The sequence below is a fragment of the Staurois parvus genome, unplaced genomic scaffold (assembly GCF_062004578.1).
Source record: "Staurois parvus isolate SC_StPar_1 unplaced genomic scaffold, SC_StPar_1.0 ptg000014l, whole genome shotgun sequence".
Taxonomy (NCBI): domain Eukaryota; kingdom Metazoa; phylum Chordata; class Amphibia; order Anura; family Ranidae; genus Staurois; species Staurois parvus.
This window is the reverse complement of record NW_028317810.1, coordinates 16,771,963-16,916,141: the sequence shown is the minus strand read 5'-3', so window position 1 is coordinate 16,916,141 and position 144,179 is coordinate 16,771,963. Positions and strand designations below refer to the sequence as shown.

Sequence of the window (144,179 nt, the reverse complement as noted above, 5' to 3'; positions counted from 1 at the left end):
CCCATGATCCCCAATTGCCCGGGGGCCCCATGAGTTGTCAGTCCACCCCTGAGTATATATATACTGGATTATTTATTTATTTTTATACTAGTAATGGCAGCATTTAGCGGGACTGTGATAGTATGGTAGGCAGTCTGAAACTAACTGACGCTGGGGGGAACTGACTAAATGACACTGACATCACAAGTCACACTAATACCGTGGTCAGTGCTCAATTGTTGGCCAGGACCCGCTGATTGGCTTGTGCTGTAACTAATCACAGCACAGCCAGAGCGGCTGGGGCATGCGCCCCCTACCAAGAAGAGCTGGATCATGTACAAGATATGTGATCCAGAGCAGAGAGGTTGCCTTCTTCTAAGTGAGACAGTCGGTAAGCGGTTAATGGGGTTACTGACATCAATTTCTTGGAGAAGGTAAACCGGGGAGGATAGTAAATATTTCTTAGGATCGAAGGGATCTTGCTGTTCTTTCTCCCTGTTTTTGTTTCTTAACTAATAATGTCAGTCACAGTAGTTTGATCCCTTCAGAAGAATACTTTACTAATTATTTCCATGAAGTCATTCAGCTGTAAATCTTTGGTTTGTCATGGGGGTAGTAAAAATAAAATAAAAACTGCACTCTATCTGCCCTCCCTGTTTTTGCTGTAGCACAACCCTTCAGGTTGTAGCACCTGCCATGAGAGATACAGTATATGTGGTGCCAATGAATAACCTCCTAAACTGTCTAATATGCCAATCAGGGAGGACTGGAAACCTTTGATTGGGGGGAGACACACATAACCAACTACCTTTTTCATAGGAGGCACAGACTTCGGTGAGCCAATGAAAGCTGTAATAAAATCAATTAAAACAATAAAAAATCTGCCATAAATCAAAGACTAATCAACACAAATTACAAATATCAAAACAATATAGAAAGTCAGTAGAACAGAGGACAGGAGGGCATACCCTGCCTAGGGGTGTAAGGGTATCATTATGCATTATGTTTATCTGTGTACAATCATATCACAGCAATTGTGTTTTTAGGATGTTGTCTTTTAATTGTTTGTATCAATAAAAGTGCACATTTTATGTATAGAAATTGTCTTTGCTTAGCTATGTTAAAGTCCCATGGGAGAAAGCATACTGTTATAAAGTCAGATGAAAAGACAGAGAGCACAGGCTCTGGTGCCGTACCCTTTATTAAAATTGGTAAAAATTAAAAACTCAAACTAAATGTACTCACAAACAAGAACTTGTGCATGGCATGTGGTCCTAGGCAAATCGCCGGAATATGAAACAGCCAAGTCCTTTCACTGTATCCCGGGTAAAGTTCTCATGACATTGTAGGCGATATGTGTGTGTATGTCCTCTGTACGAGCAGCCACCTCTCTCTCTCACACACACTCTGATAGGTCTCCGTAGAAGGAACTCTTCCGGCAGCTGGGTTTACCGGTGCTGCCCTCCTTGGTACGTGGCATGCGGAGGACACTGATTGAGTGACAAAGCCATTGCTATGACATTGCATTTCAGAGGGCGTGGCCTCCTTTATCAAGTCCACCCAACACTTGCTAAGCCATCTTTAAGTAGCCAATGTGGGTCTCTTGAGGGCCAGCCCCCAATTAACTCCCAACTGGCCAGACTAACTCACATGGAAGAAAAATATAATTTAAATATATTTTAAAAATATTCTTCCCAAATATATTGACATATATATGAAATACCACAATTTTGGCCGTATTCAATATATTTAAAAATATATTTCAATATGTATATATTGTATGTTGAAATTTATTTTTATATATATTACAAAATATATGAAAAATATTTTTAAAAATACATTTTCAAATATACTGTATGTCTTTAAAAATACATTTAATCTACATTTTTGGAATGCATTTACAAAATATGTAAAACATATGTTAAAATGACTTTTTAAAAATATTTTTCATATATTTTGTAATATATAAAACACGCATTTCAACATACAGTATAGTTTTTTTTTAAATATATTGAATTGTAGTATTTCAAATATATGTCAATATATTTGGGAAGAATATTTTTAAAATATATTTAAAATATATTTTTCTTCCATGTGGGAAGTGACGGTGTCTATTAGCAACCTATAGAAACTGAAGTTTTATGTTTTTTGAAAAATCCGGTTATGATTATCCTTAAAATACACTGCTTACATATACTTTACAATATACATACAATTAGATGCATTCAATGACTGTTACCCTATCAAAATCATTAGCATACTACTAAAGAAAAATAATAAAACATTTAAATACAAATTAATAAAAAATTTATAAATATAATTATAAATAAATGATAAATTGGATGAGAAGATAATGGGGTAATCATTCTCCCCCACAATAATACCAAAAAACATATTACAGTTTATTACAGATGTATAAGGTGGGGGGGAAGAGGATTTTGGTGTATCCCACTATATAAATCTCCATAACTCTCTTGGGGGTAAAGGAGGATAACTATATAATAGTATTGACTTCCAATTCCTCATTGAGTCCCCCTGGAGCAATGGTGTCTAACATAAAAATCCAAAACGTCTCCCTTTGACATAATCTCGCAAAACTCTTTCCCTCTGGCAACTGCATAGAAATGGCCTCAATGCCAAATAGTTGTATCCCAGAAGTATCCTCATTGTGACAATTACTGAAATGGTGGGGTACACTGTGCTTATTATAACCGTCCTCAATATATCTCCGATGCTCATGGAACCTGGTACGCATAGTGCGAATTGTCCGTCCTACATAATACAGCCCAAATGAAATAAACACGATCCTCCTGCGCTCTTATGTAAGATAAAAAACAATGTGTAGATATTATAACGCAGCTAGCATCCCATCCTATACCATATAGGTCTAATGTCACATAAACATAATAATGACGCAGCGCTGATAAAATAAACAATTATCGGTAATAAACAATATATGGACACAAACAATATAAAACAAATAAAAAAGGTCTAAAGAATCAGACCTATTAATGATCCCAAAGAAATGTGCCCCCAATCCACATGGAGATATAATAATCGTGACCCCCAAGTTTCTTAATAGGACACCATATTAATCCACACAGATGTGAATCCCTAATGAGGGATCAGATAAACACACTGAGTGAGACACACATCACATATAAATAATTCAGTGGCAAAACAGTCCATAAATCAGTGTAGTGATCTTCAAGTTCATGCACGATGTGGATGTCAGCACACCCTCAACGTGAACCCCAAAGAAATGGCTGCAATGGCCTCTCACCTCCACTTCATGACCCTGCAGGGCCACAAACCAAATAAACTCTCCTCTGGATCCTCAAAGCAACCGCTCTAATACCCAGACAATGTCAGCAGGCAATCACTAATTCATAGATCCACTGGACCGGTCAACAGGCAGCTTAGCACTCTCATAGAGATCATATGCCCATAAAACAGAGAGAGAACACAATCTCCATAGTGTATTAATGGCATATAAAATCAAGGAAGACAAAAGTGCACTCACATAGATATAGCTTGCATCAGATAGAAACTCCTAGATTGTAAGCTCGAAAGAGCAGGGCCCTCAATCCCCTCATGTTTTGCATTGTATTGGTATTGTTCTGTCACATGTTCTGTCCCTCTTTGTAATGTACAGCGCTGAGAGAACTATTGGCGCTTTATAAATACTGTATAATAATAATAATAATAATAATATTATCAAGGTAGAATCCAATGTGCACAATGTACATCATATATCAAGGTAGAATCCAATGTACAAGGTGTTCTGCATGAAAAAAGCGCTAGTAAGTATTCAAAATTGGCGCCACGCCGGAAGTACGTCACCCGTGAATGCCGTTGACGTGTTGTGTCACGTGACCTCGTGACTTCATCAGGACACGTGGTCCCTGCACTGACAGGCATTCTACTCTCCACTGCTTCCCTCTGAGCGGACGGAACCTGGCTTTTTTAAGCCACAGGCTACCGGTAGTTATCTATTTTTTACCATATGAATTATTAAAGGCACACCTCCATAAAAGGTGGATTACTTTTATCACAAAACTACACAGCACCTGGCTCCTGTTCATACTTTCCACAAACCGATGTGCTTTTACCATGGCAGCAGTGAGTTTTTTCCCCATCAATCACAGTTGACATATACCATTCACTTATTTCCTTTGGGACACATCTGTGCGCTTTTATCCAGATCGTTCTTACAGTTATAAGAGCCACAGATATCAAGAAAAGTAGGGATATTACTAATCCTAGGTTGTCTCATATGGACCTTACTGGGTGCTACTCGACTTTTTACATTAGTTGCCCTCCTGAAGAGTTTATTAGTTCTCTCGGGACGAGCAGTTCCTAACGCAGAGTCCTGTAATAATACAGGCCAATATTTGCTAAAGATGGTTTTAATTCTCCAATGTTGAATGTTGTACCCAGTAATGAATTTGGATGAAAATTCCCTTGGCATCTAAACCATATCTCGAGAGGTCTGAATATCCCTATATTTTTCTAATGCATCAGTGATATGTTTGTCACTATAACTTCTCAAGAAATTTCTTACGCAGAATTTGTCCCTGATGTGAATAGTCTAAGGTACTTCTACATTTTCGCCTCGGCCTGTGAAATTGACTATAAAGTATATTATATTTCCAGCTAGCCAGAAGGCAACCACTAAAATGTAAATATGAATTTCCTGCAGTTTCTTTAACCACTTGCCCTCCAGAGGATTTACCCCCCTTTCTTACCAGATCATTTTTTGCGTTACGGCGCTGCGTTACTTTAACAATTGCACAGTCATGCAACTCTGCACCCAAATGAAATTTACGTCCTTTTTTCCTCACAAATAGAGCTTTCTTTCTGTGGTATTTGATCGCTTGTGTTTTTTATTTGTTGCGCTATAAACAAAAAAATACCATATATGTTTTTATTTTGCTCTTAAACATGTCCAATAAAAAAATTTAAAAAATCAAATTTCTTCATACATTTAGGGCAAAATGTATTCTGCTACATGTCTGTGCTAAAAAAAAATCCCAATAAGTGTAAATTAATTGGTTTACGTGAAAGTTCACAAATGCATTCACAAATGGCGGTTTATATACACTGGAATTTTTTTTCTACTAGTAATGGCGGCGATCAGCGACTTATAGCGGGACTGCAGCGGGCATTCTGACACTGGGGGGAACTGACCTGGTGTCATGGACATCCCCAGTGACACCAGTACAGTGATCAGTGCTGATAAAAAGCACTGACACTGTACTAATGGCACTGGGCATGAAGGGGTTAACATCTGGGGAGATCAAAGGGTTAACTGTGTGCTGTGTGTGTTTTACTATGGGGCTGTGTCTGTGCTTTCCACTGTAAGCAAAGTGCTTTGTATGACTCTGCTATGCAGAGCCATACAAAGCAGTGTGCTGGACCTGATAGGGGAGAGAACTATATTGTTTACATACAGTTCTCTCTCACTGTCGGTATTACTCGGTAATAGTAATAGCAAATAATCACCGGCCGCGACCTGGTGATTCACAGCCGAGGCTGCAAATGGCGGTGTGGGTAGGGTGCGCCCCCCCACCTGGGAATGCAGAATCACGTATATATATGTGATTTTACGCACGACTGCCACCCTGTAGCAGTATTTATGCTGTAGGGCGGTGGCAAAGCGGTTAGAGTGTGTTTCGGACACAATGTTATTATCTTGATCTCATGAGAGTACCAGATCCAGAAACACCAGACTTTTGCGACTGGTGACATCCATGAACCAGATGTTGTGCGGGTTCCTATTGCACTGCTCACATGATCCTAGAACTGTGTCTGGGGGACCTTCCCATATGATAATAACATCATCAATATAGCACCCATAAAATATGAGATGTTTACTAAGGGGGTTTCCACTCCAAAATATATTGTTCTTCCCATTGCCGCATAAAAATATTTCGATAGTATGGCGCAAAATGAGCACCCATAGCTGTACCTGACTGTTGTAAATATTAGGTACCAAGGAACTGACAATAATTGTGTTCCAGTGCAAATCTAGTATAGTTGCAGATAAATTGGGCTTGATGAGAGTGTAGATTATTGGCAGCAAACAGGAAATGGTTTAAAGCTTCTATACCAGCCTCATGGGCAATAGACATGTTCAGAGAGCACATGTCTAATGATAGCCATACATAACTGGACGACCATTTGTACTGCTTTAACAATTAACATGTACAAAGTTAATACCTCCTACCACTTCATCCCCCCCAGCCACTTCCTACTGTACCTTTACCCCCTCCCTCCTAGATTGTAAGCTCGTAAGAGTAGGGCCCTCTTACCCCTCGTACGCTGTCTGTCTTTGTTGTACTGTGCCATGTATTGTCCCCCCCCTATTGTACAGCGCTGAGCAAACCCTTTGGCGCTATATAAACTCGTAGTAATAATAATAATAATAATAATGTGATGAATCCCTGATATAGGCAAGGAGAGCAGTAACTAGAGGCTAGAGAAAATAATCCATATAATGAGAAATGTCACTACAGGGGCCTTCCATACTAACTACAATGGATCTTGGTTTCATTTATTATTTATTATCATCTATTTATAATTATATTTATACATTTTTTATTAATTTGTATTTAGATTTTTTATTTATTTTCCTTTGGTAGTATGCTAATGATATTGATAGGGTAACAGTCACCAGTTGTATCTAATTTTATGTATATTGTAAAGTATCTTATTATAGTAAGCAGTGTATTTTAAGGATAATTATAATGGCATTTTTTTAAAAAAAGGTAAAACATCAGATTCTACAGGTTGCTAATAGACAGCTTCATTCAGCGTCAGTCTGGCCAGTTGGGAGTTAATTGGGGGCTGACTTTCATGAGACCCACATCGGCTATTTAAAGATGGCTTAGAGAGTGTTGGGTGGACTTGATAAAGTAGGCCACGCCCTCTGGAACGTATCATCATGGCAATGGCACTGTCACCCAAACAGCATCCTGCTCCGCTTCCCACATACCAAGGAGGGCAATGCTGGTGAACCCAGCTGCCGGAAGAGTTCCTTCCACGGATACCTGTCAGTGTGTGTGGGAGAGAGAGAGAGAGGCAGCTGCTCTGCTCTTATAAAGTACATACACACACATACCTTCTACACTGTCATGAGAACTTTGCCTGGGAGACAGTTAGAGGACTTGGTTGTTTCATATGCCGGCAATGTGCCTAGGATCACATGCCAAGTTATGGTTTGTGAGTACATTTAGTTTGAGTTTTTAATTTTTACCAATTTTAATAAAGGGTACTGCACAAGAGCCTGTGCTCTCTGTATTTTCATTTGTTTCAGAATTCAGAGTCCGCTGAACTTGAGAGCAGCAAGGTTTGGGCAAAGCTTGGACAATTAAACCATCAGGAATGTCTCTTCAGGTTTGAAATGACTGAACTTTACTATATAAGTCAGTTTTTGGCTATAGTGCTTGTCTGGAACCTGGTACGTTTATTATTAAGTCAGGCAATCTGAGCTTGAACATAGAGAGCCTGGCAAATCAGGACACATGGGTGTGCTAAGTCAGACCTCTCCAGGCTGACAACAATCTCTAGACTTACCTGCTATGCCCACATACAAGCACTAGAGTATGGAAGATGCCGGTAGGTGAAGCCAAAAGCAAGTAAGAAGCAGAAAAAGAACCAGGAAGAACATCAGAGAACATTATTATAGAAGAACCAAAGGAAGAACTACCAGAATAATGTGCCCATGGGACTGTGCCTCTTGCTTCCAACCACAGCACATATAAGACCCCGGATTTCCATTTCAAGAGGGAGGACCCTATGTGAAGGGAAAGGAGTAATCTTTTACAAATTCAATTTAACACATAGTTATGTCTTCTGAAGCACAACCAGGAGCTTCCGAGCTGCACAATCAGTGTCAAGGGCTACATCCTTTAGCACCTAGGAGCATTTCTAATCTGAGACTCAGAAGACATGGACCCATTTCATGCATTGTTCTCATACCTCCTTCTCCAGTAGGCCACCCTCTTGTGGACCATAACACCTTTCTCCTATTCCAGAGGGTTAAGCACATCCCTAGGTTTTTCTTGATACACACATGGGTACATGGGTTTCTTCTTGCAAGCTTTGTGAATTCAGCCAGCAGCCTCACACTCTAGAAGATTTGTTTTTCAAAACTCCTGGTAACTGACAATTTTTCTTAAAGGGGCCATGTCCTGGTGTGTAACCTTTGTGAATTAAGCCTACAGCCTTAGGATACAGATCCATAGTTATTTTGATTGATATTTAAAGCTTACAGTCCCATGCAGGGGTGGACTGACAATTCATGGGGCCCCCAGGCAATAGGAGATCATGGAGCCCCTGTGCCCTTGGCCAAACTCAAAAAAGCCTATGAAAAAGGTACCAGGGGCATCTCATGGGGCCCTCTGCTGACCCCGGGCCCTCGGGCAGTGTCCGGGTTTCCAAATGGTCAGTCCACCCCTGGTCCCAAGGCTTAAAATAAAGGTCTTTATTCCTATGATAACACTGTGAAATGAGCCCTATCGCTTAATATAAAGCTTTCCTAAAGGAAAAATATTTTCATTTCTGTCTTGCTTTATTTTTTATTATCTTTTATTGTTATTACCCAAAATAGTTGATTTTTTCAGTATTTCTTTTTAGCTGTCTCAAGCTGTGCATGCTGGGTCTATGACATCACAAGGGGGCAGAGCCACCCGGAGATATTGTCAGGTGACCCTGCCCCTTAGTTAATTAAGAACTGTCAGACAAGGGGAGAGAGGATTACAAGGGAGTACATGTAAATTTGAAAGAAGAGAAGTTGGAGATTGCCCAATTAGATGGAAGGTAGAAAGCTTCCATTGGATGATGAGCCTGCCAATAATGGTTGGAATGGAATATAATAGTATGCAACTTTTATCTTTAAAAGTCAGCCACAGTCTGGGCAGAAAAGCCTGTGCCCTGCCAGCATGCTAATAATTCCTTGCTCCAGCAGGTTCCAGCGATCACTGCAACTGGTCCCCCACACATGCCAGCCTCCTCTCCTTACAATGCAGGGTTAATGTCCCATGTTTGATACAGAGCGGAGCTTCAGGCAGAGAAGGAGAGCACCAGAAAAGGCTGGCACATGGCTGTAAAGTAAGTAATCATGTCTGCATTTTAACCCTTTAGATTTTTTTTCTTTTAATTCCTGGAGCTGGGCTATAAAAGGACAGTATTTAAAATAATACCTGCTGATTTTTCTGATTACATTAGTATGAAAACAATTTAGTGTAAATACAAAAAAATTCAATTCAATCTAAATATACCTACCAGATTCCACAAGATGGCAGACTTGCCACACTTTAACATAAGCAAGTAGCTAGAACATAGCTACATATATGATAGCAGAACCCTACATTTTCTGACATGCTTCAGAATTCAAATGTTCATAACACATGATCATACAATCAAATATATGATGTTTCAAATGGAACAGATTTAAAGTGATATTAAAAGCAATAAAAAAAAATAACAACAAATGTTATACTTTCCTACTCCGAGCAGTTTTGCGCAGACCAGCTCCAATGCTCCTCTTCTCCGGTCCCCCACCGATGCTCCTGGCCCCTGCCTTCTGCTGAGTGCCCCCAGCGTAAGCAGCTTGCTATAGGGGCACCCAAGCAGGTTCGCTCCTGAGCCACTGCTCTGTGTATCTATTGACACACAGAGTTGCGGCTCAGCACTGCTTCCTTCTCTCTCTTCATTGGCTCAGTAATTGTGATTGATAGCAGCAAGAGGAAGAGTCCCCGGAGAGCCGAGGCTCTGGTACACATCGCAGGATTGGGATGGGGCTCAGGTGAGTAATAGGGTAAGAGCAGATACTGAGAATTTATCCTAGCATATGAGACAAGATTAGTGCTACTGTGCAGTTTCCATACATACAGAAGAAGAACAGATTCTTATTCTTATACAGAATTTTTACAGCTCTTAACAAAATAAAGAGAGACAGTACAGTTACAATACAATTCAATTCAATACAAGAGGGTTAGGTGGGCCCTGCTCATGAGAGCTTACAATCTAAAAGAAAAACAAGTGATACAAAAGTTACCTTTTAACTCAGAAGCATGAGCTGATAAAGAAAGTAGAAGTACAGTTTTTTTGGTTGAGGTGGGACTGACCTCCCTGAAGAAATGAGGGAGTAAGATAGAGTAAGACACAGCTGGGCAAATTGGGGTTGGGAATTGCAGAAGTTTGGAGAGGTTCTCGAGACGTCCTGGAGACAAATACAGGAGAAGGTGAGGAGAAAGGAGCTAGAAAGCAAGAGGTTTTGGAAAGAATAAAGAGGATGTTCTCAGGAATATTTTCAGACAAGTTGGTGATGTAGCTCAGGGCAGAATAGTGTATGGCTTTGTATGTTGCTAATTGCTGTATCTCAGCAGTGCAGACAGACTGTTTATAGGTCACACCATCTTTCTCACACAAACTTCCTGCTCGAACTCCTCCTACTTCCTCTGAAAGCAGAAATGCTACAACATTTTCTTAAAATGGCCGTACACAGTACTCAACAAATACACATCATTGCAATCCCCCCCCCCCAAAAAAAAACCCTTACACTTCAAAATGGGATAACATTATAAAGTACATAGTCAGTTAGTAAGGTGCCTAGGTAACGTTTTGGTGCATTGTGAACTCTGTTGAGTTTCAATCTCCAGTTCCTGAGAGTGGGAGTTGTTGTGGCTGTGTGGTAGGGCTAGACATATCATCCTAAGTAAGCCAATTAGTAGTAGAGTAAGGATAGTGTCTTGTTTAACCAACCAAGGATCTTGAACAGGTACTAACATGTTGACATGCCAACTTGATCCATACTCCAGCCTTTAAGTTAGTGGTCCTAAATGGCTGTGAATTTGTCCACAATTAGAAAGACTGTGGTTAAACTTTGACTTGGTTGGTGGCTTCCTTTTCCTCTCCCACTGGCCAGGAATAAGGGTAGCTGTCTTGGCATTTCTTCTTGCATCACTGTAATTTTTTTATTTGCCTGGTACCTCTCCATTCTAGCTCTTAGGTTTAGGGGTTCTGCTACTTTATTTGGTGACTTCAAACTTGTGAGTGGGGTTTGAAGATTATGAACTATCCTAAATTTTGCAGATGATTTCCCCAGTGCAGCTGTGAAGTGCTGACCTGAAGTGTTGTAGAACAGTGGTTATGGCTTTGCTTAAGAGGATTCCCTCAAGCAGATGTGCCTTAAGGCCATTTTTTAATGTGTGGTTAAAACGTTCCATTTGCCTGTGGACGGTATCATGGTGTTAAGATATGCTTTATTCCATTTGATTTAAGGAAAGTCTCAAAAGCAATTATTATATGGTTGTCCATACCCCAAGGTGGTGATGATAACGTTAGTGTTACTCACTTATGCTGTAGCAACCTGTGGCTATTTCGAGTACATATAATTATTATTATACAGGATTTACATAGCGCCAACAGTTTGCGCAGCGCGTTACAATATAAGGGAGACAGTACAATTACGATACATTTCGGTACAGAAGGAATGTGAGGGCCCTGCTTGTGGAGCTTACAATATAAAGGAAGGGGGAGGTGATACAAAAGGTGATAGCTGCGGGGGATGATCTGGTGGAGGTGATTCAAGTACAGTTCTTAGGTGGAGGTGGGGTAGGCTTCCCTGAAGAAGTGAGTTTTCAAAGATCGCCTAAAGGCAGACAGGGTGGGGGCTGACCGGACATGCTGTGGTAGGGAGTTCCAGAGGATGGGAGAGGTCCTGGAGAAATCCTGGAGGCAAGCGTGGAAGGAGGTGATGAGGGAGCTAGAGAGGAAGATATCATGGGAGGAGCGGAGTGGGCGATTTGGGCGGTATCTGTGGATGAGGTTGGCGATGTAGCTAGGGGCAGTGTTGTGGATGGCTTTGTAAGCTGTGGTTAGTATTTTGAATTTTATATGTTGGGTTAGTGGAAGCCAGTGAAGGGATTGGCAGAGAGGGGCATAATCTAACAAACAGTATCTTTGATGATTTGTTGCTATTGTAATTTCTCCACATACATGTATATCCAATTGGATTGTATTCTGTGGGCCTTTTGGGAAATGTGTGACTTGTAATGAAGCAGCTGTTTTTGCTACTGAGCAAGCACGGTTCAAAATTACTACAGTTTCTATTTGATTGTCTATACCAGGCCACCACACTGCTTCTCTGAAAAGTTGTTGTGTCTGTACCACACCTAAATGACCTTCATGAGCCATTTATAAAAATGGATTGTCCCAGTGCAGCTGGAATTACTGCTCTGTGTCCTCTTAAAAGGCAAACATGTTTCTAAGGTGACAACTCGGTTCATACTTGGTAGTATGGCTGAAGATGTCCTTGTAAGGCTGGTAGTCACTCACCATGTAAGGAGATCAGTATTTCTTGAATCACTTTGAGATGCAGTCACTAGATCCAGTGGTGTAATCATGCAGACTGGTGAATTGGATATCTCAAGTGGCTGCTCTTCTTCTTGTTCTTACTGTCTCTCTATTGAATTAAGGATAAAATATGAAACAATCTGTTACTTGATTTAATTTTCATGGCCTGTAGGAAATGTTAGATTTGTACTGAAACAGCCTGTCCGACCATCTATGTATAAGAAGAGGACAATGGCCAGAACCTGACGCTGATGGAGAAAGTGATGCCACCGTTCACATGAACATATGCAGACCAATGCCTCACATTCTCCGTAGAATACTTTTGCTCATCTGGAAAAAGAGCTCGAGAAGACAGGATCTTCCTCTCCCTAGTGAAACTGTGATAAAACTGCACCTAAAGCAACAGTGGAAGCCATTGTTGTGTCTCAGCAATGCAGACAGACTGTTAACAGATCACCATCTTTATTAATCACACAAACATCCTGCTGCAACTGCTCCTACTATCTCTTAAAGCTCCTAAAGTAGAAGTGTCATAATATTTTCCTAAAATTATGCTGGGAACAACATACAGCACACAGAATATGTCAAGTGGTACCAGCTACAATTGCATGAAAACAAAACTAGAAAATATAATCCAGTATATACAATAAAAAGGGATAGTTCTATGCAATGCTCAATGCAAATTTTGTAAACCATTTACAGATAACCTATAATGTAAAATACACATATTCTGCTTTTTACATGTGAAAATACCAGAAGTGTCTTGTAAAATGGGCTCCTGACAAATTATGCAAGGAAGAAGGCTGGCTCAAATCTCTGGTGAATAGGAAGAATAAAGGAAGATAGTATGTTGTGCAAAGAGACCAGATGACTTCCATGATTTTTGAGTGAGTTGGCAAGTTGAGAAATCAGGGGTGATATGAGGAGAGAGAGTAATAATGCTGAACTCTGGATTGGAGCATAAAAACATCCATGCAGTGAGGTCCACCCTCATTGCCAAGGTTAAATTCTCATTATTTTTAGAGGGTAGATTAAGAGGTTCTATTACTATTACTATTCCCCATTAAAACAAGCTCCAGTGCTGTCCTCTATTCCCCAAAGCTCCAGCCTGTGGGTGGTCCCTCACTGTCTTTATATACAATGAAGGACTGTTAACCCTGCATTGTATGTGGAGGAGGCCAGTGTGGAGCATGGCTATGAGTGACTTAGAGAGGAGTCAGTACTGGACTGGTTGTATGGACAGAAGGAGCCTAGAATAAGTATTTCTCTTTATTCCATCACATCTAGACATGCTGAGCATTTAACCCTTGCAGTGTCCAGGGGTATTTTTTTTTTGTTCCAGTCAGTTCAGCTTAAAATCCCTTGATCCTTATTGCAGACAGTTGCATCCAAATGTCCCTCTCTGTATTACAATTACAAGTTTGTTGTTAAGGGATATCTTTTCTTCTACTCTTTAGTGGTGGTGTTTGCAAAGTGTCAGGTGAGTGGTACTGTGTCCTGTTACTCTCACAAATCTAGGATTTGCATCTGTGGATGAACCTGCTTAAAAGCTTCAGCTACTGGCATATAGAAATTTTCCTGAAAGACAATTCATCAGGCAGGTAAGTGAAAGCAAGTGATGCATTTCCATGGCACAAAAGTGTGAATTCCTGTATTGTGGAAACTGAATGATTAAAATGTTTAAAAGAAAAAACAAACAAAAAAAAGTCAGAATATTTGTTTAAAAATAACCTGCTCCAAAATTAAAATACAGACAGCTATGATTGACTTTTTGCATTCTATTATTGAGTACAAAATAGAAGATACAAAGAACCAATAAAGTTCACTACAGAAAACCATTAGGAATAGACAGACTAACAAAAGAATCTGCACTCTACCCCTTCCGACAACACCATCAAAATCATCAACAATCAAGGTAATACATTGTACACAGAATGTCCAGTCATCTCATAAAGCAGGAGACATGGCAGTAAAGTCAACTCATAGGTACATTTCAATAAGGTAGTCTAGAGGAATAGTCATCAAACCTCACAAATCCCATAAAGGCAATAAGACAAAGTCTTAGAGGAGCTCAATACAAAATAAGAAGGTAAATTAGTCAACTCATAGGTACATTTCAATAAGGTAGTCTAGAGGAATAGTCATCAAACCCCACAACAATCCCATAAAGGCAACAAGACAAAGTCTTAGAGGAGCTCAATACAAAATAAGAGGGTAAATTAGTTTATGAGGGACTAATTTGCTTAGGGCATTGGTCAGGCTCCTAATTATAATCAAAAAGGTCAGGACAGAACAGCAGTATCAGTGTTCTCTAGCCATAGGTGTCAAACTTTCTCAAATTTAAAGGGGCATCCTCTGCTGTTATATTTGGCCTTGTACAAGAGCACAACAGCATTTACAGTTGACCTCCACTGAATAAGGGTCAGCAGTATAGGGGATTTCCAATGAAGAACAATGGCCTTCCTAGCAGAAGAGAACAAGATACTAAGCAATGGTTTGGTTACATTCCCCAAGGAGTCTACAAGGCCCAACAGACAAGGGTCAATCTCCTGGGACATCCGAACAACCGGTATTGCGTAGATGGAATGTAAAACTATGGCTGACTTCTGAAAAAGCTCTTTGCATACCTCCCAAAAGTTCTGGATTGTGTGGGACTGTCTCACATTTTCACCCTACTCCTGCTGTCTTGTGTACAGGGTTCATGTCCTGCAAAGGCTCTGCTCGTGTAATATACAGTAATAGTACCTATTAATAAATATATTAGCACTATACCTAAAAGTCAGTTCTGTCGCCTCAGGAAGAACTGTGCTCATAATGGAAATTATATACCTCAGAGTAGAATTCTCACTGCCAACATTTTTTAGATAAAGGTTGCAGTAATGAGATTGTGGAGGAAGTGTACCAGGGATGTTTTGTACCATGGCCTAAATGTACAGCCCTGGCCAAAAGTTTTGAGAATGACTTAAATATTAATGTTTACAAAGTCTGCTGCCTCAGTTTTTATGATGACATATTCTCCAGAATGTTATGAAGAGTGATTAGATGAGATGCAATTAATTGCAAAGTCCCTCTTTGCCATAAAAATTAACTTAATCTTGAAAACAACATTTGCACTGCATTTCAGCCCTGCCACAAAAGGACCAGCTGACATCATGTCAGTGATTCTCCAGGCACCACCAGTGCAGAGCCTGCTCAGGAATGGCAGCAGGCAGGTGTCAAGAAGGTGCCCTTCTTGACACCAGGATGGCCTGGTGTCGAGAAAGGCAGCAAAAAAGCCACTTCTCTCCAGAGAAAACATTAGGGACAGACTGATATTCAGAAATTGGACTGCTGAGGACTGGGGTAAAGTAATTTTCTCTGATCAATACCCTTTCCGATTGTTTGGAAACAACCTTGTCCGGAGGAAAAAAGGTGAGCACAACCATCAGTCCTGTGTCATGCCAGCAGTAAAGCATCCGTAGACCATTCATGTTTGGGATTGTTTCTCAGCCAAGTGAGTGGCTCACAATTTTGCCTAAGAACACAGCCATGAATAAAGAATGGTACAAAAACATCCTCCGAGAGCAACTCCTCCCAACCATCCAGTTGGGTGACGAACAGTTTGGTGACAAACAATGTCTTTTCCAGTATTATGGAGCAGGTGAATCACATCTCTTTGTTACATAAGAGAGCACATTAAAAATCATTTTCTATACTATATATTTACTATATGTTCCTTTTAACATGAGTGTCCCTTATATACATATTTTGTATGATAGCATGTCCCTTATATACAGTACATATTTTTTATGAACAAGTGTCTCTTATATACATATTTTTTATGATGGTGTGTCCCTTATACACATGGGTATTTTTTTCTATCCTGTGCCTTGTTCTCCAAGTGCTGCTGGTATATTATGATATGTGTGGCTTTGCTGTGCCATGTAGTCTGCCAGTGCTGGTATCCTATTGCTGTAAAACTATTTTGTGCTTGATCGTCCTTTTTTCTATTAATTTCAAGTAGGAAGTAAAGCCCTATAGTGACACCACACCCTGTAGTTCACTAGTGTTCTGGAATACAATCACTGTTTTATTCACAATAGGTAGGTTTGACAAAAGGGGTTTTCACCAGAAATGTGTTGCCTCTGCCTGGATGTATGGCCATCTGCCATGAGTCTACAGAGCAGCCACAGATAATATATCTGACAGCTCCCTAAGTGTGTCTAGTGCACCAACACCAAGGTTTAGCAGTAATGACCCCATGCTGTTATCTTTAAACCATGCTTTTGCAGACCACACGCACTTTTCGCCACGGTGCGCTACAAGTACCACATTTCGCCCCTTAGATCTGCTCAGCTATACCAGCTGAGTGGAAGAAGTGGCCATCATGTACAGGAGCTAAAATTCTAAGATACAGTATATACGTTCTTTCAGCTAGAGGCATGTAAGGCCCTAAATGGCAAAAAATGTTTTACAGAAATTTATTTTTTTCTTTATCACATTGTACTCTGGTAATGATATGCAGCCATTTCAGATATTAATAGTTCTGTCAAGTGATGCTGTCAAATGTGGTTACACAAAAGTAAGTGAGATGGCAGTGAACATGTCATTCACGTTATGCAAAGTACACCAAAACAGTATGCTGTTATGGCAGTTCCAAACTTAGCATGTCCTGAAGACAAGCCTCAGATAGAAATGAAATACTTCATGTACTGATTGCGATGAAATAGTAAGACAAAAACTCATAAATAATTTAAACCCAAATGGAATGCTTCATAAAATAATGATATTTATGGTTATAACTAGAGGAAGTTAGTATGAAGATGATGATTCACACTGCAGAAGAATATGTATTTTTGGTGAGAATAATGTCTGAAATACAAGCCTTGTGCACATAACCTTAACACCCCAGTCACATCAAAGCCGATTTTGAAATCATGCGACTTACAGTGAAGTCGCACGATTTCAAAGTCGGGTGACTTGCCGATTTGAGGTGCAATTTGCTAGACATCTGACACAAATGTCTATGCAAATCGCACCAAAAGTAGTGCATGCACTACTGTAGAAATTGGTGCGGCTTCGACCAAGTTGGAACTGCACCGTAATGACCGCTCTAATAGCAGACAATAGGGTGCGACTTGGCGTACGATTTACAAGTCGCATGGCATGCAAATCGCATGCCAAGTCGCACCCAATGTGATCAGGGTGTTAATACTGTTCAGCTCACCTACTGTCATTGCATGTGACCCAGAAAGCTATATATCATCGTATAATTTTTGTATATGGCTCATACTGAATTTTCCTCCATCAAGATCCAGCTACAAGTCATTCTTGGGTATGTTGATAACATGAAAATGGATTGTTTCACCTACAAATGCTCACCTTTTTGGGTTCAATGTAATACATAATTGTATACTGTGTAATAAACCAGAGTGGGGTTTATTTATTAAATCTGGAGAGTGCAAAATCAGGCTCACTTCTGCATGGAAAGCAATCAGCTTCCAGGTTTTATTGCCAACGTTTAATTGAACAAGCTGAGGTTAGAAGCTGTTTGGTTTCTATGCAGAAGTGAGCTTGATTTTGCACTCTCAAGCTTTAATAACTAAACCCCAGTGTCTCACCTACTACTGCCATTTGCGCCCTAAAGCTACCCATACATGTGTATTATTTTTTGTAATTTCAACAGCTCTCAACCAGCTTTCAATTATGAATACAATCAATAGTGATCTAAAAAACAAAGGCAATATACCAATGCCAGCTTTTTCTTATACTATTTTTATTGTATGGATTAAATAGATTCAATAAACTGCAAAAATACTTGCAAATGTATAGCAATAGATTGTAAACAAGAAGTATGGCAACCTTTTAAATAAATATAAGATTTTCCAATATGTATGATCAGGATGTCTAACTCATTAAAATCCAATCCCAATAAATGTATTTTAAAAAGAATGGAAATCTTCATTTAATTCAGTGTTCAGTTCCCAGTATATTTTAAGAAAACTTTATTATGATAATAGGTGAAGACAGAGATAATGGTTTAGACCAGGAAATGCAGGGATGCCAAACAACATTATGCAATATGGGCACATATACGCATTAAGGTATGCAGAGTGCCAGCAACCAATGTGTATACCATCAGTACTCAACAAATCTGGCATTGCCTGACTCCATTACCACAGTGGTTCGGAATTAATGCATTTAGAAAATCAGAAGATGGATGCCGTGATGACATACAATGCTTCTCAATTCCGGCCTCCAAAACAAGCCATGCATGTGGGGAAGTGCAGAGTGGTGCGGCAGCAGTAAAGACACAGAGTAAGATTGCAGGTGAACTTAGAACTTGTATTACAGAAAATGCTACTTACAACCATCCCCAGCAGGCGAGCACCTCTTAGGTAAACACTCACAGTTCAGTTCTTGGCAGAGAGGCAGCGGGCAAAGATGCACTGACAGCATCTGTCTTCAGAGTGTGGAATGCAGCCTGGCTGGTCGGGTCCCAAAGGGTAGGCTACAGTGCAGGATTGCAAGTCCCTACTATGTCCCTACTCATTTGAAACCTTTCCCTGCTGCTATCACCTTCCCTGCCAGGTGGGTGCTCTTTCCCTACTCTAGTCACTTTGCAAAATGCATGCCAAAACCTGGGAGCAGGCACTAATAAAGGCTCTGCTGACCCAAGATGGCCACCAATGGTCACCAGAATGCAGAGTAGCCAACCAGAATGCTGCCTTCAGGGCCCAGGAAACCATAAAGAAACCAGGTTTCTCTTACTTCCTCTCCAGGCTGTGGTACCACTCCAGTCAAGTGCCACCTGCTATGGAGAAGGCAAACTGCACATGCCTACATCCATGCAGCCAAGAGTTGGGAGGATTAGGACAAATTAGCTCGGGTTTTTACCCATTCCTGGAACTCCACCCTGCAGCATTTGCATTTTATCTTCCCTAGTTGAATGAAGTAATGCTGAAGGTTGCAGACTTCATCATGGAAGAGACCAGCGATGATTTTGGTATTTCATGTAATGCCTGGAATGCCCTTATTGAAAAGGTCTACAGGTGGAATCCGTTCTCGTGTTAACTTGCTGCCACTAGGATTGCAATAAAATTTAACGGGATACTTTTGTCAACCATGTAAGCAGTGTTGTAGCAGCACCGCTTAATACAATAGTGACACAAAGTGGCTCTGCCTATTGAGAAAGCCTGTGGGTGATTGTAAATGTAGTAGTTACCATCAAGGTAAGAACTGCCAACTATTCCAAGCGCAGTAAGAGCCATCCATGTAGTGATTAGAAAGGTATATAAGACATAACTCCTCGCTGCTGCTGTAATGAACACTTACATAGTGAATCCGAATACCTCAAAAGAATCAGCGCTGTGAGAGTGAATGAGTATAAACCTCGCTTGGAGGTGTACCTTTATTGCATTAAAATGATCACAATATGTGAGGTAGCCTGGGCAAGGTGGAGGACCCATTTGCTCCGGGATGCCACAGTCTCATGTTTCACCACCAGGGCACAGGAGCTCTCTCTGCCCTACATCATTACATCGAAGGAGCGAATGGGTCCTCCACCTTGCCCAGCCTACCTCACATATTGTGATCCTTTTAAAGCAATAAAGGTACACCTCCAAGCGAGGTTTATACTCATTCACTCTCAAAGCACTGATTCTTTTGAGATACCATCAAGGTAACACTGCTATTCTGCTAATTGTACTATTAAAAATCTTCGGTTTAGCAGTAGATTTTATCCATTAGGGGGTTCTTTTATTATTCCAGTTCCTTTATCTGTCTACTCATTTAAACCTACCTAAAACACAGTTACCTGACCTAGCCAAGACCTGCATACTGAAATTTGATAACACTCCATAGTACAAGGCAGAATAAAAACTTCAGAATTTAAATGGAAAGTTCTTTGAAAAGACAACAGTGAAAAATCTCAAATAGTTTCAACTTCCTGTTGGGCTCACCACTTTTTTTCTATAGAGCAGCTAGTTAGCATGCAAAGCTGGACTGGGATTGAATACACTAAAGACCTTCTTACAAACACACAGGGACACTGGGCCTTTGTGCATTGTTGGCAATGAATGTGGTGTAGAAGAAATGGTTCATTGCCAGCAAACCCTTTTAAGTTCAAGGACAGTGCAGATTTACCCATTTATTTCATATAAAAAAATCACTCTAGACCAAAGACCAAAAGAGAAAGCAGGTTTTATTCAAATTAATGCAATGACATCTTCTGTCCTTCCTTGAAATGTAGAAGTCAATTTACAGAACAATAGGCTGAGATCATGAGCACAGATCCTACAATAGGTGTTTTGTAACTCAAAAAAAAAAAAAAAAAAGACTAATTAGAAAAACATAATAACACTATGGGACATAAAATCTTCGTTTCTCAGGCCTGCAAAATGATGTGGAAGCTGTGCATTTTACAGGACATTAGAAATCTAGAACATACATTTGTGATTTTTTTAGTTTGTGATTTTGTGATGAGTTGTGCAAGTGTACCAAAAGGATATAAAAGTCACAGTGACCAGTCTGCTCATCTTAGCGGATTGTCCTTTACTGAAAGCACCTGTTTGCACTATGCAATAAAATCTTTGTTAAATAAGCAGTTTTATTACATTTCTGAATACAGTGAAAAGGATTCTAAGACATCTAAACCTAGAAACAAAAAAAGTAATATATTGCACAAGTTACAAACAATGATATATCTGTCTCTTTGTTACTGCATAGGTAAAATGCTTTTATATTACTGGGTGCCTGCCGTCTGTTTTGTTGTATAAGTTCTACTCTATTTCAATGTTTCTATTTCAGTGCAATTCGTCTGTTGGCAGATCTCCATATGTTTTTCCTGGCTGATGGGGCTGATTTTAGCAATCAAACCTGGAATTTATCCCTAATGTTCCTTGCCACATAGAAGAATTTACTATAATTATCCTGTTAGGGTTTTTTTTTAAATTGGTTAGTTAGTGTACGAAAAGTTAAAAATCATTCCATTTGTTTGGAAATAATAATAATTATTATTATACAGGATTTATATAGCGCCAGCAGTTTGCTCAGCGATTTACAATATAATAGGAGACAATACAGCAACAATACAGTTTAATACAAGAGGAAAAGGAGGGCCCTGCTCCTTGGAGCTTACAATCTAAGAGCTGAATCACATCATTCAGAGTATAAAGCCCATGTCACACGTGCAATTTGGTAGCAGAGTTTTGAAACAGCTATAGAATTTCTGTCCTTATGCATGCAGGGTAAAAATTAATTGCAGTCAATGAAAGGCCTATGTCACTGACCTTCCATTAACTGTGCAATTGATTCTTTTGCAGCATTGGATACTAGTGTAGCACTCACCCTCTAAAGGGCCCCCTGATTTGTGTCCCAGGTTCTTCTCTCCAAATTAGTGCAGAGGCATCCAGGCACACAGTAACAGTCACTCAAATTGGCTCAATGAACAGTCTAGGTTTTTTTTTTTTGGGGGGGGGGGGGTGTTACTTGGATAGGGATAGGGAATTCTATGGGATAGTCCAGAACTATGTACAAACAAGAGGCTTACTATAACTGTACTTCATGAACAAAGATCTTCTTTCTTCTGAAAAAAATCCTCTTGTGAGAGAGTAGTAGAGGCCAGGGGTGTGTACTCGTCAGGAGGGAAAACGCTTTACTTGCAGGTTAACCACTTGCCTTACCCCCTTCCTGATTTACCCCCTTCCTGACCAGGCCATTTTTTGTGTTACGGGACTGCGTTACTTTAACTGACAATTGTTCAGTCATGCAACGCTGCACCCCAATGAAATGTACATCCTTTTTTTCCCACGAATTGAGCTTTCTTTCAGTGGTATTTAATCGACTGTGCGGTTTTTATTTTTTGCGCAAGAAAAAGAAAAGACCGACAATTTTGAGAAAAAAAATATTTTTGACTTTATGCTATTAAACATGTCCAGTAAAAAATGTAAAAAAATTAAATTTCATCATAAATTTAGGCCAAAATGTATTCTGCTACATGTCTTTGCTAAAAAATAATCCCAATACATGTAAATGAATTGGTTTACTCCAGAACTATGTACAAACAGGAGGCTTACTATAACTGTACTTCAGGAACAAAGGTCTTCTGTCTTCTGAAAAAAATCCTCTTGTGAGAGAGTAGTAGAGGCCAGGGGTGTGTACCCCTCAGGAGAGAAAATGCGTTTAGTATTTCTGCTACAGGGTGGACTGGAAGTGGTTCAAGAACAGTTCTCCCACACTAACACTGAAGAGGCTGCCAGTATGAATCTCTTAGGAGAGAAACTACTTAGCCCAGGCTTAGCAAACAGTCTTTCACAAACTAGAGGAGACTAGTACCCCTCAAGAGAGGAACTACATGGCCCAGCAATCCGTATAGTGCACAGACACAAAATAGAAAATTCCAGGTCAGATCAATACTCGCTATGTCCTTTGGGTAACTGACTACATCCTTCCAATACCAGTAGACCATATTCCAGTGAGAGAGAGAGAATTTGTGATCAGAGATCAAAGTAACTCCAAAAAAGGACTGAAGTATAGGCTCCCCAGCAAGCCTTAGCTGGGACCTTGATGAAGAGTAGCTTGAGGTGAGGGGTAGCCATTTCGCACCTTAACAGGTGGAATCCTTTGGCAGGAAGACAATGCTGTTCTACCTTTCACCCTGTTTACACACCTTCCTAGCCGCCATCTTCAACCAGCCAGGGATTGGCTGAAGTCATATAAATATTCATGCTGCCTCTTTGGCTTGCTCCACACCTATGTTCCAGAACAATCTGCAGTTTTCTAAAAGGCAGGGGAGAGCAGTCAAACCTGCAGCCTGTGAAAACCAGAAAGGCCAAAAGCAATAAACAATTGTATTTGAAAAAAAAAGTATTTTTCAGGTAGTGCAAGAACAAGTACTTTTTTATCAAATGGGAATAGACCAGCAGATAACAATTGACCAATAACAATTGGTTGACTGTGGCTGTCCCTGTTCTCATTGATGTAAAATTGTCCTGCTCCTGACCAATTTGTAGCAAACTCTCTTTAGGAATTAAGAGATCACAGATAACATAGTAGTTTAAAATTGTCCAGCAGAAAGACAACTTTAATTAGCAAGGCTAGACCCAAATTTGTGAAAGACAGGGATAACAAGTCTAACTGGTGTTGGGGGTGCGAATATCTGGGTTCCCCCTAATTATTGCAGGCCCCACAATTCTTGGGCTATGGGGAGGAGGCCCTCGTCTTCATCCCCATGGGTACCACCCCTCCCCCCCCCCATGCTGAGGCCATGTGGTCTGGTATGGTGCATGTGTGAGGTTCCTACCTAAAATTCATATAGAATTTTGGGGGGACCCAATACCTTGCTTTGTTTTTTGTGGGGTCATATATATTTATTGGACAGCTAATATTAATGGATTATACCAATTGGATGGTGTCACACAATATGAGATTCGTGTGACATATATTTTATTTTTAACGTATCTATGAATATCCATTATATTGCATTTTAGAATGATGATCTTTTTTATGGTAGTATAAGAGAAAAGATCTTTTGATGGGATGTGTTTTTTAACATATTATGCATATAGGATCACCTGAGGTATATGTTGCCATATATTTGGATATAATCTCAAAAATTATGGTTTTTATCCGTGAACCTGGGTAATAAAGTCTGTTTCTCTTTAAAGCATAACTGAATCTCTTTAGCATAATTTTGGTGCATAAAAGAGTGCACTTTATAATATTGTTTTAATAACACACCCCTTTTTGATAAACTCTATACACTTAGTTTGAGCGATTTTCGGGATTGTATTTAGTGTGTACTGTTTCTATGGCAACATTCCTGTCTCTGGTGATCCTATATAGATGTCCCTCATGATCCGACGTATGCTTGTGCATGCGCGGTTAGTCGGACTACGCCAAAATGGCGCCATTTTCGAGGACATCTATCTTCGGGAAAATGGCGCGTGGTAACGACGCACACGCCATTTCCCTTATTTAAGGGACAGTACGGCGTCAGCAGCTGATAGCCAAAACCGTATGACTAAGAGCATTTGCTCGAAACGCGTCCGGGTCAGGCTGCAGCTGTTTGACGCTATACCGCCGGCACCACGAGGGGTCCCAGCGGCAACTTTATATCGGGTCAGTACTTCATTCATTCCTTGCTTTGTACCTAATAAGTATCTGTTTGTGAGTGGGAATAAACATCCTAAGACATACTGCACTACTGGCCTCCTCTGCTTTTTCTGAGCTCCTGTGGGAGCCAGTTACATCCACAGAGTGGTCATCACTTAATGAGAAGGCTGAGTGCAAAGCGTGGGATAGCGAAGGAGACCTGACCAGATCTGACCAGACCTCTGATGAGATATTTGAAGTCCCTATATTATACAAATGCGCATAAAGGTTGCGCATCTGGTGAGTGCGCAGTCTGTATCCTAATTGTTTCACCGTGTGCACAGTCTGTGTCGTTTGGAAATCAGTAGATCGGTTGAGATCTTGCTCACACCTTCACGTTGGACTTATTCTTGGATATAGCATTTTTCTTCACGTTATACCAGCCACAAATCCAGTGGCATATATATGAGTGCACAGTGTCACTTTATATCTTTGTATGATTTTATGTACGTGTATATATATACGTTTATTCATTTGTGTTTTAGCGCTGCACCTTTTTGTATATCAAAAGTGATTTACAGCTCTCCTTTACATTACTAAAAAGAGTACTTTTATTTCCCTGTGTTCCTGTCAGGGACCCCACTGCGGTAGCCTCTAGCACTCCACAGACTGGATTCCCCCAAGGCGCGGAATCTAAGCTCCGACCTGCTTGTTCACCAGGGCCCCTGATGGTGGGGATGGACTTGGAGCAGGCCGAGACCAGGTCGCGGCCCCTGGGTTCACCCAGCTGTGGTAGAAGCACCGTTGGAGGTGTATAGCAGGTGAGAGTCTGATGTGAGGAGGTAACAGGAGCAGCGTCAGGCAAGCCGGGTCGGTAACAGTGGTGGCGGCGTAGTACAAAATCAGCAGGCAGAGGGATAAACAGGTCACAAGCCGGGTTCGTTAGCAGGAGGTCAGAACGTACAGGGTTAAGCAGGAGAATGGTCAGACAAAGCCAGGGATCAGAGCAGGAGACGGACAGCAAATCAGGGTCAGGCAGGTTCGGCAACAAACAATCTACTCACAGGAACTCAGGAACACAGATAAGACCATATGGCACTTGAGCATTGCAAGAGCCAGGTTTAAATAGTCCACCCGACTCCTGACAGGCACTCCTGGGTCCTAGTGCTTGCCTAGCCCGTCATTTGTGACAGGCACGCCTGGGTCCTAGTGCCTGCCTGCCTGTACGTTTTGTCAGGATTCTACGCATGTGCAGATTCGATCGCAGCGGCGATCTTCCCATTCCCTGACATTGCCCCCCCCTTACGGGCAGCCTCCGGATGCCCACCCAATTCCTCCTTTGAGGCTGGTTACGTAGGAATTCCCGCATCAATCTGGGGGCATGGACGTTCTGGGCAGGTTCCCACGAGTTTTCCTCCGGCCCATAGCCTTTCCACTTAATTAAATATTGTACCTGACCACCCCTCCTCCTACAATCCAAAATTGCTTCCACCTCAAATTCCTCCTCCCCATTGATGTCTATGGCTTCTGGAGGTCTAGACCTGCGGTCTAAAAAGGGGTCTGCAACCACAGGCTTCAACAACGATACATGGAAGACTGGGTGTATCTTGAGGGATTCAGGGAGAGTCAATTTAAACGCTACTTCGTTAACCTTACGTTCTACCTGGAAGGGCCCCACAAACTTGGGTGCCAATTTTCTGGACGGGCAAGTCAGTTTCAGGTTGACCGTTGACAACCAAACCCGATCCCCAGGATGTATAGCCAATTCTCCCTTTCTCCTCCTGTCACAGAACCTTTTACTGTCCTCTTGGGCCTTAGCCATTGTCTCTTGTAGTAGCTTGTTATTGGCAGTGAAGAATTCTAAGGTGTCCTGGGCCGCTGGGACTGAGTTCTCAGGAACCAGGTCTGGCAGGAAGGTAGGGTGAAACCCATAATTAGGGAAAAACGGGGACTGGTTGGTGGCAGAATGATTCGCATTGTTATATGCAAATTCTGCCATTGGTAGAAGTGTCAGCCAGTCATCCTGCAGGAAAGATGTATAGCATCTCAGGTATTGCTCAAGCGTTTGATTAGTTCGTTCTGTCTGCCCGTTTGTCTGGGGGTGATATGCTGACGAGAAAGATAACTTAATTGCCAGCCCCTCACATAATGCTTTCCAGAATCTGGAAGTAAACTGTACTACACGGTCCGAGACAATCTCTTTTGGCACTCCTCACAATCTCTTTGATAAATACTTGGGCTGTTTCGGAAGCTGATGGTGTCTTGGCTAGTGGCAGAAAATGGGCCATTTTAGACAGGCGGTCCACAACCACAAAGATCACAGTGTGGTCTCGTGAGGGTGGCAAGTCAACAATAAAATCTAACGAGATCATACTCCAAGGTCGGTCAGGTATTGGCAGTGGTTTCAATAGGCCCCAGGCCTTGTCTCTGGTGGGTTTGTTTCGGTTACAGACGGGGCAAGATTTCACATATGCTTCACAGTCCTTGGCCATGTTTGGCCACCAAAATGTGCGTCGTGTCAGCTCTAACGTCTTATGTATCCCGAAGTGTCCTGCTAGGGGATGGTCATGACAAAACCCCAACACCAGGGATTGGACCTCCTTGGGTACCACGACCTGTTCCCCTCTCCAAAAGAGACCCTCCTTGTTCAGCAGGGAGACCCCAGGCAGGTCAGGAACCCGGTTGGAGGCCGCCTGCAATTTAGACAGTAGTTCTGACTGTAGCAATAGAAAGCTACCTGCCGGCAGGATGGTGTCTGGCTGGGGCGTCTCCCTAGGATCCTCGAACATCCGAGAAAGGGCATCAGGCTTAGTGTTCTTTGACCCAGGACGATACGTTATGTGAAGACTAAATCTCGCGAAAAACAGTGCCCATCTGGCCTGGCATGGACGGAGGCGTTTGGCTGTTTTTAAATACTCCAGGTTTTTGTGGTCAGTATAGACCAGAATGGGGTGTAGGGCCCCCTCTAGCAGATAATGCCATTCCTCCAGAGCTGTCTTAATGGCTAGTAACTCCCTATCCCCAATATCGTAGTTCCTTTCAGAAGGGGATAGCTTCCTGGAGAAAAAAGCCACTGGATGCATTAGCTCCTTGGCCCCTACCCTCTGTGACAATACTGCTCCAACAGCCACTTCTGATGCGTCTACCTCTAGTATGTAGGGTAGGGATGCGTCAGGGTGGCTCAGAATGGGAGCCGTTGTAAATAGTTTTTTCAATGCGTCAAAAGCTACCTTTGCAGCTGGAGTCCATTGGAAACGAACTCCTACCTTGGTGAGCTGGGTAATGGGCGCTACCAGGCCTGAGAAGTTCTTTATGAACTTTCTATAAAAATTGGCGAATCCAATAAATCTCTGAACTCCCTTCTTATCCGTGGGGGCAGGCCATTCCAGGATAGCTGAGATTTTTTGTGGGTCCATAGCGATCCCCGTAGTGGAGATTATTAAACCAAGAAATGAAATGCTTTCCTGTTCAAAGCAGCATTTCTCGGCTTTCGCATAAAGGCCATGCTGACGGAGACGTTCCAGCACACTCTTAACATGTCCCCGATGTGCTTCCAGGGAAGAGGAAAATATCAGGATATCGTCCAAATAGACAATGACAAAGATATCCAGAAAGTCCCTGAAAATGTCATTGACAAAGTGCTGGAAGGTGGCCGGTGCATTACATAGCCCAAAAGGCATGACAAGACATTCAAAATGTCCGAACCGAGTGCGAAACGCTGTTTTCCACTCGTCTCCCTCACGTATCCGAACCAAGTTATAGGCACCCCTGAGGTCCAACTTGGAGAAGATGGATGCCGTCCTTAATCTCTGAAATAATTCTGGGACCAAAGGAAGGGGGTAGCGGTTTTTGACAGTAATCTTATTGAGGTCTCTGTAATCAACACACGGTCTTAGGGATCCGTCCTTCTTTTCAACAAAGAAAATCCCTGCCCCGGCCGGGGATGTGGAAGGGCGGATAAATCCCTTCCGGAGGCTCTCATCAATATATTCTCTTAAAGCCCCTAGTTCCCGCTCAGATAAGGGAAAAATGCGGCCAAAAGGAATCTCGGAGCCCGGGAGCAGATCGATGGGGCAATCATAGGCCCGATGTGGGGGAAGAACCTCTGCCCCCCGTGGACTAAACACGTCTAGGAATTTGTGGTAAGCTGCAGGTACCATCTGAGTTAACTTGGCCTCGGAGCTTACAGTTAATAAGGCCGGGGTATCTAGTGATGCCCTAGGTAGGCAATGTTCCTGACAGTATCGTGAGTGGAACTGGATTGACCCGGTCTTCCAGTCAATTTGGGGGTCGTGAGCTCGTAGCCAAGGGAGCCCCAGAATAACTGGAAATAGGGGGGACGCGATGGCGTCCAAGCGGAGAAACTCCTGGTGATAACCCGCCACTGTGGTATGTATAGGAGGGGTTTCCCGGTCTACCGTCCCCGATTTTATCCGAGACCCATCCGCCAGAAAAATATTCACCCTGTGTTCTTTGGCGAGCAACGGTATTTGGTGCTGGGTAGCGAAACCGAGATCGAAAAAGCAACTACAGGCCCCAGAATCAATGATAGCCATCACCTGTGTGCTTCCTCCGGGAAGCTGAAAGGACACAGGTACAGCCAAGTGAGTGGGGTTGCCTTCACATACAGCAGATATATTAAAAGGAATAGAAGAGAACTTACAGTCTTTCTTCGGACAGGAACGCACCATATGACCCGCTGCTCCGCAGTAAAGACACAGGTTATTGGCTCGACGCCTCTGTCGTTCCTCAGTAGAAAGAGTAGGCCGCATCAGGCCGAGTTGCATAGGCTCGGCCCCCTCGGACGGTTCGGAGCTCCGACTGCCGACACTGACCCTTGGCATGACTGGTACTCTGGGCATCATCCATGAAGTTCTCTGCCCCTGGCTGGACCTCTCCTGTCTCCTTTCCCGCAGTCGGCGATCGATCTGTATGGCCCGATCGATTAAACCTTCCAAGGAGTCTGGAATTTCTGTTCTCGCTAACTCGTCCTTCAATGGTTCTGACAGTCCCAACCGGAACTGGTGGCGTAAAGCTGCATCATTCCACTGTGTGTCTCCACTCCATTGCCTGAACTCAGCGGCATAGTCCTCCGCTGCCCGGTGTCCCTGTTGTAATGAATAGAGAGCTGCTTCGGCCGAGGCGGCTCGATGCGGGTCATCGTACAGTTGTGCCATCGCCTTAAAGAATGTGGTGACAGTATTTAAATGTGGGTGGTGGGCCTCCATCAGGCGATGAGCCCATCCCTGGGGCTCCCCCTGCAGCAAGGATATGACAAATCCTACCTTCACCGATTCAGAAGAGAAGGTCCGGGGTTGCAGGTCAAAGTACAGCTGGCAGGAATTTTGGAAGGCCTTGAACTTCCCTCGTTCCCCACTGAACCGCTCAGGGGTCGGCACTCTTGGCTCTGGCGGGGGGATGGTAAATGCTGCTCCAACTGCAGACCCCGCTGCACCCATGGTCAGAGACGCACCCACTGGGCCTGGAGTTGTGGGTGTTGGTGCGGCCAGGCTCTGGACCTGTCCCTCCAGGTGCTTGTATCCCTCTTCCAGGGTCTTCACTGCCTGTGTGAGTGCCGCCAGATGTTGGCACATCTCTTCCCAGGGTGAAGGTCCTCCTCCAGACTCTGACATGGCCGTATGGTTCTGTCAGGGACCCCACTGCGGTAGCCTCTAGCACTCCACAGACTGGATTCCCCCAAGGCGCGGAATCTAAGCTCCGACCTGCTTGTTCACCAGGGCCCCTGATGGTGGGGATGGACTTGGAGCAGGCCGAGACCAGGTCGCGGCCCCTGGGTTCACCCAGCTGTGGTAGAAGCACCGTTGGAGGTGTATAGCAGGTGAGAGTCTGATGTGAGGAGGTAACAGGAGCAGCGTCAGGCAAGCCGGGTCGGTAACAGTGGTGGCGGCGTAGTACAAAATCAGCAGGCAGAGGGATAAACAGGTCACAAGCCGGGTTCGTTAGCAGGAGGTCAGAACGTACAGGGTTAAGCAGGAGAATGGTCAGACAAAGCCAGGGATCAGAGCAGGAGACGGACAGCAAATCAGGGTCAGGCAGGTTCGGCAACAAACAATCTACTCACAGGAACTCAGGAACACAGATAAGACCATATGGCACTTGAGCATTGCAAGAGCCGGGTTTAAATAGTCCACCCGACTCCTGACAGGCACTCCTGGGTCCTAGTGCTTGCCTAGCCCGTCATTTGTGACAGGCACGCCTGGGTCCTAGTGCCTGCCTGCCTGTACGTTTTGTCAGGATTCTACGCATGTGCAGATTCGATCGCAGCGGCGATCTTCCCATTCCCTGACAGTTCCTATTTTTGTCTTGGTGACACACTTTCATAGCAATGTGAAGTGACAGGAATCTTACAATAAGGCCACAGAGTGGTAAAAACTTGCAGAGGTTCTGTTTTTGTGTTATGTAGAGCTGACATCTTAACTAACTAACTACATAACAAATAGATTGTTTTCTCACTTTTAAATATCAGAAAACAATTTTTTGTGCTGGATTTATACAATATGGATATAATGTATAGATTTACTTTATTGTGATATGATTTATAATCCATACAGTACATCATACAATGACTGCTATTGACAGTCTTGGAACTTCTGCCAGTAAGCAGATCTCTGCCTCTCCAGAACTCTTGGCATTGTTTACAAGTAGGAGCTCCCTACATCTTACAACAGAGACTGTGCGAACACCAGCAATATAATCCTTGTTGGGAATGCAACAGCATGTACTATAATGTACTATATACAGTATTCTGTGGTAATATCACTTGACCAGTAGATGGCACTATACACTAAAGGTTACTAGTTGTGTATGTGTAAAACTTGCTGCTTCTTTCTTCTTCTCTATCATCTCTTCAGGAAGTAATGAGTCTGTTATACAGTCTGCTGCAATGTGCTCTGTATGTTTGTAACTTAAGCCACACAAGTAAAGACTGAATTCTGCTATCACTACCAGTGTCTTCTATAACACATAACCAACAGGTTATGGGTCCAGCTCCAGACACTGGAAAAAGGAGAACTACAAGCAAGTAAGTGCTGCATTTACAATCCAATTCACTGAAAGATGGCAAGTGCTTCAGATATGAAGTTTACAATAGCAAAGCTCAACAATACCAACTACCAGCTATGGAAGTTTAAGCTTGAAATGCTGTTATCCAAAGATGACTTGTGGCAGGTACTAGATACACACAGACCCAATGACAACCCGGAAGAATGGGACAGAAAAAACAGGCAAGCAAAAGCAGTCATAAGCCTGTTAGTGGAGGATGATCAACTCATTCATATAAGGAAAGAAAGCACAGCTAAAGGTATGTGGACTGCATTACAAAAACTGCATGAACATGCAAACCTAAACAGTAAACTATATCTGCTACGCAAACTGTACAAGATGAGGCTGGAAAAAGGGCAGGAAATGGGTGAACATGTAAATGCTATGCTAGAAATTGTGGACCAGCTGGGTGCAATTGGTGAAGAAATAAAAGGCAACCATGTTGTAGCGCTACTTCTGTGCAGCCTTCCAGAATCATACAGTGCCCTTATAAATGCTCTAGAAACTAGACCGGAAACTGAACTGACGCTAGAATATGTTAAGGGAAAATTAATTGATGAATACAGCAGAAGAAAGGAAAATTTGCATAGTGAAGAGAACGAGAGACCAGAGGCAGCTCTGAAGGTGCATGAAGGCATAAGACAAAGCAAAGAAACCAGGGTATGTTGTCGCTGCAAAAAGGCCGGTCACCTGAAAAAGAACTGTTCAATCTGGAAAGCTGAGCAGCGAAAGCGAGAGCTACCCACAAGAGAAAGAGCTAAAGCAGTCATGAAAGAAAATGAAAGTGCATCATGGAGTGGTACTTTTAAAGTGACTCAGAATAGTACCTCACATGGATGGTACATTGATTCAGGGGCAACAAGTCACATGACAAGTGACGAGACATTCTTCACAGAAATTGATTTTAGTGTAAAAGATAAAGTCTTCCTAGCAAATGGGAAAAGTATTACAGCAGAAGGTAAAGGTCAGGGATTTCTGAACTGCAAAACGCCATCAGGGGGCAAGCAGAGCATCCTTGTAAAGAATGTTCTATATGTTCCAAGCCTAGAAGGAAGCCTCCTATCAGTTAAAACCCTTGCAAGCAATGGACTCACTGTCCAATTCAGAGGTAATGACTGCACAATTCAAAATGGAAAGCAAATTCTAGCAAGAGGAATATTAAATGAACATCTGTACAAACTCATCACTGAAAGTGAGAAGGCTAATGCAGCAACTCATAACCCACATGACAAGTGCATCCACCTGTGGCATAGAAGACTGGGGCATCGAAACCCAGAAGCTATAAAGGACTTTGCAAAGAGAGGTCTATCAGAAGACATGAAAATATTGCCTTGCCACACACTCAGCAAGTGCACGTGTTGCATCAAAGCAAAGGCCACCCCAACCTCTCTTCCACAGACCAGTCAGAGTAAAACCATTAAACCCATGGAACTGATACACAGTGATGTGTGCGGACCAATGAAAACCATCACACCTGGCGGGAACAGGTATTTACTGACTTTCATCGACGATTATTCCAGGTACACAATAACGTATCTAATGAAGCACAAAAGTGAGACATTAGAAAAACTTCAAGAGTTTGTAGCTATGACAAGCAACAAGTTTCAAAGGAAACCTGGAATAATACGCACTGACAATGGAGGGGAATATATGAATAAAGAGATGGAATCATACCTAAAGAAACAAGGTATTATACACCAAACAACCGTACCATACACTCCTGAGCAAAACGGTGTAGCGGAAAGAAAGAATCGCACTCTTGTAGAAATGACAAGATGTATGATTACGGACGCTGGCTTACCTAACAAATACTGGGGAGAAGCAATAATGACTGCAACATACCTACAAAACAGGCTCCCATCAAAAGCTATTGAGAGTACACCATATGAAATGTGGAATGGATCAAAACCCAACATAGGACATATCAGAGTATTTGGCTGTAAAGCATATGCCCACATTCCAAGTCAGAAACGCTCCAAGTTGGAGAACAAAGCCATAGAAGGCATTCTAGTTGGCTACAGTGAGCAGAGTAAGGGATATAGAATCCTTTGTCCAAAGACCAACAAGGTCACAGTAAGCCGCAGTGTTTATTTTGATGAAAGTGAAGCACCAGATAATACAATTCTTGAAAAATGTGGAGAGGATTTACGCGCTGAATCGGCAAGAGACACTGATTTATGCGAAGCAGGACAAGAGCCAGAACAAGAAGTGGAACTTACAATCAACAATCCAATAGAACCCACTGAACAACAAGAAATCAGAAGATCCTCTCGAATGACAAAAGGGATACCACCCCGCAGGTTATCATACGCTTCTAAAACACATCAAACATAGGAGCCAACATCCTGGGAAGACAGAAACTTTGCCGAGAAGGGAAGCCGATCAGTGGAGAAAAGCAGCTGAAGAAGAAATAAAATCACTTCAAGAAAATAAAACTTGGTCACTAACAGAACTCCCTCCCGGTCGCAAAACCATCGGAAGCAAATGGACTTTTAAAGTGAAATATGATACAGAAGGAAACAAGTGACTGTTGCACTCTCTTCAACTGAAGCGGAATACATAGCAGCAGCACATGTATGTCAAGAAGCCATTTGGATTCGTCAACTTCTACTAGACATGGGACTGAATATGTCACAACCCACACCCATCTTTGAAGACAATCAGGGATGCATAAAGCTTACACACTCTGAGAAGATTAACCCAAGAACCAAGCACATTGATGTAAGATATCATCTGCTCAGAGACATGCAAGAACAAGGGGTTATCGACATCCAGTACTGCCCATCAGAGGAGATGACTGCAGACGCACTCACCAAACCTTTGCCAAGGGAACGTCATTGTTTTCTACAAAAGAGACTAAATGTCATATAATTATGCACATGCCGTTGAGAAGGGGTGTTGGGAATGCAACAGCATGTACTATAATGTACTATATACAGTATTCTGTGGTAATATCACTTGACCAGTAGATGGCACTATACACTAAAGGTTACTAGTTGTGTATGTGTAAAACTTGCTGCTTCTTTCTTCTTCTCTATCATCTCTTCAGGAAGTAATGAGTCTGTTATACAGTCTGCTGCAATGTGCTCTGTATGTTTGTAACTTAAGCCACACAAGTAAAGACTGAATTCTGCTATCACTACCAGTGTCTTCTATAACACATAACCAACAATCCTTGCATCTCTGGCATAGCGCACATGCTGCAGCTGTCACTCTGTCACTCTGGGTAGTGTTGTAATCCCCTGCCATGCATTCTTACATCTACCGTATTTTCCGGCGTATAAGATGACTTTTTATACTTAAAAACATACCCCGTGGGTCATCTCAGGGGCGGACTGACAACTCATGGGGCCCCCAGGCAATAGGGGATCATGGGACCCCTGTGTCCTTGCTCAAACTCAAAAAAGCCAATGAAAAAGGTACCAGGGGCATCTCATGGGGCCCCCTACTGACCCCAGGCCCTCAGGCAGTGCCCGAGTTTCCAAATGGTCAGTCTGCCCCTGGGACGTCTTATACGCGGGGTATACAATATGAACCTTTAGTTCGTTTGGGCCAAGCTGGCTTAAAACGAATGTCCCTAATCTGTCAGCCCGCTGGATGTGCAGTAATACTGTATATACGGTAGCTTCGGCTACATACAGTATACCGCGCTGAGCCAATCACGGCGAGCGATGTATTCTATTAATGAATACAGAGCCTGCTCGGATTGGCTGAGGTTGTGACACCATCAGCCCGCCTCTCTGACTCAGCCAATCCGAGCAGGCTCTGTATTCATTAATAGAATACATCGCTCGCTGTGATTGGCTCAGCGCGGTATACTGTATGTAGCCAAAGCTACTGTACATACAGTATTACCGCACATCCAGTGGACTGACAGATTAGTGGGTGCATATTTAATCAAATCTGATGTTTATTCAAACCTGATGTTTTTAAATGGTTTTGGCTCGGAAGGGGGGTAGTCTTATACGGCGAGTATAGCCCAAAACCTATGTTTTAACTGGAAAATTAGGGGGTCATCTTATACACCCAGTCACCTTATACGCCGGCAAATACGGTATACTTTCTGCAATAGGTACTTGTATAACATTCTTTGCTCCAAAGATGCATTTTACTCAGAGCTGGCTTTCTTGTCATCAAAATCTGTAACTGAATTTATCAAATTACATACAATTACAATTTATCAAATAGTATAATTACCAGGTTGGTTCTAATATGCCTGTACAGAATGTCAAATTATGTATTGTGTCCAATGGAAATCTTTACATTTTTCCTCTTAGTCATTTGGCCTGTTTTTAGAAGTCTACAGCTGGCAGTGAAATTATTGCATTCTTTCTAAAGGTCAGTCCGTGCTTAAAGTGGAGTTGCAGTCAGTTTTGTGTTTATTAAAAGTCAGCAGCTACAAAAACTGTAGCTGATGACTTTTACTAAAACACACACTTACCTGTCCCAGGGTCCAGCGATGTACTCACCTGCGCCATCCCTTCTCTGCCTCTTCTTTCCTCAGCGCCAGCATCACAACTGTTGGCACCAAGCTGTGACAGCTTGTGGCTTCACAGCTGGGTGCCCACTGTGCATATTAGAGACTGGGGGAGGGAGAAGGGGGCCGAACTTCTGTCTCACTTCGGTGGCGAACGGAGCCGGAAGTTGGAGCGGGTACCTGTCAAAACCAAGTACCTGCTCCCCACCAAAAAGCGTCAAATATGGTAGGGGAGGAGGGAGGAGGAGGCAACCAAGCGTAGCTTCCACTTTGTGATGTACAGTATCTTATTTATTTTCTCACGGATTCCTGTGATTAAAGTGTTACTAAACCCAGGACCCTGCATTCACTATATCTGGTCTTCCACAGTACACAGAATATGGAACTACATAATTTTAGTAACTATAAACTGCTAAATACCTTTTCTTATCAGTCTTGTGACTTCTATCAGGGTCCAGCAGAGCACACGTTAAAGCTTGTAGGAGGAGTTTTAATTTTACTCTAGGAGGATTCAAGACCCGTGACCAGGGACGGACTGACAACTCATGGGGCCCTTGGGCAATAGGAGATCATGGGGCCCCTGTGTCCTCGCCCACACAAACCACACCCACAAATACCTAATCTCATGGGGTCCCCTACTGACCCCGGACCCTGGGGCATTGCCTGAGTGCCCAGATGGTCAGTCCGCCCCTGCCCGTGACCCTCTGTCTGGACAGTGCTGATTGGCCCTGTGCTGATCACATGCACCCCCCAAGGAAAAAAAAAACCTCTCTAGCATTATACACCAAACTAAGAATATGCAGTGTGACTCCACACGATATGTCTTATCAGGAGATAGAGGGAGACACTGGAAGAAGGGGACGATTTAAGGAGTCAGGATCAAACAGTGTTTTTAGACAATGCAGAGGATTAACCCCTTAGGTTCCACAGTGAGTATAACAAGCATGCTTTACTGCATATACAGACTGATTTTACTGTTGTGGGTTTAGTAACACTCTAAATGTTACAAACTGAAATATGCTGTGCATGTGTTCTCTGAAACACCATAGTGGATACACAAAGTGCTTACCTGGTCAACAAACAAGGAGTCTTCTTAAGGAAGCTGTAACATATAGATTACCGTTACAGCCCTCATCACTCAAGTGTGTGTTAGACAGTCTCAGTAGAATAAATATTAGTGGGAAAGAAACAGAGGCACAATGTGGAGGTGAAATAAAGCCACAACTTTAGGTAAAACTAAAGTCCACGTTTTCAACATGACATTATACCTGTGCAGGATGAAAAAGGGCAGGAAAAAGGGCAGCTAACAGGACAGGGCTACCAGCTCCAAGACCCTCATAGCCTATGTAATAACAACAAACAAAGCCCCCTTCTAAGGTAGACATAAGGGGGACCTCATGAAACAGTTCAAAGAATGGCTTTTGAAGAACTGAGAAAAATCACAAAAAGGACTTAACAGGAAGATTAATATGAGTGACAACCCGAACAAAGGTACAGGCTAGAGATGGGAAGACCTGGGGAAAAAAGGAAAATTTTTTTCAAATTTTCAATTTTTTTAAATTTTTTTCCAAAGCCATTTTTGCTTTTTTTTTCTGGAAAAATGTGGAAAAAAAAGAAAAGAAGTGTGGAATATGTTCTTTTAAAATGATAAATAATATATCTATGACAAACTATATAACATGACCCCCCTATACTGTTCCTTCCTGGCTCCCCTATACTGTTCTCTCCTGTTCCCCCTATAATGTTCCCTCCATCTCCCTCCATACTGTTCTCTTCTGGCCCCGCTGTACTATTCCATCCTGGCCCCCATGTACTGTGATCTGCTCTTCTGCCCCCCTGTACTATTCCGTCCTGGCCCCCATGTACTGTGCTCTGCTCTTCTGGCCCCCCTGTACTATTCCGTCCTGGCCCCCATGTACTGTGCTCTGCTCTTCTGGCCCCCCTGTACTATTCCGTCCTGGCCCCCATGTACTGTGATCTGCTCTTCTGGCCCCCCTGTACTATTCCGTCCTGGCCCCCATGTACTGTGATCTGCTCTTCTGGCCCCCCTGTACTATTCCGTCCTGGCCCCCATGTACTGTGCTCTGCTCTTCTGGCCTCCCTGTACTGTTCTCTTCTGGCCCTCCTATACTGTTCCCTTCGGCAACCCCCCACCTTTACAATTCTTTCTTGGCCTCCCTGTACAGTTTTCTCCAGGCCCCCTATACTGTTTTCTTTTGGCCCCCTTGTACTGTTTCCTCCTAGATCCACTGTGTTATGCCCTACTGATCTCCTGTACACTGTTTATCTAACGTTGGACCTGAATCTGTGTGAAAAAAAAAGCAAGCAAAAGTTTCACATTAGGGAGGTACATTTTAATATTTATCCTATTGGTAATGTTGTAAGAATAATTGTTACATCTACAGCTCGCTGATCACATCAATGTTCCGTAAGCTGTACATACGAGAATTATTTCAGGGGTTCCCTGAGATCTCAGACTTTTTGCCAGGGGTTTCTCAAAGGTAAAAAGGGTAAAAAAAACCCTGATCTAGATTTTGAAAACATTTCCACAGTGCAATTTCTGCTGAGAGCAGTGCAAAATTACTTTCAATTAGTAAGACAATGAAGTTTTTTTTTCATTTTTTTTTTTAAATTTCCATTTATTTCCAGAAAAAAAAGGGGAAAAAAATGTTTTCCCATGGCTTCAAACTTTCCAGAAATTTTACATCTCTAGTACAGGCTGAGGAGTGATTGGGAATGGGCTGTTGGAAAAGGATCTCTAGAATAAAAACCTGTCATTTAATGGTATTCAGTTCTAGGTGCTGACCCATGCCCAACTGAAGGAAGCTCACAACTCAGGAACCAGAGCTAAGACCAAGAGCCTCACTTCAGAAGTACCGTATGTCTTTCAAATATGATAGTAGAACCTACAGAAAATGGTTTACAAGCCCAACGCAAGATAAAAAAAATCATCTTTCTCTGAAATATATCTAATCCAGCACCTGGCTTTAGTAGCCATGCCGTTAAAGACAGACCTGAGATGCAGGATGTAGGATCAGATCCTGAGATAGAAGTTGATGTTAAAAGGTCAAGGTGACAGGAATAAATTAACCACTTCAAGTCTGGACACTTTTACCCCCTTCCTGTCCAGGCCAATTTTCAGCTTTCAGTGCTATCACACTTTGAATGACAATTGTGTGGTCATGCAACACTGTACCCAAATGAATTTTTTAGTATTTTTTTGAGACAGATAAAGCTTTATTTTGGTGGTATTTATTCACCACTGGGATTTTTTTTTTTTTGCTATGTAAATGATAAAGTCCAAACATTTTGAAAAATAGTGTTTTTCTTATAAAATTTTGCAAATAAATAATATTTCATCATAAACCTTGGCCAAAATTTATTCCATTATCTTTTTAGTACAAAAAAAAACCAAAATAACCCAAATTAGTTTATACATTTTTTTTTTACATTTTTATTTTATTTTTTATATTATTTATGTTTTTTGTTTTTTTTACATACTGTCACCCTAGCAGTACAGTGTTGCTTTTATACCCATAAAGGCTGTAAAAATCATTTCTCCTTCTCTCTGGCTGCATTCTTGTAGCCATTGAGAACTACTGTGTGAGCTGTGATTGGTCACAGCTTGTCACATGATACAAGGCTGTTACGAATAGCCTTGTACCATGTGACCTCTGTGATCATTCACAGATTTCACACATATAAAGCAATGATGTGAGAAGTGACACCTTGCTTACTACTCTGTATGTGATCACTGATTGGCCAATCAGTGATCACATGATCGGGACATCGCACAGAGGTCCCGTACGACGATCGCTGTTCCACTGTGTCCGGAGGACACAGCGGGCACCGGATTGCGGTGCTGCACGCTCCCAGGAAGCGCGCACAAGCAGGGGGCAGGGGAGGCCGTTTATAAATGGCCACGCGACCCTGCACTGCCACCGTCCGGCTATTTATATACAACGGCCACACGGGAGGTGGTTAAATGTTACTATTGATCAAGCTTCACTAAAGGAAACACATACCTCAGGGAACACCAAGCTCAAGGAGTAATGAGGACATCTGTTGCTTCTACCAGTGGGTTTGTTCAACTGGTTATATACCATATAGCCATGATATATATGTATAGCATTTTATATGCACAACAATTTATCGCCGCTAACCAAAATTCAAACCTTGCCAGATCATTCGCATGGAAACTAATTACGGTTTTTGAATTTATATTATTTTGGGACCTAACCCTCAAAATGGCCATTACTAAAAAAAATGAATTGCGGTTGTATTGGTCAACCGACCTGAATAATCATATGCCGTGTTCTCTGTTGCCATGGCCAGGCATAGATATAAGAGTATAATGTGTTTTATGCATTTCAGCGACAATACACTCTGTCATCCTAGAGGTGACCCTGAATTTGACCCACAAAATTCAGCCCCTCGCAAATCACCTTAACCAAAAATTTACAGTTGTCTATACTCCCCAGCAAAACATCTGCGTTGATGAGTCCCTCATTAATTTTTCTGGCTTTTCATTCAAACAATTTCTCCCCTGCAAGCGTGCCAGATATGGGGTCAAGATGTAGAAGACCTGTGAGAGGACAACAGGCTATACTTATAAGTTTCAGATTTACAAGGGAATAGATAGTCATGGGGAGCCCCCGGATGCCCAGACTACATGGGGAGCAGTGGCAAGATAGTTTGGGACTTGGTGTCATCCTTTTTCCATATGGGGTACCACTTATACATGGACAATTTTTATTCAAGCGTGCAACTATTTAGACATTTGTACAATCTTGGAACTGGCGCTTGTGGCAAAGTGTGACCTAATGTGTGCCCACCATTAGAAGTGGGTGGATGCACGGCGATATATTTTAATGGTGCGCATACCACACACTTTTTTTTTTTTGGGCAGAGATTTCTTCTCTTTTTTTCATACAGTCCACAGGCTGCATACAAAAAAAAAAGAACATAGTATATATACCCAACAAGGACCAGCGACATACTGGTACATCACTGGACTTTGAATGGTTATACCAGGATGATGCCTACAGCTGCAGGCATCATCCTCATATCATTTTTTTCAGCTGGCGATCGGCTTTCATGTAAAAGCAATCCTTGTGGCTAATTAGCTGCAGGATTGCTTTTACAAGCAGCGGGAGACAATGCCCCCCCTCCCCCGCTGCCTTCCACAGCCAGTCCACTGCCATCGGGGGAACCTGAGAATGCAGCGGGTGTTTCTGCCAGCTTACCATAGAGCTGATTGGAGACCAGAATGGTGCCAATCATCTCTATAGTCTAAGAAATCAGAAGCTACGATCATTTCATCACTTCAGTTTCACAGGATATAAAAAGTGCCATTTGTAAATTGGGAAAGCATCTGATCATACTGATCTTGGTGAGATTAGATAATGTAAGGGCAGAGGAGATATCTAGAGTCTGATAGAACCCAGATTTCTGACAAAAGAATAAGTGACAATGCCCATTGAAGTTATAGGGGATATTTGCATTCCCTGTGATAGCATTAAAAGTGATAAAAACAAAAAAACAAAAAAAAACAAAAACCTAACCTTCCATTCAATGAAAGATGTGCTCCACTTTGCAAGCCACCACCAAGTAAGGGAAAACAGAAGTGAAGCCTTGCGGCTTCACAGCCAGTTTCCTACTGCGCATGTGAGAAACACGCTGCATTTTGTGAATGGTCCTTCAGTCTTCTGGGACCTGTGAAGTGTTCCAGAAGACTGTGGGGGAAGGGGGGGGGGGGCGAACTTCCAGCTCAGAACGCTGCGGCACATCTGATCGGAAGTGAAAGTGAGTACCTGTCAAAACCAGGTACCTGCTCCCCCCAAAAATGTGCCAAATGTGGTAAAGGAGGGAGGAGGCAAACCAGAGGAACTTCCCCTTTGGGTGAAGTTCTGCTTTAAGGAGAGAGGAAAGAGGATTAACCTAAGTAGGGGTGTATGGTTTATGTAACTCCCTTTAATTCAAGAGGTCCAATATTCCAGGTGAGAGCACACCCAAAAGGTTCAATTGATGGAAATGTCTCACGGTGTGGCACACATGCATTTGTGGGAAGATTACCCTAGGGATGAAATCAAGATAAGTGGGAACTACATTGATTGTACTTCATTCATTATGCACTATTAGTGACTTATTACACATGAGAGTTCTAGCATTATTTATATGTGTGTATTAACCTGTATATACAGTATGTGTGGTTACTATTGACAATATTATATTGGTTTGTTCACAATTTTTTCACTTTATGTTGTTTAGTGGGTTGTACTAAATAATTTGTTTGGATATAGGGATTGTGTATTTAGGAGCGTTGCACTTTATTTGGTATTTAGGCGTGAACCACTATTAGTTATTAGCTGCTCTTAGGTGTTAGGCTCACATCTGCGCAGGTGGTGCCGCTGCAGGACCTGCACAAATACCTACAGCCGCACTACCCACACAGAGGAATGTGGGGCCCACAGGTAGGTGCCATTAATTCTAACGGCACGCCACCCGAGCTGGAAATGACAACCATACTGGGAACCTTGTTTCCTTTGCGGGCTGCAATTTCCCAAGTAGTGCAGGGAATTCTTCCCTGCGTGTCCTGGGGCACGGGAGTCCATTCAAATGAATGGGCTCTCGTACCCGTGCAAATCGCGGCCTGCAGGGCCACGCGTATGTGAGCCTGGCCTATGGGTTTAAGATTTACAATTTGTTTGCTGTACTGAGATTGGGGGTGTTGTTTGGGGGTTTGTTTATATTTTCCATAAATTGGCAGATTTTTGGATGCTATGCATGTATTCATTCCCCTGTTTATAGGGAAACATGTATAGTCTTTGGCGATGTTTTCTAGTCTACAGCATGTTGCTCAATCTCTCTGAATAATAACAAACACACCCAATGCTCATGAATGTTATTGCAGAGGAGTTCAACCTCCTCTACAGATTTGTCACTTTCAGTCATATCACTTGCAGATATCAGGGTCAACGCTTGAAATTAGAATTCAACTAGAAAATGAAATAATCCTTAGGGATGCACAAAATCATGTATATACATGTGATTTTGCATTTCCAGGTAGGGGGCGTGCAGGCCTCGGCTGTCAATCACCAGGTCCCGGCCGGTGATTACTCGCCAGCACCCGGTGATTGCCAAGCATTATCGATGAGGGGAGAGAACTGTATGTAAACAATCCAGTTCACAGCCCTATCAGCTCCTGCACACTGCTTTGTATGGCTGTGCATAGCAGAGCCATACAAAGCAGTGTGCTTACAGTGAAGCACACACACACAGCTTACAGTAAAACAGCACACAGTTAACCCTTTGATCGCCCCACATGTTAACCCCTTCCTGTTCAGTGTCATTAGTACAGTGCTTTTTATTAGCACTGATCACTGTATTGGTGTCACTGGGGATGTCAGTGACACCAAGTCAGTCCCCCTCCAGTGTCAGAGTGCCTGCTGCAGTCCCGCAATAAGTTGCTGATCACTGCCATTATTAGTAGAAAAAAAAATCCCAGTATATGTACCGCCATTTGTAAACGCTATAACTTTCACATAAACCAATTAATTTACACGTATTGAGGTTTTTTTTTTTTAGCAAAGACATGCAGCACAATACATTTTGGCCTAAATTTATGTCAAAATTTGATTTTTTTATTTTTTTTACTGGACATGTTCAATAGCAAAAAGTCAAAATATTGTTTTTTTTCTCAAAATTGTCAGTCTTTTTTTTTATAGTGCAAAAAATAAAAAACACACAGGTGATCAAATACCACCAAAAGAAAGCTCTATTTGTGGGGGGAAAAAAAGGACGTAAATTTCACTTGGGTGCAGCATTGCCGCAATTATTTCAGTACGATTACTGTACACATTAAACAAAAATCAGACATTGTGTTCACGGACAATAACATTTTTCTAGCTTGCGCCCTCGGTTTTTATTGTTCAGAGAGTCGGAATTGGCTGTCGAAAGCACTATACGAATGATCAGATAATTGGCCGATTGTTTGTCATACGGAAATGGTCATACGATTTTCTTATTGTGTGTATGGGCCTTCACCTGAGACAAGCACCAGTATGAGGAATGCAAATGAAGAGGATGTGTGTCAGTCCCATCTACATGTACATTTGCTGTGCAGGTGTTTATCTATGGCTAGTTCTACAGACAGGCACTATAAAGTAAAACAGCTGCTCCCTTGCTAACTGCAGTGTCAGGCGGCTGTGCATCGATGGAAGGGCCTTGCCTGATGTTAGAGAAAGTATTAGAGAGCACCTAGGAAGATACAGAAAAATCACTACCTATACTTTGTCCCATCTGAAGCTCAATCATATAAAAAATATATACTGTATACAGTAAATACTCTTCTTTAATGATGTATTAATGATTACATAGCTGAATTAATTTGTGTCTTTTATATCTACCTAGAGCTCAGCTTTAAATGACTACAGAGAATTATTATTCAGACTCTTACCAAAATAGAAAAGATCACTTGCTGAAGAAATCAAGAAATAGAGACAGATGTATTCTGGTATTAAACAGGGGATGTAGCTGAAACATAACCTCTGAACTGCTATGCTGAAGTTACCCATAAAGACATATATTATTTTCTGGGCACCTGTTGCTGAGATAATGAAATGAAAAGGGTTTATTTTTGTGTAGCTGTGAAGGTCATTATTATGTGTTCTGTAATAATGCTTAAAGGTGAACTCCAGGTAAAATAAAAAGTTACCCTTTGAACAGGCTTCCCCCACACTGCATACAGTTGCAAGAAAAAGTATGTGAACCCCTTGGGATTACGTGGAGTTTTGCATGAATTGGGCATAAAATGTGCTCTGAACGTCATCTAAGTCACAACAATAGAAGAACACAGTCTGCTGAACATAATACTACACAAACATTAGATGTTGCCATGGTTTAATTGCACATAACATGTAAACATTCACAGTGCAGGGAGGAAAAAGTATGTGAGGCCCTAGCTTAATGACTTCTCCCAGAGCTAATTGGAGCCAGGAGTGAGCCAACCTTGACTCCAATCAGTGTGATGATATTGAATGTGTTGCTGACAGCTGTCCTGCCCTTAAAAAACACACACCTGTTTTGGGTTTACTGGTTTCAAGAAGCACTGTCTGATGTGAACCATGCCTTGCAGAAAAGAGCTCTCAGAAGACCTACGATCAAGAATTGTTGATTTGCATGAAGCTGGAAAGGGTTACAGAAGTATCTCCAAAAGTCTTGATGTTCATGTGACCACGGTAAGACAGACTGTCTACAAATGGAGAAAGTGTAGCACTGTTGCTACTCTCCCTAGGCGTGGTCGTCCTGTAAAAATGACTGCAAGAGCACAGCGCAGCATGCTGCATGAGGTAAAGAAGAATCCCAGAGTGTCAGCTAAAGACCTACAGAAATCTCTGGCACATGCTAACATTTTTGTTGACACATCTACAATAAGGAAAACATTAAACAAGAATGGAGTACATGGAAGAACACCACGGAGGAAGCCATTGCTGTCCAAAAAGAATATTGCAGCACGTTTGAAGTTTGCAAAAGAGCACCTGGATGTTCCACAGAACTACTGGCAAAATATACTGTGGACAGATAAAACAAAGATTGAGTTGTTTGGGAAGAACACACAACACTATGTGTGGAGAAAAAAAGGCACAGCACACCAACATCAAAACCTCATCCCCAGTGTAAAACATGGCGGAGGGAGCATCATGGTCAGGGGCTGCTTTGCTGCCTCAGGGCCTGGACGGATTGTTGTCATTGATGGGAAAATGAATTCCAGAGTTTATCAAGACCTTTTGCAGGAAAACGTACGACCATCTGTCCGCCAACTGAAGCTCCGCAGAGGATGGGTGATGCAACAGGACAATGACCCAAAGCATACAAGTAATTCAACAAAACAATGGCTGCAACAGCACAGAATACGCCTTCTGGAGTGGCCCAGTCAGAGTCCTGACCTCAACCCGATTGAAATGCTGTGGCATGACCTTAAGAGAGCGATTCACACCAGACATCCCAAGAATATTGCTACACTGAAACTGTTTTGTGAAGAGGAGTGGTCCAAAATACTCCAGATCGTTGTGCAGGTCTGATCTGCAACTACAGGAAACGTTTGGTTGAGGTTATTGCTGCCAAAGGAGGGTCAACCAGTTATTAAGTCCAAAGGTTCACATACTTTTTCCTCCCTGCACTGTGAATGTTTACATGTTATGTGCAATTAAACCATGGCAACATCTAATGTTTGTGTAGTATTATGTTCAGCAGACTGTGTTCTTCTATTGTTGTGACTTAGATGACGTTCAGAACACATTTTATGCCCAATTCATGCAAAACTCTATGTAATCCCAAGGGGTTCACATACTTTTTCTTGCAACTGTAGGTTAAATGCTTGATTTTATCTAAAGGGAACTGAAAAAATCAGTTTTACATAGCTTATTCCTGGTTGCCCCCAGTATTCAGTGCACATCTCAGTTCTCCAAATTGTGGACAGGTCTTCTTAATAATGTGGACGTCGCAGCCTTGTTGGAACAGGGTGGCCGTCCACCAACCATCCACTACTCTATCCATCTGGACCATCCAGGGTTGCACGGCACTCATGAGTGAACAGGACTGTTTGAAAATTAGTCTTCATGTATTTTTCTGCCCAATGCAGCCGTTTCTGCTTGTGAGCATTTGTTAGTGGTGGCCGAATAGAAGGTTTATGCACAGTTGCAAGACTCTGGAGGACTCTACACCTTGATGTCCGTGGGACTCCAGAGGCACCACAAGCTTCAAATATCTGTTTGCTGCTATGTAATGGTAATTTAGCAGCTGCTCTCTTGATTCAATGCATGGATCTGGCAGAAATCTTCCTCAATGTGCCTTTATCTGCACCAACCTGTCTGTGCTCTGAATCAGCCACAAATCTCTTAATAGTGCGATGATCACGCTTAAGTCTTCGTGAAATATCTAATGTTTTCATACCTCGTCCAAGGCATTGAACTATTTCACTCTTATCGGCAGCAGGGAGATTCTTTTTCTTCCCCATATTGCTTGAAAATGGTGCTCTGCTTAATAATGTGGAACACCGTCCTTTAGTAGTTTTTCCTTAAATTGGGCTCACCGGCCAATCTAATTATCACAGGTGTCCGAGGTTGTTTTCAGTGATCAAAAGAGCCCTGACACACAATGCCATCCACGAGTTACACTGAAAAACAAAATATTTCATCTTTGTGACACTTAAATAGAATTTCCATAATAATTTGGAACGCGGTATATACAAGAACACTCCAATACAGAATACACAACTAGCAAAATTTTACCTTTTCTTGGCACAGGGAGATCGGGATATGGGGAAAAAAGCAATGTGTGTAATACCAAGGTATGGAGGTATGAGGAGTGGTGTGCTGGAATTTAGTTTTAAATAGGTGGGTGTTGTGCAAGTATAGCCAGCTGGGACATGTAGTTCTAAACAGACAGGAGTAATGCAAATATGTATCAGAGATCTGTTGTTGTGTTGGGAGATGTGCTGGGACTTATTGTTATAAAGAGAAAGAAAATTGTGCAAAAATGGCATGCTGGGACTTGTAGTTCACAGAGGTGGGGAAAATGCAATGATAATCTGCTAGGATTTGGAATTATATAGAAGCAGGAAAAATGTATAGTGTTGGTTATATGGTTCTTTAGCTAGTGTAGGGAAGGGTTAGAGATTCATGCTATTATTTGTCCTGGTGACCATTGGTGCTGGAAAAATGTACAATGGGGAAATGTTCCTGAATATGGTCCAAGAGGGAATTCCTCTCAGCCTAAGAAATGTCTATGTTGTTATCCCCTAATGCAATACAGAGAAAGAACTTTGTCCAAGTTCCCCTCCTCGTTGGGAGCCAAGTATGGGTCACATGAGAGGACTACCCTCCTTTGCTTACTAGACGTGCAAAACAAAAAAAAATTGTTTTGTTAAGTTTCGTTTCAATCGCTATTAGACTACTTTTGTTTTGATTGATTAGTTACATTTGTTTAATACTTTTTTTCAGAGTTAGTTTAGTTTATTCAAATTCAAATTTTTTTAATGAAATTTCGAACGGATTTTAAAACAATTTTAACGGATTCCAAAATATACTGTATCTAACAAATTTCTAAAACAATTCTAACGGATTTGAAAATAATTCTAATAAATTTGTTAATAATTCTCTTGTTCAAACATTTTTTTGGTTTTCCAAAAACAAGCTTAGGACATGTAAATACATATACATAAGTATTGGAGAACATGTTGCCCAAAGCAAAGGAGAAAAAAAGTCACGTGAAAAACATACAACTGGAACCACAAAGAAACATTTGGGAAAATGCAATACAGAAGGGGGGTAAAGCACGGTTATGGTTCAACTAGGGTGTACTGCACCACAGAATTACCTATAGGTTCCATGCGAAATGAAAGAACAAAAAATGGGATCAGGTTGGAAAGAGGAAAGAAAGAATAAAGGAGGCCAAGAAAGGGAACAGAGGAAGGGGAGATGGGGCGTGTGACTTCCAGAAGAGAAGGGGCAGTTCGGGACCAGACTAGTGTAGGGAATGGCATGTAGGGCCATCATAAGGTGAGACTAAAAAAAAATGTTAAGGAAGGAGAAGCGAATCGTAAAAATTCGACGGAAGGAAATGTTCCACCCAGGGGTTCCAGATCTTTAGTTTCTAACAACTAGAATAAATAGGGATGACGACTTCCATGATTTGGCCATAATTTGTTTAGCTGCCGTTGTGACCTGCAGGAGAAGCTTGAATTGGGATTTAGAAATGGATGGAGGGTGGAGGTTTAACAGGGCTATGATCGGGTCTGTGGTTTTGCAAAGAGCAAGGACAGCATATGAAAAATTTCTGCCCAAAAAGCTTGGGTACCGGGCAAGACCACCAAATATGAAAATATGTTTCTTCCACCGCACAGCCCCAAAAACAATCAGGGAAATAACCGGGAGTATATTTAGCAATCCTCGCCGGGACCAAGTACCATCGGGTCAAAACTTTGTAAATCGTCTCTACAGCTATTACGTTCTGCGAGAAGGATTTGGCAGCCAACCAGATGTGTTCCCAATCTGATGGACTCAATTGGAGCCCAAGATCCTTCTCCCACTTAGCGACATAGGTAGGGTTTGGCAGAGACTCAGGGGTTGAAAGGAGGTTACAGAGGGTGGAGAGAAGGCCTCTCCTATGAGGGTCCCTGTAGCAAGAGCATTCAAAAAAGGCCCTTATTGGTTAAAAATTGGTGAGCGCAGAGTAAGTTTGCAGAAGACCAGTGCATGAAGGAGCGTGGAGAAGACCAGACTAATGGGAAAGCTGGATTCCGAAGGTATGAAAGCAGGGGGTTGTGTGGCGACTGGAGAGAATAGCAGGACTTTAGTTAGTCCCAGAGCGATACATAATGAGAAGTTATTGGGTTACAAAGCAGCCGACGATCTGGAGGCCTAAGCCATAGGAGGTTAGTGACTGAAAGGGGGTCACAATCGATTCAATCACGACCCATTGGGAGGTTTTGTGTGCCGCATGGTATTTAGGCAGTTGCGCAAGATGCGCAGCTTGGTAATACTTGGTAAAAACTGGGAGTCCCAGACCGCCCAAAAGCTTGGGTTTATGTATGGTTGATCAAAGTATACGAGGGCGGATGGCACCCCAGATATATACGTAAGCTCATTGCTGTAAAATACGGAGGAAGTGTGCTGGCACTAGGATAAGTAGGACCCTGAACAAGTATAGGATTTTGGGGAGAATGGACATTTTTACCACTGTGATTCTACCCATCCATGCCAATGGCAAGGAGGTCCATTTTGACACGAGGCTAGTAAGTTGGGTTAGCATAGGTACACAGTTGGCAGAGTAAAGGCTCAACGGGTTAGCCGTCAACCTAACGCCTAAATAAGGAATGGAGTGCTGAGACCAGGTAAATGGCAGGTGGGTCAGCTCCTGAGGAGGTAGGGAGATATTTAACGGTATCGACTTCTGGGGGTTTACGTGAAGGCCGGAAATATGACAAAAATTCTGAAGGAGTCGGAGTAATGTTGGAGTGGAAGTCAGTGGTGAGGTGAGAAAGAGGAGCACGTCATCAGCAAATAGACAAAGCTTATGTTGAGAACCTCCCAACTCAAGTCCACGTATATCAGGGTCAGCTCTAATCAAGAGGGCCAAGGATTCGCTGGCTAGGGCAAAGAGTAACGTAGAAAACAGGCAACCTTGGCGGGTGCCCCGTAGAATTGGAAATGCAGCCCAAAGCATCTAACGCAGGCGGTTATTGTTCACAGTACAGGGAGGAAATCCATGACAGTAAATGAGTCCCAAAACCGACGTAGAATGAAATCGAGGTAAGGCCATGAAACCGTGTCAAAGGCCTTCCTAATATCCAATGACAGGTAGCAAGTGGGGATATTGCGAGTACGGGCCAAGTGTGATAGGAGGATTGTCACCTGCTTGGCGTGAGGGTATGAAGCCTACTTGATCGTTGTGGACTAGAGAGCCTATAAATGGGTTAAGGCGAGAGGAAAGGATTTTCATGAGGAGTTTAATGTCAATATTGAGGAGGGAAATGGGCCTGTAGTTGGACCATACCTAGTCGTCTGTGTTGGGTTTCGGGATCATGGAGATAGTGGCCGTCACTGTTTTGGGTCTAAAGGAATGACCTGCAAGGATGGCATTGAAGATGTTTGCTAAGACTGGAGAGAGAAGGTGAGCAAATTTCTTATAGTAGGCGATGGAGAAGCCGTCCGGGCCTGGGTGCTTACGCAACTTCAGAGCCTTGATGGCACTCAAATATTCAACAGGTGTGATTTGTTGCTCAAGTATTTCCAATTGATGAGCTGACACTTGTGGGAACGTGAGATGAGCTAGGAGGGTTTGTGAACCAGATAGATCAAAGGGTTCTGATGGGGAGTACAGTTGAGACAGATGTGTGCGAAAAACTTGTAGTATACGCACTGGATTGCTAGTGTAAATGCCTTGGGATACCGGTAAGCGAGTCGGTTTAGTGACTAGTCTGCGGAGTGAGAGGGCTAAGAATGTGTCTGGTTTGTTCACTTTAGTATAGTACTTATGTCGCGATCTACGAAGGGAGAGTTCCGCTTTGTCTGTGAGAAAGAGGTCCAGTTCTAAACGGGATTGCTCAAGGGTCAGATGGTTACTGGGCAATGGGGTGGCTTGGAAGGCCTGATGAGACTGAGAATAGTTAGCCTCAAGGCAGGAGCACAGCTGACGTTTTTCCTTATTTAAAAAGATGATTTGCTGATACAGAACCCTCTAAGAACAGGTTTGTGTGCCTCCCAAAGAAGGAGGGGGGAGATATCCGGCTTGGAATTCGTAGACCGATACTCTTTAAGTGCTATCTCTATGTCCAGGCTGTGTGAAGGATGGGATAGTAGGTTGTCATTGATAACCCATGAGGCGTCTATTGCCAAGGGAGTTAGGGATGAGAGAGACGTGATGACAGCACTATGATCGGACCAAGATATAGGGAGGATATCAGAGACAAGAAGTCGAGAAGAAGAATCGACGGTCGTGAAAATATGATTGATATGCGAAAACGTTTTGTGGGGGTGAGAGTAAAAGGTATCTCAGCATTTCACAGGATTAAGCTCTCTCTATGTATCGGCTAAAGAGTGACAATGCAAAAGTTGTTGGAAGGAGACTTTGGAGGACGGCGGGAGTGGCGGTTGGGGGGATTTGTCTAGAAAGGGGTATAATGTGCAGTTAGAGTCTCCGCAAACAAGCAGAGTACCATGTTTATGGCAGTCGATGGTAGTCTTTAGGTGGGAGAGGAACAGTAGCGGGCCCTGGTTGGGGGCATAGTAGGTAACAATGGTAACTTCAGAATCAAGGAGGAGCCCCGATAGGATGAGGTACTGGCCCTCAGGGTCCCCGATTTCGATATGAAGTGTAAAAGGGGCTGTGCGGTGGAAGGCTACAAGGACTCCTCTACGTTTTGGTTTTTGTGGAAGCAGTGAAAACTTGGGGATATTGGCGGCCAAAAAATCTTGGAGTGGAAGTGGTAGTAAAATGCATCTCCTGCAAGCAGACATGTGCCTTTTGGGACGCAAAAGAGAGTATGGGTAGGGAGAGGTCGTCAACCCTGTGTTCTAGGTCAGATGTGCTTTGTCCCAGGTTGCGGATTTCTTTAGACAGCTTGTCAGTAATAAGGTCTGAGGTCTGTTTCAGGGCTTTGTGTAGCATTGGATGTTGCACGAGCCAGGGCCTCCTTTATAGCCTGTGGCTTGTGCTTGGCGGCTCCCCGAACCATCCCTGCGGGTATCGGGGGTTGCCACGGCAACCAGACAAGGAGTGGGGCTGTGTCGGGCCAGGAGCGGTGTCCGGAAGGCTTCTTCCCTCGCTATGCAGCGGAGCCTAAGGCGGACATGTCCATTACGGCGGCCCCACGCATGCACGCTCAAATTCATTAATAATTCTAACATTACAATCCATAATCCACAATCCATATGTGTTTTTGAAGGTATACAGTATGGACTATAGGAAGAGTTGGAAATTTGTATTTTTTTCAGCAAAATCTTCACAGTGTCTTTGTTGATCACTGCTCACGTCACCATAGTGCAGCTCACAATTTTTATTGTTTTGTAAAGTATTTAGTCTTTTCTATTCTATTCTTTTCTATTATTTTATATTCTATTCTAATGTATTCTGTTTGAATTCAAATTTATTCTATTGTATTCTATTCTTTGATTTTCTATTCTAATCCTTTCCATTCTTTGATATTCTATTCTAATCTTTCTATTCTATTCTAATTGATTATATTCTATATCTTTATTTTCTATTCTATTTTGTTCTGTTTTACTCTATTCTTTTCTATTCTTTGATTTTCTTTTCTAATCTTTTATATTCTATTCTAATTGATTCTATTCTTTTCTATTCTATTCTTTGATTTTCTATTCGTTTTAATTCTATTCTTTGATTTTCTATTCTATTCAAATGGATTCTACTATTTTTCTATCCTATTCCTTTATTTTCTATTGTACTTTGTTCTGTTTTACTCTATTATTTTCTACTGTATTCTATTCTATTCTTTTATTTCTATTCTGTTTTTTTCCTCTATTCTTTTCTATTCTATTCTTATATTTTCTATTATATTCTATTCTTTTCTATTCCTTTATTTTCTGTTCTATTTTATTTTATTCTAGTTTTCAAATTTTGTTTTCAAATTCAAATCGATTAGAATTTCGGGCAAATTTTGTTTTGTTATTTTGGATTTGTATAAATTCATTGCTATTGTAAGTTGGAATTCGGATACATCCGAATCTCTGAATATCGTCCGAATTTCGATTCGGAACAAAACGAACTGCACATGTCTGTTGCTTAGCCCCTATGTCATTACAGAACACAGCTACACACAATAACAGCAATAAAGCGCAATAAACAGTTAGCATGTGATTTACTGCTTCTCCTCTTCTCATGTGATAATGCTGGTGGTTAGTGATCATATGGAATAATATCATGACTTTAGTCATATAATGACTTTCAGCTTACACTGGAATTCCTCTATTTCTGACGCCTGAATACGGAGGCAGGCAAAGAAAGGAAAGCATGTATGTGGAGATAGGGAGGACTTTTTAAAGGCTAGGTTCACATAAAATAATGAATGCACATGTTTTAGCAGAAAAAAATGGCATTTATTTATTTTTTTGTAGCACAGACCCTGCGGTTGGTCACACTGTTAACCCAGGTTCTGATCCCTTAATGGAGCAAACAGCCAGACATGGGGCATTTTCAGCAAGGTACATTAAATCTTACTCAGTGCTCAGACAGAAATAAGGTTGATAGTGTTCTTTTTTGTTGTTTTACTTGTTTTGTAGAACTGGGATAGAAATTGGGAAAAGCTTTGGATGAGGACACTATCTTGAAGTAGTTAACCGAAGAAAAGCAAAGTTTTCTGCACAAAAGGTAGCAACAACTCTAGCACGGGGAGGCTTTCTCTAACAGTGCAGTCCTAGCAGCAGGTCTGGAACAGTCCCTCTATCAAGAAGGGGTGTGTAGACAACAGCCTCTCTCTCTGTCTCTCTCTCTCATTCTATCTCTCAGGATTCTCTGAGGTCTACTCACTGTGATCCAGGCACTCTGAGGGCCTCCTTCCACTTTAGCTGACTCTCGCACAACTTATCCCCAGGAAGATCTTCTTTAGATGTTGTCCTAGTGTTCCTACGACTTTAAGGGTGATCCTTCTGCTCCTTGACGAGTTAGAATCATCCATAACTTCTTAAGGCTCCTTCTATGCCTTGGAAGGCTTAACAGCACCTCCAGGCTGGGTCAATCTACTCTCTGCTCTAACTCTTATATACACTATATTGCCAAAAGTATTGGGACGCCTGCCTTTACATACACATGAGCTTTAATGGCATCCCAGTCTTAGTCCATAGGGTTCAATATTGAGTTGGCCCACCCTTTGCAGCTATAACAGCTTCAACTCTTCTGGGAAGGCTGTCCACAAGGTTTAAGAGTGTGTCTATGGGAATGTTTGACCATTCTTCCAGAAGCGCATTTGTGAGGTTAGGCACTGATGTCGGATGAGAAGGCCTGGCTGGCAATCTCTGCTCTAATTCATCCCAAATGTGTTCTGTCGAGTTGAGGTTAGGACTCTGTGCAGGCCAGTGAAGTTCCTCAACCCCAAACTCGCTCATCAATGTCATTATGGACCTTGCTTTATGCGCTGGTGTGCAGTCATGTTGGAACAGGAAGGAGGCATCCCCAAAAACTGTTCCCGAAAATTTGAGAGCATAAAATTGTCCAAAATGTCTTGGTATGCTAACACCTTAAGAGTTCCCTTCACTGGAACTAAGGGGCCAAGCCCAACCCCTGAAAAACAACCCTACACAATAATCCCTCCTCCACCAAACTTTACACTTGGCACAATGCAAGTACCATTCTTCTGGCAACCGCCAAACCCAGACATGTCCATCGGATTGCCAGACAGAGAAGTGTGACTCGTCACTCCAGAGAACACATCTCCACTGCACTTGGTGATGTAAGGCATTGCATTGCACTTTGTGATGTAAGGCTTGGATGCAGCTGCTCGGCCATGGAAATCCATTCCATGAAGCTCTCTACACACTGTTGTTGTGCTTATCTGAAGACCACGCCAAATTTGGAGGTCTTTAGCTATTGACTCTGCAGACAGTTGCTGACTTCTGCGCACTGTGCGCTTCAAGAAACAAAAAAATTACCGCTCCAGGCCGACAATCCACATCAAACCAAAACAGGTGCAGACCCTGACTCGCCGAGTTATGAGCACGTGATCGCGTGAAACACGTTAACAGCTCTGCATATGTGTTGGTGCTATTTGTATTTTATGGAATAATAAATCTTTCATTATCATTCCTCCAGTGTGCGACCAACCCTTCTTCCTTTGCACTGTGCGCTTCAGCATGAGCTGACCCATCTCTGTGATTTTACGTGGCCTACCATTTCATGGCCAAGTTGCTGTTGTTTCCAGTTGCTTCCACTTTGTTATAATACCACTAACAGTTGACTGTGGAATATTTAGTAGCAAGGAAATTTCACAGATGGACTTATTGCACAGGTGGCAACCTATCACGGCACCACGCTTGAATTCACTGAGCTCCTGAGAGCGACCCATTCTTTCACAAATGTTTGTTGAAGCAGTCTGCATGCCTAGGTACTTGATTTTATACACCTGTGGCCATGAAAGTGGTTGGAACACCTGGATCCAATAATTTGGAGGGATGTCCCAATACTTTTGGCAATGTAGTGCATCTCCCTCAGTCCCCTGCTGACTTTTTGTCCCGACCAGGGATTGGCTGAGAGTATATCCAGAGCCAGCTCAGACTTTACCCTCTCTGCCCACTGTGTTCCAGATATTTCTAAAAAGACAGGGGGAGACAGGCTTGCTGCAGAACCCGAAGTAGGCAAAACAAAATCACAGCTCCACAACTACAGCAGAGCCCGAATACTTAATTTGCCTCACTTCTAGCATCTAACTAGGAGGGTGTTTTTTTTCCACAGGAGCCTGCAGAGCATTGCACCCATGATTAGATCACAGGTGTAATGTCAGGCTTCTGCAGACTATTCCTCCAGCTCTTTGCCTGTACCTCTGTATTGGAGCTGAAAGAAGTGTCAATGGACTACGAGTGCGGTGATCACTGCACTCATATTCCATTGAAACTACAAGTGCATCTGCTCCAGTGGCAGGTAAGGCTTGCAGTTCATTCATTCACACATCTCGCACCAATTTCAAACGTTACAGCTGCTGTGGGGGAGAAGAACCCCTACACACTGTCATGGGGTGGCGGGTTGCTTAGCCACTTGATATACCCAAAATACGGGTGTAACAGGTTGCTAAAGATGACCTATACCTTTAAGCCAACCTATAAGTCAGCCTGTTGCTTTTCCCTCCATGAGATAAGCACAGCTCTACTTTTAAAGTAAGGCCAAGAACTGACATATAGCAAAAGTTCCTGCGTTAGGCTTAGCCCTCTTTGGCTATTTCATCCTGACCCTATTTAGAACAAAATAAATCCTTCATGTTTATCATCTCATTAGAAAAACGCACTGGAGCAGATCAGCAGTGGCTAGTTGGAGTAATTAATGGAATGAGTTGAATGAAACTTCAAGAATATTAGACACTACCCTGGAGTGTTTAGCTGGTTACATCCAGATCCATATCCAAAGACAGTTTTTCAGGTATTTAACATTTAATGGAATATATATTTTATGCTTTTATGCTGATGATAGTGGAACAACAGGCAGCAGAATGTCCCTGTGGCTCACTTCTCACAAACACTGGTTGGCCTGGATCTGCAACAATGGGATTCCAGTATATAGGCAGCTCTCCAGCAAAGCATGTAGATATCTTGGTGAGACAGGAGACCTTCCTGTATTGATGTGAATGATTGGACAGAACATGCCTGGAAGCAGGTAATTGCTACGAATTGCCAGCATTATGGGAAATACTTATTAGCCACTGTTTTTTCTGTTATATTCGATAAATTAGTTTCAGATTTTACGACTTCCACCATTTTTTCTCTATATCTAGGAGGGATATTTTTGTCCTGAAGCTCCCCAAATAAATGTTAGGCTTTCCAGGACCAACCAAAACAGAAATACTTATTTGAAGCTGACCTTTTAAGATATTTGTATAGTTACATCAGCACGTGTCACAAATGTCAACCACGATCACACGATATTAGTGCAGCTGTTTAGGAAATGCCAAATTTCAGTAAAAAATACACTAAAGTTAATTTTAGGGCACACAGATTATCCATTTTTTGGTAACATATTAAAAAAACGAGGTTGCGCTGAGTATATTGTTATCCAACATGTCAAAACTTAAAATTGTGGGCACCCATGAAATGCATACAAAATTCAGAACCATATATTTTTCATAGGATATGCTTTAAAAGCCCCAAGGTCATCAATTTAGAGTTAACCATGCATAATGAACTTAGAAGTAGTGATCTTACTCTGCGTGTAAGTGGGGAGGGGGGCTCAACTTCTCAGGTTCTCTCACTGCCTGGGTAAAGTGACATGGGGGTCAGTAGGAGGAAGGGGAGGCCAGCAAACACACTTTCACTGCTCTGCATACCCACTACCTGGTGGAACCCACCATGTTTGTCCTGGGTCCGCTGAAGGTTGCATAGAGCCAGGTAAGTATGGCGGAGATGCGGTCACAGTGAGCACCAGTATCAAGGTGTGCGGCTGCAGAGCTGTTCGATCTCTCTGACAGCCAACAGTCAGCTTGTCAGATTTACACACTGATGGCGGCTGCAGTGTGTGTAAAACCCTTGTTGCCACTGACATAGTTTATACATCAGTAGCAGTAAAAAGAGAAATCATCTTTCTGACCATGTTTCATGTTTCACCAATATGTAGGCCATATACACAATTCAGAAACAATGTAATTTTAGGGACATTTTTATGTCTCTGAGCCAGCAGTATTTTCAGCCAATGTGTTCGTTAGTGTTAATTTTGTCGATTAACACTATTTTAGTCAACGAAAATATGACTAAAACTAAAACCATTCAGCTGACTAAAATACGACTAAAAATAATACGGCATTTTAGTCAAAACACTAAGACTAAAATTAAATTTGATATGAAAATTAGTACTGGTTATATACCACAACGGATAAATGTGTGTCTGTAGTACACGTTCAAACCTTAATACCATAAATAATAACATGTTGTTAGATTTTCACTTCAGGGGTATTTCATGGGTTTGCAAATTCTAGAAAAATTCTTAAATATTGCATTACAATATAAGTAAACCCATTAGATTTTTGTTGGCTAAAAAGATTTTTAGTCAACTAAAATGTACTGAGATTTTAGTCAACTAAAATACGACTAAAACTAAAAACAATTCAGATGACTAAAATACGACTAAACCTAAAATGGCATTTTAGTCAAAAGACTATGACTAAAACTAAATTAAAATTTGTCAAAATGAATACTGGTGTCCATGTACAATGTGGCATTTAGATTCCTAGTTTAGAGTAGCATTCAGTGGCATTAAAAAGAATACCTGAAACCTGCTTTTGAAGAGGACCTTACTGGAATAATGTCTGCATATACACGTGTAAATGCATGTAAACACACACTTGTGCACGTAAATTCACTCTAGTGGCTAGAATAAATGAATATTCTAGCCCATACAACGAATTTTCATGCATAAGCTTCTAAGTGCCATAGGCCCATACATGTGCATAAATGCACATACAGTTGCAAGAAAAAGTATGTGAACCCCTTGGGATTACGTGGAGTTTTGCATGAATTGGGCATAAAATGTGCTCTGAATGTCATCTAAGGGGGATGTAGCTGAAACATAACCTCTGAACTGCTATGCTGAAGTTACCCATAAAGACATATATTATTTTCTGGGCACCTGTTGCTGAGATAATGAAATGAAAAGGGTTTATTTTTGTGTAGCTGTGAAGGTCATTATTATGTGTTCTGTAATAATGCTTAAAGGTGAACTCCAGGTAAAATAAAAAGTTACCCTTTGAACAGGCTTCCCCCACACTGCATACAGTTGCAAGAAAAAGTATGTGAACCCCTTGGGATTACGTGGAGTTTTGCATGAATTGGGCATAAAATGTGCTCTGAACGTCATCTAAGTCACAACAATAGAAGAACACAGTCTGCTGAACATAATACTACACAAACATTAGATGTTGCCATGGTTTAATTGCACATAACATGTAAACATTCACAGTGCAGGGAGGAAAAAGTATGCGAGGCCCTAGCTTAATGACTTCTCCCAGAGCTAATTGGAGCCAGGAGTGAGCCAACCTTGACTCCAATCAGTGTGATGATATTGGATGTGTTGCTGACAGCTGTCCTGCCCTTAAAAAACACACACCTGTTTTGGGTTTACTGGTTTCAAGAAGCACTGTCTGATGTGAACCATGCCTCACAGAAAAGAGCTCTCAGAAGACCTACGATCAAGAATTGTTGACTTGCATGAAGCTGGAAAGGGTTACAAAAGTATCTCCAAAAGCCTTGATGTTCATGTGTCCACGGTAAGACAGACTGTGTACAAATGGAGAAAGTTTAGCACTGTTGCTACTCTCCCTAGGCGAGGTCGTCCTGTAAAAATGACTACAAGAGCACAGCGCAGAATGCTGCATGAGGTAAAGAAGAATCCCAGAGTGTCAGCTAAAAACCTACAGAAATCTCTGGCACATGCTAACATTTTTGTTGACACATCTACAATAAGGAAAACATTAAACAAGAATGGAGTACATGGGAGGACACCACGGAGGAAGCCATTGCTGTCCAAAAAGAATATTGCAGCACGTTTGAAGTTTGCAAAAGAGCACCTGGATGTTCCACAGCACTACTGGTAAAATATACTGTGGACAGATGAAACCAAGATTGAGTTGTTTGGGAAGAACACACAACATTATGTGTGGAGAAAAAAAGGCACAGCACACCAACATAAAAACCCCATCCCCACTGTAAAACATGGCGGAGGGAGCATCATGGTTTGGGGCTGCTTTACTGCCTCAGGGCCTGGACGGATTGTTGTCATTGATGGGAAAATGAATTCCAGAGTTTATCAAGATATTTTGCAGGAAAACGTACGACCATCTGTCCGCCAACTGAAGCTCCGTAGAGGATGGGTGATGCAACAGGACAATGACCCAAAGCATACAAGTAATTCAACAAAACAATGGCTGCAACAGCACAGAATACGCCTTCTGGAGTGGCCCAGTCAGAGTCCTGACCTCAACCCGATTGAAATGCTGTGGCATGACCTTAAGAGAGCGATTCACACCAGACATCCCAAGAATATTGCTACACTGAAACAGTTTTGTGAAGAGGAGTGGTCCAAAATTACTCCAGATCGTTGTGCAGGTCTGATCTGCAACTACAGGAAACGTTTGGTTGAGGTTATTGCTGCCAAAGGAGGGTCAACCAGTTATTAAGTCCAAAGGTTCACATACTTTTATCTCCCTGCACTGTGAATGTTTACATGTTATGTGCAATTAAACCATGGCAACATCTAATGTTTGTGTAGTATTATGTTCAGCAGACTGTGTTCTTCTATTGTTGTGACTTAGATGACGTTCGGAGCACATTTTAGGCCCAATTCATGCAAAACTCCACGTAATCCCAAGGGGTTCACATACTTTTTCTTGCAACTGTATTTATATGCCAAAATAAGCATTTGCTTGTGCTGGATTTTTCTGCCAGCTCCTGGCTTTAAGATCCAGCATAAATTAGAGTAGTTTATTATGCCTGTGTGTATACAGCCTTAAGGTGAAACATGGTCAGAGTCTGGGCCCACCCCAAACAACCCCAATATACAGAATCTTGGGGTTCTCCTCTCCACTAGCCCCTGGTATTGTTTAAATTCAGTGTGGCTGTACTGTACGTGGCTCTGTCCACACAGCTACATTATTCATTCACAGGTATAGGTGGGGCCAGGTGTTTGGTACCCAATGTGGAAAGAAGGCACACGGAGACCAAGGAATGGAGCAAAGTGCATTAACACAAACATTTCAACAAGGTGGCAACAGAGTCTGTCCTCCTGGCACAGCAGTACTTCACAGAAGGTAGCAGTATTATAGAAGATACTCTAAATGGCTTATGATGCCAGGCAGCATCTGACCAAGGAGGTGACAGGAAGGCGACAAGGCACTTGAAGGTGGGAGAGTTTCTGGCTGGCAGCACAGACATACAGTCCCTACTGCCCTGGAACTTTTCCATGTACTAGACACACTCTCCCTATCTAGAAGGTTCCTGTCCCTGGCCTAGCACATTCACAGATATGAGCCAGCTGCAGATGGTCAGTGCTTTTATTAGCACTGCTCAAACTAAAGATGGCCACCGAGGTCATCCAGGGCAACAGAGTCCAATCAGACAGCTGCTGTCCTGATGACACCTACGGAGGCCTCAGAGAAACAAGAGTTTTTCCTGTGCTCCATCTTTTCTGCATGGCGGACACTATAAAAGTGCTACATGTGCAGGGAGGCTGAATTGCACCTGTCTACATGCCACCGCAGCAGAGAAACTCATAGTTCTCAATAGAGCACAAGTGCGCTGATGTCACCACACTTGTAGTCCATTGATACTCCCTCCAGCCTGTAACTGAAGGTTCTTACTGAGATACAGACCTTGAGCTGGAGGAATAGTGTGCAGAAGCCAGAGCACAGCACCTGTGATGCTTTTCAGTCACCAATGCAAAAAAATAATGAATGCACTTTTTTAAATTAAATTGATATATAAAAGGCTTATTTTTTCTTTAATAATAAACATGTCATACTTACCTGCTCTGTGCAGTGGTTTGCATAAAGCAGCCCCGATTCCTCATTTTTCAGGTCCTCTGCCAGAGCTCCTGGCCCCTCTCTCCTGCCAAATGCCCCCAGAGCAAGCAGCATTCATTTTCAACCACAGTGATGAGAAAATTTGAAGGTGCAGGATAGCAAATTTTTACAGTGAGTGTGATTTTCTTTTGGGAAACCTCATTCATCCCAAAATCAAATACTAAAAGCAAACACATTTTTGAAGGACTTTTGAATGACAGACAGTCATCAAGTCATCGAATGAAGGTTCCTATGAAAAATCAGCTAGCGTGTGGCCAGCTTTCCTCTCACTAGTGATAGAATCCCTTTATGAAGTAATTTTATTCACCCCAGTGGTATTTGTTGTGTCTTTGATAAGTCCTGATTTGATGACCTTTTTAAATTGATATGTACCGTAAATAAAAGTATTTTACTTGTCCTCACTGGATGCTTCTGCATCCCCTGGATCAGCTTACTAGGGTTTAGGACCAGATCTCTTATTCCTCATGCAAAACCTGAAATACTAATTTGTCAACAAGTTGTGCTGAGTGTGCCTTTACTGTCTAACCAGAAGCAACACCATTAATCAGCTTATTTGCTCTTACTAAATCTCAGAGCCTCGTATGTCCTCCACAGTAACTATAGCGTAACGGTTCATTGTATAACACAAGGCATTTCCTCATTGCTAGTCTGCACCCTCCCTGACAGGCTTCCTCAGTAGTCTTTGTAGCACTGAGTGAGGCGTTTATCTGGGTGTTATCTAAGCTTTGGCTTGTAAACAAGTAGGCTGTGTCTCCAGAGCAGTTGGGAGTGGATAGATTCCATAGCTCATCAGTCTCAGATTCCATCCCCTTTTTTTGAAAGCCATAAGCCCACAATGCTTTCGTTTAGGGCTGAGTGGGAGATTTATCAGCACTGCAGACTTGCAGCGAAAAACATGGAACTGAGAAGAAAGTCTTCCTCGCTTCCTTCTGTTATGTAAAGAAATTTGGTAGAAGGATCCTGCAGAGAGCCTGAAAGTAGGTGAGAGATTACTGTATTTCCTCAGGTTTTCCACTTCCTGTGTATGTAACAACTTCTAGATCTTCTATTGCTGCTACTTTCAAAACATTTCTACTGCTGATATCTCTGATTACTTTTTCTGCTTGTATTTCAGCTTGATGAAGGCATGCTCAGTTGCTGTTTTTGGTGATCTATGGCACCTAAAGGACCCACCTGTCTAATCGCTCATCTTGTGACTGTATAACGTGTTTCATCTTGCTCAGACTTGTAACCTAGTGCCCTATGGCTCTTTGTTGGATAACAGGACTTGTGACAGGCCTAGCAGCTCTCCATTTCCTACAGAAGAAGTTTTTCCCTTACTTTTGGGTCGATCTGAGATACCTGTTGAAAGTAGTCCACTACGGACTTCTGATTGAGAAGTATAAAAAGACTGGTCATGTGGTGACGGTTGTAGATCGTTTTGTTCAGCAAGCTCAGCGGATACCTGATAAGACTTTTATAATATTCCATGGAGATGCCTACACTTATCGAGAAGTGGACAGGAGGAGCAATCAGGTGTCCCACTGTTTCCTGAAGCATTCGTCATTGAAAAAGGGGGATACGGTGGCTATGCTTATGAACAATGAACCTGATTTTCTGAATGTGTGGTTTGGGTTGGCTAAACTTGGCTGTCTGGTGGCATTTCTTAACTACAACATTCGATCCAGGTCCTTGCTGCATTGCTTCCATAGCTGTGGAGCCAAGATGCTTATTGTGGGAGCAGGTAATAGCAAGTCAACTAATTATTCTCAGTTGTCTCCGTTAAATAATTTACATATTTGTAAAGCACTGAATATTTACTGCTTAAAGTATATGTAAACCCTCGCCTTGTAAAAAAACCCATTCAGTTTATGGGTGAAAATGAAAGTCAAAACATTTGTGTATAGATATAAAACAACATTATAAATACCTTTTTTCTCTGTTTTGTAAATGATCACATTCTCTCTGTTCTCAGCTGCATAAGAGCTAGGGGAGGAAAAACAGCACTACACTGAACTTCCCAGTGAATGACTGGGCAGGGGGGGGGGCATGTGAGCAGAAGTCTGATCATTGGAGGAGAGCACACTGAGTTCCTATCACAGCTAGGGAACTGACCAAGCTGTGCTCTCCTTCCTAGTGTGGTCAGTTTTTAATAGGAAACTAGAGGGAGTGGCAGAAATACCAGGGATTTTACACAAAGGAAGCAATACAGAGAGAACAGGATACTCTTTCTTACAAGTACATGGTACAGTAGGCACATATTAAGAATATGAAATGTTTGGTTTACATATTCTTTAATATTAATGAATTCAGATAAAGCTTTATTGTATTCGTAATCCTTGCTGGTGTTCTTTCCAGTTACAACTTTTTTGTAACCTTGGACATGTATGCAAAACTGAATAAGGATAAATTATTATTACAAGTACTTATATAGCGCCGTCAATTTACGCAACGCTTTACATATATATTGTACATTCACATCAGTCCTTAACCCTCTAGGGGCATACAATCTTAAAGTCCCTAACTCACATTCATACATACACATACTAGGGCCAATTTAGACAGGAGCCAAGTAACCTACCAGCTTGTCTTTGGAGTGTGGAAGGAAACCAGAGTACCTGGAGGAAACCAATGTAAACACTGGGAGAGCATGCAAACTCCAGGCAGTTGGTGTCATGGTTGGGATTCAAACCAGCTACCCTAGTACTGCCAGGTGGAAGTGTTAACCATTTAGCCACTGTGCTGCCTATACATACATATGGACATATGAATATATAGCAACGAGTATGCAGGGTCTTGCTGGCAGAAGTTCACAGATCCTGTGTAAAAAGTGCTCTGAATGCTGTACATATGTAACGTTTACATGTGTATAAGAATACAGCATTAATGTAGGCTGTTGCTGCCTAGCATCCTCAGTTGCTAGTACACAGGCAGCTATTATTGTCCTCCGTTGCTAGGACAGAAGTGCCTATTGCCTTCCAGCAATCTCCATAGGACACAGTTCTTACACTCCAATAGAGTACATTTAAACTGTTTGAATTTTACACTGTACCATGAACTGTACCATGAATGGTACAGTGTAAAATACGGTCCATATGCAGAGGTCCTCAGATGCGGATTTTTCCTTTTTTTTTTTTAAAGATCTGAATGCAGTGCATGTTTACAAATCATGTTTACTGACATTTTTTGTGGTTGTGTGTATGATCCCCAAAAAATTTAATATACTGAAGACCTCAAGACAAACCCTTAAGAAAACATGACATCTCCAGTCTAAACGGAGATGCATACATTACAAGGCATGCATTCATTTTGCCCTGTTTTATTGTATGGTACTGACCACCACTAGCCCGGAAGTGGGTGTTCTCCCCTAGAATCTGGCAGTGGAGTGCTCCTTAGTGTACTCATGTCCAGTGCAAAATTGTGGGCTATGCATTGGTCTTAATTACATCATAGGACCTGCAAGCATCAAACCATTGGGAAGAAGAGCCTGAGGGGACCAGTCTTGCAACCTGGAGGAACCTATGGAAGCATAGGAGAGGGTACGTAAAAGTGCTTTTGCAGTTCCCTAGACATAATGAGCATTTAACCAGCCCTATTGCAAGGGAGCATTTTTTTTTTTTTTTTCCCAGAGCTTAAGTTTGTTGTTGTGTTTTTTTTGTTTGTTTTTTTACAGCAGCAAACACATGAGTTATGTATATTAATGAATATCCCATTACCTGAAGGCTGCTGCTGCTTGTAAAAATCCTGCCTTCATTGCGGCTTTCATAGCCATCAGATATTGCCCTGAGTGGCTGTCTTCCAGTATTGTGAGAGTTCACAGTCTAAAAAGTTGTGCCAACCACCCATCCCCTTTTGCCCTCTCTGCCATGCAGGGAGTTTGTGTTACTGTTCTCCCACAATGCATCACATCTTGTGAATGTACGATGGGGATCCTGTCAGTCAACAATTTCTCCTCCATTCACAGAATGCAATGTATTGTAAATGAATAGAAATATAAGTTCTTTGAATGGCATAGAGCAGGCATCACTAAATGGCGGACCGCGGTCCGGATGCAGACCTAGCCACTGTTTCATCCAGACCTGATCACGCCATTTAGGAGCCGCTTCTTTCCCCCCATTCTCCACCGCTGTTATAACAGCAGGAGACAGAAAATTTCTTGAGCGAGTGTGGAATAACAGCACAGAAATGAACAGATCGTGGGAACAGGAGCTGTCATAATATTTCTGGATAGGATGCAGGAAGCGTAATACAGCATTGAATAGAGCGCAAGAGTTACCGGGGTTAACTTTTTAAGTTAACCAGCGGCTGATTGGAAGCAGAGCAGTGCTAGCAGCCAATCACCTGCAGGTTAATACAGAAAGTTAACCCCCACAGCTCCCATGCTGTTTTCAATGCTGTGCTGTGCTTCCCGCATGCGATCTAGAAATGATATGACAGCTCCCGCTCCCGCTCCTGCGCTCTGTTCAATACTGTGCTGTTATTCCACACTCACTCCAGAAATGTTCTGTCTCCTGCTGTCCGCTCTGCTGTTATAACAGCGGCAGAGGATGGGGGAAAAGAAGCTGTTCTGTTCAATGATGTGCTGTGCTTCCCACACCCGATCCAGAAATGTTCCACCTCCCGCTCTAAGGTAGGAGAGTGGAGGGGGGCTGGGGACACTACTCTGGCTGTGTGTGTGATGTAAAGGGGTAAAATGTGAAGAGAGGCAGTGCTGTGTGCATATGGTGGTGTAGGGTGATGTAAAGGGGGCAGTTCTGTGAAAGGGTGATGTAAAATGGGGGGCAGTGCTGTAGGGGGGTTGATGTGAGGAGGGCAGAGAACACTACTGTTGGAGGGGATCTGTGATGCAAGGAGGGAGGCATTGCTGTGGAGGGGAAGATGTAATGGGTGGGCAGTGTTGTTGTGGGGGGATGTAAAGGGGCAAAGGACAGTACTGTGGGATAGGGATGTGAAGTAGGGGGTGGGGTGACGTGAGGAGGGCAGAGTATACTACTGGGGTGGGGTGTGAAGGGGGCAATGCTGCGTGTGTGGGGGGGAGGGGGTTGATGTGAAAAGGGCAGAGAGCACTACTGTTGGGTGGGGGAAATTTGTGATGTGAGGGGGTGGGACAAGGCTGTTGGGAGAGATGTGGGGGGGGGGCAATGTTGTGGAGAGGGATATGTAAAGGGTGGGCACGGTTGCGGGGGGGGTGTGAAGGGGGCGGAGTTCTGCTGGGAGTTATGTGAGCAGGAAGAGAACAGTAGTGTGGGGGACAGATGTGAAGGGGGCAGAGGACAGTAGTGTGGGGCGGGGGTGTTGATTTGAAGGGGGGTTGAGTGCTACTGAAAATAATGGGGGTATACTGTAAAGATATGGGTGGGGGTGATGTGCAGGGGGCCTGAGAACACTACTGTGAAGGCGAAACTGATGTAAAGTTGAGGACTGTGACTTTTTTTTTTTTTGGGAGGGTGGGTGGTGGTGACTGAGAACAATGAAGTATAAGGATTGTGAAATACAGTAGGAGAGGACTGAAGTAAAAATGTGGTTCGGACCTCTGTTGAAAGAAAATTTTACTGGTCGGCAGGGGCGTATTTACCAAAAGGCAAACAAGGCATTTGCCTAGGGCAGCATTTTTTAGGGGGGCAGCACTGCCCCCCGGAACAAGGGACATATGTAGCATGGGGACCAGGTGGGATCCGATAAAGGCTGCGGGATGATTGATGGTGTATGCAGAGCCCGACTGTCCTTTCTGGGGATGGCCAGAGCAGTGAATGTGAGTGCCTTCATCTCTGTTGTCAGGGGGGTGTTAGTAGTAGTCACTGCTGGTCACTGTCATCTCCTGTACTATATCCGCAGTCTCTGGTCATCTCCTGTACTATGTCCGCAGTCTCTGGTCATCTCCTGTACTGTGTCCGCAGTCTCTGGTCATCTCCTGTACTATGTCTGCAGTCTCTGGTCATCTCCTGTAGTATGTCTGCAGTCTCTGGTCATCTCCTGTACTGTGTCCGCAGTCTCTGGTCATCTCCTGTAGTATGTCTGCAGTCTCTGGTCATCTCCTGTACTATGTCTGCAGTCTCTGGTCATCTGTACTGTGTCCGCAGTCTCTGGTCATCTCCTGTACTGTGTCCGCAGTCTCTGGTCATCTCCTGTACTGTGTCCGCAGTCTCTGGTCATCTCCTGTACTGTGTCCGCAGTCTCTGGTCATCTCCTGTAGTATGTCCGCAGTCTCTGGTCATCTCCTGTACTATGTCTGCAGTCTCTGGTCATCTCCTGTACTATGTCTGCAGTCTCTGGTCATCTCCTGTACTATGTCTGCAGTCTCTGGTCATCTCCTGTACTATGTCTGCAGTCTCTGGACATCTCCTGTAGTATGTCCGCAGTCTCTGATCTTCTCCTATATTATGTCCGCAGTCTCTGGTCATCTCCTGTACTATGTCTGCAGTCTCTGGTGTATTACGTCCACAGTCTCTGGTCATCTCCTGTACTATGTCTGCAGTTTATGGTCATCTCCTGTACTATGTCTGCAGTCTCTGATCATCTCCTGTACTATGTCTGCAGTCTTTGGTCATCTCCTGTTGTACATCCGCAGTCTCTGGTCATTTCCTGTAGTACATTTGCAGTCTCTGGTCATCTCCTGCACTATGTCTGCAGTCTCTGGTCATTTCCTGTAGTACATTCGCAGTCTCTGGTCATCTCCTGTAGTATGTCCGCAGTCTCTTGTCATCTCCTGTAGTATGTCCGCAGTCTCTTGTCATCTCCTGTACTATGTCCGCAGTCTCTGGTTGTCTCCTGTACTATGACCGCAGTCTCTGGTCATCTCCTGTAGTACATCCGCAGTCTCTGGTCATCTCCTGTAGTATGTCCACAGTCTCTTGTCATCTCCTGTACTGTGTCCGCAGTCTCTAGGCATCTCCTGCACTATGTCTGCAGTCTCTGGTCATCTCCTGTACTGTGTCCGCAGTCTCTGGTCATCTCCTGTAGTATGTCCGCAGTCTCTGATCATCTCCTGCACCATGTCTGCAGTCTCTGGTCATTTCCTGTAGTACATCCGCAGTCTGTGGTCATTTCCTGTACTATGTCTGCAGTCCATTGGTTCAGAATATTTTGTTTCTTGTTTTCCTCCTCTAAAACCTAGGGGCGTCTTATGGAGCGAAAAATACTGTATATGTACCTGTATTAGTGTTTTGGTGTTATCATAATTCCCATCTGAGCAGTGCATTTAAAACAAAATTGGTGGTGAAAAGATTTTTTTTGTTGCCTGTTCTCCTTTAAATTTCACAGGCTGCAGTGACAAGGTTAATATTCAGAATTTCGGAGCTGCTATTGAGGCCTCAGTCAGGGTTTGCCCTGTTCCTGTATTCACTGCCATGTGCTTCTTCTATTATACACTTCATGCATTTCACAGAACAAGAAACAAACCACACATATGTAAAGCATGCACAGCCCTTCTGGCCCTATCATACACCAATCTAGCAACAAAAATATGCAGACTATAGCTGTATACTACCAGCATATCTAAGATAGCCCATTACAGTTCCCTCCTGTGCATTTTTTCAGAAGATAACATTACTTGTCCTAACTGTTAAATGACAGATCATAGAACACAGCGTACAGGAAGTTGCTTACCACGTCACATCACGCAACACAAAGCCTACTCAACTGTCAGATGCCTATAAGTCTGTTATGCTGATCTATGTATTAAAGTAGTTAAAGAGCAGCTATGATCCAAGTGATAGAATTTCCACTCGTTGAAAGAATAGTTATATTAACATTTTAGCCATGTGATAAGAATATGGCCTCAAAAAACTGCATCTTTAAATCCTTTTAAATTATTTTGCATTTGATGCAGCTTATAAATCCAATGTGTCTATGTGCATTGGGGCATTTAGCTCTGCTCTAATCCTGAAGTGTCCCGAGTCCCACATTCAGGGGAGAGTATTATGGCTTTTTTTTATTTTCTACGGTATGCATGTAAAAATGTTTGCTAACATTTATAATGTGCATAGCATACAGTGCAAATGCATTCAATTCTATTGGATCTGCCTGCCTCCTAGCAAGGACTGATGCTGGGAGGTAGGTGGCACTATTGGTCACAGCCAATGCCAACATTTAAATAATAATGTTTAATCACTGTGTGGTCAAGGATGAATGAGTCATTCATGCGGCATGGCTGGTCATTTTGAGGAGAGCTGTTGCAGTTCTTCTTCAGGTCCACTTTGATGGCTGTTTGGATGTGCCTTTTCTTGTGGAGCTGGCGGGGTGGGCAAGCCATCATGGTTGGGTACCCCACCAAGTCTACTCTGACATATGGTAGGAAGAACTGATTTGCCTGTGTATAATTTGATTGGCCCCTGCCAAATTAAACACATGTAGAAACTGCTTCTCCAATCGGATCTCAGAATGGACCTGATGGGAAACTGATTGCCACAAAAATGGCCAGAACACTAGCTTAGCCCACATCACATGTTAATATACAGGCAACTTGAGCTGCTTAGCACCCTTCATTTATAGGATAAACCAATAGGCGTGAATTCTTCTATAGGGCACTATGGTCAAAATTCTTTGTTTCATGTTTCTTAAGGGTAGGGTGAGATATACAGACGGAGATGACTTTCGTGACATTGGAAGCATTTGTAGAGTTTTTTTTTATGGTTATAAGAGATTAAAAATCTAACTTGTCAGGATTGTATTGAAAACATATCCAGGTCCATAGCACCACTCAAGACTTGTTCCTCTTGCGATGCACAAACAATCTGCGTGTCGGCTCCCATAGCCCATCTACTTCCAACGAGAAAACACGATAACAGCAACAACCTTAGCTCTTCTTGCTGTATTTAATTGACTATCAGCAAAATGACTACATACTGTACATCATGTCTCCACCCATAAACCAGACTTCCTTGATGTGTTGCACTGCTCCCAGCTTGTCCACAAGGATGGGGAAGCAAGGCAATGGGCAAGAGGAGCTGGAATTGCAATTATGAGTCTTTCATGTGCAGTGCACTCTCCCCACTTTAGCTGAGCTCAATAAAGGCTGCTCCAAGCCATACAATTAGTGTGCCCTGTCTCCAATGTCACTGGGATAGGAAATTAAGAGATGGAGACCCAGACACCATTAACACCTGCAGGGGATCCAATTCCTCCCCACTTTACTGAATGAGTGTTTGTATTGCTGTGTGAGGACCTACTGCCCTCCCCTAACTCCCCAACTTTCTATCTTGTTAACCACTGATCACTTTTTCCCCAAAGAGGAAATAGTTTGATGGAGGTTTTCTTCTTTACTGACTCTAAAGAAACTAGAGTTCCATTTTATTGCTAACAAATCACCTTAACTATATTGATATTTTTGTGTTCTTTTTTTCTACCAGACATGCTTGATTCATTGGAAGAGATTCTACCAAGCTTGCAAGAAGACAACATTACAGTTTGGGTGATGGCTAGGGAAACTAGTCTCCCAGGGGTAAATACTGTCCTAGACAAGCTGGATTCCGTAACAGATGAGCCTGTACCTGCACACCTGCGCTTCGTAGGCAGCACCAATGCAACAACGCTTTATATCTTCACATCAGGGACTACAGGTATCACTGCAATGTCATTTCATGTAAAGTGACAAGTACTATCTGATGTAAAAATCTTGACATACCTTTCTCATGAAAAACAAAACAAAACACAAAATGGCACTAGTTTCCATTAGAAGTACCTGCGCCTAATTCAGGCTTGCATTTGTGCCAGTTTTAGTAATATTACCAACATCACAGTACTTTATCCCCATCGCCATTCAGCTGTATACCAGGGGATTCCCTGTGCAAAATGTAAACCAAAGGGCCAGAGGTATTTGTAATGTAATTACCAAATTATGTCAATTCCTATATTTGGGAAATTACTTGAGTCACTGGTTGAGCAGACCTTGATGGGAAACTGAGAAACTAGCTCCCTAACAGGTTTGCCTGGCTGTTGATTGACAGCACAGGAAAGTGCGTTGATTAGAAAACACGACTAAATAGTAACTATGGACCTACCCATTGTCATGTGCTGTCAATCAACTAGTCTCTCAGTTCCCCATAAGAACTCGCCTATCCCTACTACAAAACTCCACACCCATGCCTCTGCCAATTTTGATGGGTACAGCTGCCAAGGAGAGAGTGCATTGAGGAAGGAGTGTCCAGTATGCATACTCTGACCTCCTTGTCATTCATGTACCCGTCTGTGACAGGTACATGAATTGGTTGCAAGCACTGACACCCTTTATGAATTTCCTCCAAAGAATTTGTTTTTAACCAATATAATATATATTAGATTTTAAAATATTTCTGTATTAGTCACAACACCTCACCTATTGATCAGAAGCTCTGCGGTAATAATTGCTTTCTATGTAATATACAGCTGCTGTACATTAACTAAAGAAGATATCAAGTGAAAACAGTATTATGACCCAGCAGTGAAATACAATAAATAATCAGTACTAAAACTGTACATATAAATAATACAATAATTGGAAATGTTTATTAAAGTGTTATTAAACCCACAACAGTAAAATTAGTCTGTATATGCAGTAAAGCATGCTTGCCATACTCACTGTGGAGCCTAAGGGGTTAATCCTCTGTATTGTGTAAAAAAGCTGTTTGATCCTGACTTCTCTGCATCTCCTCTTGTTCAAATGTCCATGTCTTATCATGATAATACAGACTGTACCGCAGCCATTCTGCACAAGCTCAGTTTAGTGTGTATTGCTAGAGAGGTTTTTTTTCTGGGGAGAGTGCATGTGATCAGCACAGGGCCAATCAGCACTGTCCAGACAGAGGGGGTTCTGCATCCTTCTAGAGCAGAAAGAAAACTCCTTCTACAAGCTTTAAATCAGTGCTCTGCTGAATACTGATGTCACAAGACTGCTCTAACTGCTGATGAGAAAAGGTATTCAGCAGTTTAGATTTACTAAAAGGGCAACCAAACCGATAAGAGGCATGGAGGAGCTCAGCTGTGAGGAAAGATTAGAGGAACTGAATTTATACTCTCTTGAGTAGAGGAGATTAAGAGGGGATATGATCAACATGTATAAATACATCAGTGGTTGATATAGTGAACTCGGTGTAGAGATATTCACCCTGAGGTCATCACAGAGGACAAGGGGGCACTCTTTACGTTTGGAGGAAGAGAAATTTAATCTCCAAACATGGAAAGGTTTCTTCACAGTGAAAGCTGTGAAAATGTGGAATAGGCTCCCTCAAGAGTTGGTTCTGGCCAGCTCAGTGGATTGCTTTATAAAAAGACCTGGATTGTTTCTTACATACACAGAATATAACTGGATACTAACATTTATAGGTAAAGTTGATCCAGGGAATATCCGATTGCCTCTCGGGGGATCAGGAAGGAATTTTTTCCCCTGTAGGAGCAAATTGGATCATGCTTTGCTGGTTTTTTTTGCCTTCCTCTGGATCAACTGTGGGTATAGGATTATAACTTTTTTTTTTTTAATGATTGAACTGGATGAACTTTTGTCTTTTTTCAGCCAGACAAACTATGTAACTATGTAAAATAATTACATTTCCTTGTTCTGTGTACTGTGGGAGGGCAGATATAGTGAATGCAGGGTTCTGGGTTTAGTAACTTTAATGTTATTAAAATGTGTCTATCAAATAAATACCCGTATTAGCATGTAACAAATCAGCCTTAAAACCGTTTACCAACTATTGCGCTATAACAATCATGGTGATAGCCCCACAGCTAACCCTATAAAACCATGTACAATATCACTTTGTCCTTTGCGCCTATTACCTTTTGAAAAGATATAAAAACAATGGCAGGTCACCCGCCCACAACAAAAACATAGAATCAATTTCTAAAAATGAACAGGAATTTTTTTATATATTGATATGTAATGTTTTTAACTGATTGGTAATAACATTTTTATTTGTTATATTTAAAGTATACTTTATGGTTTCTAGTATAATACTACTGGGTCTTCCTTACATGCAATGTTTATTTTTATATATTGATTTTATCCTATAATCTCCTTATGCTGCAGTAATAAGAAATAATCACTACATTTATTTCCATTTCTTAGCATTCCAGTATTTCATCCCTTTTTTATTATCAATTTTATTACAATGTTTAACTGATCCATTTTTCCCTAGGCCTCTTTCCTTCTTCTTATATACGAGGTGGTATGAAAACATTTCTAGACTAGTTTTGCAACATGCCAACAGATGGCTGCACAAGGCTGCACACACAGTCACGGGGAGCACCAACCTTCATAAGTCAGTGTGCCAAAGACATCATTCTGTGTACATCTGGATCTGTCCAACTGGTGCTATTCTGACCTTGTGTAGTACCATGTCTGCTATTTCACCATGGACAGCAAGCTAGAACAAAGAGCAAATGTGAAATTCTGCGTGAAACTGGGCAAATCTTCCACAGAGATGTTTGACTTGATTTGGCAAGTTTACGGCGATGTTGCAATGAGTCATTCAAGGTGTTTTGAGTGGCATGCACACTTCAAGAGCAAAAGAACCTCATTGTAAGACGATGAGGGATCAGGAAGACCTTCAACAAGCTCAACCCCCCAAAAATGTGAAAACCATTCGGCACTTGTGCATGTCAAAGATCAAAGAAATTTAGGTGTTTCACAAAGAATTTCACATAAAATTTAATGTTTGCTCTTTGTTCTAACTTGCTGTCCATGATATATTAGCAGACGTGGTAACGCACATGGTCAGAATAGCACCAGTTGCAGAGCTGCTGATGTACACAGGATGAAGTCTTTCGGCACACTGACTTATGAAGGTTGGTGCTCCCTGTGACTTTGTGCAGCCTTATGCTGCTATCTGTTGGCATGTTACAAAACTAGTCTTGAAACATTTTGATACCACTTTGTATTTTATCTGTTCTCATCTTCTTTTAATGTGCAGTTCCTTCTGATCCTTAACAGTTTACCTTCTGGTATTCCAGATATCCACTTAGGTTGATGGAAGCTCTTGTTGGAACATATCAATTTCCTTCTTTTTTTTTTTTTTCTTAAGAAAGTCTTTTTGTGTAGTTTTCCTTGGTACTTATAGTCCTTCTCCAGAGAGAACAAAACTGTTCCCTTGCAGTAGGACTGCCTCACATTGCAAGGAGTAAATACTCATTTATATCTAGAAGGCCTAAAAAAGGACTTTTACCTATCTGATCCTCCTCTCGCCCAGCAGCCTGCACTTCCCTTTGCTCCCATGCTCTCTAGCAGTCCTCAGGTCCAATGCAGGGCTATGGGCTCTGCATTGGTCATAATGACGTCCAAGGGCCATAGGTGAGAAATACTTCAGAGATTAGGTAAGTAAATGTGCTTTTTTTGCAGGGAGAGTCCCAATACAATGGAGCATTTGCTTCCCTGGAGTTCAGCTTTAAAGATAGTTATATCCAAATATGTATTTCCTCAAAATTAACTGTACTTGAACACTGTATCCCGGAATATTATTAAAACATAAAACATTTCAAGTGTACTGATATCACATTTCCATATAATAACAAAAATAGAATATGACCTGATGCACCTCAATCCCTTTAATATATCCATACAACCAATTTATTTGTTCTGGGACTTCTGTTTCCATATAATAAAGTTATCATAGAGGAACCTATTCCACAATAATAACTTGGACCAAGCATTAAAGAAAATAGATTCTTCTTCCCATTTTGACTTGAAGAGATTCCCAAGATGTGGATCAAATTTTGTGCTGAACTATGGCATTACCCCTCATCTGTAGGAAGAAACAGCTATACCAGAAACAGCTTTCCTTCATAGTGAAGTCTAAATGCTTTATATTCAAATATTTTTATTGAAACTTTTTCAACAAACATGTTATCACAGACCGAAAAGAAGATAAGGACTGAGCGGTATATACAGTGAAATGCGGCAGCAGGAAAATAAACACATATTAGAAAAAAAACAAGTCCCCACCATTTGGCTGGGGACAATATAACAAGGCCACAGATATATGAGAGGTATACTCAGTTCCTTATGAACCTTCTATGGTTGGAAGTGTGATAACCAGTGGAGGGAGGAGGAGGTGAGGGGGAAGGGAGGCACCAGTCAGGTGAATTGGCTATAGTATATTATTATGTTATTATATATGTCACTTGATGGAGCAGTTAGGATTTTGAAGCCACCGAGACCATTGAGAAGTCTAAATGCTTTAAAATAAATGTTATCTGATCCTGAGGAGTGTTTGATATTTTCTCTAAAGCCCATTTTGGTGCCTTCAAATCATCACCGTGCTTGGTGTTAGCATACAATGATACAACATCCACTGTTGCACAGATATAATTGTCATCATAGGGGATATCTTTCAGACAGTTAGTTGTGTGCTTGTTAACTCTAAGGTAAACCAACTAAGGGTTTTAAGTGGAAATCAATGTATTCCCCAAACTAAAGCCTGCCATACACAGGTCGAAATCCGAAAGAATTTTCTTTTGAATATCTTTTCAAAGAATTTTCGTATGAATTTCTCACCATTAGTGGGCCACAGAAACGACCAATTTTCGAGTGACCATCAAATTTGAGTGATCTGGCATAGTGGAATATTTTGGAAAAACGAACGCATTTCTAATCAATGATGGGAGAGTTGTGCGAGAAATGTAATCAAACAAGAAACGAGCACAAGCTGTAGCCTGGAAAGGAAAGAAAACTCTTGGCCACGAAAATTATTTTCTGTGGCAACATGAGGTGAAATGAAAGGCTTGGATGGTTAAATTTTGAACTCAATGGTGGCACCATCGGATTATAAAGTGCACAAAATTTCAGATTTTCTAAAGAAAATTAGTTTGGAATTTGACCCATGTATGGCCTGCATTAGAATGCCAGGAATCAATCCCACTTACAATAGGTCTCCCTGGGGTTTTCATCACATTCTTACATACAGTCATGGCCGAAATTGTTGGCACCCTTGATATTTCTCCAGGAAATCATGTATTTCTCACGAAACGTATTGCATTAACACATGTTTTGCTATACACATGTTTATTCCCTTTGTGTGTATTGGGACAAAACAAAAAAAGGGAGGAAAGAAAGCAAATTCGACATAATGTCACACAAACCTCCAAAAATGGGCTGGACAAAAGTATTGGCACCCTTTCACAACTGCGGATAAATAAGAATGTTACAAGCATGTGATGCTCCTGTAAACTCACCTGGGGCAAGTAACAGGTGTGGGCAATATAGAAATCACACCTGAAAGCAGATAAAAAGGAGAGACGTTCACTTAACCTTTGCATTGTGTGTCTGTCTGTGCCACACTAAGCATGGACAACAGAAAGAGGAGACGAGAACTGTCTGAGGACCTGAGAACCAAAATTGTGGCAAAATATCAACAATCTCAAGGTTACAAGTCCATCTCCAGAGAACTAGATTTGCCTTTGTCCACAGTGCGCAACATTATCAAGAAGTTTGCAACCCATGGCACTGTAGCTAATCTCCCTGGTCGTGGACGGATGAGGAAAATTGATGAAAGATTGCAACGCAGAATAGTCCGGATGGTGGATAAGCAGCCCCAAACATGTTCCAAAGACATTCAAGCTGTCCTGCAGGCTCAGGGAGCATCAGTGTCAGCGCGAACTATCCGTCGACATTTAAATGAAATGAAACGCTATGGCAGGAGACCCAGGAGGACCCCACTGCTGACACAGAGACATAAAAAAGCAAGACTACAGTTTGCCAAAATGTACTTGAGTAAGCCAAAAGCCTTCTGGGAAAACGTCTTGTGGACAGATGAGACCAAGATAGAGCTTTTCGGTAAAGCACATCATTCTACTGTTTACCGAAAACGGAATGAGGCCTACAAAGAACAAAACACAGTACCTACGGTAAAATATGGTGGAGGTTCAATGATGTTTTGGGGTTGTTTTGCTGCCTCTGGCACTGGGTGCCTTGACTGTGTGCAAGGCATCATGAAATCTGAGGATTACCAAAGGATTTTGGGTCGCACTGTAGGGCCCAGTGTCAGAAAGCTGGGTTTGCGTCCAAGATCCTGGGTCTTCCAGCAGGACAATGACCCCAAACATACGTCAAAAAGCACTCAGAAATGGATGGCAAAGAAGCGCTGGAGAGTTCTGAAGTGGCCAGCAATGAGCCCAGATCTAAATCCCATTGAACACCTGTGGAGAGATCTTAAAATTGCTGTTGGGAAAAGGTGTCCTTCCAATAAGAGAGACCTGGAGCTGTTTGCAAAGGAAGAGTGGTCCAAAATTCCGGGTGAGAGGTGTCAGAAGCTTATTGATGGTTATAGGAAGCGACTGATTTCAGTTATGTTTTCCAAAGGGTGTGCAACCAAATATTAAGTTAAGGGTGCCAATACTTTTGTCCAGCCCATTTTTGGGGTTTTGTGTGACATTATGTCATATTTGCTTTTCTGCCTCTGTTTTATATTTGTTCCAATACATACAAAGGGAATAAACATGTGTATAGCAAAACATGTGTTAATGCAATACCTTTTTTGTGTGAAATACTTGATTTTCAGGAAAAATATCAAGGGTGCCAACAATTTCGGCCATGACTGTACCTTTCAAAGATTGTAAATTATTATTATACAGGATTTATATAGCGCCAACAGTTTGCTCAGTGCTTTACAATATAACGGGAGACAATACAGCAACAATACAGTTCAATACAAGAGGGAATGGAGGGCTCTGCTCCTTGGAGCTTACAATCTAAGAAATTGCCTGGGGAATTCCAGCCTGGGATCTGTCAGAGTGTGGATCCATCATCTTCCACTCACTGCAACTGTCACCCTGCCGCTGCCACCCACAGATACAGTCCGTCCATGACACTGATTTTGTCTTTAATATTGGTGCTGCAGGTATCTTATGGCACTTATTTTTGCAAATTAAAGAAATTTAGCAGTTTCAAGTTTTGCTGATTTAATATTTTTTTTAAATGTTTATTTATTTATTTGTTTATTTATTTATATTTTGGGGGGCTCAAATAGCTGGTCTTGTCTAGGGAGCAAAATAGACTGCTCCTTGGAGTTTACAATCTAGGAGGATATAGTAGCAATTCTACAAACTGATGGAACCACTTCATATCTTTATTTAATATATCCTTTTATTACCTATTTTTTGAGTTTTTAGATGGTTCTTAGTTGGGTCTTTAGGCAATCCCTCATACATTTCCACATCTCCTAAAAGCCTTTCCCTATCCTGCAGGTAATATATTTTTTTCTTCTACTACTTTCATCATCAATTTTCATCTGCTGCAGCAGTATATGTTTCTGCATAGCAATAAAACAGAGTTCAGTGACAAAAATTACAATCTCTTACAAGTGAAGCTGTGCCCCAAATATATTGGATAGTCCTTTTCTGGGAAAACACACATGTTCCCTCGAAATAGTTCCATTATTGCAGCATTTGTGTGTTTAAAGCATTAAAGTGTATTTATGAACATTTTTTTTTAGTTTTTGATGGCATAGGGACATGTTAGGCTTTTTGTCAAGAGTTTACTGCTGTCTGTGTACCTGTTACTGACATTTATCCCTCTGTTTGTATTGGTGCTCATTGTTACCAAAATAAAAAGTGAATTGAAATCCAAAATGTTGGAGTTGCCCCAAGAACAAAAGGTGAGGGGAATCTCCCAATGGGGGACACCAGTTTCAGGAACAACTGTCTTCCACTCACTTTTGGAGATTTCCTCTAATGTCCTGTTATGTTTTTGGGACAGAGTAAAGGGAATTTTCCCTAAGGTTACAGTATTATTATTTATTTATTTATTTATTCGTATGCAAAACGAATCAATGCCCTGACAATTAGGAACTGAGGTTTCACAAGCACTGGACAGGAGGTTTTATCAACTAGTTATGCTGCCAGTGTGGAATGCTGGTAAGGTACCCAAGTTTGTTTCAATGTGTTACTTGTGTGCTTGGATCAAATGCTATGAAATGGCACAGCCAGTGGGTAATGTTTTTTCCTTCCTTTGTAGGTCTCCCAAAAGCAGCTGTTATCAGCCAGCTTCAAGCTTTGCGGGGTGCTGCTGGAATATGGGCATTCGGGGGAACGCCAGATGATACTGTATATGTCACACTACCACTCTACCATAGTGCAGCCTCCCTCATTGGGATCGGTGGGTGCGTCTACCTTGGTATGTTATCTGTGTTCAGATCATTTATCTTGAACGTTCTATGTACGGTATGTCCTTTTTTATGTAGTATCTTTATATAAACATGTATGATGAGTAGGATTAATTCTGTTAGTCCTTAACCCTAACGTTTCAAAAATCACTTTATTATCTAGGTGTTTGGCTTTTTAACAGACATTGATCGAGCTCACAAGGTATGCAGTAATTAGCCTGCACACTATTGGGTTGAGTAGTCATATCCGATGTAGTCAAACATTGTTGTTTTGTTATTATTCACTGTGGATGCTTAGTGATAAACAAAGACTATGGGCTCAATTCATGAAATGATAGTGTTTTTCAAAAATAGTTTTGCAATTCACTAAATGAACGCTACTAAAATACTGTACTTTCTTGAAGTAGTGTGGTATTTTAGTAGTGTAAACTTATTCACTTTGGACGTGTTTATGGTGAATGTATAGGGGTATGATGTAACCCAGGGCTTAAACTTTCAAGTCCTGAGCTACTAGCCAGGCCTTAAAAGTTACTCGCCACCAACAAACACACACAAACAGAGACACCTGTACACACACAGACATGTACATAGACACACACACATGCACACACAGAAACATGTACACACACGCACAGAGACATATGTACACACACGTATACAGACACATGTATACACACACAGGCACGTACAGACACGCATACACACAGATACATGTACATACACAGAAATACACACGCACAGACACATGTACATACACTCAGACACATGTACATACATAAACAGACACATGTACGTACATACATACAAACACACACACACGTACTGTAAGCTCAAAAGAGCAGGGCCCTCGAACCCCTCGTGTATCGCATTGTATTGTTATTGTACTGTCGCATGTTCTGTCTCCCTTTACAATGTACAGCGCTGAGCGAACTGTTGGCGCTTTATAAATACTGTATCATAATAATAATAATCATGTACATGCACACAGACACATGTACACACACACATACATGTACATACACGCAGGTACATGTACAGATATACACATGTACATACAGACAGACAGACATGTACATGTATTCACGGACACACACAAACACACACACATGTACACAAACGCAAGCTGTAAAGTGCTCTCTCCTCTCCCCTGAAACCACCACTGGCTGACATAGAGGATCATGTGACCAGAGTGAGCTGAAATTAGGTAGGCACACACACACAGCCCTATAAAAAGTTGCAGTACTTCGTTGTTCACTCACAGAGCCTGGTACTGCACTCTAGGGGGAGGCAGAGAGCACAGCACACACTCCTTCCTTTGCTTTCACTGCGCTCAGCTATTGAGCAGTCTGACGGCTCCCAGTGCAAATGACAGATCCGGACTGAGCTCCGAGTCTGCTCAGCAAGATGGCCCTAGGGGACACACTTGCCCCTACCATAATTTCCACTCGCCATTGGTGAGCAGGTGAGTGGAAATTTCAAGGCCTGATGTAACGTATATTTATTGAGATCCACCCCTTCATCTGTAAACACCACCCCTTCCTATTAGAGCTCCGCCCACTGAGAACGATGGGCGCTATTCCTCCCACTGACACCAATGATGGGGAGCTATTCCTCCCACTGACACCAATGATGGGGCACTATTCCTCCCGGACCCGCTGACCTGACAACCTCTCTACCCCTCCTCCAGCAGCGGTTTGTGGACCAGATCGACGTGGGACTGGGACACGGAGTCGTGGACCCAGGTAAGATACAGCAGCCTGCCTCTGTACTAAGTGGCCCTTTCGTGGGAAAGGGGGTGCGGCGTCGCCACCGCGCCGTGCCCCTAAAAAGTGATGCCCTAGCCAAACGCCTTGTTTGCCTCGTGGCAAATACACCCCTGGATTTGGGGGCCTCCTTGTTAAAGGAAGCTTCCATATTCTGATAAGTCACCCCTAACACTCCCATAACCACCAGGTCAGGGTTGTGGGTAGGAGGCCCTTGTCCTCATCAACATCTGGAGAAGGTGCTTTGTTGCCCATTTTAGGACATTAGTTTGAATGTCTAATTGTTAGCGAGATAAAATCAATGTTCATTTATGACCATGATGAAAAAATTTCAAGAAGCAGGATGGAAAATTTTTCTTAAACTAACATTTTTTTTTCTAATGGTGTATGTGGTTTTCATTCGGGAAATTACATTCATTCAAAAATCAAAAGTAAAAAGCAAACTAAATTTTGAACGACCTTTGTCAAGCTATTAAATGTACTGTAATTTCTTATGAATCTTCGTAATAAGTTTTGTATTAATTTTTGTTCAAAAATCTACTATTGTATATCCAAGTTAAAGAGAAGTTCCAGTCAGTTTTCTAAACATTAAAAGTCAGCAGCTACAAAAAACAGACTATGTTTGGTCCTTGGCAACAACAGCTTAACTGTGGGCACTCAGCTGTGACAGCTTGTAGCTTCACAGCCAGGTGCCCACTGCGCATGCATGAGCAGCGCTGCACATTGTGAATGGTCCTGCAGGCTTCTGGGACCTGTAACGTGTCCCAGAAGACTGCAGGGAGGAGGGGGGAACTTCTGCTCAGATTGCCTAGGTGATCTGAGCGGAAGTGGGAGCAGATACCTGTCAAAACCAGGGACACGCTCCCCCCCACCCTCAAAAAAAATGCCAAATGTCAAAGAGGAGTGGGAGAGGAGGCCTTAAAGCGGAACTTCCCCTTTTTGGTAAGTAATTATTGAAGACCGTGAAACCTGGGCAGCTAGTATTTTCACACAGAGGGCACTAATTGCTACCATCATATGTGTCAAGTGCTTGAACAATAAAGAGTCTACATGAACATTAAGAACTGTTAACATTTTGAACTACAAACTGTTTTTATCATTTATTTATTTATTTCTCTATCCCTGCATTTCATCCCTCAATAAACTTGTCACCATTTCACCTTTATTACCACATCAAAGTAACAGTCTTCTGTTTTTTGGGCAAAAACTCTGACAAACTCTTCCATGTCTAGATTATTGGCTGTTGGCTTCTCATGAGCCCAAATCGTGAAATTCTCTTTCCTGTCATGCATCATTGTGCGTCAAATGGCGTTAGAAGACAGTGTGGAGAATGAACTCTCACATGATGCTGTGGATATCCCAATGACCAGAGCAGTTACATACAGTGCATGCAGCTCTGGGAATACTTTCTTATAGCTGCTGACATGTGCAAACAGCAGACAGGTCCATCTCTGTGGTAAATTTCTTGAGCAACATTGGTTTTGCAACAAGAATTTCATTTTTAAGGCTGTCAGTGTCAGCAAATTTTGAGTCTGCAAGCAGTTGCAGAGGGTGCAGAAGCACCAGATCTAGAAAAGAATTAGACTGAGGGAGAAGGCAATCTAGTGCCTTCGTTAGGTCCAGATTTTGCTTTGAAAACCTATTTTTAAGTTCAGCAATGGCTGTGTCCAGAATGTTTAGCAGGGCTCTTTTTAGAGACACTGGTTGTTTTGCAGGAATCAGTCTCAGTGTGATCAAGAGAGGAGAAGACAACACTGTCTGTGAGCTGCTTGGTCATTGTTTGTTGTGCCTTTGCTGAAGGTGGATTGTGTGTTTGTTAAAACTGAGTACTTGAAAGATTTCCTCGCATATGTTTCAGTGCTTGCAAAGAGGATGTGATAACCTCCCCAGCACCACAGAGGTCTACTGAGTGAGTTTGCAGAATAGAATTAGCCAGCATTAAGGCACCAAGAATCTGGAAAAGAAATTGACCTATTTCAAAGAATTTCTGTGTCCCTAGCTGTACTAATAGTCCTGATGCTTCTGTACAAATATCCATTCCTGCAGCAGTATTTTCTGAAATCTCAGAGAGAAGATCCAAGATAGTAGGCTGGTTTTCAAAAAACACCCCTGGCCACATCATAGTGACTGGTCCATCGTATTTTCAGTAGTCTTTTCAGAGATGGCACATTGTAGTGCTGTGTGTAATGTAGTGATGATGAAATAAGGAGTGGAGTGAGCCTGATACCTCAAAAAAAGTTTTGGCACATGGCTCAGCTTGCATAGCATGCACCACTGCCAGATGAAGCTGATGGTTGTAACAGTGTATGTATGGTAGATGTCAGCCAATCTTTTTCTGTAGCAATACCTGCACCCCACCTCTTATTCCACGCATTATAGAAGCACCATCATAGCACTGACTGACTATGTTGTCAGTACTGTAGCCCCCATCTGAGAGATGTTTCAGTATCTGTGCTGTGATGTACTCAGCATCTAACTGACTCAGGTCTAGCAAACCAATCAGGTGTTCCTCAGGAACAGAGTTATGGAAAAACCGGATCATTATTGATAAGTTCTCTATATTGCACCTGTCCCGTGTCCCATCACTCTTTAAACAGAACCCTGCCAGCATTGTCATATTTACTTTTTATTTCTTGCAACACAAGACTCGCCATAGTTTCAGTTACCTCATTTTGCACATTATGGGATGTATATTTTGCATTTTGTGGTATGCCATTTACTATGTCTGAGTTGAACATCCTTTAGTAATGTGAATTCAAATAGCTTCAGGAACAGTCCTGCAGCCACATCATCTTCTTTCCTAGACTCCAGGCTCTCAGAGGTCCCACAGAGGGGCAACTCATTAACAGCAAGGAATTTAATTACTTCCCCTTTTTTGTTACATAGTACCTATTCTTCTCAATCTGCTTTGGACCCAGCAGGTGGACTACAGTCTCACCTGTTGCCTCTCTCTTCATCTTCCCAGTCCACAAGGAAGAAGCTTGCAAATGGCAGTGACTACATGCATGCTTGTTTAATCCCCTGTCCTTCTCCAATGCACTTTTCCAGTTAGTAAATCCTTTTTTGGTAAAAACAACATTTTTATCATTCACTGCTGCAAATTTTCTACACGGGAAGCAAAAAGCATGCACCTTTTTTTACAGTGTTCTAGCCATGGTCGAGAGTGGTACCAACTTGGTTTAAAAGTGCGAGGACCCTGGCTAAAGATCTGCATTGGGTATGATTTCAGAAGAGGCTTTGATGGTGCATTCATATTTAAACCATGTTCTAAATCATCAACTGCTGTGGCTTTTCCCTGCTCTCACTGTGGTGTCTCACTTCGGTTGGAAGAGTGTGGGGTAGAGCTTGTACTGGGGCCAGTGCATGGAAGCTCTTCTGGGTTGTGTGGAGAACCAGTGGACTGGAAGGTTGTATTACCATCTAGGTCAATGCGTACTTTGCAAACTAAGAAACAATACTTATGAATTGCTAATATATTTTGACAAAGACAATAAGTTAGGGAATGTTAGCTAAATGAGGCACACATGCACACTGCACTACATAGATTTTGTGGCACTACCACACCATAGATAAAGCTGTGGAAGTTCCCCTCCTCGTTTTTCTGTCTATCTAGCTGATTTCAATAATGGCAGGATCTATGTTACAGAAAGATGCAGTGAATCACTTTTAAATTTAGGAAGCAAGAGCTGGTATTACTCTTCAGGGTGAGGGCATATATGGCACAATTCTATACTGTTGAAAACCTAGCCTTGCCCCTCCACTTCCTACAGTGTAGACACCTGTCATCACCGCTGGTCCTGCTCTTTCCATAGCAGATTTGACAGGCTGATATAGCAAGCTTCAGAGCTCCTCCTCCCTAACACAGAACATAACTCAGCTAAGAGTGGAGTCCTTACAGACAGTCTTGCTCTGCCTATCCACCAAAACAGAAGAAAGCTGCACTGATCACAGAGTCAAAATCTTCACACACAGCAAATGACTGAGCTAAGCCTGAGAGTCTACTGACAGCTACTATACACAGTACCCATCGAGACCCAGGCTGTCTGTAGAGGAATCCAGTGGAATCCAATGTAGTATTTCTTTAGTATTGGTGGGTGACAGATCGAGGTTGTCACTTTGTTATTGCTTTAAAAAAAGACCTGGATTCTTTCCTAGATACACACAATATAACTGGATACTAACATTTATAGGTAAAGTTGATCCAGGGAATATCCGATTGCCTCTCGGGGGATCAGGAAGGAATTTTTTTCCCTGCAGGAGCAAATTGGATCATGCTTTGCTGGGTTTTTTTTGCCTTCCTCTGGATCAACTTTGGGTATAGGATTATAACTTTTTTTTTTTTTTAATGGTTGAACTGGATGGACTTTGACTTTGAAGTTGAGAGCTGGCATATTCTCTGACAGACAACATCCTTCTGCCCGACCACCAATACTAAAGAAATACTACACTCAGCCTGGTCACAGATCACTGAACTCCTCCTTACACATAGCACATAAATAAGCTGGATTCCATCACAGACAGCCTAAGCCTTAATCGGCACTGTGTGTAGGCTGCTGCAGCTACACCATTGTTCTGACACGTCAGACAGGCAGGTCTGGGGGGGCGGAACTGACATCTGGGGGGGCACAGCCCACCCCAGCACCCCCCTAGATCCGGCCATGGGTGCAGGTCAGTGTAGACATATCTTTAAGGATCCATGCACACTGAGCACTTTAATAACGCTGGTAGTGTTAACTGTGTAAAGTTGCGCTAAAAACCTTACTTTTTCAACGTTTTTACATTAGCCTTTGGCCATGATTTTCCGCGTTTGCGTTATTTAGCTTTTTTTAATTAAAAAAAGTACAAAACTGCCGGTGTGCAGCGTTTTGATGCATTTTTCAGCATTTGAGTGTTTTTACAGCTAAAAAACTCCTCTAGAAACCCACTAGTTCTGGGGTTTTTTCCAGCGAAAAAACGCCCCTGCCAAAAAACATTGGTTACAGTCTATGTGTGCATGGACACATAGGATAACATGCTGGGGGGGTTTACTGGCTGCAGAAAAAAATGCCAAAAGCCAAAAAGAGCAGCTGTAAAACATCCAGTGTGAATGAAGACTAACCAGTTTGTGGACTTCTTCTAGTGTTTGGTGCACAGTGTAGTAGACAAATCATACATTTTTGTCTCCAAGCACTAAAGCATAATACAAACAAGTAGCTGTCCTCTTGATTGTATCATTAATCATTGCAGACAGGTAGTGCACTAATGTGTTTTCAAACCACAGTTATCCTTTAAATCCTCCTGTGATTATGTCATGTAAAGTCTGACACTGCTCAACCACACCTTCTAAAACAACACCTATGTTAGGACCATATTGCTGGCTACAATGTTTGTCTTGTAGGGGCTGCCAGGTTTACCCAAAGCCTTTTACAGTCACATCAATGCTTCTAATCCAGAATGAACTGGAGAAACTTTTTTCACTTAAATGTTTTGGACCAGTGATTAGTTGTCCCCCCTCCCCTCCATTCCCCTGTGAACAAAAAATGTATTCATTCAATGCTAAAGAAATTATTCATGTAACTGTGTACTGAAAACAAATAGGCTTTATTCACACGGCTGTAAAAATTTTACTGATGTTATCACCCACATGTTTTCTGCTAGAAAAGTTCCCGTATAATGATCAATAAAATGCTTGCTTATAGATTTGTTTAAATACGGAAGGCACAAATGCGTGAATAATTTGTTTTTATAATTTATTTTTCCCTTTTGTTTAGAAATAATTTCTGCCCCTACAAAAGCATATATGTGCATTTATATTCATAAGCGCGTAATGCAAATGTTTTTAGACAGAGTTTTGGATCCTGTGTTACAAATCTGAATGCAGTTCATGTTCATGTACCTGTGTGAGTGGGTTCATTGAAAACAATGCAGCTGCATTCAGACTTGTAGTTAACTGCTTCCCGTCCGCCCTATAGCTGATATACTGTTACAGGGCGGCACAGGTGCACAAAATCACGTGTGTATATATATATATATATATATATATATATATATATATATATGTGTGTGTATGTATGTGTATATATATATATATATATATATATGCGTGATTTTTGATAGGGGGCATACGTGCGCCGTACCCACGCCCCCATTCACAGCCATGGCTGTCATTCACTGGGTCCCGGCCAATGATTACTCACCGGCTTCCAGTGATTGCCGAGGATCTCCAACGGGAGGGATAACTGTATGTAAACAGTACAGTTCTCCTCCCTGCCAGCTCCTGCACACTGCTTTGCATGGCTGTGCACAGAACAGTCATGCAAAGCAGTGTGCTTACAGTGAAGCACACAGACACAGCCCCATAGTAAAACACTCCCAGCACATAGTTAACCCTTTGATCGCCCCACATGCTAACCCTTTCCTGCCCAGTGCAATTAGCATAGTGTCAGTGCTTTTTATTAGCACTGATCGCTGTATTGGTGTCACTGGGGATGCCAGTGACACCAAGTAAGTTCCCCCCAGTGTCAGAATGCCGGCACATTCCCGCTATAAGTCGCAGTTCGGTGCCATTACTAGTAAAAATAAAAAATAAAAATCCCAGGTGTATATATATATATTTGTAAACGCTATAACTTTCACTTAAACCAATTAATTTACACGTATTGGGATCCTTTTTAGCAAAGATATGTAGCAGAATACAGTTTGGCCTAAATACATGAAGAAATTTGATTTTTAACATTTTTTTACTGGACATGTTTAACCACTTGCCTACCAGGCACTTATACCCCCTTCCTTACCAGGCCAATTTTCAGCTTTCAGCGCTGCCGCACTTTGATTGACAATTGCGCGGTCATGCAACATTGTACCCATATGAAATTTTGATAATTTTTTTCTCACAAATAGAGCTTTCTTTTGGTGGTATTTAATCGCCACTGGGCGCTTTACTTTTTGTGCTATAAATTAAAAAAGTGCAAAAAATTTGAAAAAAAAAAGTTTCTTTGTTTCTATTATAAAATTTTTCAAACAGGTAATTTTTCTCCTTCACTGATGTGCGTTGATGAGGCAGCACTGATGGGCACTGATAGGCGGCACTGATAGGCAGCACTAAAGGGCACTGATAGGCAGTACTAATGAGGTGGCACGGATAGGCGGCACTGATAGGCAGCACTAATGAGGTGTCACGGATAGGCGGCACTAATATGCAGCACTGATAGGCGGCACTGATAGGTGACACTGATGATGGGTACTGATAGATGGCACTGACTGGCATCACTGCTGGGCACTGACTGGCGGCACTGACTGGCACAACCGCTGGGCACTGACTGGTGGCACTGACTGGCAGCACTGCTGGGCTGCACTGGTGGGTGGCACTGGTGGGCAGCACTGGTGGGTGGGCACAGGTGGGTGGCACTGGTGGGCACAGGTGGGTGGCACTGGTGGGCACAGGTGGGTGGGCACAGGTGGGTGGCACTGCTGGGCACAGGTAGGTGGCACTTTTGGGCACAGGTGTGTGACACTGCAGAGTGGCACAGGTGGGTGCACTGCTGGGCACAGGTGGGTGCACTGCTGGGCACAGGTGGGCGGAGCTAGTGGGCGCACTGCTGGGCACAGGTGGGGGAACTTGTGGGTGGCACTGCTGGGCACCGATCATCAGGGCACTGATCATCAGTGCCCTGATGATCGGTGCCGATCCTCGCTCTGACAACTGCCGGTTCTCGGCAGTACTTTCCTCACGATCTGACAGCGTGAGGAAAGTGCAGCCGAGAACCGGCACTTGCATTTACCTGTGATCAGCGTGTCATTGGACACCGCTGATCACGTGGTAAAAGGCCGGTATGATTGGCCTTTTACCACATCTCGTGATCAGCTGTGTCCGTAGGACACAGCGATCACGGAGATCTCCGGGTGCGAGAGCGCGTTCTGGGCGGACGTCATATAACGTCCACCCAGAACTGGCCGGCCGCAGTGAAGCCGTCATTCGGCTATCTGCGGTCGGCAACTAGTTAATAGCAAAAAGTCAAAAAATATTGTTTTTTTCTCAAAATTGTTGGTCTTTTTTTTTATAGTGCAAAAAATAAAGATTGCACAGGCAATCACATACCACCAAAAGAAAGCTCTATTTGTGGGGAAAAAAGGACATACATTTCATTTGGGTGCAGCGATGCTGACCGCGCAATTGTCAGTTAAATTAATGTAGCACAGCAACACAAAAAATGGCCTGGTCAGGAAAGAGGGGTAAATCCTCTGGAGAGCAAGTGGTTAAAAACACACACACACACACACACACACACACACACACACACACACACACACACACACACACACACACACACACACACACACACACACACACACACACACACACACACACACACACACACACACACACACACACATTTTATTATGAAACTTTATGCCTCAATACACCCATTTACTTCATGCCATTCGTTTGCAATTTGCACAAAATGCAGCGGATGATCAGATAAAAGTAAACTCCAGACATACTGATAAATACATGGCTATTTATTTGGGAAACATCTTACCTGCTAGATTTTTAATTATTTTCATTCAGTCCTGATGCCTCTGACAAGCAGTGTAATCAGGTCACTGGCTTTGCTTTAGCTTTTTGCTTTTTGCAGTTGAGCAACACAGGTTAGATCCCCAGCAAACTGACTGTACATTGAAGAAGCATCACTACACTGATGATGTCTTCACTCTTGCTGTCTCCGATGTCAATAAGCTCCATGTTTTAGAATGACAGAACTGTGCTATACAGCAGAGAAAGTGGCTCAAAGTGCTGCCCTTTACAAGTTGGCCCTAGTATATGTATCTATGTACATATGCAAGTGAGATATGGACTTTAGTTTATATTATGCCTATAATAAACAAACAAGTTAGATATTATTAGATTCGCTAATGTACAAATATGAACAATTAGAAATACAACATAGAAATTACTGTATATATGAAAGTCCTCCACAAACCACTGGCTATGGTGAAAACTCATCCAGATCTCTGGTGAAAGTGGGCTGTTCCTGTGGTAGATCCTGGAAAGTCTTGTTTTAACAAGACTCTCACAAATCCCAGTGGAGAATTATTCTGTGTTTAAGGACCCGGTGGAGATTAGAGGCCCTCTTTAAAGTCCTTATAATCTTAGCAGGCCCCTACATGCAGCCTGCGGTTAGTTCTTTGACAGTCTACCAGACCACTGCTGTTGCATTACCAGAGATCCTAGCTCCATTCTTGCAGAAGTCCACAGTCAGTTAGACCATTTGCCTTGGTCTTCTACTACTGCGGAAATGGCTCGGCTGACACACTTCATCACATATCCAGGATGAGTCTTCTCTCCATCCAAATGCAAATGCCTGTTTGGTATTTCCTTGGATAAGTACATCCAAGAGATTACAGGGGGTAGGAATACGCTCCTCCCTCAGAAGTCCACAGTCAGTTACGCCATTTGCTTTGGTCTTCTGCTACTCTGAGAATGGCTCGGCTGACACACTTCATCACATATCCAGGATGAGTCTTCTTTCCATCCAAATGCAAATGCCTGTTTGGTATCTTCTTGGATAAATACATCCAAGAGATTACAGGGGGTAGGCATACTCTCCTCCCCCAGAGTTATGAACAAGAACAGGTTCACTTTAAGTCTGAGGTCATGAGCACTGTTCTGTTGGCAACATTATTTTTGTGCTCTTAAACGCATGATGTTCAGTTGATAATGATTGCAATTTTAAATGTATTATGCCTAAAGAATATGTAAACCCAACATTTCTTATTCCTGATATGTGCCTGCTGTAACATATACATGTATGAAAAAGTATTCTGTTTTTCTTGTATTGCTTCCTTTGTGTGAAATCCCTGATGTTCCTGCCAGTCCTTCTGCTTTCCTGTTAAAAACTGACCACAGTAGGCATGGGAGCAGTGTGGTCAGTTTTCTAGGTGTGCTGAGAACTCAGCCTGCTCTCTATCAATGATCAGACTAGCACAGCTATTCCCTGGGAAGATCAGTGTATGCTGTTTCTCCTCACTGAGCTCTTACGTAGATACAGAGTATGTGATGACTTATAAAAAAGGAAAAAAAGGTATTTATAATGTTATTTATATGTATACATAAAATGTTTTGCCTTTCATTCTTTCATTTCTATTTTAAACTGAATGTATTGTTTTGCAAGGTGAGGGTTTACTTATACTTTAAATAATATATGCAGGTGCAACATGTGTACTGAGGAAGAAGTTTTCTGCAAGCCAGTTTTGGATTGACTGCAAAAAGTACAATGTTACCGTGTTCCAGTACATTGGTGAACTGTGCCGCTACTTATGTAAACAGCCTGTGGTAAGTTGAAATATGCATGTGTACAGCTACAAAAATAGAACAAAGTTACATTTAGTAATGATATACTCTATTAAGAAATGAACTTAAAGGATAAATTCACCTTTTGACAAAAAAATAATAAATGCACTTTTTTTTTGCAAGTTAAAAATGTGCATTTATTATTTTTTGTTGCAGGAGCCTGTATATCATTGCACTACCAAACAGCAGATTGCTGGTGCCATGCAGGTCTCCTGCAGACCTGTCAGTATAGCTACTTGCCTGTACAGGATGCACAGGCAAGCATATACACTGACACGAAGAATCAATAAACCACTAGGACGCTCCTCAGTGCCGTGGTAGTTCTTTGAGAACTATGAGCTGACAGCCATTAAAGCTGTTGGGACTTGTAGTTCATTCATTCACAGAACACTGTGAATTAATGGTGTGGCCATGTGGGCAGAGCCCCGCATGACTGCGCTGTTTTTAAAAAGTGACAGTTGGTACGGGGAACTTTTCCGCGTACTGCTTTCACAGGGAGGGGGAGATTTGGGCAGCGGCTGCAGCATTGGAAACATGTTACAGGTTTCACCTTAAAAATGGATGGAACATGTAACATATTCCCAAAGGCGAACTTATCTTTTAAGAAATGTATGTTTCTGCCTTAGGACCCATTCACACCTGAGCAGTATGTAGCTCGATGCACCAAAGCTCTTTTTGTGACAGAGTTGGGCATTTTTGAGCCACACAGACTTGAATGAGAACTTTTGAAAACTTGCAAATCAATTGTTTTCATGTGTTTTTCAGGCTCTTTTTAGCTTACAAAAACTGGTCTCCTACCACTGGCTAAAACAAAAGTGCCTGCAGCTGGAATACACGTGTAAAAGGCTTGAAATGTGCTTCTAAAATGCTTCTATACAAGTGCAAAACCACTAACAAAAGTGAGTTTGACACGATAATAATACACTTAAAAAACACAAAAACATGCAATGTCGAAGTATTATCAAAAGGACAATACTTCAGGCATTCATGCAAATGTCTGAACAATTTAGTCCAGACCTAGGTTTGAACCGAACCATCAGCTCATCCCTAATCAACAGCACTGAATTGCTACAAAGGATGAAAAAAGTGAAAACAAGTACACACCATGGCAATTATTTACGATTTACATCTACCTTAGCCACTTGCCCGCCTCCCCATAGCAGATGTACTGCTGCAGGGCGGCTTCACTGGGCAAAATCATATAAATACATGTGAATTTGCATTTCCGTGTAGGGGGCACGAATGAATGCCACCCTACCCGAGCTGCTATTGGGGTCCTGACCAACGATTTTTGGCCGGGACTCGGTGATCGTCGGCGAACCTGAGAGGGCAGACATCTGTGTGTAAACAACACAGATCGCTCTTTTGTCAGCATGGACGTGCTGTTTTCTATCTCTCTGCACAGCAGAGATATAGAGAGCAGCAGCTCTGCTTAGTAAAACAGTATATAATAAAAAACACCTTCCTGCCCAGTGTCATTAGTACAGTGTCGGTGCTTTTTATTGCACTGATCACTTTATTAGTGTCACTGGAGATGTCAGTGGCAGCTGGTCAGTACCCACCCAGTGTCAGAATGCCCGCCGCAGTCCTGTAGTCCCACCATAAGTCGCTGATCAACACCATTACAAAAAATAAATAAATAAAAGTTCCAGTATATATACCACCATTTGTAGACGCTATAACTTTCACGGAAACCAATTAATATACACTTATTGGGATTTTTGTTTTAGCAAAGCCATGTAGCAGAATACATTTTGGTCTAAATGTATGATGAAATTTTTTTTTTACATTTTTTATTGGATATGTTTTATAGCAAAAAGTCAAAAATACAGTTTTTTTTTTTCAATATTGTCAGTTTTTTTTTGTTTATAGCGCAAAAAATAAAAAATGCAGAGATGATCAAATACCACCGAAAGAAATCTCTATTTGTGGAAAAAAAAATGACATAAATTTTATTGATATACAGCGTTGCATGACCACACAATTGTCAGTTAAAGTAACGCAGTGCGGAATCGTAAAAAAATGGCCTGGTCAGGAAGGGGGGTAAATCTTCTGGTGGGTGGTTGAGCACTGGGAGTGAGGATAACACACCCATCCTGGTGTTCATTCAACCATGAGCTATTTGAGAGTTTAAGAAGGTAAAGTAAAAAAAATCAGAAAAAGAATACTCTGCGCCACAGTGTAAAACCTACAAATTAAAATGTATATACATTAAAAACAAACAGGAAAAAAAGGGGGCGCTATATAAGAAAGTGCTTGTGCTTATACCCAATGCAATGTGTTATAAGCCAGTAATAATAGTGCAAATATTCACATAAAAATATGTAAACAAGTCCACGCTAAAAAAAAGTCCAAGTATTTATATTGCAAATATGTGCAAATCAATACATGCTTTCATGTAAACAGTCCTGGAATGTAAGTGACAGTTTTTCCAACCAAAGCTCGCTGATCTTCAAACTCTTCAAATGACTTTTCTCCACCACAAACATGCAAATGCACCCAGTGTGATCTATGGATTAATCACTCACCAGACCACTATGACGTCTTTGATATAAAGTAGGTCGCTCAGCACTTGTTTTTGATATCCGTTGAAGCCCAAGGGAGTATGGTATCCATGTCATGATGTTACTCCACCCACTCCATCATTCCTCCACAGAAAGCCAAAGGCAAAACACTAATGTGGTATAGTATTTTATTGAATTAAAAGTACCTAAAACATATAGGATAAAATGCTCACATTTCCATAATCTGGCACAAAACATCCTGCCTGTGTGTAGCATTTGCCCTGAAGCTCCAATTGCCGTATGTTCCAGACTGGAAGTGGTGTAACCGGATGTCATGACTGAAAGTCCTGCCTCAACGCGTTTTATCAGTGTGACGTCATCAATCTTCCTTTTTTTGGCTCTTGTACACAAGCACCTAAAATGCCATTTTTTGTGCATGTATATCAGTAAACTAGAACAGCATTTATATAACTAGAAAAGCTACAATTTCTGGGGAAATTGTGTGAAGTGTTCTTGCCTCCACTCTGCTGCCTGCTCACACACCTGGGTTCCTATGGCAACTCACTCTACAGCAAGGGCAGAGAAGAGCAGTTAAAAACAATCTGCTCCAACTTGCTCACTTCACTGGCGGTTGCCATCTTCAAAGGTTGTAGTTTAAAAATTATAAATCCTACACCGAAGAGCTTTATATTGTGAGAATCACAAGACCTACATTTTGGTGCATAGTATGTCTCTGAAATACTAAAAATGAATGCACAGTCGCAGTTTAGAAATTGCCCTTCAAATTTGAGGTGGCTAGAGTGGAGTTTCAATGAATGTGAATGGGCGGCGTGAGTTGCAAACAAATGGTCATATTGTGAAAACTATCAGGACTATGGCTTAGCCGTGCCATTTTTAGTGGCAGCAGGGATAGCTGAACGTTTTGATATAAGATTTGTGTAGGTGGGCTTGAAAATGAGGGAGTGGTGGCAGTTTAGAAATCATGCCCTGATTTTTCAGCTCACACTCTAGCTTTTGTCAGCTCCTACTCTAGTTTTGAACATTCCACCATTCATTCCTATGGGACCAATTTCACCACAAAAACGCCGATATTTCGTGAACCATTCGGCGAAACGTTCCACAAAGTAATAGCACACCAATCAGGAACAATCCACACGTTTCAGTATATTACTGTCTATGTAGTGTAAAAACTGTGGAAGGAGTTAGGGTGGTAAATTTGGCCATAATAATAAGAATATATATGTGAGATAACAGTAAGTGGTCTTCCCATGCAAGAACACCTAAATATATATATTTAAAAAAGAAATTTTTTTTTCATTATATATATATATATATATATATATATATATATATAAAAAAAAAATCTGTGTTACCGGTCAGTATTTTATGCTCGTACATGCAAATACACACATGTATCACACCTCGCCTATATTATTTAGCATTGTGGGAGCTGCTAAAATTTTCCGAGTATAAATGTGCACACTATACAGATCATAATCACGTTTTTTGGACAGCAACTCACTGCCAGGAAGATTTGGCATTCATACATCAGTATCGTGTGCAAGGTCCCTTTAAGCCCACTTTTTAAGATGTAAGAAGACAAACAATTAATTTCTAATCAGTAGAATTAACCAACTACAAACCCCCCTAAAACTATTCAAATGATGTTGGTCAGAGTTCAGTTTTGAAGCTGAACTCTAGACAGATATAAAAAGTCACAAATGACTAATGCAGCTCTGTGATCATTAATCCATTCTTAAATGTATTTTTTTTTAAATTCGAGCAGTTACTTGAGTTTAACCTGTAGTGCCCATACAGCAAGGCTGGAGTGTGAGAGGAAGAAGGCAGTTAAAGGTGGCAATAAGTTCATGTGTTGACAAGGAGCCTGCTGATAGAAAGAAAAAGCAGTGAGACAAAGATGAGCTCATAATTGTGCCGACGATCTTTTCATTGTCCACTCACAGGCTTGGGTGGGTCCAGGGCAACCTTGGCTTAGAGGGAATTAATTGAAGAGTGTTGGCCATCAGACTGAGGAGATCTAGTGGCAGAAAACGTCATGAGAGAGAGAGCTCTAGATTGAAGTATAATTTTGCTGCAAAAGTTGGTGTTGCAATATTATCTTTTAATGGGTTAATCATTTTTTTCTTGTTTTTATCTGGAGTTCTACATTAAGAGCTGGCCTCCTTCTTAACAAGACATATGAGATGCCACCAAAAATCCTATGTCAATACTGATGGCTGATAGTGAGTGTTTGCACAGAGCTAGACAAACCCCTGCCCATCTCCCCTTCACACACACAACAGTACTCTAGCCTTGCCTTGGTTGAGTCCTTCATTGTGCCTCATACCTCTTTTACTTGAGGTTCATTTCAGGGGATCAAAGGTGAAGTCAGTGCTTTAAGATAGGAGCAGTCACTTTAATGTTTCTGCTGTGCACTGCCAGTGTGCGTTTCTGTTTATGAAAGTAAATTCAAGTTTGCTTTAAACATGTACTGTAACCAAAAATATTGAAAATGCTTATGATTATTACCAACTACCATCCTGTTTCATATACCATTTACCATAAGTTATCTGTAGCTATTGAGTTTCAAGTGCATATTGTATTCTAAGAGGCAGTTAATGACAGATTCTGGGGAATTTAAGGTACAATGAAAGTCCCTTGCCGGTGGCAATATCTTCAACCCGGCTGTTTCTGGGTGTTGGTCTTCAGTTGGCCAGTGTGGGAAGACATAATTTTTGTGCACATGCAGGAGTAATGCAGGCCATAGATGGGTCAAAAATCGGCCGATTTTTCTTTTAAAAAAACGAAAAATCGGTCGTTCAAGTGACCGACGTTACCACCAATGGTAAAAAAAATCGGCCGATTTTCATCCTGTCTACAGCCGGCAAAAAGTGTCCCTGCAGAGAGCTCTGCTATTTCTTTGACAGTTCCTTGACATTTACAGAGGTTGCAACAAAGTATCTATTTGTATCCATTTGGGATACAGATGTTTTTATTCGGAAACAAATAGATACAATGTTGCAACCTCTGTAAATGTCAAGGAACTGTCAAAGAAATAGCGGAGCTCTCTGCAGAGACACTTTTTGTCGGACTGGAATTCCTCTTATTTTTCATCCTTCTTCTTCTCCTTCTTCATCATCATCCTCTTCTTCATATTCTTCTACTTCTTCATCATCATCCTCTTCTTCTTCTCCTCCTACTTCTTCATCATCATCTTCTTCTTCTTCGTCATCATCATCCTCTTCTTCTTCTACTTCTTCATCATCATCCTCTTCTTCATCTTCTTCTACTTCTTCCTCATCATCCTCTTCTTCTTCGTCATCATCATCCTCCTCTCCTTCTTCTTCTTTTTCATCATCATCATCATCCTCTTCTTCATCATCATCATCATCCTCTTCTTCTTCTTCTTCTTCATCATCGTCATCCTCTTCTTCTTTTTCTTCATCATCATCATCCTCTTCTTCTTTTTCTTCATCATCATCATCCTCTTCTTCTTCTTCATCATCATCCTCTTCTTCTTTTTTCTTCATCATCATCATCCTCTTCTTCTTCATCATCATCGTCCTCTTCTTCTTCTTCTTCATCCTCTTCTTCTTCCTCTTCTTCTTTTTCTTCTTATTGTCTTCCTCTTGCAGGTCACTGCTCATGCGCAGATTTTTTATCGGTAAAAAATCGGCCGATTAGCCCATTATTGTCGCAAAAATCGGCCGATCGCCAAAATCGGCCGATTTTTTTCCAACTTTCCCGATTAAAAAAAATGGCCAAAATACCGAAAAACGGCCGAACAAATAGCCCACTAACGATCCGAAAATCGGCCGATTTTATTTTCGGCCGAAAAATCGGCCGATTTTCGACCCATCTATGGCCTGCATTAGTCATCCCAGCACACATGGACGTCAATGGTGATGGAAACGGAGCTGCTTACATTACATGCCACAGAAGATTATGAGCAGGCAGGTAGTTGTAATTTATTGCAGAAGAGACATTGCATGTCTAATTTGTGCTAAATAGCCTGCCTGCTTATAATTTTATTTTTTTAATGTCTTCAATTTTGCTTTAATAAAGCATTAATGATAGTTTTCAGGTGTAGCTCTCTTTAAATCTACCTACACCTAATTAAGGCAAGTATTACACCAGTTTTGATACCATTACCAATACGGTACCACCACAGGTAGATCTTGTTACCACCACTTAAGGGACCAGTCGCTATGGCAGTGACAGATTCTTAAAAATTACCGCCAGTTTGCAGATTAGAAACTGGTAGTAATTAAACTGTTTCCAAAGGATACATAAGAAAAAATAACACACTTGTTATACTTATCTGCTCTGTGCAATGGGGGGACCTCTCTTCTGGGGTCCCTTACTGGAACTCCTGGCTCCTCCCCCTGGCCAACTGCCCCAGTAGCAAGCCACTTGTTATGGGGGAACTAGTGTGGGCTCGATCCTGAGCTGTGCTCTGTGTGTCCATTGATACACAAAGTGCAGCTTGGTCCCTCCTCCTGCTCCCTCCTCACTGTCTGTGATTGACAGTAGCAGAAACCAATGGCTCCTGGTGCTGCCTCTCTGTCCAGTGAGTAGACCTAGAGCCTAGAGAGCTGCTGCTGAGATCGGGGTCAGGTAAGTATATGGGGTGGAGGGTGGGGGAGTAGCTGCACATAGAATGCATTAAGTTAAAAAACCCTGTATCTTTAGAACCACTTTCACTGCTCCCGATGGCCATGGTATCTATCGGGTAAGTGGAGCCTAAGGCTACGTTCACACTAGCGTTGTGTGCAGGCGGCAGACAGGCGTTTGGGAAGCGTTTTTACCGCTTCCCAAACGCCTCTGCCAATTCTGCACATTACAGCACATGGTGCTGTTCTAACGGGAGCGTTTGCGTCACGTCGCGGCAAAACGGACGCCTCTGGTCGAGTCAGGAGGCGTTGAAGCCTCCTATTCTCGTCTATGGTGCCGCTCCGCAAACGCCGGCCGGGTGTTTGCGGTGCGGTTGCGGGGCGTTTGCGGAGTGGTAACACCACTCAAAGGCTACGTTCACACTAGCAATGTGTGCAGGTGGCAGAAAGGCGTTTGGGAAGCGTTTTTACCGCTTCCCAAATGCCTCTGCCAATTCTGCACATTACAGCACATGGTGCTGTTCTAACGGGAGCGTTTGCATCGCGTCGTGGCAAAACGGACGCCTCTGGTCGAGTCAGGAGGCGTTGAAGCCTCCTATTCTCGTCTATGGTGCCGCTCCGCAAACGCCCGGCCGGCGTTTGTGGTGCAGTTGCGGAGCGTTTGCGGAGCGGTAACACCACTCAAACTGCATTATAGGCATTTGTGGGGCGTTATTAACGCTCGGCAAACGCCTAGCAACCGCCGCTAAATCGCGCATGCGGCGTTTGCGGAGCGTTTGCCGATCGTTGAAAAACGCTCCGCAAAAACCGGACCAACGCTTGCCAAACGCTATAGGGGCGTTTGGCAAGCGTTGGTAAAACAGCCAAGTGTGAATGAGCCCTAACTGGGAACAAAAGACTAGTTTCCTATCAGGTCTGCCTTGCTTTTGATTGACAGTGAATGGCAGTGGGTGGATTCAAAAATCGCTATTAGACTGAATTTCAGCTATGGATCTGACACAAACACAGCTACATGAATCTGGCGCAAACACAATTTTAGGGTGAAGGCACAACAGAATTTTGTTTGTTTTGATGTAAAATGTATGTGTAAAATTCATTTTTTTGTTATTTCGATGAGCATTATTATTGTGAATCAAAGGCTTTGCTGTGTGATACAGATTTTAGATGTGTTGCAGGAAATACATTTTATCAACAATTTTAACAAAACGAGTCTGAAAGAATTTGAACTCAGACCGTTCAAGCTACTACAGAAATACGTAGGTGTCTATGTCTTCTGCCAGCTGCTTTTACTGAAAGCCTATCTTTGTTGTGTTCAGCTAGTATTATAGAATATTGCAGTGTACTCAGGAATGTCACCAACTCCCGCTCAGTAGGCTATGCTTCTGCTCTCACAGCTATGACTGCTAGGGCAGTGTGCACCAGGTATTCATTCATAGAAAAATCACATTTGCTAATTGATGATTTCTTTGCATTAGGAGATGTATGAAGCCTGTGAAGGCCTACAATAACTTTGCAGATGACTCTGAAAACTGAAGGAACAATAAAACTGTTACCAACACCAACTAATCAGGCTCCCTTTTCTAATATTTTAAAAATATTTTTATTGACCTTTTTCAAATGGTACAATGTCAGAAAATATCAGAAGAATAACACACTGCATTAGAAAATGCCAACTAACCATCATGTTTTATATTGTACATCCAACAAAATAATAATTAACAAGTGAACTTAACCCATTACTGGAGTAGGAGAGGTAGTTGCATGCATCCCTTGTGTCTCTATGATCACTTCCCTATATGCTTATTTTTTAGAAAGGTACTGTATATGCTGTAATGGGGATAAACTACTAATTTAAGGTGATAGTCTAGTAGTATTTAGCATTTTTTCTGAGGTTGTTTGCTTAGACTCGGTTAATACAAAAGTGGTGTTAACTGATGATTTTGAGTTTGTCTGCCTCTGTTGTTAGTGTTGTCAGTTTGGTGTACCATTCCATATATCTGAAAGTGAACATTAGTTGTTAGATTTCCTTTAACATAGAATAATGTTATTATTTAGCATGTTTTGCATAGATGAGCTTTAAGTTTTGGTTAATTCTTTGCCACCTATTCAATAAAGATCTTAACCCGTTTTGACTTGGGTATAGTGTCAAATACTCCTTGATGGATTGTCTGTTTATTGTTATGAATGAACCACAAAGACCTTTAAACCATTATTTGGCCAAAAGTGAAGACCTACATGGGCTTTATGGTTGTCAGAGCCAGGAAACCAGGCCAGAGTGATTGTGAGAAATATCAAGCCATCTGGTGATCCAATGTACTGTAGATGCATTACTGAATATTTTATGTTAAAGCAGTAAGGAGATGATGGACAGTCACAATGAAAGATCTCCACTGTAGAAAGCAAATTATTGAAAATTCCAAACCAAAAGCACTATTGTGTTCCAATTACATTGATGAATAAAATCTTGCTGTGGATTATAAGGCTTTGTGTACATCCTTCTTACTTTTTAATATTTTACCTTTTATAAATGCCAAGTGACATGTACAGCCAAATAATAGAGCCTTGGAGGTATATTAACAAGGAGGAACATGTGGAAAAAAGTGTCATCAGGTTGGAATTTGAAATAAATAGATATGAAAAGCAGGTAGAGGTAGAATTTGTGCAATCACCAACAATGTACATGGAGTACCAAGATAAAATAAAGATACAAGAAGATCTAGGTCAGGGTCTTATGCACAACACCAAAGAGCCAAGAAAAATAAAGCTGGAATTAAAGGTTGAATATAACCAAATATATTCAGTTGAGAGTTCTATATCTCTAGGAGACTCTATTGATGAGATCTCTGTTCTTAAATAATTTGATCTGCAAACCTGAATTCTGATTGAGTTGATTTATGGATTAATTTTAAGACTGTAAAGGGAGGTGCTGGAAAACTCTACTGTGGATGTGATCACCTAAACCACCCAGGTGGGCAGAAATGGCTAAGAATAATGGCAGGGCGATCCACTGTTGGGAGTATCAAATGCTACTAGGACCCCCATCTTTAATTAAATTATCATTTTCCACAATTAAGTGTAAACCAGTAATCTCAAAAAGTGCTGTCTGTCTGGGAATGGAGGATTGGGTACGTAAAACTGCTTTTCCCATCCCCTAGACATAAAGGAGAATTTGCCTTCACAGTGTGGCATAGCCCCTTTCCAAGGATTTTTACTTTTTTCATAGAATTGGGCTTAGAGTTTTTAAGATACAATAAAATCAAATAAACAGAAATATTGATAAAGGGTTAGATAACAAACAAGAACAATAAAGTTCATTAAACATTAATAAATAACAGAAAACAGCTGAAGAGCCAGATTTCTCAAACTGGTGACAATTAATATATTATTATTATTATTATTATACAGGATTAATATAGTGCCAACGGTTTGCTCAGTGCTTTACAATATAAAGGGAGACAATACAGCAACGATACAGTTCAATACAAGGGGGTTAGGAGGGCTTCATCGAATTACAAATTAAATGGCAAAAGTAACTTATTTATTTTAGTCCTATGAAAATAATTTATTGCTAAACATCTATGTTTCAGAAAAAATAAATGTTTTGTAAAGCCCTATGTACATTTTTTATTTTTTTTTTAAGAGAGAAGGTGAAAAAGATCATAAGGTCCGCATGGCTGTCGGCAATGGTGTTCGCAGTGATGTATGGAAAGAATTCATTGCAAGGTTTGGTAACATCAAGATGTGTGAGCTGTACGGAGCCACTGAAGGGAACATTTGTTTCATGAACCATACTGGAAAAATTGGATCTGTTGGGCGCAGTAATTTCTTTTATAAGGTACTGTTATATACTGGAGATTTATTCTTCTACAAACAAAGCATGTTCTTGAAAGCCTTCAGAAATAGTGCTAACAGTTTATTTTTATCAATTAACAAAATAAAAAGTAAATGAACAGAAGAGAAATCCAAATCAAATCAATATTTGGTGTGACCACCCTTTGCCTTCAACACAGCATTGATTATTCATTTCTTCTAGGTACACATACACACATTATTCAAGGAACTTGGCAGGTAGGTTGCTCCAAACATCTTGGAGAACTAACCACAAATCTTCTGTGGATGTAGGCTGCCTCAAATTCTTCTGTTTCTTGTGATCCCAGACAGACTTGATGTTGTTGAGATCAGGGCTCTGTGGGGTGAACCATCACTTCCAGGACATTTTTGTTGTTCTTTATGCTGAAGATAGTTCTTAATAACATTGGCTGCATGTTCCAGGTTGTTGTCCTGCTGCAGAATACATTTGGGATCAATCATATGCCTCCCTGATGGAATGGCATGATGGATAAGTATCTGTCAATATTTCTCAGAATTGAGGACACCATTGATCCTGACCAAATCTCCAACTACATTTGCAGAAATTCAGCCCAAAACATGCAAGGAACCTCCATCATACTTTGCTGCTGCCTGTAGACATTCATTATTGTACCACTCTCTAGCCCTTCACAAACAAAGTGCCTCCTGCTACAAATGCTTTCACATTTTGACTCCAGAACAGTCCAGAACACCTGCTGCCATTTTTCTACACCCCAGTTCCTATGTTTTCAAGCATAGTTGAGTCTCTTAGCCTTGTTTCCACTTTTGAGGTATGGATTTTTGGTCGTAGTTCTTCCATGAAGAGCACTTCTGGCCAGACTTCTCCGGAAAGTAGATGGGTGTATCTGGGTCCCACTGGTTTCTGCCTGTTCTGTGCTCATGGCATTGCTGGACATCTTCTGATGTTGGAGGGAAGTATGCATGATATGTCTTTCATCTGCTGCATTAAGTTTCCTTGGCCGACCACTGCGTGTAGGGTCCTTAGTGTTGCTTGTTTTTTTGTACTTCTTCAAAGAGCTTGAACAGCACATCTTGAAACCCCAGTCTGCTTTGAGATCTATGCCTGGGAGAGACCTTTCTGATGCAGTATAACTACCTTGTGTCTTGTTGCTGTGCTCAGTCATGCCATGGTGTATGACAATGATATGAAACTGTCTTCCACAACCTCACCTTAGTAACAGATTTTGACTGTTCCAAACCCAATTTTAAGCCTCCCACACAGCTGTTTCTGTTTCAGTTAATGACTGTGTTTCAACCTACATATGCGATTGATGGTCATTAGCACATGCTTGGTATAATTAATTAATCATCCACCTGACTCTAATCTTCCAAATTCCCTAACTATGTGTAAGTGTACAAGGTGTGAAAGTGTAGGAATTGATACTGGTTTGAAGCCAAAGCGTAATCACACCAAATATTCATTTAGATTGTTTTTTCTGTTCACTCATTTTCCAATTTTTGTAAATTGATAAAAACTAACAATTAAAAATAAATTTTTGAAAGCATTCTTATTTTGCAGAATTTCTTCCCCCCTACCTAAAACTTTTGCACAGTACTGATCAATTAAAAAAAAAAGATTCTGTAACTTGAATCTTATTTTTTCTTGAAGTCACACTTATTTAGGGACTAATGTTCAATTTAACCCCCCATCTTTTCACCTACCTTGCACATGCTTAAAAATAATTAGTTTGGTGTACTTTTGAAAATGTATAACCATTTTATTTTAAACTTACCTAAACTGGGGCTGGTGTAGGTCAATAAAGCATAATCAGCAGAATGTAAAAAAATTGTTTTCATCAGAAATTAGGATCAAGAAGCTCAATTTTTCATTCAAATAGATGTAATAATCGATAATTTGGTTTTGCAGAATACTTGACATCCATTTTAGAGATAGGGGTCTATTTATAAAAATTTACTTTGTGAACATCTCCACATTCCTGTAAGTTTAGCAAATGATACCTGTAATCTTTGTAATATGTGTATTAGATTCTTTGTTGCTTTTCATCAGGTGAAAATAACATTCCTTACCATTTGATCCTAAGAGAAAAGTAGCCTTAGATCATTCAACAATGGGAGTTAATGTTCACCAATATAGAAACTCTAACTCTATTAGCTAAGAACATTCGACCAGCAAAGGAAATGATATGATGGAAACCTCACACTGTGTACATCTATGGAGATTCCAATGCAAAAAAACAAACAAAAAAAGTTGCATCGTGGACAGAGAAGGTGATCTGGGAGAGCATGGGGCAATTACTGGAACTAATTCCCCTGTGGTTCCCTCTGCAGCAGCTGAGATCAGCCAGAAGGGAGAGGAGAACAAACTGGCTGTGCTGCAGGGGAATCCACAGGAGGATCACTTTCAGAAATTGTACCTCCCCCCACCAGCACCACACTGATCACCCTCCCTGTCCACATCCCCTTCATCCCTGCTTATCAACTAGCTGCCCCAGCAGTTGGAGTGATGGGTTTCAGGCTCCATACATAAAGGACAAAGGTACTCCCCTATTGGCACCCTGCTTCCAACATACAAGCATTGCTGAAGCCAGCAATAGTCACACAGACACAGAGATTTATAGGATTTATGCTGAGAATTGATAATGCTCTGACGAAGTCTGTGTTTCTAAAATATCATAAATAATTTTATCATTACAAATTGAAGATTTAATGAGCACTAGTAACATTATATCATTTATCTCATACACAGCTTGCATTTCCCTTTGAACTAATAAAATATGACATTCAGAAAGATGAACCAATAAAAAATAAATATGGCTGGTGTGACAGAGTCAAGAAAGGTAATCCATTTTTTTCTTATTAATTATGCTTTCTTGAGCAAATCCTATATATATTACTGTATATAATTACAGCTCATTGCACATTAAAAATATACCCATTTAAGTTACATTAATACATTTTTTTTAAAATTTTGCTCAAAGTTCCTGGACCCTGTAGAAAATGTAATTCCTGTCAGGAGGCTGCAATTATAGACCACTACAATTTATGTTATAGAAGTGATCTGTGTATAGTAGTGGGACATGCTCCCTGCCTTCGTATATACAAAGAAAGAAACGGTTGGACTTTATTGACATTGAAGGGAAACACATATATATGTAAAAAATACAAGACTTTATTACAAACGAGTTTAAAAGTATAAGTAAATAACCATGATCAAATCAAGAATGTTACCTACTGCCTTATAAACAATTTCAACTGCTAACTCACTAAACCAAAAAAATGCCCTAATTCAGAAAAAAATGCCCATGTTCAATTTAAACATATATAAGGATGTAAATTGTAATTGTGAGTCCTCATGTGTCAATGTGTTTCTCTTATTTCACTTCCTCAGGACTCATGAGATTTCAGCAAAAATGACAATAGAAAACAAAAGGAAATATGTACAATATATATACATAATATACACATACTGTATACATATATATGTAAAAACAAAAGTTAATACTGTATTCCTTAACAGAAAATGATCAGCACCTTGTTTGAGCATACAGTATGTATGTGACATGGAGAACTCTCCCTGGGGTGGGAACTGAGATAGATAGGAGGGCAGGCAGCAACAGGGCTTGTCCTGATGATGTAAAATATGCTTGATCAGAGTACAATACACAGAGTATATCACCTAAGACCTGGGAGATAAGCACAAAAGAAACAAACGATTCCACAATATGGTATAGAGAAGGGACATCAACAGAAAAGATATCTCAGTGTAGCCATCTATTCAATGCTGACTACCAGTAAACCATTATCCGTTCACTTTCACATGGACAGAAATTCCCAATAACATATATGGACAGGTCCAAAATAATGGATGTAACATGAGAAAGAAGGAACCGCATCTCCTAACCAATCCATTGATTCTGTACTATAGTACTGGGGCCGTTGGTTCGAATCCCAACCACGGCACCACCTGCCTGGAGTTTGCATGTTCTCCCTGTGCCTGCGTGGGTTTCTTCCGGGTACTCCGGTTTCCTCCCACACTCCAAATACATGCTGGTAGGTGAATTTGTTCCTGTCCAATTTAGCCCTTGTATGTATATGAATGTGAGTTAGGGACCTTAGATTGTACACCCCTTGAGGGTTAGGGACTGATGTGAATGTACAATATATATGTAAAGCGCTGTGTAAATTGACGGCGCTATATAAGTACCTGAAATAAATAAATAAATATACTAAAAAACACAATAGACATAGGTATATAAAGATCTTATAAAATACGAATCAGACCACGTGTCTTCATTTTACTAGGATTCCTATTCACATATTGTCCCAGTCACTCACCTGAAAAGCGGCAACTGCAAGTGACAAGTGCTACGCCAGGACTCCCCAACCAAATATCTAGCATCTGCCCTCCTTATATGCTTCCACTGCTGGGTGCACATCCGCAGGCCGCGACAACAGCATGGCTGATAATGTCATCCGCCGGCGGCTACCACCACTGGGCATGCATAAACCTGTCGCCCAGGCAACAACGCATGGCCCAGATCATGCCCCCTTCACAGCGGGAAGGGCAGACAACCAGGCCCAATTATGGAAGGGGTCTACCTCCTCCACCCCCCCTCCCCCCAATGCACAGCCAGAACAGGTTGTCAGTGAAAGCCAAATGCCTGCAATTGTACCACAGAGGGACCCACTATCTGCCACATAAACCACAGGCCTGTATAAAGACGCCTTTCCTAGAATGCATAAAAATGTAAACAATCCTCCTGGTAGACCCATCATTTTTGGGTATAGGCTCAAAAACAGAACTAGCAAGTCGCTTAGTAGATGAATATCTATGAACCCACGTTATTAGCTTTGCTTCATACATACAGGATACCTCGGATCTACCAAGAGCATTAGATGGTATTTTGGTCTCTCCAGGTTGTCTTAGTGGCCTTTGATATAGAAGCATTATACTCCTCTATTCCACATAGTACTGGCCTGAATGTAATACAGGCTTTTCTCTCAGCGGTTGGCGCTTGTCAGGTGAGTATTTAGGAGTATATGCAAATAGGCAGCCTAGCCAAGTAAAGACGTGTGGTTTGATTCGGATTGTATAAGATCTTTATATACCTACTGTATGTCTATTGTGTCTTTTAGTATGGAATCAATGGATTGATTGGGAGATGCTGTTCCTTCTTTCTCAGGTTACACCCATTATTTTGGACCTGCCCGTATATATTATTGGGGATTTCTCTCCATGTGAAAGTGAACGGAATATGGTTTCCTGAAAGTCAGCTTTGAATGGAAATAGATGGTTACAGTGAGATATCTTTTCTGGTGATGTCCCTTCTCTACAACATATTGTGGAATCGCTTGTCTCATCTTTTGTGCTTATCTGACTCCTGGGTAGGTATATCTCATAGGTCCTAGGTGTTATACTCTGCGTGTTACTGTGTAGTGTACTCTGATCAAGGCTACTTTTACATCATCAAGACAAGCCCTGTTACCGTCCGTAGGCTGTCCACCCTCCTATCTGTTCCAGTGCCTGCCCCAAAGGGGTTCCCCATGTCACATACACATGCTCAAACAAGGTGCTGATCATTTTCTATTAAGGGATAGAGTATTAACTTTTGTTTTTACATATATATGTATACTGTATGTGTATATTATATATCTATATTCTGTATATTTCCTTTTGTTTTCTCTAGTGATTTCTGCTGAATTTTCATGCGTCCTGAGGAAACTAAATAAGAGAAATGCATTGATTCATGAGGACGCACAACCACAATTTACATCCTTATATACTGTATGTTTAAATTGAACATGGGCATATTTCCTGAATGAGATAATTTTTGTGGTTTAGTGAGTCAGCAGTTGAAATTGATTATAAGGCAGTATGCAACATTCTTGATTTTATCATGATTTGTTTACTTATTGTACTTTTTAATTCATTTGTAATAAAGTCTTGTATTTTGTACATATATGTGTGTTTCCCTTCAATGCCAATAAAGTCCAACCATTTTCTTCTTTGTATATACGGTTATCATGGATGTAGCAGATGAGCTGTTCATATCATCCATGCTCCCTGCCTTGTGACCACTACAGTGCTGAGATCAGCAGAGAGCGTGAGGATTAAAGCAGCTTTTAGCGATGGTGTTTTGTATGTAATTCACACAAAGTACACTATCTGTCTGAAATTAGAATGCACTCACTTTGTCTCTGTGGTTTTCCTCATTATACTCAAGTTTCTTCCCATAACTCAAAAAATTATACTCGTAGTCTAACTGGCATGTGATCAGACTGACTTTAGGGTATGTATGTGCACATTGATGGCAATTGCAGAGACACTGATATCACTGCTTCAACTTTCTAACCATTTTCATGGGCTCAGCAATAGTTTTACACAAGTACTAAACACTGCTTCAGATAATTACACAGCTCTGAATTACAGCAAAACTGTCTCTGAAAAAGAAAACGGACCAGAAGCATATATGATAGCTCCTAACAGAGTTTCAAGTACCATAACAGATCAGCAGCACTCCAAGACCACAGTATCGGTCTCCCAGGTTTACACTCTGTATTCAGGTTCTAGCATATATTGTTATATTGTTCTAAAATATAGATATAGAATACAAGTATTGTTGTAAACTGGCCCTACTTCTCCTTTAAAATGAAAGACAGGCCTAAGATCAAATCCCCACCCATCAGTCATCTCCCTCTGACATGTTTCACCCAGATTGGGCTTATTTATAGAGTCAATTAGTAGAGTCTCTACAATTAAGCCCAATGTGGGTGAAACATGTCTGAGGGGTGTGACCAATGTGTGGGAATTTAAGCTGAAGCATGTCTTTCATTTACTTCACACTGAAGTTGGAATACAGTGTGTGGCGATACTCGTATGCTATAGCTTTTCATCAAGGTTTGCAGTCGCTAATATGACAATCCAGAACTACCAGTCCTGGAAATTTAGAATGAAGAAGGTATAAGGAGTGTATACAAGAGCACAGAACAAACCCACCTACAGGAGTGGACAGAACCGGTAAAAGAAATTTGGGAAGGCCTACGGAAAAAACAGAGATAGAGAGCACATCTTAGCAATAATCTGTACTTCATTAGAAAGTCATACCAAACTAAGCTAATAAAAGACCAGCACATGCAGGACTGTATAAGATGTACTTTAGACATTAGAACGCCTGCAAGCTATAGGAGAAGAAATAAAAGATTTTCATTTAACAGCACTGCTACTTGGTGGTCTCCCAGCTATGAGACACTTGTCACGGCACTTAATGCTGACCCAGATGATGAACGTACCCTTGAACATGTTGACGGCAAGCATGTGGATGGATATAAGCTAAAAATAGAAAGTGCGAACAGTAAAAATGATCCTAATAATAGTGACATGAATCACGAATCACATGAATGTTTTATGTGCAGAAATACAGATCACTTAAAGCAGAACTTCACACAAAAGGGGAAGTTCGCTTGTCTGCCTGCCTCCCCCCTCTTTAAGTTTTAGCACTTAGTTTTTCTGGGGGGGATGTTTGACAGGTACCTGCTCCCACTTCCGGTCAGATCACTGCAGCAATCTGAGTGGAAATTTGATCCCCCCCTTCCTCCACAGCCTTCTGGGACACATCACAGGTCCAAGAAAACTGTAGGACCATTCATAAAGCACAACGCAGCTCATATGTGGGTAGGTGCAGCAGGCAGAAAGCACACAGAGTCCAGGTACAGTAACAGGAATATATTGTAATGGCAGTCCAGTAACACAGAACAGACCCAGCGGGAAGGCAACCAGGAACGGCTTAACAGTCTACAAACATCCTATTGCTGCTTAACATGTGGAGTCCAAAAGACACTATTGTATGCTGTGTTCCTGTTCGTGACAGTAAAATGTCAGCTGCTCCCCTGCTTTCTGTTTCCCAAAGTAACTGGGGAGGTGTATCAGTACCTAACAGTCTTTGTGCTGCTCTAGAGGTTGCTACAGCAAAGCACTCTGTTCTAATGCTAAATACTATGCTTGTGTGCCACGTGTTCGTGCTTGCCTTTGCCCGGAGCAACCGGAACAACATGCAACTCAGTGGACTACATGTACCCAGACGCATCATGTCAAATGAGCCCAGTGACTTTACTTTTACAACCGCATTTAGCACGGGGTGTGAACTATGCCTTGGTGTTGTCCGTAGCAGCCGCTACAGACCATCTCCTTTGCAACCACTATTGACACCCAGTTGTCCAGTGATGACTGTCACAAGGTGTCTTGTCCTTGCCAGCGGACTGATTAAGTGTTACTGCCAGGATGCAGCTATAACAACACTAGCAAACCAGTTGGCTGGCTCCCACCCAGAGTGGCAGGGGTTAACACCCACGCGGGAAAGTTCCTGTCTGGCTGGCACCAAAGAGTCACCCAGTACACACACATCACGTGGAGAGAGAGAGGAGCAAGATGGAGGGTGCGTTGCAATTCTTTCTGAAAGTTTTCATACCAGAGATCACTTTGGTGGACATGGAAGTCCACCTGAAACATTGTGGATGCTTTGGCCTGGGGTTGGTTGAAGGGATGAAGAGACTGTGCCTGATGTGTCCTGAAGCAGGAGACCAACCATCCTGATCAGAGCCTGGGTCAGGTGCGGGCACTGTGGAGAGCCACTCAACAAGCTGATACCCAGTGGTCTGGTGCCTCGCATCTACAGTGTGGACCTGCAAACAGGACTATGTACAGAGAAGTCGAAAAGTCAGAATCGGAGAGCCAGAGGATGAACAGAGCCCAAGTCACTGAATGGGGTTGAGTCCCGGAACCATGATTCTCCTGTTCCTATGGCGGATCCTTACAGTGGAGGAAGGCTGCCTGCCATCACCCACTATCCAGATAAAGATGCTGCTGGAGGACCAGTGCCCACAAGTGCTACCCTGAAAGAACCAGCGGATGCCCAGGACCAGCCGGCCTTGCCACCCAGCCCTGACTGTTCCGCCTGGAAGGAGCCTAGCTGCGAGGATGCCCAGTTCTCAGGTGAGCCAGCGGAAAGTGTCAGTGGTGGGGGGATAGACTGGGAGTCACCTAAGCTAATAGTGGAGTTTGGGCCCCTAGAAATTGAGGAATGGGACTGGGGGAACACCATGGAAGACCTGGACTTGCTGACGGGACCCTCAGGAGATCCTCTTTCACCAGATTCAGCTGCAGGGTCTTTCAGGTCAGAGCCTGTTAGGATCCCCAGCCAGGTCCCACCACAGTTCTCCTCACCTTGGCCTAGGACCAGGGCCAAGAACCCTACTTCACAAACTTGGATCCTTTGGTCCCTTCAGTCTTGTGTGCAGCCAGGACTAGGGGTGTCAGGGAATGAGAAGATCGAACTAATAAATACCTCATCAGCAGCAGTTAGATCAGTCTTGTGACTTCTATCAGTGTCTAGCCCAGAACTAGCTAAAGCTTGTAGGAGGAGTTTTCTTTCTGCTCTAGGAGGATGGAAATCCGCTGACCTCTGTCTGGACAGTGCTGATCACATGCACTCTCCCAAGAAAAAAAAACCCTATCTAGCAATACACACCAAACTGAGCATGTGCATGTGGCTATGGGTTCAGTCTGTCTTATCAGGAGATAAGACTTGGACATTTGAACAAGAGAAGGGGCAGAGAAGAAAGGATCAAACAGCCTTTTTACACAATGCAGAGGATTAACCCCTTTGGTACCACAGTGATTATAACAAGCATGCTTTACTGCATATACAGACTGATTTTACTGTTGTGGGCTTAGTAACACTTTAGCCCCCTATTAAAAGTCTACCAGCTCAAAAACAGTGGTACTTAAAGGAAAAGTACAGCCACAGCTCTTTTGGCTGTACTTCTCCTGCGGATCATAGAAGTGCAGTTTATTCTGCACTCCTGTGACCCGTTTTCATCTAACAGCATGTCGAAGCCTGCTGTTGGCTGATGTCACTCAGCCGGTCCAGCCAGGGGAAAGATCCTGACTTTAAATTTGGGATCCACCTCAGAGTCTAGAGTGGCACCTGTCTCAGCCTGTCATTGATCTGCCTGATTCTGCAGCTCCCTCCTCCTCCACAGCCCAGTGCTCCAGTGAGCACGGGGGAGAGGACAGAGCAGACAGCGGTGACTGGCAGTCACCGCTCTCTGCTCAGAGCGGCTGTGGGAACTCAGCGATCAGCGATCATGTGATCACACTTATAACCAGTGGGGGACAGATGCAACATTGAACCAAAGCTGCATCCACCTAGGTAAATATGATTGGGGGGAAAAAAAGCCATACTTCTCTTTTAAATAAAAAAAATGCATTGGCAATGCTAATATATCCTCTGTTGATTTACGTTAATTGTGAATTTTGATGTTAGGTCAACTTTAAAGGTGATCTGCCAATAAGGAAAACAACTAAACTTATTTATGGCTGTCCTTGGTCATTTGTTCACCACTTAATAATATCATTGATTCCTATTTGCTTTCTATACAATAGGTGAAACTGGTCTGCTCATATCTAAAGTGAATCACGCCAACCCTTTTTTTGGTTATGCTGGAAATAAAAAACACACAACAAAAAAGTTAATGTGTGACGTGTTCAAAAGAGGAGATGTTTATTTTAATACCGGTGACTTGATGATGCAGGATCATGATAATTTTCTGTACTTCCGAGACAGAATTGGAGATACTTTCAGGTAATATATTCGTCTATTTTGAATATTTTGAGTTTTCACTTAAAAAATAAATGGCATATTTATGCAGTTTTTCAACTAACAATGTATTTTTCATGCAAATCAGGGATGCTTTTTGGAACCAGTCTGCTGTGTTTAACAATACTCCAAAATTCCATTTACCCTCATACATTTAGCAGACAATGGTTAAGGAACTTGTTGTAAAAGCAGCATACAGAAAAAAAAACAGTGAATCTATTCTGAACCCCACTCAAGTAAGAAGGACCCATAAAGTGATTCCACATCAATTATTCATAGCTTTGGCAAAGTTCCTTTCAGACTTTTACCTGCTCTTGCTTGATGGAAAACAGATTCTAGTCACTTCCTGCTTTGTCTGAATTTAAAGTGGAAGACAAGTCAAAACCTAACTAAGCTTAAAGTGGAACTGAAGTCTCGCTGTACAAAACTGCAAGCAGGCAGGCTTTTATTGTGAAAGAGACATGCAAGAACATCCTGCAATAAAATGTGCCTACCTACCTTCTCGCAATCTCCTCCAGCACTGTAGACTGTGCTGCAGATGCACAGCTCTGCTTACAGTGCTGGGCCGCCCTCCGAATGCTGGGATGACAGCGTCCTACACATTCACAAGAGTGACATCACCCCCCACCTATCAATGAAGAGGTACAAAGACTGGCACTCAGAAGATGCCAGCACAGGACCATTTGACAGGTAAGTACCATGATACTTACCTGTCAAATGGTCCTGTGATAGGGCACTATTTCTCCCACTGATACCAAAGTTGAGACACTATTCCTCCGACTGACACTAATGATGGGGCACTATTCCTTGCACTGACACCAGTGATGGGACACTATTCCTCACACTAACATCAATGGTGGGGCATTATTCCTCCCACTGACACCAATGATGGGGCACTATTCCTCCCACTGACACCAATGATGGGGTACTATTCCTCCCACTGACATCAATGACGGGGCACTATTTCTCCCACTGTCACCAATGATGATCCACTACTCCTTCCACTGACACCAATGATGGGGCACTATTCCTCCTGCTGATACCAACAATAGGACACCATTCCTCCCTCTGAAACAAACCACGGGACACTATTCCTCCCCCTATTACCAAAGATGGATCTTTTACTCCTCCTCACACCAGGATAATTGTTACTTCCAATGGCCACAGTCTGGCCCCCCTAAAGTGTGAAGAACAGCAAACTGGCCCTTTGCTCAGAAAGTTTGGTCTAGGGGAAAGAAGGGAAAGGGGAGACATGATTGAAACCTTTATATACATCAATGGGGTGAATAAGGTTTAAGAGGATAGTATTTTCAATATGAAACCAAGATCAAGAACACGGGGACATAACCTCAAACTAAGAGGAGGAAAGTTCAAAACTAATCTTATAAATTATCATTTTACTGAAAGGGTAGTTGATGCTTGGAAAAGACTTACAGCAGAGGGGATTTAAACTTGCTTGAGACAAACATAGATCTATACTCACACAAAAAAAAAAAAAAAAAAAAAAACAAGCAAAAAATAACAAAAACATGTATAAATTAAAAAAAAATAAATGTAAAAAAAACAATCTACAAAAGGACAGACTCGATGTGCTATTTGGTCTGTTTCTGCCATCACTTTTCTGTGTTTCTGTCAGGGCTCCCAGGTATGACCAGAGGTGTGTGACTGAAGCAGGGAAACGCAGACTTCAGATATGTGATTAACAATGTAATTTATTAACACTAACAATACAAACATAAACGCAGTGCAATACTAAACATAATACAGTGCAAACAAACCCAACCAACCACCCACAGATAACAGTACATACAAGCAAGCGTCGTCAGGCAGGCCGAGTCAATATCAATTGGGCAGGTAGGTACAGGGGGAGCAAGCGGAGAATGGTCGGGGTCACAGGCCAGGTTCAGCAGGTAGCAAGCAGCGTAGTACAGAGGGTCAGGCAGAGGGATGGTCAGGGTCACAAGCCATGGATCAGAACAGGTAGCAAGCAGCGTAGTACAGAGGGTCAGGCAGAGGGATGGTCAGGGTCACAAGCCAGGGATCAGAACAGGTAGCAAAGGAACAGAAACAGGATGCAGGACAGATACAGGGCCCAGGACAAACACAACACCAAGGCAGAGTCTGCAAGTCTGGCCATCCCTTAAATACACCAGTATCATCAGTTCCAGGTGTTAGCTGGCTGAAAGGTTGAGTCTCTGATTGCTGGGAGCACCCGCTGGCCAGCCCTGGTACTGCAGATCAAAAGGCAGGTGAGTCCCACCATTGCTGGCCAGTCCATTCCTGACAGTACCCCCCCCCTCAAGGAGCGGCCTCAGGACGCTCCAAACAGTCCTAGCTGGGAAAAATGTTCCACCGCCCGGGTCTGGTAACTGGCGGGGTATCAAAGACTGGCACACCGGGCAGGACTCCGGGCAGCGGTACACCGGGCAGAGGCACACCGGGCTGGACTCCGGGCAGAGGCACACCGGGCTGGACTCCGGGCAGAGGCACACCGGGCTGGACTCCGGGCAGAGGCACACCGGGCTGGACTCCGGGCAGAGGCACACCGGGCTGGACTCCGGGCAGAGGCACACCGGGCTGGACTCCGGGCAGAGGCACACCGGGCTGGACTCCGGGCAGAGGCACACCGGGCTGGACTCCGGGCAGAGGCACACCGGGCTGGACTCCGGGCAGAGGCACACCGGGCTGGACTCCGGGCAGAGGCATATCGGGGTGGACTCCGGGCAGAGGCACACCGGGCTGGACTCCGGGCAGAGGCACATCGGGCTGGACTCCGGGCAGAGGCACATCGGGCAGGACTCCGGGCAGAGGCACATCGGGCAGGACCCCGGGCAGAGGCACATCGGGCTACCAGGGGAAGCGGCAGGCAGCGGGCCACCGGGCGGAGCGGCAGGCACCGGGCCCCCGGGTGGGGCGTCAGGCCTCGGGCCCCCGGGCGGGGCGACAGGCCTCGGGCCCCCGGGCGGGGCGACAGGCCTCGGGCCCCCGGGCGGGGCGACAGGCCTCGGGCCCCCGGGTGGGGCGACAGGCCTCGGGCCCCCGGGCAGGGCGACAGGCATCGGGCCCCCAGGTGGGGCGACAGGCATCGGGCCCCCAGGTGGGGCGACAGGCATCGGGCCCCCAGGCGGAACTACAGGTCTCGGGCCCTCAGGCGGAGCGGCGGGTGCCGGACCCCCAGATGGAGCGACAGGCCTCGGGCCCCCAGGCGGGGCGACAGGCATCAGACCCCCAGGCGGGGCGACAGGCATCGGGCCCCCAGGCGGGGCGACAGGCATCGGGCCCCCAGGCGGGGCGGCGGGCGCCGGACCCCCAGGCGGAACTACAGGCCTCGGGCCCTCAGGCGGAGCGGCGGGCGCCGGACCCCCGGGTGGAGCGACAGGTCTCGTGCCCTCAGGCGGAGCGGCGGGCGCCGGACCCCCAGGCGGAGCGACAGGCATCGGGCCCCCAGGCGGGGCGACAGGCATCGGGCCCCCAGGCGGGGCGACAGGCATCGGGCCCCCAGGCGGGGCGACAGGCATCGGGCCCCCAGGCGGAACTACAGGTCTCGTGCCCTCAGGCGGAGCGGCGGGCGCCGGACCCCCGGGTGGAGCGACAGGTCTCGGGCCCTCAGGCGGAGCGGCGGGCGCCGGACCCCCAGGTGGAGCGACAGGTCTCGGGCCCCCAGGCGGAGCGACAGGTCTCGGGCCCTCAGGCGGAGCGGCGGGCGCCGGACCCCCAGGTGGAGCAACAGGTCTCGGGCCCTCAGGCGGAGCGGCGGGCGCCGGACCCCCAGGTGGAGCGACAGGTCTCGGGCCCTCAGGCGGAGCGGCGGGCGCCGGACCCCCAGGCGGTGCGACAGGTCTCGTGCCCTCAGGCGGAGCGACAGGTCTCGGGCCCCCAGGCGGGGCGGCGGGCGCCGGACCCCCAGGTGGAGCGGCGGGCGCTGGACCCCCAGGCGGAGCGACAGGTCTCGGGCCCCCAGGCGGAGCAGCGGGCACCGAGTCACCAGGCACGACAGTGGGCTCCGAGTCAACTGGCATGACCGCTGGCACTAGGTCAGACATTGGATCGTCTGGCTGGACAGTGGGCATCGGGTCACCAGGCATCAGGTCATTTGGCTCGACAGCGGGCACCGTGTCATCTGGCAAGGCAGTGGGCTCCGAGTCAACTGGTATGACCGCGGGCACTGGGTCAGACATTGGATCGTCTGACCGGACAGCGGGCATCGGGTCACCAGGCATCAGGTCATTTGGCTCGACCGCGGGCACCGCGTCATCTGGCAAGGCAGTGGGCTCCGAGTCAACTGGTATGACCGCGGGCACTGGGTCAGACATTGGATCGTCTGACTGGACAGCGGGCATCGGGTCACCAGGCATCAAGTCATTTGGCTTGACAGCGAGCACCGCGTCATCTGGCAAGGCAGTGGGTTCCGAGTCAACTGGCATGACCGCGGGCACTGGGGCAGACATTGAATCGTCTGGCTGGACAGCGGGCATCGGGTCACCAGGCATCAGGTCATTTGGCTCGACAGCGGGCACCGCGTCATCTGGCAAGGCAGTGGGCTCCGAGTCAACAGGCACGACAGTGGGCACCGGGTCATCAGGTACCGGATTGTCTGGCTCGACAGCAGGCATCGGGTCACCAGGTATGACAGCGGGCACTGGGTCACCAGGCATCAGGTCATTTGGCTTGCCAGTGGGCACCGCGTCATCTGGCAAGGCAGTGGGCACCGGGTCACCAGGCATTGGATCGTCTGGCTCGACAGCGGGCATCGGGTCACCAGGTATGACAGCGGGCACTGGGTCAATTGGCACGACAGCGGGCACCGGATCAGGTACCGGATCATCTGGATCAACAGCGGGCATCGAGTCAACTGGCCTAATAGGATCGTCAGGCTGGATCAGTTCATCATGCTGGGTAGAGGCATCAGGCTGAATGCCGGCGTCCGGCTGAGTAGAGGCTTCAGGCCGAGTAGAGGCATCAGGCCGAGTAGAGGCATCAGGCCGAGTAGAGGCTTCAGGCCGAGTAGAGGCTTTAGGCCGAGTAGAGGCTTCAGGCCGAGTAGAGGCATCAGGCCGAGTAGAGGCTTCAGGCTGAACCACGGAAGGCAGGCTCACCGGTTTGGATACTGGCAGGATGGTATTGGTTGGAAAGAATTTTCGCTTTTTTCTGGTTTTAACTACTGGAGCACTGCAAGTAAACGCAGGTCTGCAAACGAATGGAGCAGCTGGAGACAGAGAAGAACTGGAGGATGGAACAGGAGAGGGAGCAGTTGCTACAGAGGGCTTTTTTACAGGGTTAAAGGCAGGATAGGTGCAGCGAGTGGGAACAGGGTACTGACATGCGGTAGATAGCCAAGTATACTGGGCTGTAACTGGAGGAGCTGTTGGGAATACAGGAGTAGAGTTAGAAGCAGGACTGGGTTTTTGTAAGCTGACTGAGGCTGGGTGCAACAAGTCTGTCCATGTCTGCAGTATGGGTTGAACAAAGCTGAGCTTACACAAAGCCTGTCTGGTCAATGACTGCACTGCGTTTATACAATCTCTTAGTGTCTGTGGTGAACATGTGGAATAACGCTCCAGAAAGTAACCCACATCATCCTCTAATAACCACACCAGGGACTCTACCTGGTCTGCACTAAATGGTGGCAAAAATTCATCCCTGCATTCGGGGGAACCAGATGAAACCAACTCTGCACAAACCTCAATCAAAGGCTGCACCTCAGAGAACTCTGTGCCCTGATCTACTAGAACATGAGCGAGCCGTATACATTCTAGCAGTTCATCCCGGGTATACTCCTTCAGAGTTTGATAAGCATACTCCCTGTCATCAAACACTAGCAGAGATAAATACACAACCTCATCCAGATCCATCCTTCCCATCAACAAGCCAAGATGGCTTCCCTGTGCAGCCACTTCTGGTCAGGATTGGCCTTGGTGTAATGTCAGGGCTCCCAGGTATGACCAGAGGTGTGTGACTGAAGCAGGGAAACGCAGACTTCAGATATGTGATTAACAATGTAATTTATTAACACTAACAATACAAACATAAACGCAGTGCAATACTAAACATAATACAGTGCAAACAAACCCAACCAACCACCCACAGATAACAGTACATACAAGCAAGCGTCGTCAGGCAGGCCGAGTCAATATCAATTGGGCAGGTAGGTACAGGGGGAGCAAGCGGAGAATGGTCGGGGTCACAGGCCAGGTTCAGCAGGTAGCAAGCAGCGTAGTACAGAGGGTCAGGCAGAGGGATGGTCAGGGTCACAAGCCAGGGATCAGAACAGGTAGCAAGCAGCGTAGTACAGAGGGTCAGGCAGAGGGATGGTCAGGGTCACAAGCCAGGGATCAGAACAGGTAGCAAAGGAACAGAAACAGGATGCAGGACAGATACAGGGCCCAGGACAAACACAACACCAAGGCAGAGTCTGCAAGTCTGGCCATCCCTTAAATACACCAGTATCATCAGTTCCAGGTGTTAGCTGGCTGAAAGGTTGAGTCTCTGATTGCTGGGAGCACCCGCTGGCCAGCCCTGGTACTGCAGATCAAAAGGCAGGTGAGTCCCACCATTGCTGGCCAGTCCATTCCTGACAGTTTCTATCCAATTGAGTTAAAGAGGAACAGTGTAAATGTGCAGGTTTTAGAGGGAAATAGAGGTACTGATAATTCTGTAGAACATTATGCAACTGGGCACTCTGTGCCTCTGTGACTCAGTGTCATCACAATAAGATTGTTTGTCAAAACACAAAATAACCCGGGGATACAACAGAAAGCACAGTATGTAAAATGTCAAGCCAATGGCAGCAGTTTTCAGTTTTAGGTCAAAGATCTTGGAGTTTTCTTGTTCCAAGATCCTATAAAACATCTTTATACAGGGTGAGGCAACATAACTTCCTTTTTTCAAAATGTAATAAAACCCATTTTATGAATCAGAATTGTTTTTATTGTCTTTAATAATGTACAGTTGCAAGTAAAAGTATGTGAACCCCTTGAGATTACGTGGAGTTTTGCATGAATTGGGCCTAAAATGTGCTCTGAACGTCATCTAAGTCACAACAATAGAAGAACACAGTCTGCTGAACATAATACTACACAAACATTAGATGTTGCCATGGTTTAATTGCACATAACATGTAAACATACACAGTGCAGGGAGGAAAAAGTATGTGAGGCCCTAGCTTAATGACTTCTCCCAGAGCTAATTGGAGCCAGGAGTGAGCCAACCTTGACTCCAATCAGTGTGATGATATTGGATGTGTTGCTGACAGCTGTCCTGCCCTTTAAAAAAACACACCTGTTTTGGGTTTGCTGGTTTCAAGAAGCACTGTCTGATGTGAACCATGCCTCGCAGAAAAGAGCTCTCAGAAGACCTACGATCAAGAATTGTTGACTTGCATGAAGCTGGAAAGGGTTACAAAAGTATCTCCAAAAGCCTTGATGTTCATGTGTCCACGGTAAGACAGACTGTCTACAAATTAAGAAAGTTTAGCACTATTGCTACTCTCCCTAGGCGTGGTTGTCCTGTAAAAATGACTGCAAGAGCACAGCGCAGAATGCTGCATGAGGTAAAGAAGAATCCCAGAGTATCAGCTAAAGACGTACAGAAATCTCTGGCACATGCTGACATTTTTGTTGACACATCTACAATAAGGAAAACATTAAACAAGAATGGAGTACATGGGAGGACACCACGGAGGAAGCCATTGCTGTCCAAAAAGAATATTGCAGCACGTTTGAAGTTTGCAAAAGAGCACCTGGATGTTCCACAGCACTACTGGCAAAATATACTGTGGACAGATGAAACCAAGATTGAGTTGTTTGGGAAGAACACACAACACTCTGTGTGGAGAAAAAAAGGCACAGCACACCAACATCAAAACCTCATCCCCACTGTAAAACATGGCGGAGGGAACATCATGGTTTGGGGCTGCTTTGCTGCCTCAGGGTCTGGACGGATTGTTGTCATTGATGGGAAAATGAATTCCAGAGTTTATCAAGACATTTTGCAGGAAAACGTACGACCATCTGTCCGCCAACTGACGCTCCGCAGAGGATGGGTGATGCAACAGGACAATGACCCAAAGCATACAAGTAATTCAACAAAACAATGGCTGCAACAGCACAGAATAGGCCTTCTGGAGTGGCCCAGTCAGAGTCCTGACCTCAACCCGATTGAAATGCTGTGGCATGACCTTAAGAGAGCGATTCACACCAGACATCCCAAGAATATTGCTACACTGAAACAGTTTTGTGAAGAGGAGTGGTCCAAAATTACTCCAGATCGTTGTGCAGGTCTGATCTGCAACTACAGGAAACGTTTGGTTGAGGTTATTGCTGCCAAAGGAGGGTCAACCAGTTATTAAGTCCAAAGGTTCACATACTTTTTCCTCCCTGCACTGTGAATGTTTACATGTTATGTGCAATTAAACCATGGCAACATCTAATGTTTGTGTAGTATTATGTTCAGCAGACTGTGTTCTTCTATTGTTGTGACTTAGATGACGTTCAGAGCACATTTTAGGCCCAATTCATGCAAAAATCCACGTAATCCCAAGGGGTTCACATACTTTTTCTTGCGACTGTAGGTACATATCTAAAGTTCTGTTTTACACAGTTTTGAAAATCATATCAGGTAGGTGACGCCCCCCATTGTCCATACACTGAATAAGCCGATTTCTGGCGTTTTTCATGACCCTTACCAGCATAGCAGCGGGTATGTTGGCAATTTCTGCGCGGATGTTGGCCTTCAGGTCTTGTAGGGTCCTTGGACGGTTTACATAAATGCGGGATTTCAAAAAACCCCACAAAAAAAAGTCGCAAGGGGCCAAATCGGGGGAGCGGGCTGGCCACTCCAAATCGCCCCTTATTGAGATGAGGCGCTCCGGGAAGTGTTCCCTTAAAACAGCCATTGATGCTCTTGAAGTGTGAGCCGTTGCTCCGTCCTGTTGGAACCAAATGTCCCCTAAGTCCAATTCATCAAGTCGTGGAAAAACAAATTCCTCCAACATGTTCACATACTGGTCTGAATTCACTGTCACTGTGACCTCATTTTCTTCAAAGAACCAGGGACCAATAATCCCAGCTGAGGCAATTGCACACCACACTGTGACTTTAGATGAATGCAAAGGCCTTTGATGCAATTCTCGAGGATTGATGTCGGTCCAGTAGCGCATGTTCTGTTTGTTGATGCATCCAGTCAAGTGAAAATGGGCTTCATCACTGTAAAAAACAATTGCGTTCTCAGGGACGTTTTCGAGTACTGCCTCACATGCATTCCTCCGAGAATTGAAGTCGCGTTCGGAGAGTTCCTGCACAATCGCCAACTTGTACGGATGGTAATGAAGATCATCGTGAAGAATTTGCCTCGCTGAACAATCCAAAAGTCCAAGGGCAGATGCATGTTTGCGCGCAGAATGCTGCGGGGATCGCAAGATTGAAGCTCTCACTGCTTCGATGTTCTCAGGTGATCTGATGGGTCGAGGGACTCCAGCTCTTCGTCTTGTCGTACTCGCGGTTTGTCTGAACGTAGTGACCCACGTAACAATTGATTTAAAAAACTTTAGAACTACGCCTGTCGCCTGAGACCATTCCCGCCCCGCTATGGCCGCTACAGCCTGAATGGCACGCATTTCAAAAAAGGAGGTTATGTTGCTGCACCCTGTATTTATAAAGTCATAGTCTTAAGCCCCATACACACAGGTCAAATATCAGGTGGTATTAGTCAATAAAAACCAGTCAACATTCGGCCCGTGTGTACGACAGCTGGTCAGACAGAAGCCAGAGGAATGTCCGGCTTCTGTCGAAGGGGCATGACCGAAAAAGGACAGAAAAAATGGCTGAGAGTGCTGACTGGTGTGTTTTGGCGACACAGCAGAAGCCCAGCAAAGCACAATAGTTACTGAAAGTGTCCACGCATTATAAATTGGGGTGTTGGCCATTTTTGTTTAGCCCCAATATAATCCTGGACATTTGTAAAGATTGCTATATGTTTGTCAGTATGTATATTTTCCAAGCAATGGAAAGAATATGTACAAATAAGTCTTAATAAGAACAAAAATAAACCTGCCTAAGAGCAAAGACACCAGGGTGCCTAATGTGCTATTCCCATGCAAACCAACCACCTTAAAGCTAACCCATCTGAAGCACATACTCTCTCTACATGTGCTGTTTGTATCTAAAATGGTCAAATAAGCTATTCATTTGGTATTTGTAGTAACTCTGTATACCTTTCTGTGAAAGGCACTATAGTTATTGTCCAGTCATCTCTTATAGAAGGATAAATTAAAATTTTTGTTACCAAATGTGACCAATACACAACCTTAGCATGTTATAGCTGAGTGGGTGGGATTTTAAAAAGTTGATACTAATTGTTAAAGCAGAATGAAACCCAACGATTTAATGGTTTCCCAAAACAGGTACAGTACATCTGAGGAATGCCTCTGGTAATAACTGTCAAGGTTGGCAATTTGTCAGCTCCCTACTGAACTTCTAAGCCCTTAAATGGCTAATGTCATAGTTGATTACATGCAGCAGCATGGCTAATGCAGATCAAACAGAAGCTAAAATGGTACCTTCTATGGTTGTAAGGGATTGGAGGGTTTAGTTCCACTCTAACTACCAGACTAACCTGGATTAAAAAGAAGGCACTATCGAGCGTCAAGTACTGGACACAATGTGGTTGATTTACTAAAATTGGAAAATGCAAAATCTGGTGCAGCTCTGCATAGAAACCAATCAGCTTCCAGGTTTTATTGTCAAAGCTTAATTGAACAAGCTGAAGTTAGAAGCAGATTGTCTGCCATGCACAGCTGCACCAGACTCAAAGTGCTCCAGTTTTAGTGAATCTACCCCAATGTCACTGCATTGTGCACCAAGATGCCCTAAACCTGGTTAATTTGCTGTATGGAAATATTTAAAGCCAAAAGTTCATTCTGCAGGAATACATTGACAAGTGGAGGGTAGGTGCAAAGATTAGTTTGATAGATAACATCAATTACTGTGTGGTATTTATTGAATGTTTAAAGGTCTGTGGACAACATTTGCTGTAATTGAATATGGAATGCCCCATAAATCAGTTGTTTCTGTTTCTAGGTGGAAAGGAGAAAATGTTGCGACCACTGAGGTCTCTGATATTATTGGGATGCTGGACTTCATACAGGAAGCTAATGTCTATGGAGTGAATGTTCCAGGTAATAGTGGAAACTGATAACACCAGATGTAGAATTTAATTTTTTTTTCTCATAAAGGAGATATTTCCGTTTAAACAACCCCACCCCCTTTCTAAGCAGAATTAGAGTTTGGGGGGATTTTTCTGTGTTTATTTTTTTGTTTTAGGAGCGCATGAATTGTCCCTAGTCCTGCAGCCTTCTGGGGGAATACGTACATCACATCTCCCATGAGACAGCAGGATTAGGCACGGGTGGGGTTCGGCATGTCATGTGTAGCTGGCTGATGATATAGCCACTATTATGCGACTGTAAGTTATGAGTAACACCTTTTCTTTACTATTAGCCAATGTGCGTTACAAAAAAATATATATTTTATATACTTTCCAGTTCACATCATTATGGCATCACGGTTCTAAACCTTTAAGTACAACTTGCTAGTGCCAAGAAAATATCCCCCACAACATTACACCACCACCACCAGCCTGAACCGTTGATCCAAGGCAGGATGGAGCCATGCTTTCATGTTGTTTACACCAAATCCTGACCCTACCATCTGAATGTCGTAGCAACCAGTCTGCCCATTCTCCTCTGACCTCTGACATCAACAAGGCTTGTTCATCCACACAACTGTCGCTCACAGGATATTTTCTCTTTTTCAGATCATTCTCTTCAAACTCTAGAGATTGTTGTGTTTGCAAATCCCAGTAGATGAGCAGTTTTTGAAATACTCAGACCAGCCCGTATGGCACCAACAACCATCCCATGTTCAAAGTCACCTAAATCCCCTTTCTTCCCCATACTGATGCTCTGCTTGAACTTCAGCAAGTCGTCTTTACCACGTCTAGTTGCCTAAATGCACTGAGTTGCTGCCATGTGATTGGCTGATTAGCACTTTGTGTTACCAAGCAATTGAACAGGTGTACCTAATAAAGCGGCCAGTGAGTGTATACACCAAATACAACAAAAAGAAAGGTGTTCAAAGTCCTCCACTTTGTCTTCTTTAGAAAACATCTGTAGCTGCTCTCTGTGTGGAAGCATTGGTCCATTTGCAGAGGTCAGATATGCCCCTCCTGAGTCAGAACTATAGTTCTGTAATCAGCAAAGCTTATGCTCCCTGCTGATTGGCTGGCTCAAGCGCTGACATCATGTCTTTGCATAGAGCCTACTGCTTCCCTAAAGAGAGAAAGGATTTTTTTCTACAGTATGCTGGAAGAGGAAAGGCTTTTCTATTCAGACTGTGGCTACTCTCTAAAGAGAACAAACTGGGGGCTGGTTCACACCAGCAGTGTGCGGTTGGATGACAGCAGTTTAAGTACTGGGCGGGAATGGGTTAATGGATTAATAATTACAGAGCTTTAATTTGGTCTTTTATATGTCTATAATTCAGCTTCAAATAATAAAAAGATACTTAGCAGAGTATGCACCAGACCAGGGGCGGACTGACCATTTGGAAACTCGGGCACTGCCCGGGGGCCCGGGGTTAGTAGGGGGCCCTATGAGATGCCCCTGGTACCTTTTTCATAGGCTTTTTTGAGTTTGGGCAAGGACACAGGGGCCCCATGATCCCCTATTGCCCGGGGGCCCCATGAGTTGTGAGTCCGCCCCTGCACCAGACATATAATACTGATTATAATTTAACAAGCAGAAGAACCCTCTGAAGCTGTCAAAATTATCCTAGGGAACACGGCTTGATAAAGTGTCATAGAAATTCTGGAAGCTCATTAACCTCTTGCCTCCATCGGATACCAAGCTAACCAGCTTTCACTCATTCTCACTCACTCTCAGTCTACACTCATGTTTGCATAGGAGAAACAAAGAACATGATTTATAATGTCTCATATTCATAAATATGTTGTTTTTTTTATTTTTTGTTCCTGTATCTGCTGTAATATTAGTGCAGCACATTTTCTCTGTCCCATTCATGAGTGACATAAGCATGTAAATTCAAAGTGAATGTAAATAAATATTAGGGTATCAGCATAGATTATACAGCCTTGGTCTGAGATACAAATCCTAAATGGGGTAAAATTGACATGTGTGTTTGTATTTTGTTTTAGGGCATGAAGGCAAAGTTGGCATGGCATCCATTATTCTAAAGCCTGGTCAGTCTTTAGATTTAAAAAGCATCTGTGAGCACTGTACAGCTTATCTACCTGCATATGCTTTTCCACGATTTCTAAGACTGCAGGTACAGTTTTACAAGTATTTTATGTTTATAAGTTGTTTATTAGTTAGTTTTTTTTAAAGAAAAATAGAAAAAATAGTCAATAGTGACCAATCTGCATAAGTGAAAAATGAAAAAAGTGGTTCCTCCATAGACCAGGGACCATTACACTTTTAAAACAGTGTTGTTTCCTTGACCATCAAACTGAAAGGGGAACTGGACTGTAGCTAGTAAAGGTAGGGGCTAAAGAAAAAAAAAATTCACCAGGGTTGGTGGCTAGTGGAAGTTAAAAATGGCCCACCATTGGAGGTTGCAGGAGCCATGTATTATATTACATAAAAATAATATTTCATATGTGGATCAAATATTTAAAATTGAAAATCCAACAAATGAAAATGAAGTACCACAGGTGAATAAATAATCAGACAAAATAATGTCCCATAGATGTGCAACTATTGTAGATCTTCTGTGTTGTAACGGTAAATCCAATGTGCCTCCACCAGAGAAGTAATATTGCTGCTAATCAGATTCCCAGACCCCAATACCATGGAGGTCTAAGCAAGCTCTGCATTCCCCAGCCAACTCCAGGTGGACAAATGCAACCTATGCGTTAAACACTTCCTCAGACATTGGTTTCCAACATCAACAGAATTGGTAACACTCAGTAAAGAAAGCACATGAAAAACTCCATAGTGTAGCAAACTTTGTGCCTCCTTTATTTTAAAAGCAGGATAAAACTATTCACAAGACAGGGTAGGTATGCAGGTTTCAAACAAACCAGCAGTCAGCTCGCTCTGGCGGATGTGATGGCATCACAGCTAGGCTCTGCCCCACATACATCTCGTTCAAATGGACATCTTCCAGGGGCATATGTGTATAGCTGAGGCCCAGAAGCCCGCACAGAAGTTCTATATCATTGGCACACTTCATGATCACTGAGCACCTGCACACATTTTTCTTGTTTTTTTAATTCTCACATTCGAAATTGCAAGTTAACAATATTTCAGGCATGTAAAATTACAATACTATTGGGTATAAACAAAATTCCCTGTAGTTTAAAAAGCATGCAGCAGGAAGATTGACCTGTGGTGAATGTTTGGTGAATGTCATATTTTATAAATAATACTCCTATGTGTTTTGTGGCTTTTCCAAAAGGTCTCCCAATTGCTGTGCAGTCATAGCAGGAGGACCTGGATTCTCTAGGACCTCTTTGTTTGAGCTCTGCTGGCTGATCAGCTCAGAGGTCAAATAAAACTAATAAAGCACCAGAGACATATAAATGTGAGGAAAGTGTGTCAGGGTTTTGCACTGTAGGGTGACAGCACTGTCTGTCATTTCCCCTTATAACAGAAAATTAGAGAGGGCTCATACTGACAAGATCACTAAAGGCAAATACCCTAGGATGTATGCTCCTTCTGTAGCAAAAGGTGACGCATTGATGCACAGTGTGCCAGCATGTTCATTTTAATTGATACAATTGAGACCGGTCTCTATAGTATATGGTCCACTCACAGAGAGGCTAACGTATAGGTCTTGTCACTGCTTCTATAGGTGCAGCTATGGCTCTGCTGGAGTGTCAAAACTAGAAGCCAGTCCAAGAGCCGTAGTCCCATACACAGAGAAATCATTTACATTTCACTAAATGCACATTTATAAAAATGATTAACAAAAAAGAGAAATGTTCTTATTTTAACATACTATTATGCTGCAAAATGTTTAATAAGAGAAGTTATTATACTTTAAAGCATAGACTAAAGCCAAAACATTAGTTTTGGGTAGAGTAGGGAAGAGTAAGAACCCCTGCTGGACGTTTATGGTTGTCTGTGTCCCCAACTACAAGATTTAACCTCTCAGTGTCAGGTTGACCATTGTCACTGGATTGAATGTTAGGGCTCGTTTACACTTGCTTCAAAAAATGACGCTCTGAATGCCAATCAAAGCACCTGTCACTAAATGAAATGGTGAGCTTACAGTCCTGTTCACATGTGTTTGCTTTGCTTCAAAAATGATAAACCATGTCGCTTTCATGGTGCTTCAAAGCATCTTCATAGTCTCTATAGACTTCTATGACAAAGCTCGCTTACAGCACCTGTAGCTTTTGAGAGGCTTTTATTCAGCTTTAGCTTCGCTTTGTTTTGCAAGTACTGCAGGTAAGAGATATTCAAGTATGCACTGGGAGACCAGCAAGCGAACCAGAAAGACGTCGTCAGCAGCCTCTTATGGGTCATGAATATATACTGTATTATGGAAGTGTCTGGTGCAGACAGCACATCTGATGTGCAGCCTGGAGCAGCAAGAAGGTGGAGTGGAGCAACTAACAGATGGCACATACTGTACATAGGGGTTGATATACTAAAGGCAGATAAACTGTGCACTTTGCTCCATAGCTTAACCACTTCAAATCTGGACACTTTCACCCCCTTCCTGTCCAGGCCAGTTTTCAGTGCTATCACACTTTGAATGACAATTGCGCGGTCAAACAACACTGTACCCATATGAATTTTTTAGCATTTTTTTGAGACATATAAAACTTTATTTTGGTGGTATTTATTCTTTGAATTCAGGTGTTCAAGTCATATCCATGGCCACAGGTGTTTAAAATCAAGTACCTAGGCACGGAGACTGCTTCTACAAACATTTGTAAAAAAATGGGTTGCTCTCAGGAGCTCAGTGAATTCAAGCGTGGTACCATGATAGGTTGCCACCTGTGCAATAAGTCTATCGGTGAAATGTAATTGCTAATAAATATTCCACGGTCAGCTGTTAGTGGTGTTAAACCAAAGTGGAAGCAACTGGGAACAACAGTAGCTCAGTCACGAAATGGTAGGCTACGTAAAATGATAGAGTGGGGTCAGCCCATGCTGAAGTGCACAGTGCGCAGAAGTCGCCAACTGTCTGCAGAGTCAATAGCTAAAGACCCCCAAACTTCATGTGGCCTTCAGGTTAGCACAACAACAGTGTGTAGAGAGCTTCATCAAATGGGTTTCCATGGCCACGCAGCTGCATCCAAGCCTTACAGTTGCAAGAAAAAGTATTTAAACCCCTTGGGATTACGCGGAGTTTTGCATGAATTGGGTATAAAACGTGCTCTGAATGTCATCTAAGTCACAACAATAGAAGAACACAGTCTGCTGAACATAATACTACACAAACATTAGATGTTGCCATGGTTTAATTGCACATAACATGTAAACATTCACAGTGCAGTGAGGAAAAAGTATGTGAGGCTCTAGCTTAATGACTTCTCCCAGAGCTAATTGGAGCCAGGAGTGAGCCAACCTTGACTCCAATCAGTGTGATGATATTGGATGTGTTGCTGACAGCTGTCCTGCCCTTAAAAACCACACACCTGTTTTGGGTTTACTGGTTTCAAGAAGCACTGTCTGATGTGAACCATGCCTCGCAGAAAAGAGCTCTCAGAAGATCTACGATCAAGAATTGTTGACTTGCATGAAGCTGGAAAGGGTTACAAAAGTATCTCCAAAAGCCTTGATGTTCATGTGTCCACGGTAAGACAGACTGTCTGCAAATGGAGAAAGTTTAGCACTGTTGCTACTCTCCCTAGGTGTGGTCGTCCTGTAAAAATGACTGCAAGAGCACAGCGCAGAATGCTGCATGAGGTAAAGAAGAATCCCAGAGTGTCAGCTAAAGACCTACAGAAATCTCTGGCACATGCTAACATTTTTGTTGACACATCTACAATAAGGAAAACATTAAACAAGAATGGAGTACATGGGAGGACACCACGGAGGAAGCCATTGCTGTCCAAAAAGAATATTGCAGCACGTTTGAAGTTTGCAAAAGAGCACCTGGATGTTCCACAGCACTACTGGCAAAATATACTGTGGACAGATGAAACCAAGATTGAGTTGTTTGGGAAGAACACACAACACTATGTGTGGAGAAAAAAAGGCACAGCACACCAACATCAAAACCTCATCCGCACTGTAAAACATGGTGGAGGGAGCATCATGGTTTGGGGCTGCTTTGCTGCCTCAGGGCCTGGACGGATTGTTGTCATTAATGGGAAAATGAATTCCAGAGTTTATCAAGACATTTTGCAGGAAAACGTACGACCATCTGAAGCTCCGCAGAGGATGGGTGATGCAATTCCAATGACCCAAAGCATACAAGTAATTCAACAAAACAATGGCTGCAACAGCACAGAACACGCCTTCTGGAGTGACCCAGTCAGAGTCCTGACCTCAACCCGATTGAAATGCTGTGGCATGACCTTAAGAGAGCGATTCACACCAGACATCCCAAGAATATTGCTACACTGAAACAGTTTTGTGAAGAGGAGTGATCCAAAATTACTCCAGATCGTTGTGCAGGTCGGATCTGCAACTACAGGAAACGTTTGGTTGAGGTTATTGCTGCCAAAGGAGGGTCAACCAGTTATTAAGTCCAAAGGTTCACATACTTTTTCCTCTCTGCACTGTGAATGTTTACATGTTATGTGCAATTAAACCATGGCAACATCTAATGTTTGTGTAGTATTATGTTCAGCAGACTGTGTTCTTCTATTGTTGTGACTTAGATGACGTTCAGAGCACATTTTTATGCCCAATTCATGCAAAACTCCACGTAATCCCAAGGGGTTCACATACTTTTTCTTGCAACTGTACATCACCAAGTGCAATGCAAAGCATCGGATCCAGTGGCGTAAAGCATTGGTCTGGAGTGACCAGTCACGCTTCTCTGTCTGGCAATCCGCTAGATGTGTCTGGGTTTGGTGGTTGCCAGGAGAACGGTACTTACCTGACTGCATTGTACCAAATGTAATGTAATGTAATGTTTGGTGAAGGGAGGGTTTATGGTGCAGGGTTGTTTTTTTGGGATTGGGCTTGCCCCCTTAGTTCCAGTGAAGGGAATTCTTAAGGTGTCAGCATACCAACACATTTTGGACAATTTCATGCTCCCAACTTTGTGGGAACAGTTTGGGGATGGCCCCTTCCTGTTCCAACATGACTGTGCACCAATGCACAAAGCAAGGTCCATAAAGACATGCAATGAAAATGAGATTTTTTTCAACAAAAGATTTGTTGAGGGTATTTCCGATCACTTTGGAGAGATTTATGCTCACTTTCCATAGTGTCTCCAAAACAGGAAGAATGGGAAAATCACCCCATCATGAATACTGAAAACACACAAAAGAAAAACCTGAGCGAGTTTGGGGAGGAGGAACTTGACTGGCCTGCATATAGTCCTGACCATAACCCGATAGGACACTTTTGGGATGAATTAGAAGAGAGACTGTAAGCCAGGCCTTCTCATCCCTGCCTGACCTCACAAATACGCTTCTGGAAGAATGGTCAAACATTCCCATAGACACACTCCTAAACCTTGTGGACAGCCTTCCCAGAAGAGTTGAAGCTGTTATAGTTGCAAAGGGTGGGCCAGCTCAATATTGAACCTTATGGACTAAGACTTGGATGCCATTAACCACTTGCCCTCCTGAGGATTTACCCCCCTTCCTGACCAGGCCATTTTTTGCGATACAGCGCTGCATTACTTTAACTGACAATTGTGTAGTCATGCAATGTTGTACATAAATTAAATTTATGCCCTTTTTCCCCACAGTAAAAAGATGTAAAAAATCAAATTTTGCCATAAATTTAGGCCAAAATGTTTTTGCTAAAAAAATACCAATACATGTAAATTAATTGGTTTACATGAAAGTTATAGCAACTACAAATGGCGGTATATGTACTTTTTTTTTATATACTAGTAATGGCGGCAATCAGCGCCTTATAGCGGGACTGCGGCGGGCATTCTGACACTGGGGGGAACTGACTAACTGCCACTGACATCCCAATGACACTAATACAGTGATAATAAAAAGCACTGACACTGTACTAATGACTCTGGGAAGGAAGGGGTTAACATCTGGGGCGATCAAAGGGTTAACTGTGTGCTGTTTTACTGTATGTGCTGTGTGTATTTTACCAGGGAAACATGCTGCTGTGTATTTCTCTGCACAGCAGAGAAATACACAGCAGCATGTTATTTCTGGCATGTTATTGCTGGCATGAGAGAGACTTGTGTTGTTTACACAGGTCTCTCCTCTGTCACTGTTTCTTGATGATCGCCAGGTGCTTGCGGAGAATCTCCAGCCGAGACCCAGTGATTGAAATCTGTAGCCGCCAATGGCGGCGCAGGTAGGGTGGTGCGCGCATGCACCCCCTACCAGGAAATGCAAACTCACGTACATACATGATTTTGCGCAGCCCTGCCGCCCTATAGCCGTATTTCTGCTATAGGGTGGTGGGGAAGCGGTTAAAGTTCATGTGTGTGTAAGGACAGGCGTCCCAGTACTTTTGGCAATATAGTGTATGTTGAGCCATGCTCCCTGAAGCGGAACTAAACTCACTCAAACAAAAAATGAAATAAATAGCATTTTCAGTTTGTGGTGCACAGATACAGTTTAGTTACAAAGTTACATAGTTAGTCTGGCTGAAAAAAGACGAAAGTCCATCCAGTTCAACCATAAAAAAAAAAAAGTTATAATCCTATATCCACAGTTGATCCAGAGGAAGGCAAAAAACCTCCCAGCAAAGCACGACCAAATTTGCTCCTGCTGGGAAAAAAATTCCTTCCTGGTCCCTCAAGAGGCAATGGGATATTCCCTGGATCAACTTTACCTATAAATGTTATATTCTGTGTATCTAAGAAACAATCCAGGTCTTTTTTGAAGCAATCCACTGAGCTGGCCAGAACCAACTCTTGAGGGCATCTATTCCACATTTTCACAGCTCTCACTGTGAAGAAACCTTTCCGTGTTTGGACATTAAATTTCTTTTCCTCCAGACGTAAAGAGTGCCCCCTTGTCCTCTGTGATGACCTCTACACTGAGTTCACTATATGAACCACTGATGTATTTATACATGTTCATCATATCCCCCCTTAATCTCCTCTTCTCAAGAGAGAATAAATATAGTTCCTTTAATCTTTCCTCATATTTCTGCTGTAAATGATTTAGCTGCACCCAGCTTTTGCTACAACAATGGCCACTTCCTCAATACCACTTAAACCCTTAGCCAAAAAAACAATGTTGGTATTAGATACTGTATACTTTAAAGCTGACATGTTTTTAAAATGTTTTTTCTCTACAGCTTTATTTACATTAATGAAGAATGTACCATGATGTGTAGGGGGCTGGGTTCTTTAGAAATCTTCACTGCAGAGCTGCCCTGTCCTCTTCCTGCAGCTCAACGTCTGGTGCTGTGTGGTTAACAGCTTCAGGTCTCCAGATTCAGCTGCACTAAAGATGATTTGAAGGGGACAAACCCCTTCTACCACCTGCTCCACTGAGAAAAGTTCTTTCACTGAATACAGGCCTGTGACACTATCTGTGAACAGAAGAGAGTTTGATCAGTCACAAGGTAATCTCCCCAATTCAAAGATAGTGTTACAGACAGTGTAATCAGTAAAATAACTTTTCTCATTGTGATCAGGAGGGGGTGTATCTCCATCAGATCAACGTTTGTGCAGCTGAGCCCGGAGACCCCCACAGTATCAGAAGTTCAGCAGCAGGATGGGACAGCTCTGCAGTGAAGATTTCAACAGAATCCAGCAGCCTACACATCATGTGACAAACTTCATTACAGGTAAATAAAGGAACTAAAGCTGTAGAGAAAAAAAATGATTTTTAACTAAACTTCAGCTTTAAGGAAATCAATTTTGTGAGTCCATTATGATCATACAGCAATAATATAGTGCCCTGATTTTTTTTTTTTTTTTTAAGGAAAACATGGAAGTAACTGGTACATTTAAACAACAGAAGTTTCGTCTTGTGGAACAAGGATTTGACCCATCAGAAATATCAGATCTACTCTATTTCTTGGACGATTCTAAAAAGTCATATGTGCCAATGACCAAAGACATTCATGACAAAATCACCAATGGTCTGCTAAAACTCTAAACTTTTTTATATGTGCGGGTATACATATTATTTCCTCTGGATGAAAATACTGAAACTGTGATGCTTTAACCACTGTCTTTACAGGTTTATTACACAAAAATGACGCAAAGTCATTTCAGTATAACTAAGGCTAGCTGCTAAAACATAACGTATGATTTACATTTTTTTCTCTATAACAAAAACATTTTGACTACATTATGCAGATATAACGTTCTAAAACCTGTTGTTGAAGATACTCTAACTTTATTTTTCTCTTCCTGTTTTTTCCATAAGTTCATTGTGACATTTTTGTTTTTTTTTCATAATCTACTGTCTCCTGGAGGTCACCATGTCAGTCTAAGGCTGGCCATACATTATACAATTATCTGCAGATTTTTGGTTTAGATTTACCAAAAACCATATAATAGGAGGACAAACCTAAACAACACTTTCAGTTGTATCCAATTAGGCAGGCCCTTGCACTACATAGTTGAAGGTAAATCTAAAGGAAATTGGGCAGAAAATCTGCAGATAATTGTATAATGTATGGCCAGCCTTAGTCATGAAACATAAACATCTTCGATACTGTGCTTGGGGAGGAATGCCTTTTAGTGAAGTAAGTTTTATGCATTCCTTTTTTTCTGTCATCCCCTCTCTGAAGCAGTTGAACTTTTATTCTCCCCTACCCCCCCCCCCCCCACACACACACACACACACACACATTTTTTGGATCAGTCATAAATAACCAAGTTTAAAAACGAAATGAGACAAATTATTATTATTATTATTAATGCTAAACCTCTGGGAAATTTCAAAATGCCTGTTTTTACCTAGGGTACAATTAAAAAGCAGTTTTACTTACCTAAGCCTCCGCTTCCATGAGCTTCTTATTCCATGTGAGTGGTACACTGAAGCCTCTCCTCTCCAGATCTCCATGTACAATGCAGTACCAGAAGTCCTGCATTGTAAATGAGAACACAAGGGCCCACCCACAGCTTGGAGTATCAGTGAGAAGAGAAAAGCACTGGAAGCCAGGGGAGCAATGGATAAGGTAAGTAAAAATGCTTTTTAACATTCCCCTAAAGAAAAACAAGCATTTAACCTTTTCGGTGTGGAGAGAACACCACTGAGATGCTAGTCTTGTAATGTGCCTGGAGTTCAGCTTTAAATTGAAACAACATGAACATCAACTGCATGTATAGTCCACAGCAAAAGGAACCAGGGTGCATTCAAAAATACAAAGTCCCAGTCTGTTCCAATATTGGCTAATGTCCCTACATATCCTTGCCTCATCCACATGATCTCCTTCATTTGCACACTTTTATAGAGTCCAAAAGCCCATCATTGTGGTGAAATCCTTGTGAGAGCACTAAGTTCAAATAGAATGCGGGCTCAGTCAAAATTGCAGCTAAAGTCCACAGCTGCAGACACCTTTGGTTTACATTGTGGAACCTCTTCTTCCCCCTAATTCTGTGTTCCATGGATGACCTTGTGCCACTTGACAGCTACCCTGTCAGATCACTATGGGATGCTGAATGTGTTCTCATAGAAATCCTTGCCTGCTTGGTCATATTACCAACCATGGCACCACTGGGTAGGGACATGCAGCAACCACCTATATGTGCATTCTCTCCTGCTGCACCATTTCGCCCCCCAAGGGGTAAAGTACACACACTTTGAGAATCACTGGTTTGTTTAATGCTACTGGAAAAAATAATCACTTAATTGGACTAATAGCCAAGTGAAGGTTGACCAAGGAAGACAAGGATACAGATAAAACTGTCAAAGTGTTATTTGTAATGTGTACAGAAACATTAAAAAGAAATATTTTGATGAAACAATTAATTTCTTTTGAATTGATTCTTGTTTATGAGGTTACCTTTGTTATGTATTCATTACACTGGCATAGTATTGTACATTGCAAAATATATCAGACAATATGAATACATATTTCCATAAGTCACTCCAATGTGACTTCCAATATCATGGTTAATACTGTATATAGAAAATCTGTTATGTGAGGGCAAGAGCATAGTGTTGTAGAGCTGGCTGATACACTGCAATTTGCTATATTTTTGACATAGATGTTTAACAAAAAAGGAATCTATACCTCTATTAAATAAAAATACTTTACTTATAGGTATACTGACCTTCCATCCTTCCAGTTATGATGATTTGGGGGACTCATAAGAGCACAGTGTCACTTCTAGTCCATGGTGCATCTTAGTTTTACTTTTCTGGCTCCAAGCTGGTAAAAGAAGGATTGTTCTGCAGTGACCCATACAATAAGATACAGCACAGGGCAGACGTGACCCTGCACACCTTCAAGATGGCAGATTAAGTAAAGATGTCTGCAGCCAACAGGAGACATTGCTTTGCAGAATTCCAAGCTTCTGTACCTCCATGCCCTGCATTGCCTACAATGGAACCAGGGTGAGAAGTAAGCTAAGGCAACAATATGTATATTTAAGACAACCAAGAGGTATAGGTACAAGGGAATTTTCTCTTAGTTTACTGAGTGAGATGAAGCTCTGCTGACTACATCATCCAATCACATGCAAGCAAAAACATTGTTTTTTTTTTCCTTGCACTTGACTGGATATTCTTGCAAAGTAAATTTTCACCACATTCAACAATCTTAAGGAAACATTCCCTTGCAAAGTCAAGCTTGTTTGCATTTAACAAGTCAACCCCATAGCTGTTAGTCCACGCACTGGCAGATTAGGCATACTTCGGTAAATCATTGAATTGCTGCATGTGCACATATTCATTTGTAGGTGGCTAATTCTGGCAATAAGGAGACATGTGGCTGCCATTTCTGATCTCCTTTTGAAATTTCAAGTTGACTGGCAGTTTTTTTGTAATGTTGCCCTCTCTCTTTAATACTTTTTGAGTCACTGACCCGGAATAAACATGCAGATATGAAAAATCAGAGTAAAGTCGGTAGTCTTTATCGGAATAGTTATTCTGGGTCAAAATATAGAAGCAAGAAAATCGGCATGACAGCTGGGCATCTAACAGCTAACAGAAGTAGATGTCAGCAGACTACTCATAAAATAAACATTAGAAGACAGTCAGAAGAATATATTTTTCTCCCATCATTTACATCAGCTTGTCTTACAAGTATGGTCTTGCATATACCATACTACTTATCTGTATTGTGAGAAAAAGACTGTATTAGGTATTTGTTTTACTGTGGCAGTCAGTAGTTGTAACAGGGTACTCTAGTTATAATATAAATGTATCAAAATTACAGATTTTAGATGACAGTCATATAAGTATTTACCATGAACCAGTTGGAATAAAAATATGGAGGCCAATGCAGACCATTCTATCTAAAAATGTTAGTTGCCCAGCTGCTATGCTGATTAGTCAGCTCTAATACCTTTGGAGATTAAGAATTCTGACTTCAGTAGTCACATACTTGTCCCAGGACAGAGACTGAGAAAGAAACTTAAATACCTAGCATTTTCAAAAGCAGATAGACTTGGAGACTGCCATTTCCTCTGTCAATATCAGTTTCCTTCTGGAAATGGGCAGACACAGACCATTGCCACCCCAATCTCAGTGAGAGCCCAGCATCCACAGAATATCCAAGGCATAGCTATAACTTTCCTGCTCCTACAGAGAATGAGAAGGATAGCAAAGTTGGTCAAAGGAAGGATGTACTTTTAAGAATGGGGCAGACTATGTCAGTAGAAACAGTGTAAATGGGGTGGCTATTGCATTAGCAATCGAAGGGATGGGTGGCATGCCTAGGATCCTATTCTGACTTAATGGGGTTTATTTACTAAAGCTGGAGAGTCCAAAATCAGACTCACTTCTGCATAGAAACCAATCAGCTTCCAGGTTTCATTGCCAAAGCTTCATTGAACAAGCTGAGGTTAGAAGCTGATTGGTTTCTATGCCGAAGGGAGTCTGATTTTGGACTCTCCAGCTTTAGTAAATAAACCCCAATGTGTCTCCGCTCAAAAGGGGCTTGGTCTAGAGAAAAGTATTTTGGGTAGATGCAGCATGGTGCAGCAGCAGAAAACACATAGGGGTTTATTTACTAAAGCTGGAAAGTCCAAAATCAGACTCCCTTCTGCATAGAAACCAATCAGCTTCTAACCTCAGCTTGTTCAATGAAGCTTTGGCAATGAAACCTGGAAGCTGATTGGTTTCTATGCAGAAGGGACTCTGATTTTGGACTCTCCAGCTTTAGTAAATAAACCCCATAGAGTCCTGGATTGCCAAAAACGATGTATTTCAAAACTTTAAAAAGAGTACAACAGGCCCGGCAGGGAAGCTTACCGGACCAGACACTTACAGCAGTTTGGCATAAAGAGTTAGCAGAGTGTAGGCCTGAGCTGAAGACAGTGCCTGACAAGGAGAGTGGAGTGCGGCATGGCTAGTCCAACCCAAAGGAGAGCTTACTGAAGTGCCAAAATAGGCCCTATGCTTTCCCTACTCCTCCAGAACCATTCCCTAATACTAGTGCTTTCCCTGACAGATGGAAATCCTGTCCCTACACTAGCCACTATCAAAATGTGTGTCAAACTCCGGGGGGCAGGGACTTAAAAAGATTTTGCATGACCCAAGATGGCCACCAGGGTCACCTGAATCAACTGTACCCAACCAAAGCACTGCTCCAGGGGACCGAGGAAACCATAGAGAAACCCCAGTTTCTCTCGACTCCAGCTGCATTGCTGTTATGGACGGGCACCACCTGCAGTGCAGACTGTAGACTACACCTGCCTACAAGTCTTCTAGCTGGGCTGGGCTTTTGGTCATAATTGCTACTACTATCTTGAGATAAGATAAAGTCTTGTCTGTGTATTGTCAGAGGATATGAGTGTGTGTTATCAAATATGTGGATGGGAGGAAATGTTTTGGTGATCAGATTACCAAACATCCAACTGTTCTCGACTTTATACTGTGTAATACTTTGATGTCTAATTTTTTGAATTATACATTTGTACTTCAAAACTAAGGCAACAAATATTCCACCAAAAAGGAAATGATGTTGCATAGCTCCCATAAACACATAAAGTCTTGTTTACTTAATATCAAGAAAGTCTACAGAAATATGAAAACTGAAATCAACAAACGCATGACTAATTCATAAAGACATGTGTGTGAAATCACAGTGATGTGAAGTTCATACTTTCATAAGCCATGAAATGCACAGCTACCCTAATAATATGTACTGTATAACTTGTGCTGCTGCCAACATCTTGTGATCATCATATGAAACTGAGACAATATTTTATTAGACAATATTTTTACAGGGACCATGAGGAATTAAAGATGAACTCCAGAGTTGTAAAGTTTTCTCTTCTGTAAATTGCTTTTACTGTGTGCATTAGAAGCTGTAGCAAGTCAGGTAAAGCCTAGCTCATTATCTACTGCAGATGAAGGACAGCTAGCACCATCAAACCCCCTCATTTTCCTCTATAGTAGGATTCCAGTTGGATTCCACCCCAAAGGGCCCCAAGGCATGCTATACAACACACCTATATCCAGACTTGTTACAAAGTACACTGCAATATACTAAAACCTCAAAACCTTACAATTGGAGGCTGTTAAATTATCTCAGGGACTATCAGTATAAGCATTTCAACATATCATCATATCAATAATCGAAAATAAAATTAATTCTATACGTGAAAAACAAAAATAAATGCAATGGTAATGTTACCAGTAAAAATGTAAATAGTGTAATGACTATACCACTGAATTGCATTAAAGGTAAGTTAAAATGATTATATAATAATAAGAAGAATCAAATTAAAAAGTGATCATGATTGTAGTAAGGAATAAAATAATAACATCATAGATCATAAGGATACTTTCAGACATCATGCAGCTCTCTCTACCTATCGACTTCTGTACAATCGTCCTGTCAGATTTTTCTCGCTCCATCAGCACTGCAGGCTATAGCAGACAACGATGATCAGTGTCCCCTGAGAGCAGGGAAGTCTCCCTGCTGTCAGAATACAATAGTTTAGCGGGGAGGATTCCCTCATCCGAACCGAGTGTGCGGATGGGGGAATACAGTCAGTTTGGTTGAATGAAACAAAATTACTCATCTCTGGACTGCTTTAGTCCTGGATATAATACACTGTCATTAGAGAAGAAAGAAAAAGGGAAGAGAAGAGAAAAAGGGAACATTTGGTGATATTTTAAGTAGAATACAAAGTTTTTACTTCTTTTGATATCCAAAATTGGGATGTGGTGCCTTCTAACATTAATCATAAACACCTCTAATTATTCTCATCTAGGATTACAGGTGCTATTTAGGTTTTATTGACGGTAGTGATATTTTCTAATGTGCATCTGATTTCATGTCTAGTGTTCTCACAGGAGAAACTTCCAGCTGTTACATTGTGGTCTCTGTTTCCCTTGCCTGGCTGATAACATAAAGCTATAAGCAGCAAAGAAACATGCCATACTATACATATTACATAATGCATATAATCTCATTACCTGCCCAAGTAAGGATACCTATATAAATGAATATTTACTAATTTTATCTGTAGCTTGTAACTCTTTTACACAGAGTGAACATATACTGTGTGTTATATCTTTTGAAGTAATCCTTCAAAAATCCTACATTTTTCACAGCACAGTTTCAATTAACACTGCTGTAATATTCAACATAACCACTTAGGCAATATATGCAGAAAAGGGGTGCAGAGGGTATTATTATTTATTTCAGATACTTATATAGCACCATCAATTTGCACAGCGCTTTACATATACAGTGGGGCAAAAAAGTATTTAGTTAGCCACCAATTGTGCAAGTTCTCCCACTTAAAAAGATGAGAGAGGCCTGTAACATCATAGATAGACCTCAACTATGAGAGACAAAATGAGAAAAAAATCCAGACAATCACATTGGCTGATCTGGAAAGAATTTATTTGCAAATTATGGTGGAAAATAAGTATTTGGTCACCTACAAACAAGCAAGATTTCTGGCTCTCACAGACCTGTACCTTCTTCTTTAAGAGGCTCCTCTCTCCTGCACTCATTACCTGTATCAATGGCACCTGTTTGAACTTGTTATCAGTATAAAAGACACCTGTCCACAACCTCAAACAGTCACACTCCAAACTCCACTATGGTGAAGACCAAAGAGCTGTCGAAGGACACCAGAAACAAAATTGTAGACCTGCATCAGGCTGGGAAGACTGAATCTGCAATAGGCAAGCAGCTTGGTGTGAACAAATCAACTGTGGGAGCAATAATTAGAAAATGGAAGACATACAAGACCACTGATAATCTCCCTCGATCTGGGGCTCCACGCAAGATCTCACTCCGTGGGGTCAAAATGATCACAAGAACGGTGAGCAAAAATCCCAGGACCACACGGGGGGACCTAGTGAATCACCTGCAGAGAGCTGGGACCAACGTAACAAAGGCTACCATCAGTAACACACTACGCCGCCAGGGACTCAGATCCTGCAGTGCCAGACATGTCCTCCTGCTTAAGCCAGTACATGTCCGGGCCCATCTGAAGTTTGCTAGAGAGCATTTGGATGATCCAGAAGAGGATTGGGAGAATGTCATATGGTCAGATGAAACCAAAATAGAACTGTTTGGTAGAAACACAACTCGTCGTGTTTGGAGGAGAGAGAATGCTGAGTTGCATCCAAAGAACACCATACCTACTGTGAAGCATGGGGGTGGCAACATCATGCTTTGGGGCTGTTTCTCCACAAAGGGACCAGGGCAACTGATCCATGTACAGGACAGAATGAATGGGGCCATGTATCGTGAGATTTTGAGTGCAAACCTCCTTCCATCAGCAAGCGCATTGAAGATGAAACGTGGCTGGGTCTTCCAACATGACAATGATCCCAAACATACCGCCCGGGCAACGAAGGAGTGGCTTCGTAAGAAGCATTTCAAGGTCCTGGAGTGGCCTAGCCAGTCTCCAGATCTCAACCCCATAGAAAACCTTTGGAGGGAGTTGAAAGTCCGTGTTGCCCAGCGACAGCCCGAAAACATCACTGCTCTAGAGGAGATCTGCATGGAGGAATGGGCCAACATACCAGCAACAGTGTGTGCCAACCTTGTGAAGACTTACAGGAAACGTTTGACCTCTGTCATTGCCAACAAAGGATGTATAACAAAGTATTGAGGTGAACTTTTGATATTGACCAAATACTTATTTTCCACCATTATTTGCAAATAAATTCTTTCCAATTCTTTCCATTCTTGTCTGGATTTGTTTTCTCATTTTGTCTCTCATAGTTGAGGTCTACCTATGATGCCAATTACAGGCCTCTCTCATCTTTTTAAGTGGGAGAACTTGCACAATTGGTGGCTGACTAGATACTTTTTTGCCCCACTGTATATTGTACATTCACAGCAGTCCCTAACCCTCAAGGGGCATACAGTCTAAAGTCCCTTCCGCCCCGTGAGGACGTCGGATGACGAAACTAGTAGGGCGGGGCTTCTTTTGGATGTGACGTCAGGACGCTCCTCATAGACTGTCGGCTGTGATATCGCGGTGAGCGAGGCTCGTCCCTGCTTTCTTGAGGCTGTCATTGCTGGTGTCGGCTAGACACCCTGTTTGTGAGTGCATTTCTGACGGTTTAATAAAACATTTTGGTTTTAAACGTATCACACCATGATTTCCTTTTTTGATTCCTCGAACATGATCTATGGTATGGAGACGTGATGACTACCTGCTGATAAGGATATTCCATATTGTGCTGACTGGCTGCTTGCAGTATATTGCTCCCAGTTTGGATTACGTCTGCTGATCATCGCTCCCAGAGCAAACGCTATCTTTGCTGATTTATAATCTGGTCAGCATGGAGCTCTGGTGAGTGTACCCATTTCATTCGGTGGTGGATTTTTTTTTTTGCACAGTGTTTGATTTATACAAGATTTCAGAACTGTTTAATTACTTTGTGATGGTGGATGTACTTTTATATAATATTTTTTTATCACGGACATCATTATTTTAAACTAATAATTTTTGTATTTACTTATATTTAGCACACTCTTTGATTTATTCACATTTTTACCTTTTTTTGGTTAGGAGTGCAGCTTTTGTTCTTATTTAGTTTGTGGCGCTTTTTTTCCTCTATTTCTTATAATAAAGTCCCTAACTCACATTCGTACATACACATACTAGGCTGATTTAGACAGCAGCCAATTAACCTACCCGCGTGTCTTTTGGAGTGTGGGAGGAAACCGGAGTACCTGGAGGAAACCCATGCAGGCACAGGGAGAACATGCAAACTCCAGGCAGGTGGTGCTGTGGTTGGGATTCGAACCAATGACCCTAGTGCTGCTAGGCGGAAGTGCTAACCATTTAGCCACTGTGCTGCCCTACATATTATGACATTAATTATGTGTGGGAGAGGAGTGAGGAATGTATGATGGTGGGCAGAATATGTAAGAGAAGAGTGTGGAGGGTATGACAATAGGCAATATGTGCAGGATAGGAATATGGAGGGTATGACGGTGGTCAGTATGTGC

At 42.5% G+C, this 144,179-nt stretch overlaps 1 protein-coding gene and 1 long non-coding RNA gene across 3 annotated transcripts; both read left to right on the top strand.

Moving 5' to 3' along the window:
- Window positions 1–62,512: 62,512 nt before the first annotated feature.
- On the top strand, window positions 62,513–136,542 carry SLC27A6 (solute carrier family 27 member 6). Of its 2 annotated transcripts, none has more exons than XM_089677725.1 (11): window positions 62,513–62,716; window positions 62,854–63,462; window positions 71,066–71,275; window positions 79,639–79,797; window positions 91,737–91,861; window positions 102,637–102,831; window positions 105,574–105,664; window positions 113,269–113,467; window positions 124,558–124,655; window positions 126,692–126,822; window positions 134,546–136,542. In XM_089677725.1, exons 2-11 carry the CDS (start codon window positions 62,982–62,984, stop codon window positions 134,720–134,722), a joined length of 1,866 nt encoding a protein of 621 aa, XP_089533851.1. In that variant the 5' UTR covers window positions 62,513–62,716; window positions 62,854–62,981; the 3' UTR covers window positions 134,723–136,542. The 2 variants fall into 2 exon arrangements, with proteins under 2 accessions (XP_089533851.1, XP_089533845.1); XM_089677719.1 differs by having other exon boundaries at window positions 62,513–62,720.
- LOC149473562 (uncharacterized) lies at window positions 105,693–108,787 on the top strand. The gene is made up of 2 exons (XR_016312759.1): window positions 105,693–108,212; window positions 108,515–108,787. It is a non-coding gene; the product is annotated as an uncharacterized LOC149473562 (long non-coding RNA).
- Window positions 136,543–144,179: the final 7,637 nt, after the last annotated feature.

Bases quoted from the DNA above. Each gene is read 5' to 3' on its own strand.
- SLC27A6 (XM_089677725.1), top strand. From the start codon at position 62,982: ATGGCTCTTTGTTGGATAACAGGACTTGTGACAGGCCTAGCAGCTCTC. The intron at 79,798-91,736 runs GTATGTTATCTG...TAATATATGCAG, and splicing joins CGGTGGGTGCGTCTACCTTG to GTGCAACATGTGTACTGAGG. The intron at 91,862-102,636 runs GTAAGTTGAAAT...TTTTTTTTTAAG, and splicing joins ACTTATGTAAACAGCCTGTG to AGAGAAGGTGAAAAAGATCA.